The sequence below is a fragment of the Fistularia commersonii genome, chromosome 25 (assembly GCF_037954325.1).
Source record: "Fistularia commersonii isolate RoL2024-O1a breed Wild chromosome 25, RoL_Fcom_v1.0, whole genome shotgun sequence".
NCBI classification, from domain to species: Eukaryota; Metazoa; Chordata; class Actinopteri; order Syngnathiformes; family Fistulariidae; genus Fistularia; species Fistularia commersonii.
This window is the reverse complement of record NC_141308.1, coordinates 2,529,274-2,648,743: the sequence shown is the minus strand read 5'-3', so window position 1 is coordinate 2,648,743 and position 119,470 is coordinate 2,529,274. Positions and strand designations below refer to the sequence as shown.

General features: G+C 39.8%; 12 protein-coding genes across 23 annotated transcripts; 7 read left to right on the top strand and 5 right to left on the bottom strand.

Annotated features, from left to right (window-relative positions):
• Positions 1–8,955: 8,955 nt before the first annotated feature.
• kif2c (kinesin family member 2C) lies at positions 8,956–16,761 on the top strand. Of its 3 annotated transcripts, XM_086173164.1 has the most exons (22): positions 8,956–9,235; positions 9,323–9,417; positions 9,513–9,614; positions 9,832–9,880; positions 9,960–9,995; positions 10,756–10,899; positions 11,212–11,331; positions 11,959–12,056; positions 12,166–12,261; positions 12,366–12,420; positions 13,077–13,239; positions 13,385–13,475; positions 13,561–13,624; positions 13,797–13,888; positions 14,008–14,150; positions 14,295–14,508; positions 15,299–15,409; positions 15,622–15,689; positions 15,854–15,932; positions 16,019–16,099; positions 16,196–16,289; positions 16,567–16,761. In XM_086173164.1, the coding sequence occupies exons 1-22, from the start codon at positions 9,175–9,177 to the stop codon at positions 16,626–16,628; spliced, it is 2,118 nt and encodes a 705-aa protein (XP_086029290.1). In that variant the 5' UTR covers positions 8,956–9,174; the 3' UTR covers positions 16,629–16,761. The 3 variants fall into 3 exon arrangements, with proteins under 3 accessions (XP_086029290.1, XP_086029293.1, XP_086029294.1); XM_086173167.1 differs by lacking the exon at positions 9,960–9,995; XM_086173168.1 differs by lacking the exon at positions 15,299–15,409.
• Positions 16,762–18,438: 1,677 nt separating this feature from the next.
• Positions 18,439–25,122, top strand: selenot1a (selenoprotein T, 1a). The gene is made up of 6 exons (XM_086173163.1): positions 18,439–18,647; positions 20,319–20,429; positions 21,662–21,788; positions 23,946–24,033; positions 24,315–24,481; positions 24,610–25,122. The coding sequence occupies exons 1-5, from the start codon at positions 18,514–18,516 to the stop codon at positions 24,437–24,439; spliced, it is 585 nt and encodes a 194-aa protein (XP_086029289.1). The 5' UTR covers positions 18,439–18,513; the 3' UTR covers positions 24,440–24,481; positions 24,610–25,122.
• Positions 25,123–25,140: 18 nt separating this feature from the next.
• On the bottom strand, positions 25,141–34,328 carry LOC147218818 (glutamate-rich protein 6). The gene is made up of 10 exons (XM_086173087.1): positions 34,020–34,328; positions 28,436–28,561; positions 28,259–28,342; positions 27,980–28,170; positions 27,755–27,782; positions 27,447–27,644; positions 27,176–27,258; positions 26,886–27,044; positions 26,329–26,554; positions 25,141–26,078 (listed from the first exon to the last, which is right to left on the bottom strand). Exons 1-10 carry the CDS (start codon positions 34,326–34,328, stop codon positions 25,893–25,895), a joined length of 1,590 nt encoding a protein of 529 aa, XP_086029213.1. The 3' UTR covers positions 25,141–25,892.
• Positions 34,329–41,861: 7,533 nt separating this feature from the next.
• Positions 41,862–49,240, top strand: LOC147218817 (schwannomin-interacting protein 1-like). The gene is made up of 7 exons (XM_086172826.1): positions 41,862–42,040; positions 43,646–43,755; positions 46,538–46,655; positions 46,743–46,949; positions 47,104–47,227; positions 47,817–47,910; positions 48,072–49,240. Exons 1-7 carry the CDS (start codon positions 42,011–42,013, stop codon positions 48,121–48,123), a joined length of 735 nt encoding a protein of 244 aa, XP_086028952.1. The 5' UTR covers positions 41,862–42,010; the 3' UTR covers positions 48,124–49,240.
• Positions 49,241–49,326: 86 nt separating this feature from the next.
• Positions 49,327–51,676, top strand: LOC147218816 (interleukin-12 subunit alpha). The gene is made up of 6 exons (XM_086172827.1): positions 49,327–50,466; positions 50,549–50,632; positions 50,774–50,815; positions 51,017–51,127; positions 51,225–51,263; positions 51,364–51,676. The coding sequence occupies exons 1-6, from the start codon at positions 50,332–50,334 to the stop codon at positions 51,532–51,534; spliced, it is 582 nt and encodes a 193-aa protein (XP_086028953.1). The 5' UTR covers positions 49,327–50,331; the 3' UTR covers positions 51,535–51,676.
• A 3,237-nt stretch (positions 51,677–54,913) lies between these two features.
• Positions 54,914–56,786, top strand: LOC147218815 (zona pellucida sperm-binding protein 3-like; the record flags this gene model as incomplete). The annotated part of the gene is made up of 7 exons (XM_086173084.1): positions 54,914–55,297; positions 55,373–55,488; positions 55,576–55,679; positions 56,064–56,238; positions 56,347–56,464; positions 56,548–56,633; positions 56,711–56,786. Coding segments are annotated over exons 1-7 (1,059 nt in total), but the record flags the coding sequence as incomplete, so codon positions are not given.
• A 3,802-nt stretch (positions 56,787–60,588) lies between these two features.
• Positions 60,589–62,416, bottom strand: arl14 (ADP-ribosylation factor-like 14). Its single transcript, XM_086172877.1, has one exon. It carries the CDS (start codon positions 62,365–62,367, stop codon positions 61,762–61,764), a length of 606 nt encoding a protein of 201 aa, XP_086029003.1. The 5' UTR covers positions 62,368–62,416; the 3' UTR covers positions 60,589–61,761.
• A 2,166-nt stretch (positions 62,417–64,582) lies between these two features.
• Positions 64,583–78,225, bottom strand: ppm1la (protein phosphatase, Mg2+/Mn2+ dependent, 1La). Of its 3 annotated transcripts, none has more exons than XM_086172902.1 (5): positions 78,086–78,225; positions 77,156–77,489; positions 68,435–68,609; positions 67,318–67,479; positions 64,583–67,098 (listed from the first exon to the last, which is right to left on the bottom strand). In XM_086172902.1, the coding sequence occupies exons 2-5, from the start codon at positions 77,381–77,383 to the stop codon at positions 66,743–66,745; spliced, it is 921 nt and encodes a 306-aa protein (XP_086029028.1). In that variant the 5' UTR covers positions 77,384–77,489; positions 78,086–78,225; the 3' UTR covers positions 64,583–66,742. The 3 variants fall into 3 exon arrangements, with proteins under 3 accessions (XP_086029028.1, XP_086029030.1, XP_086029027.1); XM_086172904.1 differs by lacking the exon at positions 78,086–78,225 and adding an exon at positions 77,916–78,046; XM_086172901.1 differs by lacking the exon at positions 78,086–78,225 and having other exon boundaries at positions 77,156–77,908.
• Positions 78,226–80,141: 1,916 nt separating this feature from the next.
• Positions 80,142–81,868, top strand: otol1a (otolin 1a). Its single transcript, XM_086173019.1, has 4 exons — positions 80,142–80,376; positions 80,467–80,547; positions 80,727–80,798; positions 80,920–81,868. Exons 1-4 carry the CDS (start codon positions 80,157–80,159, stop codon positions 81,813–81,815), a joined length of 1,269 nt encoding a protein of 422 aa, XP_086029145.1. The 5' UTR covers positions 80,142–80,156; the 3' UTR covers positions 81,816–81,868.
• A 3,437-nt stretch (positions 81,869–85,305) lies between these two features.
• Positions 85,306–90,873, bottom strand: LOC147218811 (T-cell acute lymphocytic leukemia protein 1). 5 transcript variants are annotated; one of them, XM_086173160.1, is made up of 4 exons: positions 90,702–90,873; positions 88,994–89,539; positions 88,514–88,602; positions 85,306–87,582 (listed from the first exon to the last, which is right to left on the bottom strand). In XM_086173160.1, the coding sequence occupies exons 2-4, from the start codon at positions 89,500–89,502 to the stop codon at positions 87,059–87,061; spliced, it is 1,122 nt and encodes a 373-aa protein (XP_086029286.1). In that variant the 5' UTR covers positions 89,503–89,539; positions 90,702–90,873; the 3' UTR covers positions 85,306–87,058. The 5 variants fall into 5 exon arrangements, with proteins under 5 accessions (XP_086029286.1, XP_086029284.1, XP_086029288.1 ...); XM_086173158.1 differs by having other exon boundaries at positions 88,484–88,602; positions 90,702–90,870; XM_086173162.1 differs by having other exon boundaries at positions 88,484–88,602; positions 88,994–89,307; positions 90,702–90,870.
• Positions 90,874–92,544: 1,671 nt separating this feature from the next.
• On the bottom strand, positions 92,545–103,976 carry LOC147218810 (uncharacterized). 3 transcript variants are annotated; one of them, XM_086172311.1, is made up of 11 exons: positions 103,884–103,976; positions 102,133–102,297; positions 100,286–101,448; positions 98,778–98,847; positions 97,375–97,527; positions 95,786–96,966; positions 94,932–95,079; positions 94,396–94,615; positions 93,612–93,724; positions 93,286–93,476; positions 92,545–93,113 (listed from the first exon to the last, which is right to left on the bottom strand). In XM_086172311.1, exons 1-11 carry the CDS (start codon positions 103,943–103,945, stop codon positions 92,920–92,922), a joined length of 3,660 nt encoding a protein of 1,219 aa, XP_086028437.1. In that variant the 5' UTR covers positions 103,946–103,976; the 3' UTR covers positions 92,545–92,919. The 3 variants fall into 3 exon arrangements, with proteins under 3 accessions (XP_086028437.1, XP_086028439.1, XP_086028438.1); XM_086172313.1 differs by lacking the exon at positions 103,884–103,976 and adding an exon at positions 101,531–101,609 and having other exon boundaries at positions 102,086–102,649; XM_086172312.1 differs by lacking the exon at positions 103,884–103,976 and having other exon boundaries at positions 102,086–102,649.
• Positions 102,932–118,878, top strand: rc3h1b (ring finger and CCCH-type domains 1b). 2 transcript variants are annotated; one of them, XM_086172315.1, is made up of 20 exons: positions 102,932–103,218; positions 104,385–104,789; positions 106,437–106,557; positions 107,519–107,758; positions 107,880–108,055; positions 108,203–108,403; positions 108,762–108,894; positions 109,144–109,262; positions 109,481–109,593; positions 110,419–110,661; positions 111,320–111,534; positions 111,629–112,038; positions 112,136–112,294; positions 112,464–112,619; positions 112,933–113,149; positions 113,741–113,828; positions 113,928–114,024; positions 114,250–114,468; positions 114,770–114,873; positions 114,978–118,878. In XM_086172315.1, exons 2-20 carry the CDS (start codon positions 104,559–104,561, stop codon positions 115,132–115,134), a joined length of 3,399 nt encoding a protein of 1,132 aa, XP_086028441.1. In that variant the 5' UTR covers positions 102,932–103,218; positions 104,385–104,558; the 3' UTR covers positions 115,135–118,878. The 2 variants fall into 2 exon arrangements, with proteins under 2 accessions (XP_086028441.1, XP_086028440.1); XM_086172314.1 differs by having other exon boundaries at positions 111,290–111,534.
• The last annotated feature ends 592 nt before the right edge of the window (positions 118,879–119,470 follow it).

Here is a 119,470-nt window from a genome sequence, read left to right as displayed (position 1 = left end):
GTGTGTGTGTGTGTGTGTGTGTGTGTGTGTGTGTGTGTGTGTGTGTGTGTGTGTGTTTCCATTTAAGAACTCCATTTTAGGGGAGAATAAAGGCACAAAAAGAGCCCTCTACAGGACCCCACTGTCTGCTCTTTATAATTTGCAGACCAGGCAGGGTATGTCAGTGTGTCTATGTGTGACTGAATTTTAAATTGCAGCCACAGTTTAATGATATGGTGGCATAGCATTAAGGGGGAGTCAAAAGGGAAGGCGGGGGTTTGTAATTAAACATATACAGACACAGACACAGACACATAGAGAGAAACACACACACATACAGAGTCAGACACACAGAAAGGGAGAAAAAGAGAGCAAGGCTAAACACATCCAAGTGGAGTAGTAAAAGCTAATGAAGGCTCAGCGCTAGACTGGCACAGACAGCCATTTCATGTGGCGAGGAAGAGAGGAGGAGGACCGGGGCAGGCTGTGAAGCCATCAGGCAGTTTCACTCGACAATAAGTCAGTTAAAAACCGAAGCTGCGGAGTGTATTTTACACGGTGTACGATTGTGATTTTTCTGTACAATTTGTCTTAGGGTCTCGCCGAGTGAGTCGTTTGCTCATTTCATAGAATCAAATCGGCAATCAAATGATACCAATACCTCATGAGTGTTGCCCTGATGCAAAATGTCCCATGTCACATGTTTTTAACCACACTTTAGGGCTCCCAGTGTGGCCGCTGTTGTGGTTTCTTTGCCCTCGTGAGTTTTCTTTTGATTACATTTTGCAAATTTATGGGTATTTCTTAGTATGGCTGTTTTGAACATGCACAGCCCCTTGTATGGTTTGTAATAAAACCAAACAAAGCCAAACCTGAGTTATAGCTATTCTACTGGGAAACACCTAAATAAATTTTGATATATTGTTTTGTACGTTAACGAGGAAAGAAAAATCCATTTGAATGAAGCAAGGCACTTCCCTTAAATCTTTGTAGCAATAAATCAAGTTTCAGTTTCACTGTAATAGCATTAAACAAATCAGAAATCTGGATAGCATCCCTTCTGTAATCAGTGAATTTGAAGTCGATCTTTGTTGTCAGCATCATTATGGTAGGGTGGTTTTGGTGTTAATGTGTTTTTCTAACTCTGTGTATTGTTGCCCAAGTCTGTCATGTCCAATGGTACAATATCTGAAACCATCAAAGTAATTTATTCATTTATTAATTTAAATTAACCTTTTTTCTTTTCGTCTTCATCTCTGTGTCTTTTTGTCTGTCCGTCTGTATCCGCAGCTCTCTCTCTCGCTCCCTCTTTAGCTTTGATGAAGTCCATCGCTGTTTCACTTCCATCCCCTAAGCTCTTGATGCCTTCCTTATGCTCTATTTATCTTTAACCTCATCACAATGTGCACTTTTATAGTGACATGACATAATTGAACGTTCTGTTTTGTTTGTGCCGTTGCATGTCTCCACATCTGCTTGGTAACAAGGTAGTATGATTACCTGATGTCATGTGGTGACATCAGATGTGGCTCAGTACTGGGATCCATCATGTAAGATAAACGATTCAAATGCATCGTATCCCCAACTTACTTTGATTGCCTGAATATATCCTACAATATACATGTTTATATACATGACGTTCCTTCTATTTTGTTTCAAGATTTTTCTCTGGGTGGAGGGTGGTGGTCCTTGGATGGACTGTAAACCTATTTGAAGCCAAATGAGTTTGAAATTTTGACCGAACACACGTGTACTACATTTCCCTTAAAGAGAGAAACAGGAAAAACAGCTCTTGTAGATTTAAATGATCAATTAAAAGAGCTCAAATACATGTCAACACCATTTATGTATCATGGTTTTGATTGGGGTCCATTTTTGTCTGATTCAGAAAAAAATTGTGTCATATAAAATAATTTATTGATTCATTTTAAAGTCATATATCTGACAAACATGCTTTAGATTCAGTTTATTTGATTACCAAAAAAATACAGGCTGAAATGCCATTCGCTTTTCTGCAAAACCAACACAAAATTAGTGAGTGTGTCATGTTTGTAAAGCAAAAACAAGTATGTTATTCCGTTTTATAATCCAAAAAATATCCTCCGTGGCTTGTGTCTCAACAAATTCGCTATTATTCTGTATATATGAATGAGATATAATGAGCAAAACGGATCACAATACCAGCAACAATAGATACACACATAATTTCAAAAATGAACCCTCTAATCTGCAGGAGGCAAAAACTAGGTTACAGGAAAACAGACATTCCTTGAAACAGGTTAAAAAAAGTTTCATCGGTAAGCAGAGGTTGTGTAACGACACACTACATTCAAAGCCTGACAATCGAAAACTTGAATCAAAATGATTGTCTCCTGTTCCTGGTCTACCCAATGATGTCATTAATTAGTCACATTAATAATAGAAGAAATAAAGGTCATGTTATGGAACATCTCTGATGTTTCATTTTATTATCCACCTGTGATGTAAAAAGTGCGCTGAGTTATTTTCTGATAATACGATAATGTTTGCCAAAGTGGAGTTTGCCACCATATAAAGCATTTTAAAGCATATAACAGGGAGTAATTCTTGCCTGCACAACATGTATCAGATTAATCTCAAAAATATACATTGTTTGGATTTCAGATTGTTCGAACTGGTTGCTGTAATTGAAGTAATGTCGTCAATGAAACAGAGGAGCTATTCCTGTAGTGTGACAGCAGCTGTGTGTATTTCTCCCACCACACTATAATCCAGTGACCAAATAAATAAACAAAATTATGGTTGAAGAAACAGATAAAATTCGCCAGCTGGGCAAATGTTGGCTGCTGTTGATATAGTGCCGGGTCTAGGTGGCTCAAAGGTGAATAAACCAGGTTTTGAGCTATTTTCTGTGTAGATGATTTGTTTGACGAGTTAAGTCATAGCGGCTTTTCCTAAATGATATGAATGATGGGGTTGGAACCAGAACTGGTCACTGGCATATTTTAACGTATGCCAACATGCCACGAATACCAATATGTTTTAATGAATGATTGTTTCTGGCTTTCGCAGTATTTCCATTTGGCTCTTTGAGTTTAAACAGAGTTTAAATACCTTCTATGACGCAAAGTATGATTAGCTATAAATTTGAAAATAAAGTCATATCATCAATCAGTCATCTCAGTTATACTTAAGGGACACAATTGCTCTTATAATATCAGCTCTTGTGTTAAGTAGTGTTTCTCTCCTATTTCCAAAGGTAGGTCCTCTTACCCCTCTCACTTTGTAGCTGCAGTGCCCTCTGCAGGGGTAAAGGAAAACTGTAAATGTACATATAATCAGGCTACAATTGTTGGGGTAAGACCAAAGTACAATAGGATTTACCATTGTGAGTGCGTACTCCAATTTGTGAATCATGAAACATGGGTTTGCAATATTTAGACGACAAACCAACAAGTATATATAAATATACATAAGCTGTGCTGCACAGTAAATTATCCTACCATACTTTCCTCAACTGCAGTTAACTATAGTTAAAATGGCAAATCCAGTACTGAAAATAAAACCAGAATTCAACCAAAAACAGTTTAAAATTCCAATCTGACTCAGTCAACACCCTCTACATTTGATTAGTTAAACTGACTGATAATATGGTTATTCGAGTCGATGTTTATCAATTGTGAGTCGGCGATTCTTTCTGTCAACTTTGTTCATCTAAACTGCAAGTTTCTCTGGATCTGTCAACCTTCCTGGGTGGTTTGTCAGTTTCCTCAACTCTTGAATGTGTGCGTATTTATTTTGTCTATATAGGGGAACAGAGCCTTAACCTCTGCCAATTTCCTTTACATTGAGAAAATACGCTCATGAACAGATGGAAGGGGGTCAGATGGGTGGGAGCGCAGACTCAGAGCCAACAGATACAAGATTCTTGCTTCCTCAAATCAACAACTAACAGTTCTCTTAGCTACTATTACATTGCCTCCTTTCCATGAATGCAACATACATGGTACAGCAGAGAAAACCCATCCTGGAGGCTAATAATGTGATAATGCATGAATTATGGAATAGTTTTACATTCCTGCTGGCAAGATAAAATAACTTTGCTGAATATAATTTCTAACTGGCTGTGCTATTTTGTGATGAAATTGACAGTGGAACATTCTCTTATAATGTTTGCAGCTGATAAGACTTGTGCACTCAGACCCATATATCTCGGCCAGGATTCTTGTAGCTTTACTGACAATTGAGATCCAAAAACAAAAGCTAGTACACTCTTTATATCTTTATGTGAATGTAGATTTCATGAACCAGTGTTTGTGCAACATCTATGTCTGAGGATACGAAGGAATAAAGTCTGGTAAACTAATGAATAAATCTGAATCAAAGAATTTGCACACAAATGGCTGACACAAACCCGATTTGTGTTCTGTAATCTAAAACAAGATGTGTGGTAACAGGGAGAGATAGTATAACTCTGCGAGAGATATAATATTGTCTGATTTCTCCTGACGGTATAGTTTTGTGTTAGTTGAACTAGATAGCATGAAATGCTTGCTCTCATTGCATATCCCTTTTCTGAACGTGCACATCTCAGGCACGTTATCTTGGTGCGGAAAAACATTACGATTCAACATGCCTGGATTCAATAAAAAGGGTTGACACCTGATGTCCTTCCAGCTGGCAAACAAAAAAAAAATGTCTTATTGCAAACAGAAGTTAAAATCTGGTTTAACCGATCCACCCCAATAAGCACACAAGGGATATGTTCAGTTCAGAGCAGTGAGAATGGATGGACCAACTGATTTGGGGGGGGGGGAGAAGAGACCGAGTAGGAGTCAGAAGTGCTGAAAGATAGAGGAGGTCGTAAGAGCTTGGGGGATGAGAGGAAAAGACGGAGGAGGGATATACCACCCACTAAGCCAGTTGTGGAGAGGTTCAGGGGGTTGGGCTGCTCACAGGAAACAGTTGTGGCTCCGTCCCAGGCCTCACACCGAGCAGCCCTGGGCCACCCAGTCATCGACAGACAGACCTACCAAATGGCCCGGCCATACAAGACTGGCGGGGATTTGTTTATTTTTCATCTTTTGGTGGTGGGAGAGAATTGTCCAGCACAGGCTTAGACCTTTGATTTGTCTCGTGTCAGCGTTCACTTGCAGGAATGTGTATACATAATTCCAGCTTGTGTATAGTTAGCAGGTTTGGAGTCTGAGAGGGTGTGAGCACAAAAGAATGGGGTGGCTGAAGGGAATAAAAGTAAAAAGGAAAAATGAGAAACCTCCCACACTGAAGGCAAGGATGAACAGCATTATGGGTCATTCCCCAGCTGTCTATGACTGCTGATGTAATGGGGTCTGACCTCTTGCTCCTGGTATGCAATGCATTAGAGAGGAGGCACAGCATATGGCCAAATATAGGGTACCTGTTGTTTTGTGATGGCTCACTAACAGCCCATCATTTGGTAGTGTGTCAACTATAGCACTGCTGTGAGTTGACCAGGAAAAGGGCAATCACGTTATTTTGTGAGACTGACATAAAGGATTTCAATAGATTTGAAAATGTTGCACAAATGAATGAATGATGATCGAATCTTTGAAAATGATAACTTTAAGGGCATAAATAGATCAATAGACAGGGATAAGTCATATCATATTTGTAAGTGCTAAGAATAAGTTTGCCGCTAGATTTATGAACAATGAATTAGTCATGGATCAAGTGTGCTTTTCGTCCCAAACTATTCATCCAGACGTGATCATGAGAAACTATCAAAAACACATAAAATAGAGATACTAAAAGTATATACTTACTCACATTGATGAAATTGTGGATGAATAGAATACAGCAGTCACACGGCAGTGAATTAGATCAGGCCAGTCGTGCTGCAGTTGCGAAAAAATGCAAAAATAATCTATTGAATGAAAATCACAGTGGAATAAAATGGATTTTGGCGGGTAAGAGTACAGCTTCCGATATTTTAATAACTGGCTATGTAATGTTATACACCATCTGTATGCGTATCTGAATGCAGCTACTCTACTAAACTTAATACTTTTAAGTCCAAACCCAGTGAGAGAGAAGAAACGGAAATCCTCTGGTAACATTTTTGAAAGAAACACAGAGGAAAACCAAGCACTAAAGATCCTTTGGAACCAGATCAATTTGATCATCACCTTATGTAAGCTCAAAGGAAGTATCAGGAATGTCAGATGCTTCAATAAGAAAGGAAGCAGTAGTTTTTCTCAATACATACTGACGGAAAGAAAGACAGGGATATTGAAGACCACCTACTGGAACATACAGGAGATGCTAAATCACTTTGATAAATAATCAAAGTGATGGTTCTTGAGATCAAATTACTAGGAAAGATCCATTCAGTTTTTATTTACCTTCAAATATCAAAAAGGATCAGACTTGTGTATACTAATGCAGTCGAATTTGGCAGTCCTATCTGACTTTTTTTAGACATAGGAGTGACATGGTGATTTCCAGTGATTCCATTGCAGCAGTAGACACAATGAATTTAAGACCAGGCCTGTGGCAGCTGTAAAAACAACAATAGCTGTGTGCAGATTACATAAATCGAAATGCAGCGTTGAGGTTTATATAGACACATTTTGCACGTATGAAAAAAAATGGATGAAACAGCAAAGAAAATTGAGGAAAAATAAACAACAACAAACAAATCCTCAGAGAACATTATGAAATATCACATGAAATGATAGGAACTGTGATGAAAACAGACACAAAAAACAAGCCAGAACAAACAAAACACAGGCATTTTTCAGATATGTGTGGATAAAAAAAAAAGAATAAATAAAAACTTGCTCTCAAATGTCTATGGGTTATTAATACCTTTTAGTGGATGTAGGGATGTTGATACTGAAACATTGGGCTTGAATTAAAAGTTGCATTGTTATGAACTTATTTGAGAGGGTCTCATGAAAAATAGCCATGATGTAGTCATTTCCTCCAATGTGCTTCCACCCTTGATATAACAAAATTTCCATTCATCATCTAAGGTGAGGTGTAGAATGAACTTAATAGCAATGAAGGCCCCATGGGCATATGAGGCTTAGGTAAGCAGTGACAGCATGATGATAGATGAATTTTGCATGGGTGATGTGTATTACCCACAGCACACCTCTGGTTGGAGACGGGTTCCACGTGGGTTGGAATACGCATCGTATCCTGCAGATGTAATTGGGCCACAAGTCTTAGGATATGGAGGATTTGGTTTAACTACTACAAATACAGAGAGGTTAAAACAGTATTTCACAGTGCAACCTCAGACCTTCTGACTGTTCCTCACCTGCACAACATTTGTCTTCAGTACAAATCATCATCAGTGTTTTAATGTCTCAGTGGCTCTGAATAACCAGCTAATAAAGCAGATAGCAGAATATCCATTTACAGAACACATGACCCTCTAAAAAGGCAAAAGATAGACCTCCAGGACTATAGCGATGTTTGGAAAAGATCTGTCATGAGGGACACTCTAAGTTATAACATTTTACTTTACACATTTTCTTTGGGGCCAAAAGGGGATCCTATTTGTAAAGTGTTGGATTTATCAGACATGTGCAAAACCCTTGATAAATGCATATTTTCACTACGAGGTGTTGCATGTGTTCAGGACAATTGTCTCAGGGTATGTCAGCATTGCCCTTTTGCACATTGGCACATGCTTCACCACCCCTGAAATTACAAACCACAACCAATGACTTTTTTTGTTGCTTGATTGTTTGCAGTCCCCCTTCTTGAATGACAGGTGGAATAAGCTCAAGCACCCCTTGCAACCCGAACTACTGGATGAACCGTATAGATCAGGGGACTCAGAGTCGGGGCCCGCAGGCCAATTGTGGCCCTGGGTAAAATATTTTATGGCCCCCTGCCAAAAACCTAATTCTTTGTGTTAGTGCGGCCCGTGCGTTTTTCTCACAGCATCTGGAGGTTTTATACAGTGGGTTTCGAAAAAATGAAAAAGCAACTTACCAATGTATTTTTTTGCTTCAAAATTTGAAAACAAAATGACTTTTTGATGAAAAAAAAACAGTCTAGTGACATTGCTAAAACGATCTTTTCTTTTCTTATTTCTATGAAAACCACAAAAATAATACCAAAAAAAAAGAAAAAATGGGCAAAATAAAAAAGTGAAAAGATTGATTTAATAACCAGAATAGCCACCATTGGCCTTGTAAACATTGTACCGCTTCTTATACATGCTGCCAATCAATTTTCTAAAAGATTCTAGTGGTATATCTTCCCACAGTGACAAGATCAACAATATGTTTAGGGTGTAATTTCATTAATTTTTTTTTGATATTCATTTCTTATATTAATTCGTCCTTTATTTTTTTATAGGACAGTTCATTACATATTAATGTTTTTATAATTTACCCATTTGCCTCCTTTACATTAAAACAAAGGAAAAATTTGGTCTTAGTGTTACTTCTAGGTAATGGTTTTATTCGTCCTTCCCCCTTGACATCAAATTAGGTTGTATGTGGCCTCCGGACCAAAAGGAGTTCGACACCCCTGGTATAGATAATAAATGAATTAATTAAATTGACCAATTGATTTATTGGTTGGTTGATTGATTGATGTCTTTTACAATCATCTCGATGTTATTTGAATTAATGTTTTTTTTTATATATTTTCCAATCCCCATCTCATAATTGTAAACTCTCCATGAAAACAATCATGCCAATGATTATTATTTTTATTCTGTTAGTATAGAGACCAAGTGAAAATTTGGGGCAGGGCGGTTGTCACCGATGAAATTGGCGAGTTAAGTGCAAAAAACAAAAATCCTGACAGTTTTCTAGGTATGGACGTGTACTATTGACATCCGGGCGCAGGGAGGCAGCAGCGCGCTCTCGACACTCCTTTTGTGACGTAAGAGGAAGAAGAGAAAACCTCGTCTGACTGGTTTCCTGGCGACATCCAATCAGATTGTTAAACGCTCGGAAGGACTCCGATTTAAATCTTGGGTGGCGGTTTTTGATTCTTTCCTGAAATTAGATGCAATTTATTATTTCGGCTTTAAGGCAAATCACAAAGAAACAGCGCTGACACTCAAGTAACGTTTTTTTTTATAGATGGAAGCGAGATTTGATGTTCCAGTGTCTACAACTAAGTTCTGCGTGTTCGCTCGGTAACGACGTCCCACTTAGCTCTTCATTTTTTCCAAAGTAAGCAAAGTAAGGAGCAGGAGTTAACATGGAGTCCAGAATGTCCAGACTTCTCGTCGGGCTCTCTGTTCAGATCAGTCGCAGTGATGGTAAGCCAATGTCGATCTCAAAATTGAAATTCAACCGAAAAATGTGTCCAAAAAAGGGAGATTTGTTGTTGTGTTTATGTTCACCAGGACGAGTCCACCTCGCCACGGTGAAATCCGTTGATTGCGTCAAATCCACGGTGATGGCCGAGTGGCAGGAGAGGGACAGGTGTCGAGGGAAAGAGGTCTGTTACAACTTTTATCCCTGTCTCTGAAATAAAGTTCAGAATATTTTGTGACGAAGCAGCTATCCTCTTGGCTCTGTGTGTTCCTGCTGTAGGTCGACGTGAGCGAGTTGTGTACTCTTAATCCAGAACTTTTGCAGCATATTAATGCTGTCACTAACAAACCTGCCGAGCCCATCACACTTGCTCCAGAGCGGGTAAGTATTACCTTACATTCAGTGAATAATGTTGAACTTATTAACATGCACAGGATGAATCAGTGCTAAGTGAAAGGAAACTGTTTCTATAGTGATCTTAAAGATAGGTTTGATTTACTGGTTCTGAACAATGCTTTGTTTTGACTTAATGAGCACAGAGGCTGCAATAATATTTTTCATCTGCTGTTTCACCTTCCACGGTTGCTCGGTCCCACAGAAGTACGAAGGCCGACTGCGCTCGTCCAGAATTCCTGCTCCAGCCACTTGTACGTACATAACTTCTGTTGGTTTAACTTTTCTTGCCCAGTAGTTTGTTTTCTAAATTATGTGTTTTCCCTTAAAAAGCCTCTGCTCCAGCAGCCACCAAAGCTGAAGAGTCAGGTTGGCAAGGCATCCATGTTGTTCTCTCTAAATTAAACAACTCATTCACGTGTCCTTCCTGCTTAAATATGGTGCGGGTAGAATTGCAGAGGAAGCCACAATATTGGGAGAGGTGCATGAAGGTCAGGCATCCGTGCTGATTGTAACTGATCTTTCGCTTGACTGACAATAGGGGTGCTTAACAACAAATCAGGGTAATGGGTACCTCTTACATGCAGCATTATCTGCATTTATTGATTAAAGGACCAGTTAGACACCACTATCAACCCCTTTTAGCTATGAAACTGTCAACTTGTAATGGTGGGTAAGGCCAAATGCCACTTCATTGAAAACTCATGAGAGCCATTAACACATGGTTAGTTCTCCTGTTACCTAGAACTACATTTGTGGCAACTGGTGAATCCTTTTAAACCTATGACACTGGTCCTCTAATCTGAAACCAATTTATCATCCGATACATTTTACAATCTGCTGTCACAAATGATAAATGAGTTGTCACTTCAATAATGGCTTAGCAAGAAACACTAATGCCATTTAATTCTTAATCCACATGTGCTATTTGTGTTCACTGCCACCCGGGGCCTCTAAAGAATTGTGTATCTCGAAAAGAAATTTATCATTTAGACCCTGTGAATCAGAAGACTAGGGATTGTGATTTAGATTTGCAAATTCATGAGCCCCGTACTTAACCGTTCTTACATCAAAATACATAAAAACCTAGTTTTTTTTACCTTGGATGTTTTTTTTTTCTTATTTTCAGTTGCCCCTCGATCTTTGGCCAGGCAGACATGTATGTTCCAGGTTCCGGCCCCTGTTTCAGCACCAGTAGTGAACCTGCCCTCTGAGGCAAATACAGAGACAGTTCACCCTGATCTATCACCTTCAACAGTCCTAACTAGCTCTGGTTGGTACTCAGTTCTGGAAGTACAAATGAGGGCTATTTTTGTAAAGCACAACATTTTGAACAGGAGCATATAAACAAATAAATATTTTGTTGTGTTTTTATTTTTTTTTCCAAACGTGATCAGCTCCTCTTTTTTTTTTACAAACATATTTATGACAATATTGATATGCACTTGCAGTGATGAAATTAGCCGAACTCTCCAACATTCCTTTCAGTTTCATTCACATTAACATTTTAGTTTATGCACATTTAGAATTTGCATATTGGGACAGAATAATATGTAAAGTGAATATGTTTTCATTTTCTGTAAAGGAATTCCCAACCAGCAGCAAAGAAAGAACGAGACCAAACAAGCATCAGCATTGCCTTTTTTGCGTGAGGCCAGAAAGGAAAATGATGAACCAGAGAAAATCCCTCCACCTGCATCTAAAGGTCAGTTATGGGTTGCATTAGGGTTTTCAGTTTCACTTGATTTTGCTTCTCATACCCCCCAAATTTATTGGCAATAAATAATTGTAAAAAAAAATCTCTCTCTCTCACTCTAAATATTTCAAAAGATACTTATTATTGCTCTTCAGGGATCGCCACAGCAAATCAACCACCTCGATTTAATCCTATTCTCTGTGTCCTCTTCTCTCACACCAACCAACCTCATTTCCTCTTTTACTACATCCATAAATCTTCTCTTTGGCCTTCCCCTAGACCTGGCAGTTCCAAACCCAGCTTCCGTCTACCAATGTATTTACTCCTCATATTCCTTTTATTCCGAGGTTCTACTGTTTAGAATTCAATGGACAGCAAAGAAAAGTTTCATTAAACAGGGAAACATGTTTTCTTACTGTGCGCATGCAATAAACAGTCTTGAATTTTAACAAATACAGTCGGCCAAAATGAGTGACTCCTGTAAGTGTCAGCTGTGATTAGATATAAAAGGGCAGCAATGTGGCTGGTACATGGTCTTGATTCAAAAACAATCAATATTCTTCAATATCAAAATATGGCAATTGATTATTGTTTTTAATAATATGAAACAAATCACATGCTTCTATAACCTTACAGGGAGAAGGAAATCAGTGGCTCCCCAAGAATTCAACAAAGCCAACAAAAGGCTTTCTAGTGTTATTAAACCTCCTGACGTGCAGACAAAAAGGGGAAAGGTGATGCTCTCTATATTGACTACCATTTTTTTTTTTTTTTTTTTTTTGTCCAAATTAAGAATTGTGTTGAACCCTCCCATTTCTCCCACACCCTTTCTTTCCATTTCAGTTTGGAGAGCTGTCACGGCCAAACCAGAAGTTCTATGAAATGATCCAAGACTTCAGAGAGACCTTAGAAATAATCCCCCTGTCCACCACTGATCTGGTAAGTACAGACTTAAGAACCTTCTGCCGTCATTGAGTAAGTCAACTGTAATGCAATTTGCAATTTATCCACTAGGCATTATTCTACATTTTATCTATTTTCAGATTGAGCCTTACAGAATTTGTGTGTGTGTTCGCAAAAGACCCCTTAACAAGCAAGGTAGGTTCAATAATATGTAAAACTGTGGTCTTGACCAAAAGTATTCTTTTCCATATGCCTCCACATCAACTGAGGCTTGAAGTGTCAAAGTTGTGGGTACTGTTCGTTTTATCATTGTTTCTATGAATCCTCAGAAGAACTCTAAAATTGTATGCATCAGTCATACTAAGTGCAGTAGATTAATTGGAGACCCAAAATAACCAAATGTGTGAATGGATGTCTCCAGGCTAGCAAAAAGCAATTTGACAATGCATTAATATGATTCATAATGTAACTAAAACTACTGGTCAGCATAAAAATTGAGTGAAATCAAGATGATTGATCATCCGCTCTACCCTCATCTGTAAAACTTGGCGTGAGCCTAACATGGTCAGCATTAAACAATATGACAAAAGCATTTAATGGAAAAGCATATTCCCTGCAAAGCCTTATTCTGTGATATCAAACTAATAATGGTCAGTTAAATTGAAGCTCCATCCATCCATCTTCCCCCACTTGAAGATCTGCAGAGCTTTTATGTGTATTTATTGTAAAATCAGCCCTATATGGGATGAGTCTGAACTAACAGAAACATATCTTGACCAGCTACCAGATGCAAATTTGTTTCAATTTCTTTCAAGCTTGGCTAAAAAGAAAGTTTTCCTGTCTGTTCCTAGAGATGAATAAGAAAGAGATAGATGTGGTTTCAGTCCCTGGAAAGGGGTCTTTGGTGGTCCATGAGCCAAAACACAAGGTTGACCTGACCAAGTATTTGGAAAATCAGATGTTCCAGTTTGACTACTCCTTTGATGAGACTACCACCAATGAGCTGGTTTACAGGTAATTACCCTTTTTTCCCTTTTCTTAAACAAGCTAGTAAAGATATACATGTTTGTAATTTATTCAGTGGCATGCTTAAAGTTTCATCTTGTAAAAGACCTAAAGCAGAAGTTGTTCAATTAGGGCATTTATTTGTTTATTTCAGGTTCACTGCCAAACCTCTTGTGCAGTCCATCTTTGAGGGTGGGATGGCAACATGTTTTGCCTATGGCCAGACAGGAAGTGGGAAAACTCATGTATGAGTACATTTGTATTTTCATCGGTTGCATGTGTTTTATTGGGTCTGTCTGTTTATTTTTAACAGATAATTTCTCTCTCTAGACAATGGGAGGTGATTTTACTGGGAAGCAACAGAATAGCACTAAAGGAATCTATGCCTTGGCAGGTAGGACCTGCACGTTGTGTGCACGCTTTGGTTTTATCTTCATCTGTATTAGTTCCACTTATCCAGCATAGACAGCTTGCTCTCAAAGTGTGTATGTGTGTATGTATTAAATCATGTATTCATTATAAAATAATATTGACTTGAACTCCTTGAATTATCTGACTTTTCTTAGCTCACGATGTTTTTGCATATCTCAATCACAAGAGGTATGCACATCTGGAACTCTCTGCATACGTGAGCTTCTTCGAGATATACAATGGCAAAGTAAGAAGTCACTCTTCCTCATCCATGACCGTTTTTGTTGAACATGTTTATATAAAATTTAAACAGTAAATTTCAAGTTACTCATGAAGTTGACATCTGCCTTCTTCGGGGGGGAAAAGGTGTACGACCTTCTGAACAAGAAGGCCAAGCTTCGTGTTCTGGAGGATGACCGTCAGCAGGTTCAGGTGGTGGGGCTCGAGGAGGTCTATGTGTCTACAGCAGAGGAGGTTATTAAAATGATACAGACTGGCAGTGCATGCAGGTAAGAGTGTGTTAAGAGAGACTCAGTATATGCAGTGATATTTTCACACCTAAACTGGACAGATTTCAGATGATAACTGCTTTGTGGTGTTGACAAGATATTGAATTACTTAAAGGAATAAGAAAGATGCTCCTCTCGTTTCAGAACATCGGGCCAAACTTCAGCCAATGCCAACTCATCTCGCTCACATGCTATCCTCCAGATTGTCCTAAGACAAAATGACCGTGGCACCACACTACATGGAAAGTTTTCATTGGTTGATTTGGCTGGCAATGAGCGGGGAACAGACGTTAGCAGCAATGACCGTAGCACTTTGGTTGAGACTGCAGAAATCAACCGCAGTCTCCTGGCTCTCAAGGTAGAGGGAAATAAATTGTCTCCATTGTTTGAGTGATTCACAGTAAATACTTTTACCTGTTACAGTGATGTTCTTTTTTAGTCTTAAGAATATGCCAAACAAGTAATGTTTAGTAAACCTCCCTTACTTAAGTATGAATATTTTGAAAGTCACCCTACTATAATTGATATGTGACAGTTATATGAGGCTCTACACTTGTCAAGAATTATCAAAGATCTTTAAGGAGCTTAAAGGAGTAGAATTTTCTTTCTGTGTGCATCTTTAAACTTTTTTACTGCAGTGATAAGTTATTTGTTGTCTCATGCAATGACTCTTGAGAGCCAGCTGTTCAGTCCCTGACTTCTCTCCGTAGGGTCCTATTATGGTCAGTGGCATAATTGTAAAATCTGAGTTAGTCCATTAGACTTGGAGTCATCGTAAAGGACCAACGAATTAAAGTAGGCCCCTGCGGTAGTTACTGGCCATGCAGTCTTGAGCATAAGCATAAGCATATATAGGACTCGACAGAAAGTAGTTTCAGTTTTACTTGTGAAGCAGTTATCTGTTGACAGACCATCAGCTTCTATCCTTACAACTGGCTATCGCAATGAGGTGCTTTCAGATGTGAAATGGTGGGTTTTTTTAGTTTGCACTGATCCATGAAATGATGACATTCGAGTATCAGTCAGGCCCACCTGTAAGTAAAATACCAAGCGGACTTAAATGAAGTATTAGGGGGTAGGACTGTGAGATGTGTTGAAATCATATCCCACATATCTAACTGGGCCATGTGTTCACGCTTGTCCCCTAGGAGTGCATTCGCTCACTTGGAAAAAACAGTGATCACATTCCTTTCAGAATGAGTACTTTGACAAAAGTTCTGAGAGATTCCTTCATCGGTGAAAAGTCTAAAACTTGCATGGTAAGAACATGGTATTTTCTCATGTAGTTCCTTGTAGGGAATGAAGTACTCAGATACTACTTAATTATTATTCTTTTGTGCTTCCAAGTAAACAATAGTCTGTCATGCTGTAGTTAGTAAGGTGAAAATTTGTCACTCAAAGATGTTAAACTAAAAGTAATATATTGATATTTGTATAGATATAGAATTTATTTAGTCTTCTCTCCCCATAGATTGCAATGGTGTCTCCAGGAATGGCTTCATGTGAATATACAATGAACACACTACGTTATGCGGACAGGTAACAAATTTTCAATTCCTTATTGCTAGCAAGAGCTTATGGCATCAAGATTTATACATTTAGTCTGTTCAACATGAGCCGTTTTTTCTGTAAATGCTGTATTCTTAATTAGTTTAACAAAGAAATTCATGTATACATAAGACAGATTTATTTGTTTTCCCCAGAGTGAAAGAACTGAACAGTAATTCCAAAGCCAGGGGAGGAGTCAAAGCTCAAGAGCCTATAAATAGCTCTTCAGAAGAGGTCAGCTCATAAAACTCCTATCTAAAAAGTTTAAAATGATTGATTTCAGTTATACTTCATATATAGTTTGGTTTTGTGTGTTCAAGGAAACTGTTGTGGACACCAGTGTGTATGATGCCATCAACAATGTCGTAGAGCTGGAGGAGAATGTTTTTGCTGAGCTTCAGGTATAGTTTTATTCATCCATTTTTTTCCCCCCTCATGTTTCATTTCAATCAACCAGTCTGATTCCATTCCTCATATTCCTATCCACTCCTCCCCAGAGAGCAAATGAACTTGTCAAAGCAATGGGACAAACTTCTTATAACATCGAGGCAGGACTTCCTCACCTGATGGATTACTCTCACAAGTTATTAGGTTTGTGAAAATTTAACTTCCTTCTTTTTTTTGAAGTAACTAATACAATACAATATTCATTTTTGTCATCTGGTGCTCCACTTTTAACAGTATTTCTGTATTTCTGCATGATCATGGCTTTTTTTTATTGATGATAGGTTATTTATCCCTTACCAGCAGCAGGTCATGGTTAATAAATGTATTTTGCATTTTGCTAAATATTTTTCATATTTTAGTGTGTTCTGATTTAATGAGACAAAAAAAGTACTGTGTTAATTCAGTAACATGTCATCTGCAGACACAGTACTGGCATTGCAGTCAGCTGTGGATCAGGAGAGAATGGCAAGGATGCATCACTGATACCAACTGATCCAGATGAACCATATTATCTTTTGATGTGATCGTGGATTTTACCCTCATAATTAGGTTGTATTAAATAAAAGTAACACTGAGATTAACTTGTTGTAAACGTGCATTAAAATTATGAACATTTCTCTGCTGTAGATGTTTTCTTTCTCCCTACGGATTGTTGAATGCAGGTGTATTCTTTTTTTTTTTTTTTAAAACGATCCACCTACCAACTCTTAATGGAGTTCCTAGAGGGGGACTTCAACACTCACCTGGGCAGCAACAGTCCCCCCCAATCTGACCCATAGTGGTGTTTTGTTGCTGGACTTCTTTGCTTATCATGGATTGTACACAACAAACACCATGTTCAGACATATAGGCACAAACACACCTTAGGCTGCGGTTCAGCGATCAACTTTGTGGTCATGCCAGCAGACTTGATCTGGACACTGATGAAGAGGGGGCAGAGTTGTTGGCTGATCACAAGATCGATTAGTCCGGGAACCTTGGTGTGGACTCCTCTTTCTTGGGCTAAAGTTGTCAAGATAGATAAAAAGCTCCTTGGTGGCAGGGTCCCAGGGTTGAATGAAATCCTTCCTGAGTTCCTTAAGGCACTTGATGTTGTAGGGCTGTCCTGGCTGACACCCCTCGGTAACATTGTGCAGAAGGTAAGAGCAATGCCTCTAGATTGGCAAACTGGGGTATTGATCCCCCTCTTTAAAAAGGGATCAGAGGGTGTACTCCAACCATAAGGGGATCCTCAGCCTCCCTGGAAAAGTTCTCGGTTGCTGTAGAGCATCTGCCAGGTCGTTGAACCTCAGGTCCAGGAGGAGCAGTGTGGTGGACCAGCTCCACACCCTCAACAGGTGGTTGTAACTCAGCCAGGGCTGCCCTTTGTTACCAAATCTGTTCCGAACATTTATAGAAAGAATTTCTAGGTGCAGCCAGGGTATTGAAGGGATCCAGTTTGTTGGCCACAGGATTGAGTCTGCTTTTTGCAGGTTATGTGGTTCGGTTGGCTTCATCAGACCGTTTTCTCCAGCGCACATTTGAGCAGTTCGCAGCCAAATGTGAAGAGGCCGGGATGGGGATCAGCTCCTTCCTATCCAAGACCATGGTTCTCAACAAGAAAAGGGTAGAGTGCCCACTCTGGGTTGGAGAAGAGGCTTCTTGTGGAGGAGTTCAAGTATTTCAGGGTCTTGTTCACAAGTGAGGGAAAGATTTAAGACAGAAGACCGAAAGAACAAATTCACAAATCTGGCAATAAGTTTTGCACACAGGGTGACCTGTCCCTCCCTTGAGTACAGGTTGAGGAGTTTGGCCATCCGGGAGGGGCTCAGAGTAGAGTCACTGCTCCTCCATGTGAGGAGAATTCAGACGAGGTGGCTTGGGCATCTGATCAGGATGCCTCCAGGACCATCCCTGGTGAGGTGTTCCGATCATGTCCAACTGGGGGGAGGCCCCGGGGAAGTTCAGGACATACCGGACGGAATATGTCTCTAGGCTGGCCTGGGAATGCCTCGGGAACACCCAGGAGAGCCACACCAAGTGGCCAGGGAGAGGGAAGCCTGGGCCTATCTCTGGCTGATGCCCATGTGACCTGACCCAAGATAAGCTGCAGAAGATGGATAGAGGGAAATCTAACTACTACAAAATTATTTTTGACTGATTTTGCAATGGCTACCGAACGTTTTAGGCACTATATATGGGAATGCCAAAGTCAATAACAGGTTTTGAAACCGCGTGCTCAGTAAACCGCCCGAGCAGCAGGGGGTGCTAAAGGTGCCGACTAGTTGTATTTAAATTCAAGATTAGAGCAAGAGGAAAAGGAGGGACCAACCAGCAACGAAATCAGCCGATTAAGCGCTAACACTCAGCTAAGACTAAACGAAAGGCGATGAAGTGGTTACGTTTTTCCGTCCTCCTCTTGGGGCTTTTCTCTCTGTGCTGTGATACATCTGGTGACAGCAGCGGGGTGAAAAAAATGAAGATGCAGTTTGCTGCGGGTCCTCTTCTCAAATTTCAGATTTGGTAAGACGAGTGGAAATCTGGCGACTCATTGTATGGTAGCTAACCCTGGGCTAACTGCACCGAGAGCCAAAATGTGTAAAAGTTAATGGAAAGAGGATACAAATTGAATATTTCATCTACGTAGATACGTTAATGTTACCGCAGTCATGAATTGCCATATACATTATTATTTTGGGGGAATGAATACGGGAAATGTTCAAATCCGGTTTTAGCTAGTTCCGGTTAATACGCCTGTCAAAACATGGCCCCGCGGACGCCGTCAAACGTATTTGTAACTCAAGTCAGGTTTGGGTTACTTCCGCATATTTGCCATACGTACGAATTTATTTCAGTTGAATTTCAAATAACTCTTATTGTCTTAGGTTTGGAATGGAAACGCTCGAAATAATTCACTGACTAATCCAAATGTCATCGACTTCGATTTATGTGTCGTGACATCAAGGTGCCTGTATTCAAGTTTTGACATTAATATGTATTAGATAGCCTTTCTACATAATTACTTTTTGTTCAGTATCACTCTGTCAAAATTATGTAATCATGAATGTAGTGTATTCCCTGTTTGATTTTAAAGTGCTATTTTTGAAAAGTGGAAGCAATTCAGTCTCAAGGTGGTTAACCAAATAAAGAGTCAGAAGTGGCTCCCAGAGGGGTCAGGCTTAAAGTAATCGATACTGTTACTTAGGGATGATATAGTTGATATAGTTCATGCCAAGTCCCTTGGCATTAACATCACCACAATACTTCACTAACACTTTCATGAAATAGATTATAATGTCAGAGTAGCTAGATGTGTAGCTATACCAAGGACAATGCCTACCTTATGTGTAAGTGGTGTAAAACATTTATGAACCTGTCACTGGAAATATGTTCTATGTAGGGCTGAAGCCCTAACCTCCAGTAAAGGGAAACTGTAATGCTTGAACTAGTTTTAAAAATTATAGCTCAAATTTCTGGCTACAGTTTTGTGAGGGCCCTCTTTGTGAGGGTCTCTTTCCAGCGTGACTCAGTCAATGCACAAAGCAAAGTTCATTAAAACATGGTTAATAATAGACCCCAGACATGTTCTTTCAAGTGCATGGGGAAAAATTTACACAACAGAATTACATGAAAACCCATGCAAGAGTTGGTCTTCATGACACTGAGAAGCCAGTGTGTAGTAAGCTGGGTTGGCTCAGAGAGACAGAACTTGAATTTTTTTTTTTCACACACCGCAGGACCACAGGGAGAGGCTTTTATTTTGAAGAAAGTCTTTCAATAAACTGTGTTAGTCTATTGTCATGACCACTTAAAAGGTAAATCAAACTTGACTCAGAATGTCACAAGCCTCACAAATGAACACTACCACTCACAACTACATCAAAATGTGAACACTACCACCTGTAACTACATCAGAATGTGACAAGAAAATGCATTAAACATGAATATTGGAGATCTAGTACGACGCTCAAAAGTCTGGCAGTAGTGCCACCAGTCGCATTGACTATACTTATTGCTACAATAGTATTACAGCTATGAAGAGGAGACCTGATTTAGTTTAAAATGTAATATTACAAAATGTCCTTTCCACATGTCCCAACATTTATGTTATTTTCTGTGGTTTCTCATTTCTCTGTATTTTTAACTGTATAATTTAGCTCATTTGAGTTGCTAACTGTGTCTGCCCTCATGCAGTATTTCCTGAGGGTACAAGCGGGTGTTTGAGGAGTACACGCAGGCCTTATACCAGCGGTACCCGGACATCCGCATTGAAGGGGAGAACTATCTCCCTGTGCCCATTTATCGGTGAGAAATTATCTTTCTTGTAAGAAATGGATTGTTAGAATATTGTATATGTTATTGTATTAAAGCAATCAAAGAACTTGCCCTTTTATCTTGATGAAAGAAATTTTATTGTGTAGAACAACAGACCAATCAGATCCTGTTTGACAAATAACAATATGAGAATTTAAGGGAAGATGCAGCCTACAGGTCCACTTCAAATCTCCACATGAGATAATTGCCATCACAGTGAAACACACTTTCACACCTAGAGCTACTTGTGTTTGTTTTTGCTCATTGTCAATAGTCTGTTTGTAGCTCAGTCAGTTGTACATTTTTAAAATGATCAAACCAGTAAGAACAAAATCATTGTAGTGACTGGATGCCATTGGTTGTTATTTAGAGCAAATGATAAGATTCATTTTCAACACCTCTATCATAACATTATTAATGAAATGATTTGATGGTGAACCGGTATTAGTGCCCCACTACTATGTGTGTTAACTCACTAATATGACTTGTTGTGACATTGAAGAATTTTACTATTTGAGCCAGGGCCCCCGACTCGCATATCTACTGTGAAAATAGGCCACGTAATCATTACCTGTCCATGTGTCATCTTGTCTGATGACAAATTTTAAAATGTTAAATACTTATGTGAGTTATAGCCCTTAAAATTATTTTTGAGCCTTTGATATATCATCGTTAAGAAGCTTGGTTTATTTCTCCTGTGCCAGCTCCTCTTAGACCATACAGTGTAGACAATGAAGATAATGATCATTGAAACGTCTGCAGTGCCATCGATGCATGTTTCAGTCGTATTTGTGGTTGCAGATTGCTGGCCTTTAATTTTTGTTTTGTTCCTCATGAGCTTCCAACGGTCATGACAGAAATAGTGCCAGTTGTTTGGTTGAAGACAATAGTTATTGAACAACTTTTCATGAAGTGAAATTATTGAAGAGCTGAAAAACTTGTCACACTTGGGGATACATGCAGAAATTAGTGGAAAAATGTGTAGACAGAAGCTTAAAATTTGTAGCCAGAGCAGGTACTGCTTTTTGGAGTCACTCTGCAGACTTTTTTTTTTTTTTTTTCTTATTTAGCAGCTTTTTTCTCCTGCTCACTAATAGTGAGAAGCATCATTTTGATCCACTGTTATTTGCAGTAAAATATATAAAGATTGAACTTGAAATTATATCTTTCAATGATGACATTTTCATAAATGTTTTCTAAAGTCTTTTTCCTCTCTCACCTAGTCACGTTGCTTCCTTCCTGTCTGTGTTCAAACTGCTGGTGATTGGGCTGGTAATTCTTGGCAGAGATCCATTTCCCTACTTTGGTATGCAAGCCCCAGGCATCTGGGAGTGGGGCCAGGGAAATAAGGTAAATAATTTTTTCAGGTATTTAGCTGTGTTAACTCTTTGAAAATGATAACGGACAACATGCCTTAGATAAGTTGCAAGTTGTGTACTGTAGAGTACCACTGCCAGGTAAGACCCAGGGGATCTAATTAGCAGCTTATCGAGGTCTTCAGCTTGTGCTTTTAAGTATTGTTTAGCTTCAATTCATTATCCCTCAAGTCAGAAACAAGCCAAAGGCTCAGAGGGCAATAGTTAATGATTCTGAGCAGATAAAGATAACTGTTGAGCTAATACTCTTTTTAGGAAGGCTTGTAGTCAGGAGTATTGTTATATTAACAGATAACACTCCACTTGCGTACACTGTCACATATTTAATCTATGGCTAAGTAGTTTTTTTTCATTTTTTTAATTAGATAATTACCAACCTCCACATGCTCAGATATTTTTGTAATTGTATTTAATAATAAGTATATATATTTTCATTTCCTCTATAGCCAGATTTTTTTTTTTAAGAATGGAATGTCTTTGTGAGGCCAATAAGTCACATCGACTGTCCAATCCTATGTAATTTAAGACTCCCATCATTTTGTGGGCCAATGAAAGCCGCCTGAACATGTTAATTTCCTGAAGCATCACCCCTTTATTGTCTGTGTTATGTTATTATAATTGATCAAAGAAAAATATATTTTATTACAAGTTGTCTTGCATTATTTGCATTCCGTGAATCAGATGGGATTCATTAAAGGGACCCCTGGTTAGCAAGATGTTATTGTCCTATTAGATCAATATTTGTACCTGCGACAGAAAAAATGCTAATAAAATCTTTCAACTATCTTAGTTTTTATATAATTGTAAAGAAATTGTTTCACTAGTAGGCCGCCATTGTTGTTAATGTCGCAATGCTGTCTGGGAAGTGACGTCACAAGGTTGATGCTTGGCTTGGTTCATTTTACTGTATGGTGCAAAAACATGTCATCTGTGTAACTTTTCCCATTGAACCTGTGTGAGATGTGAGCGAGGTGGAGAACACTGAAGACAGAGGTCACAATGAGCTAAAAAATGCGGATGAACAAAGATACGAAGAGGCAAGTGTTGGAAGTCACTCGTGTGTGCATGTGGCAACCACATTGCTATGCTAACACAGAACGAGCATCTATTGTGAGGAGCTCCACTTTCTGTCATCAACTGTTCACTGTAAACTTACAGACTGCTGTGTTGGCTGAGCAGGTAACTTGAGGTCAGCTTCCTCCACGATCATGCCTTGCCCTGTCTTTTGTCATCAGATGCTACTTCTGCAGTAGCGGGTTGTTGACATCCTCGCCGGAGAACATCCAGTGTCTCCTGTCTGTGGTGTTAATTTGAGTTGGCTTTGCTCGATTCCCGGGGACCTTTGCTTGCTTGTGAAAGAAAACTGTCGGCACAGCATTTGGCTTTAGTGTCCGTTTAAAACTGGCAGCACCCGTGCACTCTTTCAGCAGCTTAGCTCGGCTAAATGGGTCAAATGCTTTTGGAGAGAAGCGGGAAAGCACAACCACGGCTCCTAAGGAAGTTGTGTACATCCACAAGCAATTACCCAATCTTTTCTTCTCTTCTTGTCCTTTGGAAACCTCTGTAGAGTAGCATCATACCCCGTGTTTCACTTGGACTGGAAATTGCACCCAAAAGCAGCATAATGTGGCATTACTGTATATACTGACCGAGCTAAAGTGAACACTGGTGGGATGCCAAAGTTAACACAGGTAAACTGTATAAGTCATCCACCCATCATGCATTGCACTGGTAAAACAATGGCGGCAACACTGGGTTTAAGTTATGTTTTTTTAAAGAAATGATTTGTATGAAACAAACAGTAAAGAATATGTATCCCCATTATTCTGGTGGGGTTCTGTTTTTTTTTTTACAGCTTAAAATTGCATTGGCTAACATGGAACGAGCAAACCATCCAGAAAAATTATTGAGAAGTGTTACTGTCTACCTCTGCCAGAAACTGTAATTGCAACTAGATTTTTTTTTTTTTTTTTTTTTGGGTCATCATTTGTTTATTCCTACAGCACTTTTGACTTAGAACACAACACTTGGAACTTTGCCCGGGCATGTGAGAGCACGAATGACTATACCGTAAAGAGGGGAAAAGCTTTTACCCCCTGAAACGCTAAACACATTCCCTCCTGCCTTTCAGATATATGCCTGCATGATGGTATTCTTCCTCAGCAATATGATTGAAAACCAGTTAATGTCTACAGGAGCTTTTGAAATAACATTAAATGGTGAGTGTCAAGTTAAGTGGAGTTAAACCCTCCTTACTGTAGTATAGTAGTGATTAAGAGTTGGCAAATGTCTGAAAAATGTATAATTTTATGACCTTGCAACAGTACTTTAAATTGGAGAAAATAGGGTTTTGCATTTTTTCCCCACATTGTGTTGTACTTAAAATGGAATTATACAAATACATTTTCAGTTACAATATAAATAATTTACACTCTTCATATTTCTTGTATTTTGTTCAGTCGGTAGAAAATGCAGTGAACTGAGTTTGGTCTTCCTATAGATGTGCCAGTTTGGTCAAAACTGGAGTCTGGTCATCTGCCTTCCATGCAGCAGCTTGTGCAAATCCTGGACAATGAGATGAAGATGAACGTTCACATGAACACAAGACCACACCACCACTCCTAACCCATCTTCTAACTTTCCATCTGGAGCCACAAACCCCTCCATGTAATTAAAGACTTGTCCTTTGTGATTTAGTATGGACACTATTTTGCTGTTATAATAGCACCTCCTAATTTGTGGACCGATTTGGAATAAATGGTATTCATATTTACATTAACTTTCCATTGTTCTAGGTCTGAGATAGGTCTCTCAACGGGCTGTGAAGTGATGTTTATGAAGGTCTGCGCTGAAAGCAGGAGAACTGCTAGCACAGACTGGATGCTATTATCATTCTTCACAACGTCCCATAGAGACCAACTGCCCCTGACACCAGTGTGGGATCCATGGCTACAGTCCCAGCCATTTTGTCATTTTCTTGTACAATTCATTTATTATAGATTACATACACTAAGATGACATCAGTTGTCTTATACAGAAATAAATATTATAATTGGGTCTTATAGTCTTTTCCTTGTTACATATTGTTGACCTGTGTGAATTAAAGAAATTGTCATTTGTACTTCTGAGCCAAATGTAGAATTTAATGATCATCAAAAAAAGCAGCTCAACCTTGTAGAAATGACAACACTGAAAATGTCTTCACCGTGAGAGTAACGTTGGGAAATCATGTCTTGGAATGATTCTGAATAATATTTAATATTTACTTGGATGGAGCTCAAGATGATTAATAAAACTAATTGTAACTATTTCATTGGTGATTTTTTTTTTTTTTTTTTTAATATAAATAAAACCAAGATATATCTTGGTAAATTGTGGATGAAAGCCAATCTCACTGAGGTTTATGAACGATGATTCTGAATCTTTAGACATGGGAAACCCAAGACCACAGATACTTGAAATCCTGCATGGTTACATTCTTTAACAGGACAATATACTCCCGTCATACAGCAATGTGCTCAACCTAATGTTAATGAGACTTGGAGCTCCATGCTGATGGTAGATTGAGACAACAGATTAAGCTCAAAACAATGTAGTTTACCCAGCTCCTTTGTTACGTTTATTGTGATTTTTTCTTTTTTTTTAAAACCTCAAAAACAACATTTAAGGACTAGTTTGACTGGGTTGCTTGAGAAAACACAGTACTAAATCCCTGTATTTGGCATACTTAGATTTGGTGCAGTATGAATCTGAATACATAAGTTATTAGGAACTGAATGTGGGTTCAACAGACTTCACCTCCTCACTGGTAAATACAGCATCATGATAGTGAAGTGGTTGTTTTACACAAACACTTGAATTGTAGTTTCCTTCAATTACAGTGCAGCCATCAGCTAAAGTGAAAGAAAAGAAATTAGAAATACAGTTTTTTGAAAGAATGACATCTCGATTTTTCTATTGCTTTATGATTAGGGCAGCAGAGCTGCTGCTGTCACTTGTTACACAATGTTTTTCTGGCGGATTAAGAGTAACTTAAAACATCTATGTTAAAATGTTTCTTGACCAGTCCATCCTCACTTCAATGCTGACTTCCTGAGTCCATTGGATCCAGACATGGAGGCTGTCCCATGGGGTGGGAGGGAGTGATCAAATTTTGGTTAAGTTGTTGAATGTACCTGTTGATTTTTATCCTGGCTGCCAATATGAATATCTCTTCTTTTGATATTGATGGTCCTGAAGTAGGTCCTTCTGTTGTACATTTACACTGAAAGCATTATGTAAGATTTTTCAAAGAATTCAAGTGAATTAATTTCTTTTTCCAAAATAAGTATTTGCTCAGCTAATAAACAACTAATCACAGTGCAGGAGTATAAAAGATTTTTAAATGTTTTTAAAGGTTTTAAATGAACCTACAAAATGGGCTTGGAGAAAAGTTCATATGGCTTAGCACTGATAACTTTTTCAGTAAGCAGTTGTTTTGCAGAAATTTGAAATGGAAATACATTTCCAATTACCTGAGAGCAGCAACAACCCACGCTGAACTTTGCCTGTTGACCGCATGCGAGGAATGAGACAAATACTTGTTCCTTTCCCAAGATTCGGACCCCAATGTATTTGTTGAAGGACAAGAAGATCGGTAGCAGGGGCGTGGGAGGGGGGATCGGACCTTTCCAGCTCCATCTCCGAACTCTTGTACCCACCTCATCCAAACACTGGCCGCCTATTTTGTCCAAGGTCAGCCTGTAGCACAAACACAATAGTGTAGATCACTGCTAATCTTTTTAATCACATCCCTATCAATAACATACATTATCTCATCCTTGTAAAACCAAACATGGAATCTGGCAATATGTATAAATGGGTTATTCTTATCTATCTTGATCTAAATGTTCCAACTTATTCAACCCCCAAACCCTCTTATATTTGTTTTATGACCTCAGGGCATCACTGGTGCCCGCACAATGCCCCTAAAAGAAAAAAAATCAGTAAATACAATAAACTGTAATACTTTATAGTATTAACTGTAGAGCAATATTTATATATTATGACACAAAATGACATATCTGTGTACCATATATTTCCATTGCCGTAGTAGCATGTCGCCCTTCCGTCTGACTGGAACACGGCTCGAACTTGTTGACTGGGGGCATCACTGTCATCATACACAATGCAGACCCTTCCATTCTGTTTTGTTATCACTATGAGAATAGCTAAGAGGCCTGAGGGATAACTGGTTTCGTTGGGATAAGGATTGAACAATCGGGGAGGCGCACAAATTGTATAGTTGCAACAATGTCAAAATTCACATTCAGCCTTATTCACAAGGTATGATAGCTAATAACAATACATCACAGAGGATACAAGACCTGAGCCGAGTCATCTGAGAACAGGGTGAGGAATTTAATTCCATTTGAATAGTACTTCTGTAGAAATCCTCCCCCATCCTATGAAAATATTAATATATATTAATCAAAAAGTGGGAATTTATATGAATGTAACAAAAATGTGAAATCAACCTGCTAAAATACAGGTATTAAACTAAATGTCTCTGTGTTCAAGAATCTGTCTGTCTGTCTGTCTACATATATATACTGGTATGTATATATATATAAAACAGACATTTTAGTTTTACCTGATGATGACATATTCCGAACTGAACAGGTATGAGATCGCAAACAGGGATTAAGGCATGTATGTCGTCCTTCTTGATTTTCCAGGCATCCTCACATTTGCTCCAGGGATACAAAGGCCAGAATCCTTTTCTTGATGAACAAGATAGCCGAAAGCTGAGGACCTTTGATCCAGGATCACCTAAACGATAGAGTGTGAGCTGTATTATTTTCACAAATGCAATCAAAGCTACAAGCACTTTGACAATAGCTTGAATAGCTGTCTAAGTTGTTCACTTAGTTGTTACTTGCAGCTTTCTGGAAGGCGGACTGCGTAATCCTCATTTAGCTCTTTTTCTCTGAGAAAAGATGCAAAGTTTCATGAATTCTGACATTACGGTGTCAGGAGTAAAATGCAGATGTGCTGAGTTACATCATAGATGTGACGTTTTTGTGACATCACAGTCCATATCAATCTCTTACTGTAGACACAGGATAGCATTTTCTGAGTTTTAATGAAGATTTCTATTTTGAGACTCGTCAAATAAACATGTACCCGAGTCCATGTGGTAAGTCCATGATAAACTTGTGATCTTCCATCTCTCTCCCTCGTAACAGAAATTCCTCCAACTCCGTTATTCGCTTTTTCTCTTCCTCAGACTTGAGAGAGCCACTTCCCAGACGTCTCTCCCTCAGCAGTATTTTGCATAGATGCTGACGCTGAGCACAACAGAAGACTGGAACTGCCTAAGGATAGGTACAGAACCAGGATTAAATGGCCAGTGAATGGCTAGTAAGTTCGATGTAGTTTGAGGGCACTTGGTTACTCTCTCACCTCAAACTCTTCTACCCAAGCCAGATCCAGCGAAGGCCTGGCCTTCCCTCCACAGTATTCACATTTTATTGGGCATTCTGATGGCTGGTCCTGGAAAATAGTGTCAACACACCAAACTATTGATATACAACAAAAAAGTAATACTGTAGTTATGAATTCATAAAGACAAGAGTGTACCTCTGGCAGAATGTCTGTTAAGTCTAGCCTGTCGTCATCAGACTCACGTTTGTACCTAAGAACACCTGCAGCTCTTATACAATGGGTTGATATGTCACAGACAGATTGTGATATTCGCTTCCCAATCTGGAAAGGCATGAACATAACATAATTTATCAATAATTAACAGGTTCTTTAACTCAAATGAGTCAGAATGATATTGAATTTACAATCTCCCTTACATGGTCATCAAGGAAACTGAGCATTTCGCTGTTTTGCAACATTGGTCCAGCTCCCCGCTTGCCAACAATACTTGGAGACTCACGGCAAAAACTTGATCTCATCTTTTTTTCAAGAAGGGTATTAACTTCAAGGCAGTGTTGCTTTCCTGGTGAAGACCCACTGCTGAAAAGTTATTCAGCAGTCCTTTAGAACGTACAAACTATAGTTTGAAGGCATTAAACATTTTTCCTCTATTATATACTTTTCCACATAATGGCAAAATCCAAAACACTGGAAATGGGTTATGCCTTTTATTGCAGAATACAGCAAAATAGACATGGGTGATAGATCCACTCACCTCAGGACTAGATATCTAGGCTTATTAATGTGTCACAGCTCCTGGTGGTATCTGTAACCTTGGAGATGAAATGGTTGGCAACAGTGGAATGTAAACACATTAGCTTACGGTGTCCAGTAACTTACTAGCTGCCATCCTCGACTTGTAAAACCTGTAAAACTGCCTTCTCATTCAGCATAAACACACTATCATTTATTTTCTGGGTTGTTCCAAAACAACAAGTTGTTCCAAAAGCACATATCTCGTCCAACCAAACAGAGAGGAAAAGAAGCTATGATGTCACAAGGCAGAGGCATTATGTGACGAACCTGTACCTTGTGAAATGCCAAAGTGAAATTACAATGTTATGGATGAAGCCCCACCCACACTGTGATGTTGTGTTATATGGAGGAAGAGCACTGCATGTGATGTCACAGTTTCTTCTACAAGGTTTGTAGAAGAGCAACTGATTTACAACCATCTTATGATCAAGGCAGATGATTGAAGTATAGCATAGGCATAAGCAGTACAAACGTTGCTGCCATATCTGGGTATTGCAAAATCTCTGGATTTAGTACAGAGTTTAAGAGCAGTTAGTAACAGCCCCAGCACATGCAAACCCAATTTGGGTGAATTTTGTAACAAAAACCATACACGGCCGATACATTTTCAGACGAGATAATCCTCCAGCAGGAAACTAAGGTGCCGTTGTAGTGGAAAATTTTCTATGTACCCTCAGTCTCCATATATGGAGAATTAAATGAGACTTCATAACCTTGATGGAGACAGGTACTGTTATCTCCTTGGCTCCCAACTGCCCCTCCTTTTGATGCAAATTCTCCTGGTGACCCCAAAGTTGCTGAACGAGCCACCTGGATTCACGTCAGCCATTGCAAGAAAGTGATGCTCCAACCAGAGGAAGAGATGGGATGTGCCAAGTCACCTACAGGACAAATGGTGAATTAAAATGTTCTGTCCCAACGGAGACACAGACTTCCATACCATCGATCAACTAGCTTCACGTGGAACTCTTAAAACATCGCCTGAAGTGACCGAGTGAAAACAAGATGGAGAAGAAGAAGAAGAAGAAGCTAATGAAGATGAAGAATGTAGTGAATTTGAAATCAGTCTAGGACAGAATATAAATTAAATTCATATGAATTGAATAGATGAACCAAACAATAGTAATAACACAGAGGACTTGACATAATAATCTAAACAGTTAGTAGTGGAGGAAATGATATTGAATAAGGAGGTGAAGTCAGTGGTTGTGGGGGCATGTTATGAAATTATAATTTTTCTGGAAGACCTGCACATAAAAAAATAAAACATAAAAAAAAAAAAACGAGCCATAATGAATTCATTTTTAGAATTATTATTATCACTATTTTTATCAGTGGTAGTCATAGTAGCAGTAGTAGTGGTACGATCCAGAAAGCCATATGGAGATAACATATTTTTTATGTATGTCAGTGGTTAACCATATGTACTATTATGTTGGATAAAAGGGAGTACTGGTACATTGTGAATAATTCCTCAGATTTTCTATATTCAACACAAAATTCAGATTGTAATTTATATCTATATATCTTAGTAAACATGTCATTTGCGACTGTCAGCCTTCTTCCTTTTAGAAAATGATTTGTTCAGTTGAATATAACATTTCATACATTTATAACAACCGGTAAAAGCATGGTCTATTTTTAACATGATTTAAAATGAAGATGTTTACATAACCAATGATAAAATACATTTAAGAGTTATCTGTTTTGGAAAGGAAGCCTAGTTCCTTTGAATCCAATTTCCAAATTAAATAATTTGATCTCACCCAGTGGAAGTGGGGGAGAACCCCTCCTCTTCAATTCCACCGAATCAGCTTCCACTCAATTGATTTCAGCTCCTGGCAGGAGTGGAGCCAAAACAAATATATATAAAAGCTGACACTTACCACATTTCACTTTTTCAAGAATTTGTACAAAACAGATGCCTAAAAGGAACTGTGCACCTTTTTGCAGGCCTTCAGCTACTCCTCTGATTTGTTATTTAATTCAAGTGACCAACTGTTTTCAGCTGAAGAAAGCGGAACAATAAACGGATGCTGTAGGTGTCAAAATGATGAAAAAGGGAAAAACTGTGTTCGGTTGAATATTTGAGAAATGATAAGGCCCTGAGTCTCCAGCTGGATATGAGTCATTTAATTTTCTGTCTTCTATTGAAATTACACTACTTGCTTCAGGGGAGACAGAAGGCCAGAATCAAGCTATTTGTTCCGAAAGCGCATATCTCGTCCAACCAGCAGGCCATTTTTCCAAGGTTCTATCCAACTATTGTTAGTACTACCAGCACTTCACCTCTTACCACCTGACTTCTTCCCATTTCTCTTCAGTATCCCACTTAGCCACATCCTGACCCATTTAACCCAAATGACTTAGTGACCACAGATTCCCTCCCAGTTCCCAAGGATAATGCAGTGGCAGTTGGGTTTCCTTCCTATCCACCTTTCTATCAGCTCCCAGTTATGCCTTTCTGAGCTCAGTTAATTCTAAATGGATTTCAATAAGTTTTGTGGTTATATAATTTTATGTAGGTTTAGATATTCTAGGTATGTCTTAATGTAATTGAGTAGTAAATGCTTTTAAATTCATAGGCGTAGTGTATATATTCTATGTTCCCATATCATTTTCCTCAGTCACTTCCTCATTCACTTTTGATTGCCACCTTTGAATATGACAAGAATTTTTATCATTAGTATGCTTGACATGTTGATCATATGTGTTCCTCGTAGAGGACACGGTAGGTTTAAATGCTCTTTGGGAATATTTGTAAAAACATTTATTTCTCCAGATATTTTTTAATATGTGGGGCTATGATCATGTGTCATACTTGAAATAATGACTTTACTGTTCTTCAGAACTTAGGTTGGTTACAGCTCACCATAAATTATCATAAACCTGCAATTTGGTTACTTGAATTTGAAGTGTCATGTCTATGGGGGACTGTTACTGATTTATTTCTCTCCAAAAGTGTTTCAGAATTTAAAAAATGACATTAAAATGCTACACATGCCGAGTGTTCATCTATGTAATCATAGTTAAAAGCTTGTCAGTGTAATCATACCCTCCAACAAAATAAAGCTTCATCATTCAGCACTGACAGGAGCTGTGAACAAAGTTTGTTCAAATGAAATGGAAGTGGATCTGGGCCGATTTAAGAAATGTGAAAGACTACACCTCCCTGTCAGTTTGAGCCAATCAATAGGACTTCCTTTTTGATTGTTTGCAGCTGCTGGTAAGAAGTAGTCCATTATAAATGGATGGATGAGACGTGGTTCTCCACCTGTTTCTGCCTTTCCAGAAGTCAACCGTGCACCAAAATGATGCCTGAAGGAAAACGGAAACATGGAACGATTTCCTGGCCTGCAACTGTCCTCCTGGTGTCGTTTGTGGTGCACATGGTTGACTCTCTCCATCTTAGAAAAGTAGACAGGCATCTAGGAGTAGATGACAGAAAGTTTCATCTTAAAGGAAAAATTGTGTTTGGTAAAGTAATTGAGGGAGGGTCACGTCCTGATTCTCCAGTCATTCATGCATCTTCAAAAGCGTCTGTGGTGGATGAACCTGCTTATCAAGCAGACACGGGTAAGAACTCAAATTTCCTGTGTTCATGGATTTTAAGTTGGCTTATGTTGTCCCAACAGTTACACTTTGAATTCAAAAGCCTAACGTAACTGAAATATTCACACCTGGCGGAGTCCTTTTGAGACTTAATTTTTTTTTTTTTTTTAATAGACTGGACAGAAGGCCAAACACAAGCTGTTAGTCCTACAAAGTTACCAAAGCACATAGCAACTTCTCTGCTGTGTGGTGAAGAGCAGATGCGGTTCAAAGCAGTCGGGGCCGGAGCATCACAGTTTGCAGTAGAGCAAGGTAATACCAAATCTCCATAAGTTGGTGTAGACCACTTCAACACCCTTTGGCTTTTGTTTCAGAATTCCAGGTCTCATTAAAATTGGGTGTTGCCTTGGTTATCTGAATGCTAGTAACTTGAAAAACTTCCTCACAGATGATGGATCTCAAACGCTCTTGTCAAAAGTACCTCCCCAGTGTGGCTACAATGTGCTGAAGAATGCCTTTGTGCTTATTGTGGTGGTTCCTTATAGTGGCTGCAATATTATGCAAGAGGTAACACTAATTCAGTGAAATGTTTGTGCAAAAAAAGTCACTAACTTTAGATTGGTTCTTCTCCCCACCTCCCAAGGCTGGAAACTTTGTGCTTCAGATGTACTGGCAGGGAAGCCCAGTCTCCCTATTGTGCCCTGAGCCCGACGATACTACCACTCCCACCACTGCTTCCCCAAAGTCCTCTTCCAAGGAAGCATCTACAACGAAGCCCCAGACTCAAGTCACATTGACCTCTCCAAAGGATTCAGATCGCCAAGTTACTCAATTCTTCCAATATCCTCTGCATTATTTGAAGGGCTCTGATGGATCTAAAGAGACCACCACCGCTGCTACTACTACTACTACTACAACAGCAGCGGCAAAAACAACCCCCGAGTCTCCCACCACTCACCCCACAATCACGGTTCCAGACTTTTTTAAATACCCACACCCTTATTACACAAACCAACAGGCCGTTTTTCCATGGTTCTATCCAATTGTTTTGCCCACCGCCCCAACCACCACTAGTGCTGCCCCTACTACTACTACTACTACAACAGAAGCAACCACCACCACTAGTGCTGCCCCAAAAGAAACCACCACCACTAGTGCTGCCACTCAGTCAACTACTGGAAAGCCCCAGAATACCACTGTCCCAACTCACCCCCCGTCTACTACCAGCACAGCAGCCCCCACTACTCAAACAGTTGCAGCTAAAACTCAGTCAATACAGGTTCCCTTCTTCCCGCATTTCCATCCAGGTCACCCGTACCCACACTTCCACCCCTTCCCGCACTTCCATCCGGGTCAGCATGTGCCGCACTTGTACCCATATCCGCACCTTCACCCAGGTGAGCAGCTACCGCAGCTGCACAAGTTGACGCACCTCCATCCAGATGAGCAGGTGCCGCACTTGCACAAGGCGCCGCACCCAGATGAGCAGGTGCCGCACGTGTACAAGGTGCTGCACCCCCACCCAGATGAGCAGGTGCCGCATTTGCACAATGTGCCGCACGTTCACCCAGGTGGCCATGTGCCGCATGTTCACCAGGTTGGCCAGGTGCCGCACGTTCACCCAGGTGGCCATGTGCCGCACTTGCACAAGGTGCCGCACGTTCACCAGGTTGGCCAGGTGCCGCACGTTCACCAGGTTGGCCAGGTGCCGCACGTTCACCCAGGTGGCCACGTGCCGCATGTGCATGAATCTATTCAGTCAAATCTAAAACCTTATGAAATAAATGACTTTAAATAAAAGCTCTGACTTCTGTATTTGACTGCTTATGTGGCACCTATTACTGCGCTTTGACTGGTTCTGACATAAGATGGCTGCAGTGTGCGAATCGGGCAAAATTTTTCTCCTGTCTGAAAGTTCTTGCAGGTCCCATTTCATTCTCAAGGTTTCTGAATTATTGGGGGCGGGGGGGTCCTGTTCCAGTCAGAGCTGTTAAAGAGATGTACCTTAACTTGTAAGGCAACATAGCTTTAAAAGTTATATGCCTCATTTACTCAGGCTTTGGTTCTGGTGGCCATATAGTGTTTGTCATTTAAGGTAAAAGGGTTTTTCCCATAAGCCTTAACACATGAGGCCAGTTAACTACAGTTTAACACTTTCATGTGGACAGCAAGATTTAATTCAATATTGTGATTTTTGTGTTGAGGGTGTATTACTATGAACGTGTGTGCTTTTAAATTTGACTCTGTGGATAGACATTCTAAAGATAAGGCATTTTCTGGTCAATCTCAAAGGCAATGGCATGTTTCCATATCCTGCCAAATGCAACCCTTTACCTGTTTATCAGTCAGACCTGCTTTTGTCATTCTACTAAATTGGTCATGTCATGTTGATGGAACAGAAATTAATAGCATGCCAGTTCCACTTTGTAAAAAAAAAAAAGCAAATGCATAGTGACTGGTTATAGTATGAAGTCTGGTTTGCTGAAAGATATATTAGAAATGTGTGGAATTTGTCCTTTATATGAAAAGGATATATAAATACATACCTCTTCACCAAGCACTACCCCACTAATCGCACTTAGCACCCAATGCCCACCCCTCTGGAAAAAAAACAAAAAACAAAGAAATGAATGTATGTATATGGTTCTGAGATGGCTATTTGGTAGAGTGGTCATTTCTGACTTTCGACAACTGGTTCTTTGGATCTTTGGTGACTGAATTGCACTTTTTGTAAGTCCCTTTAAATAAAAGCATCTGTAATGTAATGTAAAAAAAGACCTGAAATGGATGTTAACACGATCCCTTTTTGGGGATTTCTTCAAAATTTCTTCAAATAAGTCTGAGGTCTGAATTGTAGTCTGCAGCAATGTGTTCAGCCTAGGAGCCACTCTTGCCCAGATGCCATTGTGATAACTGTCCCCCTTTTTTCCTTTCCGGGTGGATTGCAGATCATATAAATCATAATTCTCTAGGTAATGTGTGTGAAATAGCATGATTTCTCAGTATTCCGTTTTTTTAGTGACACTGAACTACAGAATAATAGAACAAGATTAACACCACTAGGAGTGTGGAACAGTCTGGAACACTGGAACATGCAAAATGTTGACTTTTTTTTGTAGTATTCATGACCTAAGCCAGGGGGCGGTAACCTTTACCACGCAAAGAGCCATTTGTACCCGTTTTCCCACGGTAAACATTGGGAGCCACACAACCCTTTTGAAATTTTAAATAAATGAACACAGCATGCAGTTTGTTTTTTTTTTGCTTTTATACTATGTATAAACAAAATGTGTTGCTTTTTTTTAAAGCAATGAACAACTGCAGAGAAACCGAAATTTAAAAAAATGAAATGAAAAAAACAACTGCAAAAAAAACAAAATTCCTGCACACAATTAAACATTTTGAACTCCCAAAAAAAGACGTTGGGTTGAAGGTTGCTTTTAAGCAAAATGCTCAGTCTATTTGAGTCCTCATTGTATTTATGAAAAAAAAAAAAAAAAAAAAAAAAAGCAGAACTTAAATTGTCCACCAGCAGCAAACCAAAAATGAAGTCCTCTCTCTCTCTCTGTGCTGTCATCATTTCACTGGCACGTGCAGTCGCTTATTATGAGCAACAAACATATTTTAACACTTTATTTAGATGTTACAAGACTGCCTTAATCTTCGAATTTAAAATAACATTTCATTTAGATGTTACAAGAATGTCTTAATCTTCAAATTTAAAATAACATTTCATTTAGATGTTACAAGAATGCCTTAAACTTCAAATTTAAAATTTTATTTTAACAATAAAACACATTTGAATTAAATGTTAATTATTTTCAAAAGTCACAGGGAGCCGCATGCGGTTCCGGAGACGGGGAGTTGCCGAGGGGTTGACCCAAGCAAAATTCATATATTTATTTGAGAATGTTTTATTCAACATTATACTACACATGTCAGGATACTTGGACACACACCCACAGACTGCATCAAAATATCATAATAGTGTCAAGAATAAGTCGGTGTCACACCATATTCTTGTCTTACAATAATGTGCAGAATCACAGAATCACAAACCCAGTTGGTGGGTTGCCATGAGTAACTGGAAAGGTGTAAACCTGCTGATGATAAGTTTGCAGTAAGTAATATAACATAACATCAAATGACTGTGTGGACACCAGAGTCAATGTGGCAAAATGGACAACTAAAATAGGTTCAGTAAACCAAATATAAGGTCAGAGAAGAGGAATTTGGAAGTTGTCTGATGCGGGGCGGTACATTTGAATTTCTCCATTTCAGTTCCATTGCTATCACAGGTTATCCAATTGGGCTTGGAGCACGTTAAAAAAAGGTTTGCTTTAAAAGCACCGAAACCCAGTTGGAGGCTCTCAATGAGGTCACGCGTTGTGATTGAAACACACACAGGTGCATGATGTTCCTGAAATTGACTGATTGGCTGACTGATTGGGGACTCAGCCTGCCTTGTATTAAAGCTGTATCAGCCTTCAAACCACATAAGGTTTGTTTTGCCATCATGGTTGCAGTTTCTAAATGGGGATCCAGCGCCTGTATAAGTAGAACATCCCTCTTGCTGTTGTGTGTTTTGATCCTATGTTTTGGTTTCAATAGAGCGCTTGAACATGAAAAGATTTTTGGTGCAGCATCAGGAGAGAAAACAAGGACAGGAGTCATTTTATTTAATGGAAAACCAGTCGACTCTCGGTCGAAGTTTACCTCTGATAGTGCTGCCGGAAACAATGAGTCGGTGCTCAAAGATTTGAGTCACTCAAACAGCAGTGGTACATGAAGACCTTTGCAAATCATTCCTTTTGTTATTTCATGGTATTTAAAAAAAGTGGTTTCCCCCCCCCCCCCTTTTTTTTTTTTTTTTTTTTTGCAGAGCAGGGCCAACCACTCAATGCTATCTATGCTGAAGCAGCTTGGCAGCGCATGGATGTGTCCTTGTATTGTGGCAAAAAATGGATGAAAGTAACTGCTGTGGGACCTGGAGCCTCTGATTTTCAACTAAACCCAGGTAGGACACAATATGATTGAGGTGGTAATGCTAACAACATTCTTTTGTCATTTAAAATAAGATTGTCTTACTTCACCAGGCACTGGACCCCATCTACCTTTGAGCAAGATCCCTGAAATATGTGGTTACTCGGTAGTGGTGACATCACAAGAGCTTGTTTTAGTGGTCCCCTATGATGGCTGCTACATGATTCAAGAGGCATGTCTCTGGTTCTCAAGTGACCTAGCAAATATTCTTTTTAAGCAATGCATTAAGTTCAGCATTTAGTACATGCAGCTGGCACATGGCATGCTCTTATATTTTTCCCTCATTTAATGACAATTTTCTGTGAAATCTGGTCTTGCACAGACTTTGAAGCAAAGTTCAAGTATATTTTGAGGCTTTTGTTTTATTTTTGTTTTGCAGAATGGAAAAAATGTGTTGCAAGTCCAGTGGCTGGGGACTCCAGTTAAATTCATCTGCCCCATTTGGCCCGACGCAATATCTGTTTCTTCGCCAAAGTCTGCTCTGCATCATCGGCAAAGTCTTCTAGGCCATAGGTTGATGGGCTCGTATCGTCCCAAGCGTGACATAAACACAATGGCCATGTATGATCCCAACTATCTTAATTACTTAAATTACCTCTCCTACCTATACTACACCTCGATGCCTAAAGCATCAGCTCAGCATGACCCAACTCAATATGCAATGCAAAGTACAGAAAAACTTGGTCACATGGGACACCCCTCATACAATCCCTTTTGGCGTCCTTATTACCACTACCCTTATCCCCATGTCCCTGCTGAAACTACTGTTGTACCTGAACAGACCACAATATCTGACCCAGTAGAGCAAGATATCGACTCCCAATCCCACACTGTGCCGGAAATTTCTGAATCAGACGATTCAGAAATATCTGACTACACAGAAGAAGAGCACCAGAACGCTGTGCTTCCTCCTGCTTCAGTGCAAAGTACTCAAGCTCCACTTTTCACCACCGAGGCAAGTGCTAAAACCGCATCTCCTACTACCACTCCTGAACCAAAACCGACCCACCATTCTGGAACGGATTATCTCAATCCTTTCTATAATGTCCATCCCCCTTTTCATGTGATCTTCAGGTGATTGAATTTTCCTAAACCATGAATTAAACTTGATTTGAGTATTTCAGTGTCACAAGATTCTTTACCATTATTTCTTATGGTAACATTCAAGAACACAAATCCTGTCCAGATCAAGTGTATGTACAGCAACCAATCTAACTTATTTTTGGTAATGGGTTTGTGTGTGTGATGGTCCTGTTAAAATGGAAATTATGCCACTCTAATAAATTGGAAGGCGTCTACTCTGTAGTTTCAACACTCCCTCATGTGTAAAACTAAAATGGCACTTGTTTGTTCTAAACACACAAGCAGTGAATGTAGAAATCATGTGCTGTTAATCTAGTTGAGTCAGTTGGCATTGAATTATGTCAGGCCTTACTTTAATTATTTTTAAATCACACATTGAGGAAATGAGTTGACATTACATGGAAAATAATGTGGATACCCTATACCAAGGCTGGAATTATAATCTACTGTTCTGTTCCCCTGTATTTTCTTTAAGTGCGTTATTGCTTAAATGAAGCTAATAAGGCTGGCTCTTTATGGCTTCAAAATGGGAGCAGCTTTATAAATATGATACAATTGAACTAGACCTCCATTCTTAGCAATTCTGTTTTCAGCATGCACCTAATTCTGTCTTGTCTTTTATTTTTGCTCTGTCTACTGGGCATGCCTGTGATAAACCGATCTACACACATCACTGACCTTTAGAAGGGCAGATTTTGCAGCGCAAAGCACTGAGAAATGGGGATTATTTAGAAAAGCAAGAAATCCAAAATTCCACTCTCTGGGATCAGTTTCCTTTAAATCAGGGCTGTGCTTTTTTCTTAATTGCTGCATTATGAACAATGAAGGTGAGTGGCATTAAGATATGTTTATGTATTTTCCTACATTTGATAAAACATGCAATGCATAACATTTCTGTTTGAGTTTGGAAATGTCTTTATATCTACACTGTATACATATAAAATTGTATAAAGACAGTTACAACATGAGTGTCTGTAAATGTATATCCATGTTCCAATTTCACTTTTTTTTCTTTACTGATTGTAGGGGGTCAGCGACTAAGTCCAGCGTTCATGTGAATTATTTTATTGTACGGGATACGTACTTCTCCCTACTGAGAGGATGCAAAGACATCCTACATAATTGGAATTATGATAACAGGTATGCTGCTGTTTGGAGCTAATGGTTTCCTGATTTATCACAAAATTCTGATTGGATGTGCAGGGTTGTCAACACTCAGACTCAAATGATAGGTGAGCAATGTCAAAGACAGGATGGATGTTTTTCAAGGATTGATACCAACTTGGAGAATTTGACAGCTCGGCTTGATGGAAATTGGCCACCTAATTCGGACGATTGGATCCACCAGGAGAGCCAGAAAGACTTAAGGCAGATGAAAAATTACTATGTGGGCTTGAATCCAAAACAATTATCTTCATTGGCCCCCCGACGCCAACCTTGGAAGGTTGACATCTCTCCGCTATCCTGGATATTATGCAGACAAAATACTCTCTCTCCCCATGATCTTCCTCCACCTGCAAACTTTGTCTCTGCATCAGAAGTCTCCGAGATCATCTCCACGGCAACGGCCTTGTTTTCTTGGCTCCCATTCTTGTTGGGCGGTGTTTTTTTCCTCATACCAAACTGTGACAGCAAAGTAAGAATTTCATTGTACAAGGGAACAAGTTTCCACATGGCACATGTGATAATAAATTCTGTGAAGCTTTGATTCTGTTCGACAATACTCACCGGTATTTCTGGAGGGCTTTGATGCGGACGAGGAAGCTGAGATAACTTTAACAGGGCTGTATAAACTTTGGAAATCCTGGCAATGGTCTTCTAAAATGTAAAAGAAGAGGGAAAACGTTGCATGACAATCAGCACTGGTTTGGCCGAGGCGCTGCCAGCCTGCTATACTGACTGAAAACCATGAATTTGTCTTAAGCTTCCTTCTCTCTGAGTCACACATGTATCGACCAATTTCTAGAGAATCTAATCTCCTACTACATATCCAAACCACATTAGACTGTCAAAATGAAAAAGAAAAGGAATCAAATGTACCACTTAATGCTTTTCAAAATAAGTTTGAACTTTATCCCATCTCTTGTCAAGTCATAATAAAAAATGAGACAAGCACAAGTAGTTAATGAATTAATTAGGCTGAAAAAGAGCTAATCCATCAGTTAAACCATGACAACACTAATGTGGTATAGGTCTCAATAAAACCCCGCAAAATCCTTTTCATATGAATTAGACATGACAAATGACAGAGTACTACACAACACAGGGAGTATATATATATATGTATACATATGTAAAATCTGTCACGGTAAATGAAAAGGTTAAATAACAATTCCACTGCAGAAATTTATGATAGAATAATGACCATAATATGAAATAAAATTTCTCAAAAGCCCTGGGCCAAATATCTGTGATAATTGGCCTTTGATACCAATGAGGGATGAAAGTTAACTAAAAATATTAGGTTGCTTAATCAGCCTAGTGCTCTCTCGAGTACATGTATGAGTGTGTCTTCTCTATGTGTGCATTTGTGTTTTCTGTATGCTCATATTTTCATCAGCATGCTGTGATCCGCTGCCATTCTCGTAATCCATCAGATGTGTGTCTGTGAGTTAAAGATAACACAAACAGATAGCGAGCATTTAAGAAATCTTTGCTCTGCTCTGGGTCTGTGAGTAGATGCAGTTGCCATTTCAGTGTTACTCAAAAGTACTGGCATTTATCAGTGGATTTAGTATTGATCAGCTGCAGCCTCTGTAATGGCTTTGTATTTCAGTGACGCAGTTTAATTTATCAGACTATGTTTAGCTCGGCCTTTGAGTCAACTGTATGACTCACAGTGCGGCTATTGTGTTTCTTTCGTGTTTTATTTATGTATATCAAGGAAGTAAGTCTCCCCTCGATGGAAAGTAGCTACATGGCAGCTTCAATTTCTTAATTTCCTTCGTTAAAATACAGATAGATTGGAGAAGCCAAGCTCAAAATAAGGAAAAAGAAAGATGGAGGAACTGATAACAGATTTGGTGTAGCTTCACGTAACGTGTTTCCCTCCTCCCTCTTGTACTGCTCTCTCCTCCTCTACTTCTTTCTCTTCCCACTCTCCCTTTTCTTCCTGCTCCCTCTCCCCTACCTCCCTTTCATGCACCTCCCTTCCATGCTCTCTCTTCTTTCCCTCCCTCCCTCGCTTGCTCCCTCCTGCTCAGAGCTGCAGTGTACTGTGTGATAGGGTCTCCAGGGTCTGGCTTCACTGCAGTGTAGACAAGGGTAGGGCTGCTGCTGAGTACAATGCGCTGAAGGATGGTGCACCAGGAGAAACGCGTTTACCAGGTCTGTAGATATACAATTATATGTGTTAGTTTGTAATTATAGGGTATCTTATGTTTACTTCACATGTATGTGATTGAAATCCATCGTGGGTGTGATGCTGTGGATGTCAGCCATACTGGATATGTGATTAAGAGGTTGTGGTTGTGTTCATATGTGATCAGTACCTGCTTCAGTCTGCAGTGTTATTCTAAGTAATTCCAAGAATAATTCATTATTCCACCATGAAATATTCATTCAGAATATTTTATCGTGGTTGCCATAATCAAATTTGTAGAGTGAGTGGTTGTGAAACAGAGATGTTGCTAATAAAGGAAAAAAAAAACATTTGGTTGTCTGAGATAACTGAGCAGGAGGCAAAGCATTGGCCGGGAAAGTGACAACACTCATCTGCGTTTATGGTCTAACATTGTAGCCTCGTGTAAGGATGCGTCACAAAAAAGATAGGCTGGAGAGTGTCCATGCTCTAAATTTGCATTCTCACTGAGAAAATGCTGAGTCGTGAAACAGACACCCCTAATTTTGTTGATATTTGTTGGCTGTGTCTGTGATGCTCATACAAATGTCAGCCTCTGTACATCATGATATAAAAAAAAACAAAAACCTTTGCCACAGTGCCAAAATACATAATCATGAAAATTCTAATTTTCATCTAATTACATGAATTACAGTGAGAAACTACAGAGGAAAAGTTGAAATATTGTAGGTGTTATGCAGCATACGGAGCACATGGCACCCTCCGTGGCATTTGTGTTTGCTGTCTCCGCAGTTGCATGCCAGCCAAATGCACTGCGGAGACTAAAGTAAGAATTTTATTGTATAAGGGAACACATTTCCACACTGTACATATGATAATAAACGCTGGGAATCTTGAATAAATTGTAAAGGCATGGCAGCAGGATCAAGGAATTTGGAAGGAAAAGAAAGATAGGGGATTCCTTAAATTTTTTTATTGATTGTAAGATGACACAATCTTGTTTGTAGGACCATTTTCATTTAATGTCAGCTCATAATAAGGGTTGTAGAACTTGGCAAAAACCGTGCTGCCCCACTTAAATGACAAGGGATTCTGACTGGCATGATTCAATACTTCCAGCTCTTTTTGCCTGTTTATCCAATTCCTTTTGGACAGGTCTATCATATGATGGATGAAACGTACTAAAGTCACCATATATTCTTTTTACCACTCTCACCTGAGTGACAAGAATTTGGGTGGTGGTGGTACCTCTTTCATTATAGAGACCCTCATCTTTTCCTGAAGCATTAAAATCTGTCTTTGGAAATATGCCCAATGCTCTTGTCTTGTCGATAGTCATCGATGCATCATCAGTCATCTGTCAATCGACTCATTATGATCTTTTACTTTCCCAAATATGGATATATCTATCTGTCATTTTGTTGTCCACATCCCTCCCTGCTCCTCCCTTTTCCTTGTCTTGTATTTGTCCATTCCAAAAATAGAACAAGCGTTATTCTTTTGCTTCCGACAAAGCATGGCTTTGGTTGAAATATAAATCCATACTAAATGCACATTTCATGTGAAAGCGTCTCAATTGGTCAACATAGCAGAGATAGTGCTATTCATTGACTTTTCTTGGTTTGCGTAAGGCCCAGAGAAATGAGAGAGAGTCCATCAGGCAGAAACTTGCCCTTGGCAGTTTCTATGACGACGAGCCAGTCATCTTCACCAGCTGCAGCAAGAATGATCCATCCTCCCGGTACGTCAGAATCAAGTGTGTGCTGTGTAAAGGGTTTGATCAACCTGTCCCTTTGAAAACCTGACAGAATGTTTTTTACATTTTAGGTTTTTATCGTTTCCTCTACATTTACACCCTTTGATGAATAGCAGTGAAAAAAATGCCCTCATTAAAAAATGTATTGTTAATTGAAAGCTATTGATTTTTATACAGGGTCATGTATGCAAAGTTCACTTTACTATACAAGGAAAACCCTGCTACCTTATTCGGCTGTCTAACCCATATAAGATATATCTGTGGTTGCGGGTTTCGTTCCCAAACCCCGAAGACACACAATTGTATACACAGATCAGTGTATTGTCATGCCAGGCTTGCTAATAAACATTCATTTGGGATTCAGCAATTTCCTCTGTGCTTTTGGTACAGTCTTGGGGGAAATTCATAGTTACATTCCTGTAGCTATAGCCAGGAGATGGAGCTGTCGCAAGCTTTTCCAGCCTCTCATCTCTACCACAGCTTTATGACTCATACAAATTAAGAGGAAATTCCTTTTTGGGATATAAAGGTTCAACACAGATATTGTAAAATAGTTTAAAAAAAAAAAAAAAATAGAAAATCATTTAATGTAGATTACATTTTGTTTAATTTTCTGTCACTATCTGCTACATTTGCACTGCTTTATCTAATAGTCTGGTGTAAATTAATTTAATTTATTTTTTAATGTTATTGCCATGATTCTAAGGAAAAAATAAAACCTGAATGTGATAATGTAAGACTGACATTTACAAACAACAATACATCATTTCCCTATTCAATATTGTTTCAGTTTGAGTATATTATAACTATTCAGAAACTCATTCACACACGTAGTGAAATGGGTTACATTACACTGAAGCCACAACACATCTTTGTTTACTTTTGTGATATATGACAGATCTGACTTTCAGTAATTTTCTTCGAAGTGGGCTTTCATCAGACAATGGGGCCATCCCATCAGCTCCCTCCCACTACTACAGCCTTAATAGTTCTTCTTCATACTTGTCTGTGAGGAAGTGCTTTGCGGTCTAGGTTTTATTTGAAAAAAGAAGAAGTGACGTTTGCTATTGCACTGCAACAAGAAGTGATTCCCCATTATAGTTTGTGGGTCATGGTATTTTCTTTAAGTTCTTTCAGTGAAGAGTATCATGGTTTGAGTCACAGATTTTTGACATTTTTGAGCAGTCTAACAGTCCACAACATGCCTGTTTGCATGAGAAGACCCATATGTTGCACCATCTTATTTGGTTGAGCGGTCACTTCTGACTTAATTAGGGTGACTTAATTACACTTTTTGTAAGCCGCTTTGGATAAAAGTGTCTGCCAAATGACTGCAATGTAATGTGATATGCATGTCTTATTCTCGACAGAAATTATGTATGATACCCTACATGGGACAATGAAATCCAGAAGTTAAAATTTCAGTTCAAGGTAAAATGCTGAAATAGGTGACTAATTACATTAACCCAGTTTATCTTGGGGTTAACATAGATTAATAAATTGTGTGCTTTTGAATAAAAATAGTATGATTTGTAAAGTGAACGTTTTTGACTTTGACAACATGAGAAGACATGATTCAAATAGTAAAATTCAATTGAGGGTTTACTTGTTTTAATAGTTTCAGTGCAGAAAACGCAACAACTGCAGGCCCAAAAATTGAATTGAAGGTATTTGTCTTTCTCTGCATGGCTAACATGTTTTTTGACATATTGCAAATAAATCTAAATATTACAGGAAAATAACATCTTGGGAGACTGTAAATTATACTGTCAGTAGAACAACAACAATAATATAACACCAAAAAAAAAGGACTGTAATTTGGGAGACCTTGCAAGAAATGAGGCAAAGAATGTTAAAACAGCTTCTGACAAAATATTAGAACAAAAAAGTTTCTCATAGGTTCAAGAAAACATTTACACAATATCAGTATAGCTTATTGACGTCATTATTATATAAAACTTCTTGTTTTAATGAAACTGTTGCAATGACTCTAAAAGCTGTGAGGCTTGATGTCACATGTATATTCAAAAATAACAGATTTTGATTTTTTTCACAGATTCTTGTGCAAACGGGTAACCTCTTCGTGCAACCCTTTCATAAAGGGAAAATGGCGGGGGGGTATTACTTTAGTCACCATTCAGGACACATTTAATAAATCAGGTTACTCCAAGTTTACCCTCGTAAACCTTTAGTAAATCAGATTCAATTTCCACACCCCAAATTGATAAGTATAGTTTATTCAAAGGACTAAAAGATGAGAAACTGAACAACTTGAACCAGAAAACAAAAAGTCTCATTTCAAGTTCCAATTGTCGTCCGCAGTCAACAAGTGTTTTTGCCTCTGACATGATGAGAACAAGAGAGAGAGGAACGTGAGCTCGAATGAGATCATGATACCAGAGGCCAAAACGTGCTTCCCCTGTAGAGAGGTCCCACTTGACTTGTAGTCCTCAGCACTAGTGACTCATTTTCACCTCCTGAGGTACATAGTGATATTACGAAATGCCATGGCCATTAAACAAATGGTAAAGTCTTTACTTATAAAGCGCTTCATTACCATGCTTGTTTCAAAGTGCTTTTCAATGGATGTTACACCCATTTACACACACGCACAGGAGGAGCTGAGAATCAAACCGCCAACCTTCCGATTTGAAGGATGTTCGTTCTACCAGCCCAGCCATTCTTGGTTAAAATAAATCTGGCAACCGTAAAGAGGCTCCATTATTGTGATTCTAATTTTTTCATTTTCTCTCTACCTTCATCTAAGGCTACAGAGTGCGGTGAATTTGCAAGTGTGTTTCGTCAATGACAGTAGCAGCGACAAAGACAGTGATGCTGAGGACAGCAGGACAGAAACCAGTCTGGACACACCCCTTTCCCCCATGGTATGCAACACTAGAGTAGCTGTTAATAACAAGAACAATAACAGCTCATACTACATAATGAATATAATGAAACAATTCCTTCCCCAGAGTAAGCAGAGCTCATCATTATCAGATCGAGACACTGCAGAGGAGGACTCAGATCCATTAGATGATTGCAGTGGTTTTTGGAGGGTACAACGGAGGCTTCAGGAAGAGGCAAGGGTGGCGCTGGCTCTTGCAAGACCCATGGCTCATATGCAAGTGGAGGTGGAGAGGCAAATCCAACTGCACAGACGCTCCCCTGTGGCCGATTTGGTTAGTTTGTGAGAACAATTAGCACGCGTCTGTGTGTGGTTTGCTTTACACCATTAAAATGCATGCTTGTCTTTCAAAATAAAAGTGTTGAACTGATCAGAATTTGCTGATAATTCTGGTATTGTTTGTGTTTTTTTTTTTTTATAACACACAGCTCCCTCACTTACCCCATATCAGTGAGGGCTTAATGAAGAGAAATCTGAGACGAGGGGACATGAGGGACATGAGTCTTGGGCAACTACAAGTCATTACAAACGACGTACACTCTCAGATTCAAAGTGAGTTGACTAGGAATACATATTTTGCATATTTCAAATTTATATGTGACTAAATATAACTTGTTTGGATTATATTGTTAGGTCAGGGATCCAGGAAGGTGCACTAGAGGCGTAATTACCTCAGTTTGAATTGGACTGAATACTTTTAAGGATAACGGTGGCCTTTCTCCTTCGTTGATGCTGCTCTCACAGTTTTTCTAAATTTGGTACAAGCATCCAGACTCTTAGGTGAACCACTGAGAATTTGATAGTTGGTAGTTCAATACCATTTTGCCATACCTTAGAAATTGAATACCAAATAATGGTAAAATCTATGTCAAAATATTTAAATGAAACCATTTAGAATCCAAAGGGGAAAATATTTGCTATGACATGATAGTGATCTACGAAAACTTTTCTGGCTATCAACTTATGCTTTAAGCTCTTGCTTACAATCTTTATAAAGAATCTGGACAGACATGGCAATAAACTGAAAAAGTAAACAGTAAATTGAAAATGTAAATAATTAAGGTAGCCACTTTTATTAGATTATACCCTGTAATTCCCTTCCATTTCTTGAACTGCATTTCTAACTTTTAACCATTAACAGGTCTAAATGAGGAGCTGGTGCAGTTGCTTCTAATACGAGATGAGCTGCATGTGGAACAAGATGCCATGCTGGTTGACATTGAGGACCTCACCAGGTAAATTACTCATATCTGTATAAAAGTTTGCACTGTTTCTTGACATTCTGCTTTCCTCTGCTATTGAACTACAGAAATGCATTATTCTAAGAGATATCGTCACCTGTCATGTACTGTTATATGTACTCAGTCTAACTTCCATCTTTTCTTCATCATGACAGACATGCTCAGAGCCATCACCGGCACCAAGCAGAGAAAGCTAACTCTAAATAAATTCTTGTGTCTTTAAAACTGCATGTCATCCCATGCGCCACTCCATGGACATTCAATTGTTTTCTAAATTAAACGGCATCCATGTTGACTGACTGAAGAGCTAGTCACATCATATCATATAATATTTGCACAGAAACACATATACTGTATGTTGCACCACTCGATGTTGTCTGAGGACCTGTAAAGTTACCTAAGAAATGAGGGAAACCCTGATTTCTCTATGGACAGTCTGACTTTGTGCGTTGATGTATGCACTGACCAACTTTATTTCTCACTGGACAAATAAAAATATATTGACTGCATCTCACTAAAGCCAGATATCCATATCTTATTTCTCTTTGGACTAAACTAGATTGATCTCCCCTATATCTCCCTTTGGCATCCTCATAACACTTTCACTAGCATCACTATTGTTGTTGAATAAAACGGGAATTTATTCTTGGGATATCTAAGCTTTGCATTTAGAATTTAATAAACACATTAAATATCTGTACATATTAACAGCTTTGCTTCAAGGTGATGTTCAAATATAGCCACTGGTTCACACGGTATCATGAAGGAATCACAAATTTCACCTTTTTTTCTCTTGCTGCTACACATATTACACATTTTATTTTATATTCAAATATGTGTTATACAAGAACTCATTTTTGAGCTTTGTTAATTCACATATGACTTTGTTAAGCCTTGAAGTTGAAAAAAGAAAGAGGTCAAGCTGATAAACCTATTATATGGTCATTGATAAGAGACGGCAAATGTGGAGGCACAATGAGCAGCCTCTGAATAAACATATGCAATGTGACTTTTGTTAAGTGCTCAATTTAATAATGCTACAAATAAGTTATATTAAACTTTATAGCACAGTTCCTAGAAGATTATAGTAGAAATATATATATATATTTTAGTGTCATAACATGCTTACAGACATAATTTTATTCAAATGTCAATGTGCTTTATTTGAAGGCTGAGAAAAACTCAGTTGGGTGTCATTTTATCACCCTCAGACTTTTAAGAATGTCACTCAACACAGATCACTTTCTTTTTCTCTTATATGCTTCATGAATAAATGTATGATTTTAAACAAATAAACAACAAATAAAGGTTTCAACAGCTCAAACAGTCTTTTTCATTATTTTGTATGGGTCTTATTCAGTAATACACAATCTCAGTCAAAGCAGAATTGACTAATAGTATTGACTGCAAAACTAAATTGTTCTTTGTTCAGATCTTACACTCAGAATACACACAGAATTGCTGTGGACAAATGTTTAACACATCAAGAGGCAGTTTTATATACAGAGAAGCAGTAACTGCATGGAGATTTCCAGTCACACTTTTATTGATTCTTTTGTAACTGAGTTTTTGACACAGGGACAACACAAAGAGTGGGGACAAATAAAACACTCAATTGCTTTGCCTTAATTGTGCCTTATTTATATCGTACTTTGAAAAGATAATGTCATTTTAATCAAAACTTACATTTCACACAGTCGATATGACACATGAGCAGCAGTATTTCCTCCTACAAGGGTGTCATAATCCTTTGCTTTATTGAAGTCTGAATTGTTGTGCATTAAATAAGTAAACTTTCATCTTGTTTGTCTTTCTGTCTTTCTACTATCGCTGTAAGTTTCCATCATAACACAGTACTCTATCTATTTCCTAGCTGGAAATGTCAGTGATGAACAGTCAGTGTGAAGCTACAGGTTAACCTCAGATCGATGTAATTTTCCAACACCAGTTTCACCACAACATTTTACAAAAGAGGATGAAAAAAGGAAGTAATGCAACCTTGACCTGGCACTTTCTGTTTGAAGTTGTCATTAATAAGGGAAATCCCTCAATGCATCTGTGTATACTTAAGGAGTTGATCCTGCACTGTAAGTCATTCACAAGTAAGTAATTCAGAAGTCAGATCCAAGATGACACCCAACAGTCTTTGTGAGTATTAATTATACCAATTATTGAAATAATTACAGTCTCTTTGCAATAAAATGTATGGGGCACTTTGTCGGTCAAGTCATCGCATCCTTACTGGTCTTACAGAGGCAGTGCAAAAGCCCTTTTTGACTCTTGGATTTGAGTTTGAGACATATTTATTAAAACTATTTATCTTTTTGTACACTCTGTTTGCTGTTTGCTTGCCAGCAAGCTCTGTCAAGACTGATCGTAATCACTCTTTTCCAAATAGGTTTTACTCCTGCATTGATGCTGCTGCTCCTCACTAGTCCGGTGTGGCACGTCAGCCAGTCACTTCCTGTGATGGCAAATGAAAAAATAACAGAATCTTGTGTTTTCTATGCAAGAAAACTTCTAGGAAGCATTAATGACGTACTAAATCAGGTAAACTCCAGAGCACATCTAAACCTTCATTTTTAGTTTGGATTTCATCTAATTTCATGGTTTAAACATCATCTCATCACAGAAAACGTTCACGGGAATCGACTGCAGACAGCAGAGTATAGAGCTGAACAAGGAGACGAACACATCATCTGTGTGCGCACCCAAGGTAGATATTATCCCTAATCGTTTAAGAGAGAGTTGTTGCCCGGTTTTGAGATAAAGAGCAATAACTGAATCCGCTTTGGTGATTGATTCCGTTGTAATTTTTAATTTTTTCCCCACTAATTCCACAAATATTTCCTCAAAGGGAACTACATGCTCTGGAATCACTGTGTCTGAATTTAATCAGGTAAGTTGTGCATTTTCTCAGTCAAATTGCAACATCTCAATGCCACTGATTTTATTATATCACTTCAGAGATGAATTTAAATATTCAAGTCCTTTCATCAATGAAACGTGCAGGGTCCACATTGAATACAAAGCAGATAAAGTTTAGTTTATTTCTTGATACATGCAGTATTGTGTATGATGTGCACTGTTTTCTATCTAGGATGTATGTCTGAAAAACATCAAGGAGGATCTCTATTATTACTACAAATTTCTCGCTGCTCAGACAAACTCTGTAGGTTTAACCACTGATGTCCTCAAAGAAGTCATGGAGGTCAGTGATATTTACAATGTTATATTTGTCCAAAATATTAATAGATGCCTGTGAACTTCAAAATAATTAAAATTGAACTCTCATTTGATTTCAACAGCATTGCTCCATACCTCTGCCCACAGTAATGGCCTCGGAGGTAGGGCATTTTATAGTGTGATACAAGAAACGATATGTATATATATATATATATATATATGTGTGTAATTGTAATAAACACATTGTTTTGATTTTTGAAGGCTCCAACGGACCATTTGAATACATTTGATGCAAGACTTCACCTTTGCAAAGTTCTCCAAGGCTTCCGTGTCCGAACCATCACAATCAACCGAGCCATCGGATACATGCAGTCTGAATACTCAATGAATTGCATGACCCACAAACAACCACTTCATGTTGAAAATGTATGAATTTGAAACCTTTTTTTAATTTAATGTAAGGAAATAAAGGCTATTTATATAGATTATTTATTAACAGATTACAAGTTACATTCTAGATTATGTGTATTTGGTACTATTTATTGATATACTATTTATATTTATTTTTGTGTGATTCATGCTTAAATATTTTCACAAATAAATAATTTATTACTCAGTCATTGTTAATTCTGTGTGTTTTTCATAAATCAAATTGTGTGAGACATTTCACACACTAAACTGTATATATATATATGTCACTTACACAGTGGCCAAGCATTCTGCTAAACAATGGTAATTAAAGTTGAATGTAAGGTGAATCATTTTTTTTATTCACGTGTCTTGTGCAGAGGTTGGAAAATAGCACAAGGATAATACAGCAGCGTCGGTTGCTTGGAAACAATAGTCAAATACCCAGATGTATTCTCTATCAGCTGATGTCTGTTACACTTCTAGGACACTGAAAACTGATTGGCTTAACATTTGTTGGGCAGTTCCCATAAGTTTGGGAAATCATGTTTGAAAGAACAGGCAAGCTATTGTGGTATATTTATGAAACTTGGCTGGAAGTGAAATTTGTTAACACCTCTTTCATGCTCAGTTGAACTCCTACAAGTTGTGTGGCTCTCTGAACTGAGAGAGACCTATAACTTTCTTTCCAAAGAAAACATTTCATACAGACCTGTCGCACTCTGAACTGAAATTTGTCAACCGACATTTGTCTGGGCCGATAAACTAATCCTACATCAAGTACCTGTAGCTTGTTACCATTCCAATAATAATAAAAATAACAATTATGAAAATAAAAAGAACAGAGGATTTATTCTTTTGTTCACATTAACCCACATGAATGTGCTTCAAAAAAATCTTGCAAAATAGTTTTTTTTGTGTTCAAAATAATAGCATCATCAGTAGGAAAGTAGATAGGAGACTTGGTGGTGGAATGAGGGAGTGCAGGAGTATATACGGAGAAAACAGTTGGCAAAGAAGAAGTGAGATACTGAGAGGACTAAAGGGAACAGACAGGAGTACAGGGAGATACAATGTAAAGTAAAGATAGAGGTAGCAAAGGCAAAACAGGGGGCATACGATGACCTGTATGCTCAGTTCGACAGTAAGGAGGGAGCTAATGATCTATACGGGTTGGCAAAACAGAGAGATAAAGATGGAAAGGATGTACAACAGGTCCGAGCGATTAGGGCTAGAGAGGGAAACGTATTGACAGATGCTAGAAGAGTGATGGGAAGATGGAATGAGTACTTTGAAGAGCTGATGAATGAGGAAAATGAAAGAGAGGCAAGGGTAGGAGAGGTTAATATTTTAGACCACAATGTAGCAGAGATTAATAAAAGTGAAGTGAGGAAGACATTGAAGGGATGAAGAGTGGAAAGGCAGTGGGTCCTGATGATGTACCTGTGGAGATGTGGAAGTGTCTCAGAGAGGCAGTGGTAGAGTTTCTGACTACAAAGTCTGATGGTGCCCATTTTTAAGAATAACGGGTATGTGCAGAATTGCGGCAACTATAGAAGGATAGAGTTGATGAGCCATACAGTCTCCATGAATCTCCATGAACCATGATGTTTGCAGATGACATTGTGGTCTGTAGTGAGAGCAGAGAACAGGTTGAGGAAAATCTAGAGAGGTGCAGGTATACGCTGGAAAGGAGAGGAATGAGAGTTAGGAGCAGCAAGACAGAATATATGTGTGTGAATGAGAGGAACTCAGGTGGAACGGTGAGGCTACAGGGAGTGGAGATCAACAAGTTGGAGGATTTCAGGTACTCGGGGTTAACAGTCCAGAGCAACGGAAAGTGTGGAAAAGAGGTGAAGAGTCGGGTTCTAGCAGGTTGGAATGGATGAGGAAAAGTGTCAGGGGTACTATGCCATGGAAGACTATTGGCCAGAATGAAAGAAAAGGGGTACAATACTGTTGTGAGACCAGCAATGCTGTATGGTTTAGAAACAGTAGCAATGACCAAAAGACAAGAGACAGAGCTGGAAGTCACAGAGATGAAGATGCTAAGGTTCTCTTTGGGAGTGACCGGGACGGATAGGATCAGGAATAAGTCTATCAGACGAACAGCACATGTTACATGTTTGGAGAGAAGGTCAGAGAAGCCAGACTGAGATGGTTGGGTCATGTACAGAGTAGGGAAGAAGAAGAAGAAGAAGAAGCCGTGATCAAAAATTTGTTTTCTTGAACCACATTAACACAGAGGGTAGACCTTTTTGAAAGACAAGTGGGAATTAACTTTGAAATTTCTATGAAATATGATTGAAGTATGTGAATAAATAAAATTCAAATAACATAAGATGCTTTGGCTCTAAAACAAAAAGAGGCATGAAATAAATTAATAAATGCAGTGGATGAGCCTGATACCAAACCGCCTTTTCTACTGCCACCCAGTGGTAATTTACCTTGTTGCATTCGAAAGCCAAAAGAATACGTAGTAAAAAGTGTTTTTTAATTATAAAAATAATACCATACAGAACACCATACAGATATGGGAATATGAAGAGAACACGTTATAAACTTGCTTAGTTGAAATATATATCGGTCATCTTCATCTTTTAAAGGGATATATTTAAACATGCTGTACCACTTACAAGAAATATAATAGAGTTTGGACCAGAAGTAGATTCGAGATTAGGAGGAAGAGCAGTTAAAATGGTAACAAGATAGGGACACCATAGACTAATAGTTAGTTTAAATGCCGGCTTGTTTAACAAAATAATTTAAGAAGTTAGAAATAGTGGTAATTACAAATCGGTAACACATAGGCATTTACAGAGACGCCAAATTAAAACAAAATCATTTGCATTGACATACAAATATGAGTTTCCCTTAAAGTAAAGAAACAAATATGAATTTCTTATTCTTCCATAGATTCAAACGTATTTAGTTTCAGTATCTAGAATTGAGCTCAATGCAAATTCTGTTCTCAGTCTTTGTCCATCATAGGGTTTTATTCAGTTCCTAATTTTAAGTGTTTAAGCTGTAGGTTATTTGTTTTAATCAGTTATCTTTCTTTTAAATCAACATCGGGCTATTTAGTGTAAAGAAATCCAGTATTAGTATTATCTTCCTAATAGCAGGTTATTTGAACCACAGTAACCATTGAGTCACATTATTTATTATTATTTATTAATTCATGGCTATCTTCACCTGGGTTACAATCTTCATGCATTTTCCAAATTAAAAAAAAAAAAAAAAAAAAAAAAAGTGAAACACCTGTCGACAAGTATCCTAATGATTACCACGTGCATCTGCGGAAGTTAATCACCAGAGATTATAAATATCTCTGTGGTGGCAGGTGGGGGTGATCGGAAGACCCCGACAGATTTTCTAATCCCGGAATATTGAATTTGGAAAAATGGACCGCAGCGTGATGCGGCACCCGGTTTGCTGGACCTTTGCGTTGCTCTTTGTTTCCTCGTTTACAGTTAGCCGGTTAGTCGAAAAAAAACAGACCGACTCTCGGTACACGGGTCAGAGACTCCGCTACGTCCCACCTCCGTCGTCCGCGGTGGGGCAGACCCCGAGCTGGCAGGCCGCGGTCGAGGTGACGTGCCACCCGGACTCACTCGAGGTTGTGTTACAAGCGGATCTGTTCGGAACGGGCCTCCTGGTGGACGGCAGTCACCTGCGTCTGGGCCCGGATCCCGTCACTGAAGGGTCCGCATGCGGGGCATCTCAGTCGGGAGAGGAAGAGCTCACCATCTGGGCCCACTTGACGGATTGCGGGACTAAGTGTTCAGTAAGGGTTGTAGTACTCTAGTATATTTTTGATGGAACACTTAAGTCCTTTTATTTAGTTAAATTTCTTTTCTAGTCAACACCAGAGAAGATCATCTACTCCAACGTGGTGATTTACTCACCCCAACCGTCTTCTGATGGTTTGTTTAGGCTGGATGCATCGACAATTCCAGTCGAGTGCCACTACGACAAGTGAGTTCTGTGCATTTGGTAATGAATGTAAACATGTTTTGATACTCGGATTCCTGACATTGTTGCGCTCCGTGGTCCCAATTTCAGGAGGTATGCTGTTGATGCCATTTCTCTGCAACCCACATGGGTTCCTTATGTGTCTGAGACCACAGCTGAAAATCAAGTGGACTTTGACCTGCGACTTATGACCGGTATTTTCACCTGTGGCATTAATCAAAGCTCCCACATAATTTAAATGTATGAATAGTTTTCTATGTGCTTGCCCATTTGACGTACTAGTGAATTGAAATTTATATATTCTAATGCCAGATGATAATGCAATAGATCTGGAATTGTTTGATGCACAAAGGAAAAATCTGACTTTGCAGATGCAGCTGTTAGGCTGGTAAAGCCTAACCTCAAAGCAAGAAATTTGCAAATAACGGAGATACATTTTATTTGACATGTAATTTTTATGCTTGAACACAAGTTTTGATTTTGTTAGACCGCTGGAATCTTTTTTTAACCTGCATAGCAATTTTCTCCTATTTTCTAGGCATAATTTTATTAATGTTTTTGTACTTTGCACTATGCAGATGACTGGCAGTTTGAGAGGGGATCTCACATGTACTTCTTGGGTGACCCTATCCACATAGAAGTGTCTGCCATCATGGGTCACCACATGCCTTTACGGGTCTTTGTTGACCACTGTGTAGCAACAGCTACTCCTGATCCCGAGGCAACATTAAGATATGACTTTATTAATCACGGGTGAGTCGACGCAAACTCATGGCCGCTCCAGCCTGAAACCTCTTTCTTCTCTTTATTGCAATCCATAAACTTTGGATCCCCAAAGGTATTTGCTTTCTCCAATTTTAGATGCCTTACCGATGCATCCTTGACAAATTCGACTTCACATTTCCTTCCGAGAGTTGAGGACCACGTGCTTAGATTCAAGCTAGATGCATTTAGGTTTCACCAAGAGCCCAATGATCAGGTGAGCATTCCTATCCATTTTACTATTTAAGCCTAATTGTAGGAATATTTAGTCAACTGTGTTCAACTGTCACTTCCCACCAGGTCTTCATCGCCTGCTCCTTGCAGGCTCTTCCAGTAATATTAGCTGACAACTCCCAAAACAGGGCCTGCTCTCTTACTGAAAATAGGTATTTGTTGAGGTCTCAATTCATGTCAAATGTCCAAGTTCTCTTCAATGGTTTGCACAAATCTGTTTTTTTCCTAGATGGCAGTCAGTTGATGCCAACAACTGGGTGTGTAGAAGTTGTGATACCACCCATCAGATGAAGGAGCCTCTACCCACAAAACAAACTCAATTGGCCACTGATCACAAAGCATGGTTTGACAAGACATCAGAGGAGACCTCTTCCCACAACCGACTGAAAACACATCCAGTCAGTTTTGTCCATGTCAAGCCAGAAATACCTCTGGGTGGGCACTACAGACCTTGGAAGGCTTCCGATTACAAAGCAGGTGAGCAACAGTATACATTTTATACTTAGTAAGTCATTTGACAAGCACAGCTAGATTTGACAATTGTACTTTGGTTGGGAGGGTAACAAACTCTTTTTCTAGAGAGAACCTTCCACCTGGGACCTGTTACTGTCCTGCCATCCAGTAGATCCGTTGAATAGACAATGGATTCACCATCTCTTTCACCAAAGATGACCACCCACGGCTCAGCATGCTGGACTGTGTGACCACAAGAAAACAGCATGAGAAAGAGAAACTGCATTTTCAAAATTTTGTCTGAGTAATACAGATCTTAGGTCCAGCTCATGTGACATTGAGAGTTGTAAATTTAGCCTTCAGATGAAAAGTACTGTTTTTTTTCCATGGCAAACTTGTTTAACAAAGACATTTTACAACATTTGCCTTCGGATTTTAATGGCCACTGTTTCGTCACCTGCTTTAAACACAATCTAGTTCTGAAAAGGACAGCCATTCTTTTCAGAATCTAATTTCCCGCAGTTCCAAATCCAAGAAACTCTTAGCCATCGATTCAATTAGTATTGAGTTGGGATTCAACCATGCAACAGACAAATGCACACAATTTGTTCAAGTACACAAACCCATTGCATCAACATACCAATTAGTTTGAGAGAAAAGCAGACATGCTATTAGGGTGCACTTTCCTCCATTACCAGTCACCACTTACTCACGCAGTCATTGATTATTCATTCAGAGGGATACAATATTCAATACTAAAGGTTTTGCTTTGGAGTGCAACATGCTGTAAACTAAGCAGCTGCTCTGGAGAAGTGATTCCCTCTGAACGCGGTGATTGAGCGCTGTGTTCATGGTTACAGCTTGCATTCAAAATACAAGAGGGCATCTTATGTGGAGTGGTCTAATTTATATTGAAGGAAAAACCGCACATTCTAGGTCTGTACACTTGCACTTGGCAATATATAAACAGGACATGCTGCATATAGATTGCTGGACGTCACCCAAGGAAAATGATATTGCAAATAGAAATCTTGGTTCTTTTGCCAGCCAGATCATTTTAATTTCTCTGCTTCGCTTGACAGCGCCTATCGAATCTTTGAATTTTTTTTTCTCGTTCGTGAACTGTCCCTGGTACTGAAACTTCCTCTTTGTATCTTTGGGACCTTTAACCCATCTCTCCCCCCTCCTCCCAGTGTTTTGTTTCTCGGGCACCCGATCCCTTTTATATCAAATGATTCCGTATGTAAGACAGCGGTTTCCATTAAGTAGACTACGTCAATATGCTCGCTAAGAGCACACTAAATCACGGGTGCATCGGCTATAAGATAACGTTGCAAAGTTTTGTATGGCGTCCATTCCTCATGCGTTTCCTCTGGACATGTGTGGCCATTCTCTGCGTCCCTTCTAGACTCCTCAAGCGTTGAGTTACTCACATCGCCTGCATCCGGTTTTCTTTCTGGACCCTCCGGCTTCATCCCAACCATGGTTACTGTCACATTCTCATTGTGGGCCGTGTTGACTTTCCGTTTATTTGCGACACTTGTTCGCTCAATTCGAAGATGCGGGCAGGATCTTTGCCGGGATGACCAGGTCTGTTGCGCACAGGGGAAGAACACAAGTGCCGTCACCTGTTGCCAACCGTTCGTGGACCAAACTTACTACAACATCGCCATGATCACCCGGAAAATCTCGGGAGTTCTTATTATGCTGCTCCTCTTCGCTGTGGGTTATTTTGTTCAAAAAATGCTGTGCTCCAATTCCCGGCGACTGGATACGCCGCACGAAGGACACCCGACCCCTACAACGTCACAAGATCCGCTGATGGAGAGCTGCACGCCCGAACGGCTGCTGGAACCGGGCCCGGTTCCGCTGCTGCCAACCTATGATGAGTGCAAACGACTGCCGACATACGAAGAGACCGTTCGGGACGGAGACACTCCGTGGGACAATATTCCTGACGGGGACTTTAGTTTGGAGGAGTCACAACATCATTGATCTCGATGTTTGTTCCGCTAAAAACCAACGTTTGCCATGGTTTTGGACTTCATTCTCTGTCTCACGTTGTCATCCATCATCTTGACTAAGTTGTCCATTACTTTCTGATGGAACAATCAAATGCTTTGCCGGATTATAGCAAAATTCAGATGCGTAATGTTACTGGTTTTCCCTTCCCAACCATTCATTCTTCAAGAACAAGACTCAAGTGGAAGTAACTGTGCTTTTTTGCAAGTGTGTTTATTTCGGTTTGTGAGAAATATGCTTCTATCAATAGACTATGGCAATGGAGTCTATGTAGGGTGAGTTGGCTAAAATAAATCAGCTTATGGATCAATGGCTCCTTGCACTTATCTGACTGAAATTTGGTATTGTATCCTATAAGTACTTGTAAATCTGTACTTTAATCACTTACACGTGGCTGCATTTAATGTGATTATACCAATCCAATTGTATGGTTTGCATAATTCATCAGAAGTAAGACTAAGGGATGCTTTTAGTCGTAAATAGTGGCTCTTATGCCTGATAATGCACTGTATCTTGTGTTTATATCCTTAAGAAGAAAAAAAAACATGCCCAAGCTATGTATTTTCCACTTCTCTGACAGTGTTATGTGTACATCAGGGGATGGAGTGGAACGTATTGTCTTGAAATAACTGTCAAAGTGATTCAGCACATGCATGTTATGAGCATATTTAAGTCATATTTGACAAAGTTTTTAAATCTCAAGAAGTTTTTTTTTTCCCAAAGTGCCCAGTTATATTTTGAATGCAGCCTTCCCGGTAAAATATATATAAGGTCAGTGAGCTGCAGCCATTTATTTTCGTATTGCCCTATGTGTTTTAAGCAGTCAATGTATTGTATAAATTTTTTATGAACTTACAATTAAGTCGCAATAACTGTACCTCTGAAAAGTGGCAACCAAATCTTCAGACACAATGTAATGGTGACATTGGGGACAGATAGCATCGAATGGTAAATCGGATAACAGACTCTCCATATGGCATGTGTAGTTTCTAAGTCATATATGATTTATTTCAAGTAAATATTACTGACTTTAAACAGATAATCCATTAAACTGTAATCATATTAATGTATGGCAGAAAAGATTTAGTTAAAAACTTATAAAAATTGATAGTTTTAGTCAGCGTGGTTCAACACATGTTTTGTGAGAGGCATTGGAGGCACAGGAGGAAGAAATTAAATACATTGGTCAATGGGGATGTGTGATTACTGGAACAGATGTGCTAGCAGGGATGGATTTTTTTTAATTCAATTGTTTGTTCCACCAAGAGTTTCACATATCCCTGACAAGAAGCCACTTATTTTTGGCTGATGTGGGTTTGTCCCACCCAATCTCCAGAGATGAAATTCTATTCTACTGTGAGATGAAGAGCTCTTTGAAATAAATGAATGTCCATGAGATGCCTTTGAAATGTTGTCTCTACAGCAACAACAGCAGCTGTTGGACCAGTTTGAGAATAAATATTGTGCACGCAGTGTATGTATTCAAACATGTCAAAAGCTTACCAGGGGCTGATAAAGATATAGTTAAAATCATGCAATGAAAGGATAGGGGGGCAAGAAGAGGCCCCAAAACTGAATAAAAAGGATTTTGCTGCAGGCACAGCTGATGGCAGATAGTGTGTGTCAATACTCGCGCAACTCGTGCAACTAAAACCCAACCATACAGTTGTAGCAGATATGCCAGGTCAGCTTACATGAATTTAGATTTATTTTCTCTGAACTAATATGAGTCTCAAATGAGACAATGAGACTTTTTAATATTATGACTATTTTGATTTATTTCCCTTAAAATGATCACGTATTTATTTCAAGCTTAATGTGACAAATTCTCCTAAAATTATAAATGGGGACTCAATGTAAGTATATGAGTGAAGTTTTGGTTTATTTATCGATCCATTTACATCTTCTACCTATTTTTAAATGCAGATAGAATCTGTTACTAATTTCTTTAAATACAATTCTACGGCGACTGCCACAGAATTGTGTTTTGTTGGCCTTGTGTGGTTCATTTAGGGTAAAAGCAGTATCATATTATTCTACATATCTCAGCCTGCTCCAGCCAATTGGTGAGTCATAATTCTATTGCATCAGTGACATACTGCGGTTAAGATATATGATCTGTAAATATATGATCTGCAGAGCAATCTGGCCTGTATACACAATGTACATCACTGTTGTAAGCACGTATTCAGGGGAAGTGAAGTAGATGTTTCTTGGTTTTCAAATGTGTTTGAAGGGCCTGTTTTCTGATGGGTTGAACTTTTGTCGACTTCTGAAGAATGCAGGAAACAAGACTCTCTGAAGACCTGGACCTGCCCTGCCCTGAAAATATATTAACCAGTGAATCAACTATGATGAGTATATTTATAAGAGGGTCTGTAAAGTCAAAGTCAACTTTATTATCAATTCTCCCATTTGTTTCATAGAGGATTGAAATAGTGTTTCTCAAGACTCACAGCGCAAAAGTAAAGGAACAACATTTAAAAGAAACATACTATTATGTGCCATCTCCAGATATCAATTTTTTAGCACAGTGACCCTGTGCACTATATAGCAACATTGGTGTTCATTCAGTAATTCATTGTGTACCACACGGGGGGGGGGGCTTATTTGGTATTACTAAATCATTTGCAGCAATATTGATGATTGGGCATCACTTTACATATAAATCAACATGATCTTTTCCATTCTTAATCGTAATAATATGCGCCAAGTATTATTTCATTGAAGCGTGATGTTATTTAAAGCACTACAGCTGCTTACATTTGGGCATGTGTAACATTTGATAAATGTAAAATATACAACTTAAATTCTTGTGTTTCTTCGGATGAGGCCGATCGTGTCCTTGACAGTGCCTTTCATGGCGCCGGAGTTTGTCTTTGATTTGACCACGTGGATCATCTGTCGCAAGGCCTCGTCGACGCCAAAGCCAGTTGACGCCGAGCAGGGCTGAACGAACCAATCCCGATCGGAACATGTGTGCCTCAGATTTAGTTTGTCCGTGAGTTCGGTAGCGGTTAGCGCGCCTTGGACGTCCTGCTTATTGGCCAGGAGGAGCAGGGGACGAGCCTGCAGCTGCTCGCTCATCAGCGTGCTCTCCAGCATAAGGCGCGCCTCCTCCAGGCGCCGCTCGTCGGAACTGTCCACCACAAACACCACGGCCGCCGCGTTGACGTGGAAACTCTCCCAGTACCTCCTCATCTCCGCCTGTCCTCCGACGTCCCAGAGGGTCAGCGCGACGCTCCTGCCGTTCTCCTTCGCCTCCAGCATTTCCACGTTGAAGCCAATCGTTTGAACCGTGCTGACGCTCACATTGTGCTTCAGCTTGTACAACAGGGTGGATTTCCCGGAGTAATCAAGGCCCAGGAGGACAACTTTGGCTTCTCGGGGTTGTGATCCTCGCTGGCCCATTTGGGGGTAATGAAATCAGACTGAGACGGACTACTTGAGTGTGAGACTACTTACCTGTAGGTCCTGTGTTTGCAGAGGGCGCTGCCTTGAGTTTAATATATAAACCGTGGGTGAGTTCAGCCCACTGATAAGATGCAACACCATGCGGCAACGCAAACTTCTACTAGTTGTCATATTTATGACCAGGAACAGTGTTATGTGGTGAGATTCCTGGCTGGTGAGACAGTGACTTCTTTCGTCTCAGATTAACACTTGTAAGATCTTATTCCCTTTTCAATTGGCAGCATGCATAGTGACCACTGGTAATGTTTCATATCTCATCAGCTTTCTTCTCTTAGTCAAACTCACACCAATACAAACATATACATGGAATCATATGTGGGCCAAAAATAACATTTCTTTTATAGCGCCAAAAGACTATGGATAGAGCATTTGTGCTATGTGCCGTCCATGTGTTTTAAACAATACATACTCATTGTGCAAAAATAAAAGAAGAGTGGTGTGCAACTAAATTTAAAATTTGACCCTCATTTACATTTTTAGTGGCTTTTAAAACATAGAATTCTGGTGCTTTAAGCATCACAAAAAGAAGACAAAGAGAACCTTAGCGTCTTCATTTCTGCGTCCTCAAGCTCTGCCTCTTATCTTTTTGTCATTGTCACTGTTTCTAGCCCAAACAGCATCACCGTTCCAGCGGGTTCCTCTCATTCACACGCAATGTAGCTCCCTCTGGCCTTGTCTGTACTTCTTTATTGTTAATCCGGGTCTCAACCGATCCGGGATGAGATGATTAGGTTTGATTCGCACGTTTGGTTTTGGCAAAAGTTTTACACCGGATGCCATTCCTGTCGCAACCCTCCGCATTAATCCAGGCAACACAGGCCCGTGCCGCCCTAAGGCTGCGTTATTTAACCCTAGAACACTAACATCGGGTGATTTTCACCCACACAATTCCGGTCCTGTGATTTTCATTGTGTTGCCATTTTCTGAGTTTTATGGGTCCTTGGGTAGCTTCAGACTGTTCACTGATGTTATTAATTGTATGTTTGTTTCCCTCCACCCATCGGCCCATCTACAAATTGATGAAAACTGTATTTTATCCAAGATACTGTATTAGGTAAAATATACCCAACGTTAGTGATGGTGTTACGTATTTTAACTTAGTGTTCCAGGGTTAAATGGATAGTTATTTGTGGAAATTAACCGACTGCAGAATTAGGATAAAAGGATAGAAGTCAAACACGTAAACTTTTATTGGTTATACTGGCATGTAGACGGACCTGACTGTACAGCAAGAGCAAGTCCATTTCAATAAATAATCACATGCGTCATGTCACATGCAATGTGACACATCATGATGTAAAGTTCATCATGAATTACGATTAAAAAAATGTATATATCTCCACCGGATGAAGACAAAAACTCCTTTTCCTGGTAAGTCTTTGTTGGCATACCACATAAAACAGATATCAAGGTTCACTATGACTGAAATCCTATTGCTGGATTTAAGACTAACCGTCATTTTCATCATACCTTGATAAAATTTAATTCAGAAATTTCCATGAATGTAGACCATAACACCACAGTTATTAAATACACTGTGGAACAACAACAACCTCCCTTCCAGCGAATGACGTGCACATCCTGGACTTGCAACAGCATTTCGATGTTCTGCAGTTATATATATATGTCATTCGATTATCAGTAAATGAATTAAGCTTCTTGACATGAAAAAGGAGGGGAAAAAGAGAAAATCTCATGGTGGCTCATTATCCATGTTCTGAGTACTTTCTGAGTACGTTCTGAGTACTTTTTTACTTTCCATATCACTGAGTACTTTCCATATCACTCTGAAAACAAAATAAATAAACGAGCCGCTATTTATCAAAACAGAACAGCTCATGATCATTCCAGAATTTCTTTGTCTCCAAGGAAATTTGATACTTTTCAACTCTCCTCCTTTCCATCCTTCTCTCTTTCAGTGTCCTTTCACAGATCCTTTTCCATTCGAAACGAATCAATGTTCCGCATGACCAAATCAATAAATCGATCGTATCAGTCAACTTTTCGACGCGCTCTGGCCCCGGGCACCGCCGTGCGGTACGTGCGCGTTGAGGGAGTCGTTGGTTGCGGGAGGAGGGTGAACACCGGCGCCGAAGCTGGAGGACTTTGCTGATCATCCGTGACGATCTCGGATTTATTCCACCGAAACAACTTCTTTTTTTTTTTTTTTTTGGTCACAATCAAGATCTTGTCCATTTCTCTCCGGGTTTCACCCACACGCCGCCGGTGGGATTATCCATCACGTACACCAGACCCCCGGTGTCACGGCGACTTTGAGGCCAGGAATGAGGCGGAGGAGGCGGCCGGTCCGATTGGTCCGTTACCTTCTTCTGAATACCGACGACGGAGGTCGGCGTAACACGGGCGTCCGTTTTGGTGTCCATTGCGCCACGCAGGAAAATAACGCGCGCCTCGATGGAAGACTTAGAGCCGTGTAGTCCCATTTTTTTCCCCCTGACACCAAAGCACACGGAGGAAGAGATCGAAAGATCACGATCACGTTGGCTTTATGACAGCTTTCTTCCACTGGCAATCCGTGCGCAGTTCCGCTCTCATATAAAGTTGGCATATAAAGACTTCCCGTAAGTGATGAAGCTCTCGGGTTATGAGACACTTGAATGTTGCTGATGTCCAAGTCTGAGCTATTCTGAGTGCCTTCACCTGGTGCGAGCTGTCACTCGACACAACTTCCAAGCTGTTTACACCCCCTGCTTCTGCTGGCTGCTCTTTTCATTACCGCACGGGTTATTTGTGGTTGAATGGAAGTGTTCGGACAAAGACAGAGGAGGTTACATATATGAAAATGAATAGTATTTGATTGCTTTTATTTGATTGTTTGTTTTTTTTTCTTTCTTTCTGCACAACACATTTACAACAAACACCTGATTAACCCCTTCAAATTCTTGAAGCGGTGGTAAAACAGGAAGATTTCTTTTTGAATCTCATTTCTTCCTAGAGTAAGACACAAATTAGATGGATGAGTGGTGAAATTGGAAAACTAAGTCAAGTTTTTCCCTCCTTCATAGAAAAAAATACAACGATAAATGGATAACAGTGTGTTTCCCACCTAAAGCAGCAAGAATACAAAGGCAACGGAAAGTTTTCTTTTGTTTTTCTCACCACCACCGTATTTAAAATGAAAAAAACGGATGGGAATCTATCTTTTATTGTAAACTGCTCATTTCCAGACAGACAAAAAAGTAAAATAAAATACAGTATACAGATCTGCCAATCTGCAGGGAGAAAAATAAATCTTTAAACTCAATAAATAAGGCATCGGGTAAAGTGTTAAATTATTAAAAAAAAAAAAAAAACTCTTTTAGTTGATACAAAGTTCAATAAAGTCTGCAACAAGAACTCAAAACAGTAGTTAATCAAGTATGGTTGACTGTAAATTTGCTGGAAACATAGATGCTGTTACTGACAGCAGTTGTATTGCTTTGGGAGCATGTCACATTACAAGCATTACAGCTGCACCTACAAAGTACATACCGGTACTAGTTAGTCACTGTACCTACGTCAGCAGTCAGGTTCTCATGGCAGCTGTTTTGTGTGCTTCCCAGGTCAACGGCAGCCACCAGCATCTACACATCCTTTATTCATTCACATGGATAAGCTAAAGCACATGCCCTGATGCGAAGGGATTAAATGTAACTACTTCATGTTCTATATGTTGAAGTCCTCGTGCATTATCGAGGATATACAGTGTCTACGATGGCTGACGTTGTATGAAATTGCCATTCCAAAAATAAACATTTGAAAAGTGCATTTTATTCAGAACCGCAAGTCTGTCTTTGTTTTATGACATGTTGTATAGTCTACTTTTAATGGGAGAAGTGGGGCGATTCGTTCACATTAGCAACGGAATAGACATACAATATTTGAGTATCATCAAAATGCAGCAAGCGGTTTTGTAATTTTTCACAAATTTTCATTGGCTTGCTGTAGTTGCACAGTAATAACTGATTAGGCACTGGTTGTAGCCTCTTCAAGTAGGGCTGTACCATTCATGTGCATGTTCAGTAAACAGTAATAAAGTAATCACAGTCTTATATGTGCTGGTTAAAGAAATCCTCGGTTTTGTGTCTGTTTAGCCCAGGTGTGCGTACAGACATTGATAGCTATGGGAAAAATATAACAAAACTTAAATTTGCATGTTTGCACCTGTTCAATGTGCATTTGTTCAATTTAAGGTTCTCGACATCCAAATTCGACCGTGTCCCTTTACTCCCGGGTTGGTTCGCACTCCATGTTCAAGACTAGATGGAGCTAGAAAATCGTGGAAAATTCAACGGGGACGACTAAACTTGGCCTAATCCCCTACCTTGTTACTTCCTCCGGACCCGCTTTTAAACTTCACCACCATGACAGTGATGTTGTCAGGGCAACCACGGTAAAAAGACTGGAGGACAATGCTCTTGGCACCAAAGTGTGGCTCATCCAGACGCTCACGGACAAATCGAACCGCCTCCTCGTTGCTGAAGGCATCCCACAAACCATCAGATGCCAGAATCATGAACTCTGGCTGCAGTTTGTCCAGGTCAAAGGTCATGATATCAGGGTCAGGTATGACCACATTGAGGTTCTTTAGGGGATAATCTCCGAGAGAGCGAGACATTGCGAGAATTCCCTGAACCCTCCAGGATCCGTTGAAGCTGATGAAGCCTCCTGGAAATGGCAAGAGTAAAATAGAAAGTTGAGAGTTTATCAGGTGATAATACTGAGAAAAAAAATCAATGTGGCTACATTGACACTGTCGACTTTGAACTCTGAAATGCTGAACAACAATTTCTGCTATCCGTTTAAGCCATAATAATTCAACACAATGCTTTGCACGATGTATGTCAAATCTAAATCACTGGACAACATGACTCTTGTTCTGTCTACCTGCCCTCTTGATCCTCTTGCGCTCTTTAAGCTGATATGGTTTGTGGTCATGTGATAGTGCGACGGCGTTTCCGTCTTTGTCGCACAAAACACCACGCGAGTCCCCAACATTGGCCACTGTAAGCTCTCTGTCTGATATCAGTGCTACGAGACAGGTAGTTCCTGAGAGACAGAGGAAAAGATGAGGGAACAATTAAGAAGACGGATTTTTGAATTATTAAGGATGACACAAATGTGTTTTTATTGAATGATTCTACCTGTGTTTGATGAAAAGTACTCCAAAAAATGTATCAACTTGTTTAAAAAAATTGCGGACTAATCAGACTTTTGTTCTCGGTTTCTGTATTGTTAGGTTAGGTTAAGCAAGAATACTGGATAAAGACATTAAGGCAAAATCAAAATTTTCTTTCTAATGGATTACATATTACAGAAGGGTTTCTGGCTGATCTTGCTGTTGGGGGTATTTATACATGTTTTCTGCTGTCGCTGTGCAATTAAACAGCGAAAACACTACTTTACATCAGCGGTTCAATCTTATTCCACTGAAAATAAGTTTGTCATTTAAGAGTTAAGGCTTGATCAACAACTACATATTTTGATAACAACTAAGTGCAGACCCGTGAAGGATAACATGAAAATATGCAAGCATTTTTGATGCTGTGGATTTGCGGTTGCTGAAGAACATATTGTTGCTTTTAGTTTCATTGTCTTCTTTTTCACATGCTTATGTTACACTGTGACATAAAATCACAAAGCTGCTGAATTCATAAGTCCAGATAAATCACTAAAACGAACAGACTAAATGTTCTTAACATACATGTTACCAGATGTGACCCACAGACCAGTCTGTACTTTGCAGCAAAATTTTCAAGCGTTTGCTCTCTACAAATTTACTGTTACTGTAAATTTGTAGAGGGGAAGTCTGAAAAAGTCTATACTGTATTTGAGATAATGCCCAGGCACACCATCAAAAAAGAGTCAATGTCAGACATAATGAGATAATAGTACATGCAATTGTTTTAGATGGCTGTGGTGCCATAATATGTTTATTTGTTTTAACATTAGCAATATCAGGAACCCACAAATACAGTAACATCTTCTCCAAATCCCTTCTGACCTGCTTCATCATGGTTGGCGGAGAGCTTGTCCAGCATCTCGCGGTCCACGGTCAGAATACGCTGCTCGAGGATGCTGGCGTAAGAAAGACCACTGTCTCTTTTTTCCTTCTCGAAGGTCTGCAGCTGCTGCTTCAGGGACTCAGGCAAGTGGGTCTTTACATAGTCAGCTGCTGCCTGATGGTGGGTGACAAAAATAGACCAGCGAGATAAAAAGAGGGTTTACAGAAAAAATCGGGAGGTGCACATTATTGGTGACGTACTAATAATACTTATAATTACTTTCCATCAGTGCACCTAAATATGCTGCAAATGAAAAAAGAGTTGGTGTGACAAAGACAGAATGATGGGGGAGGTTTAACATATATGATGGTATTCTCAAGACAATTTAAGAAAGAAACAAGGGAATAATAAGCATGTTTTTATACAAAATGATGCTTAAAAGATGCGTATTTCTGGTCTCATGTAGTATGGGCAAACTTTTAAGTTCTGTTATTTTTGTCAAGGATCTGATGTACCCAGTCAGAGAGCCAGGCATGTGGTAAATCACATCATGTCAAAAAAAATGTTGAAATCATCTTTAGTGGGATGAGAACACAGTGTTTATAGTGCAGTGATGTCAAATGCTTTTTTCTGTTTTTTCCTTATATAAAGAATTGTCTTCCCATCGAGTTGTTTGCATTGAGTTTACTCATGTATTCTAGTTTTCAGTTAGGTGATTCCTTTCTGATGAACAGTTGCAAAAGTTACCATATCGGTCTACAATAAACAGGAACATAACATGACATGACACAATAATTATAAATTTACCAGACAAATAAATATAAATATGAGCTCCATGTATTTTGAGTAAAGAGACATTCAGCCTTTATGTGTCTGTATAGAGGGGCGTTTTGATTTTCAAAGAGAAATTATTGGATTTTGAATTGAATTCTTTGCTCCCGAAAGGGCTGGAGGAGCCAATCAATCTGACAAGTTTTATGAAGGGAGGAATGGATTCGCCATCTACTGTCCTCAATTTAACAGATCAGCAGCAAATGACAATTCATATGAAACAATACAAGACATCAAATTTATTGCAACTGTTCTTTTGCACCTTTTTTTTCTTTTTCATTTCCCAGATATGTATAGCAAGTGCTCTGTACTGAATTATAGAACAATCTCTTCTATCCCACTCACCTTATCTGACTCATCTCCTTCTCCCCTCATTTTCCATACCATTATGTTAATGCTGATGAATCAACCCTCAACTGAGAGAAAATATGATGATATCTATGTCCCTGATAGATACAGAGAACATAATTTAATTTTCAAATTTCTTATGGAAATATGACCATGTTCAAAGCACTTGAGTGTATCACTTATAATAATATACTACTGATGACTACTGATAAACCGGCATGAGCCCATATGACAATCTCATCATCCACTATAGAAACATCAGAAGGATATAGTATTGTATATTTATTTTCTACGGAACAACATGAAACTGAAGTATTAAACGCACGTTCAAGCATCTACAATGGATGTTTCACACTGAGCTATGAGTGTAGCTTTGTGAGGCAGGCACTCACTTAATTCTGTAATATTCATTTCCATTTGAAATAGTAAGCTGAAAAAGTGCTTCATAAACTACTTTTCATTCTGAGTGAGATATATTGAGCTGACGTATTTTACTTAAAATGTAATCAATCACTTGTCAGGATTTCTTGCCAATTTAGTCAGCCTGTGACTCTAAAAGGAATTCTGTATAGACTGGTAGTGTGAGAACTCGTGAAAGAAGATTTGTAAAGTAGCCAGAGTTCCTGTTTCATTAGCAAACAGTCATGTGAACCAAAGTATAAGAGCAGCAGCAGCAGCAGCTTGCACTGGCATCTAGAATTTTGGGTCACTGCTGCAATAAAAGTAATGAAAATCAACAGAAACGTGTTTGTGAATTTCCCGGTATGTATTCAGGGTGAAAACCCTCTGCCCTGCCAGTTCGAACAGCCCATATTTAGTTTGGCAGCATCACTTTGTTGAATATTGGTGAAATGTATGTAGGGCTGTGATTACAATTATGCTAAACATTATCCCTTGAAAATAAATATACTGAAGACATCCAAGGATGAAGTGGTTCTTTCTTGACTTCAATGTAATTGAGTATATTGCTGATTTCTGCCATATGTTGTGGTATGTATGTTTATAAGGAGTATGTTTCTTACGTCTGAAGTTGGTATGTGCAAAAAAACAAAACAGATATCCAAGAACACCATACAAATTGAAAGAGAGTGAAATGGCGAGGGAGGGGGGTACCAGAACACTGATATAAGGTAACAAGAAGATCTGGTGACTGGAGTATCAAGCCAGTGTTTTTATGTCGGGCTGAATGCTTGTGATCAGGTTTGGTTGAGTGTACTCAGGTCATTGAGAGAAGGTGTGTGGAGTAAATGAGAATATAGTGGCAAAACATGAAATTATATAGTTCACTTTGATGCACTGCTCCTATCCACTTATCTATCCTTTTACCTATCCAGTAATCTAATCTACCAGAAATTTGGTCAGAGGCTATAAAAAGACTGATGGAGGATCATTAAGAAAATGGCGAGTTTCAGTCACATGCTGTAGTTTTCCCAAGAAACAAGAAAATCCCAGTCCTAGATCTTCACTGGATCTCACATATCTGATCAGAACCTAGGCTTAAACAAGTCTTTCGGTCAATAATTAGAACTGCCTCTTGCCCAATGGGAATGTCTCCAGCCTCACTGTGACCCTGGGTGCAATAAAAATTCAGAGAAATAAAATGAACAACTTAGAATTTGCAATAGTGTCACCTGCTGGTCATAGAAATTGCAGCATTTCATACCAGCTGTTCCCAGCAGGTTCACCAAATCCACTTCAAATGTTGTCTGGACTGTTATAACACACTGATGTGCCACTAAACATATAGCGAGTCTTGTCTGATTGAGTGGACATTGGCAAATGATGAATTTTGATGTTTTGAATTGAAAACATGTTTGATAAGACACCCAATCTAACATGTTTCAGGACCCAAGCTTGGCAGTACTCAGGGAGGCAACCTGCCACTCACTAGAAATAGTAAGTAAAATATCATAATGCTGTAATTCAATTTCACATAATGAAATTGTGGAAGTGGTAATTGTCAAGTGGTTTGTTCCAATGTCCAGCATTAGTGTATAAAGTCTTTTTGGTTGTAGGTGTAACCAGTTATGTCCACAGGTCCACAACTACAGCTGTTTGAGGAAATGATCCTTGGTTCCAAATAACTTAATAACTGCCCCAATTTACAAAATATGGATTTTCAGTAATTACTATTGCACAATGACATTTTTTTTATATATATATTTTATTCATCCATCCATCCATCTTTTACCGCTTAACCTGCACTCAGAGTCGTCGGGGATGCTGGAGTCTATCCCGGCGAGAGGCAGGGTATAACCTGGACTGGTGGCCAGTCAATCGCAGGACCACATATACAGCCAGACCACATTCACTCACTCGCTCACTCATTCGGGGCGAGTCTCACAATTTTTTTTCCAATTAACCTGCTGCATTTTTTTGGACTGTGGGAGGAACCTGGAGAACCCGGAGAAGACCCACACAGACACGGGGAGAAAATGCAAACTCCACACAGAAAGGTCCCTTTGTACAAATCAAACCAGGGTCCTTTGTGTTGTGACTTATATTTACATATTCATAATATTATAAGTTGGGCGGCACGATGGCGCAGCGTTTAGCGCTTTGGCCTCACAGCACGAAAGACCCTGGTCTAATTCCGACAAGGGGACCTTTCTTTGTGGAGTTAGCATATTCTCCCTGTGTCTGCATGAGTTTCCTCCACATTCTCCAGTTTCCTCCCACAGTCCAAAAACATGCAGCAGGTTAATTGGAAAAAATCTGCGATTGACTGGCAACCAGTCCAGGTTGTACTCTCGCCCGATGTCAGCTGGGATAGGTTTCGTGACCCTGAGTGCAGGATAAGAGGCAGAAGATGGATGGATGGATGGATGGATGGACGTTACAGGTCACAGCTTTAAGTTCACTGCAAATAGTTAAGACTTTCTGTCACCACATCATAAAATAATACTTGGCTAGTCACACAGTGCAACATTTATTGTATGATCTAACCATAGCACTGGTTATTATTTAACAAGATGGTTTATGATTTTAAACTTCACAAACGTTATTACTCACTTGCAATGCCACAATGACTGTAGCAAGTAGCAAGACCACTCAGTTTTGCTTCCAGTTGTTTATGGCACAGCATTAGACAGAGAGGTATAACAACACCTGCTACTCTATTTATTGTGACTAACCATCATTAAGCACAACTGAACAAGAGCTTGCTAAAGATCCCCTTCTCCCAGTACAGTACACTACGATGTTTTTTAAATAAAGGGGTAGGTCTTTTTACCCTTCAACTGTTTTACATGATCTAAAATGGATGTAATCATGTAAAGCTAATATGAGTGAATGCTTTGCTTTGCAGAGGATAGCTGATTTGACAGACAGCTCCCACATATGATTCGCACAGTTAACAAACTGTATCTTAGGGCTTAGAAGTATGGATATAGAAGAGCATTCCTTAAAAGTGTTTTCATTACAAATTGAGAAAAAGGACTGATTTACAGTGATTAAAAAAACCCATTGCAATTTCTGAGATATTTTGCAGAGCTAAAGAAAAGAGAACAATTACATTATTGCCCAGCTTACTGATTAAATCATGGTTGGTAAGCTGTCAAAATCGGCAGCCCAGACACTTTGACAGTGAATCAAAATCCTTTATCATGGATGCATGGATAGCATGGATAAAAACCATCTTCACATTATCATGCTTGGATTTTAATTCAGTATCAAATACATCGACTGTCTTTATTTAACTGCCAACTAACACACTGACTCCAAATGCTTCAGAATTAATTTAATTACATTACAGAGCCTGGTATGTCACTGTTTGTAAAACAATATGTACTGTGTTTCAACAAAATAATCAATCCAATTAATTTGTTATTAATTAATTCATTAATAATTAATACAAAGTCAAATATCTACAATTATTGAGAGAAATATGCCTGCCCTGATTTAGAGGTTTTTTTTTGTTTGTTTTGTTTTGTTTTTTTTTTTTCAAAAAAAAAAATATATAGACACACACACACACACACACACACACACACACACGTAGACACACTAACTGTACAAAGCTGTATGCTGCCCATTGCTCCTTATTTATTACATGTACATATATAGTATATACAGGATAGGAACACATAGGGACAGATTGCAGTAGATTTTGCAAATGGATGGAAATGGCTGAGGTGAACACTTTTTTGCAGAAAAAACAGAAACATAGGGTAACTTATGAGAGTGGAGATTCTGGAGGTGAAAAGAATGTCTGCTAGACTTATGAGTTAGAAACTTTAAATTGAAGATGTGGTGCTCCATGTTGTTAGTGGCTTTGCCCCAAAGGTGGGATGTGAGTTTGAGGAAAAGGAGAGGTTCTGGAATGAGCTATATGAAGTGATGCAGAATATCCCTAGCGATGAAAGAGTGGTAATTGGTGCAGACTTAAAAGGACATGTTGGTGGAGCCAATAGAGGTGATGAAGAAGTGATGGGCAGATTTGATATACAGGATAGGAATGCAGAGGGACAGGTGGTAGACTTTGCAAAAAAAAAGGAAATGGCTGTAGTGAACACTTTTTTCCAGAAAAAACACATAGGGTAACTTATAAGAGTGGAGGTAGGAGCCCACAGGTAGACTACATCTTGTATAGACGAGGTAACCTGAAAGAGATCAGTGACTGCAAAGTAGCTGTAGGTGAGAGTGTAGCCAGACAGCACAGGATGGTGGTTTGTAGGATGACTCTGGTGACAAGGAACATCAAGAGGACAAAGGCAGAGCAGAGGACAAAGTGGTGGAAGCTGAAAAGGGAGGAGTGTTGTATGGTTTTCAGGAAGGAGTTGATCAAGGCTCTGGGTGGTCAGGGATAGCGTCCAGAAGGCTGGACAACTACAGCTAATGTTATCAGGGAGAGGATAGTACTTGGTGTATCATCTGGAAGGAAAGTAGATAAGGAGACTTGATGGTGGAATGAGGAAGTGCAGGAGTAAATACAGAGAAAGTGGTTAGCAAAGAAGAAGGTGGACATTGAGGGGATTGAAGAGAACAGACAGGAGTACAGGGAGATACAGCGTAAGATAAAGACAGAGGTAGCAAAGGTAAAACAAAGGGCATACGATGACTTGTATGCTCAGTTGGACAGTAAGGAGGGTGAGAATGATCTATACAGGTTGGCAAAACAGAGAGATGATGATGGAAAGGATGTACGACAGGTCCGAGTGATTAAGGATAGAGGGGGATAGAGTGATGAGTGATTGGATCGAAGGGGATGAAGAGTGGAATGGCAGTTGGTCCTGATGATATATCTGTGGAGGTGTGGAAGTGTCTAGGAGAGGCAGCGGTTGAGTTTCTGACAAGATAATTCAACAGGAATTGAATTATAGAGTCAGAAGATGCCTGAGGAATGGCTACAAAGTGTGATGATGCCCATTTTTAAGAATACGGGGGATTTGCAGAATTGCAGCAACTATAGAGAACAAAGTTGATGATCCATAAAATGAAGTTATGGGAAAGAGTAGTGGAAACTAGACTGAGAGCAGAAGTCAGCATAAGTGAGCAGCAGTATGGCTTCATGCCTAGAAAGAGTACAACAGATGCAGTTTTTTCTTTGAGAATGCTAACAGAGAAGTACAGAGGAGGCCAGAGGGAGCTGCGTTGCATTTTTGTAGACCTAGAAAAAGCATATGACAGGGTGCCAAGAGAGGACCTCTGGTATTGTATGAGAAAATCTGGAGAGGCCGAAAAGTACGTTAGACTGGTGCAGGACAGGTATGCTAGCTGTGAGACAGTGGTGAGGTGTGCTGTATGTGTAAAAGAAAAGTTCAAGGTGGAGGTGGGACTCCATCAGGGATCAGCTCTGAGCCCCTTTTTGTTTACAGTGGTGATGGACAGGCTGACAGATGAGGTTAGACAGGAATCTCCATGGACCATGATGTTTGCAGATGACATTGTGATCTGTAGTGAAAGCAGAGAACAGGTTGAGGAAAATCTAGAGGTTGAGGTATGCTCTGGAAAATAGAGGAATGAAGGTTAGTTGCAGCAAGACAGAATATATGTGTGTGAATGAGAGAAACCCGGATGGAACAGTGAGGCTACAGGGAGTGAAGATCAACAAGTTGGAGGATTTCAGGTATTTGGGATCGACAGTCCAGAGCAGCAGAGAGTGTGGAAAAGAGGTGAAGAGATGTGTTAAAGCAGGTTGGAATGGATGGAGAAAAGTGTCAGGGGTACTATGCGACAGAAGATGAGGATTTCAGGTACTTTCAGGTACAGGTCAAAAGTCCAGAGCAGCAGAGAGTGTGGAAAAGAGGTGCAGACACAGGTTCAGCCAGAATGAAAGGAAAGGTGTAAAAGACAGTGGTGAGACCAGTGATGCTGTATGGCCTAGAAGCAGTAACAATGATGAAAAGACAGGTAGAGGCACTGTAAAGCATTGTGTACACTTCATCTTTTGTGAAAGATTACAAAGGAGTACATGGATCATTTATACAAGAAACAGTTGCAACACAGTGCTTTGGAAAATTAAGTTTGAATAGCTTTCAGCATTATTGATATGTAAGTATAATCTTAATGTTTGATGAAAAGACAGAAGGCAGAGCTGGAGGTCGCACATATGGAGAAGCCAAGGCTCTCTTTTGGAGGGACCAGGGTGGATAGGATCAGGAATGACTCCATCGGAGGGACAGCACATTTTAGATGTTTTGGAGAGCTGGTCAGATAAGCCAAACTGAGATGGTTGGGTCATGTACAGAGAAGGGATAGAGAATATATTGGTAGACAGATGCTGGAATTGGAGCTGCCAGGCAGGAGGTCTCAAGGAAGACCAAAGAGAAGATTTATGGACGTAGTAAGCGAGGATATGAAGGTAGTTGGTGTGAGAGAGGAGGATACAGAGAATAGGGTTAAATGGAGAGGGTTGATTTAATGTGGCAACCCCTGAAGGGAAAAGCCAAAAGGAGAAGAAGATATACATATATGCATATATATATATAAGAGATACATACATACATATATATATATATATATACGTGTGTGTGTGTGTGTGTGTGTGTGTAGTATATATACACACACACATAAACATACATAAACCCAGACATTGGTTGCAGTGCGACAGATGGCAACCAAGACATGTGGTCTTAAAACCATCATGAGAAACCATTGACCCTTGGGAGAAAGAGACAAGACCCTCCTCTCTCTTGCTCACACACACACACACACACACACACACACACACACACACACACACATACACACACACACACAAACACACACACATTCTTTGTGGATCCCTGATTAGCAGCTGGTGGAGGATGTGCTCACAAAGAAGAGAATACAATTGGAATGGGAGGGGTCCCTCTGTTTGAGAATGGGGTGAAGAAGGAATTGCAGGGTTTGTGTTATGTGTATTTGTTTAGGAAACAGCATACATCTTCAAAGTAATAATACATGTTGAAAATAATCACTTAAGTCTCTCAACAAACTCAATGGTCCCATCTATTCCTACTGACTGCAAGTGATGATGGGAAGTACCAGCATGCTTTTGGGTTGAATGAGACCAAGCGGGTGGTCTATCGGGCCTGTGCAGCCTCTCCCTCCCGACCTACCTCTCCACCATGACCGTCAAATATCCCGAATATGGACGGGTGGCTCTTGTTGGCGATGTCGGTGAGCACCTCATATCGGTCCTCCATGTGATCCCTCCTTCCCTGTATGGAGTACACGGCGACGTTGTTGCTCTTGAACTCCCATGTTTTGGAGAACTCCGCATCTAGAACACTTAGGCCTCCCAGGCGGTCGTTCTGCATCATCTCTGCCACTTTCCCCTTCACCATCTTCACGGCATCCCGGCTGGACTTGACGATGGTTTTCACCTCGTCTGTGTGGAAGAAGTAACTCCACAGCGCCAGGCTGATGCAGAGCAGGAACAACGTCTCCGGTCTGAGGAGAAAATAACGCATGATCCGACCCAGGAGAGACAAGAGTGTCATTGTGTCTCCTATCATCACACGCAACCGAACTGCGCTCTTTCTAATCTCCTTTAGCGCAATTTACTCCATCCGCTCCGCGGTACAACCGAAGCGACGCACGGCACGACACGGCACGGCACGCAGTCTTAACAAAGACCCGGTTCCCACATTAAAAAAAGTGCTTCTCGGGCCTGCTGTCTCTGCGCAGTGCAGGGTCGGCTGCCAGACACTGGGCCGAGGGGGCGCAGCGCTAAAACCCTCCAGGACACCCCGTCATTGACTCGGTCCGTTGTCCCGTTCCGCGTTTGCGTTTCTCCGGAGGGGGAAGAGACGGGGAGGGAACCCTGCACCAGAGCTGAGCCCGGGCGAAAATGACGCTCCTGTGGCGTAGACCCACCCCGGAGGGAAGCACAAGACACGCCGGGGAGGAGGGCTGAGGAGGGGAATGATCGTCGACGATTTCCCCTCCCTTTCCGCCGCTGATCCAAATTTATCCCTCCGATCTGTGCCGATTCACTCCGCGCATCAGCTACACGTCTTTCACTCCCGAGACGCGCACTCACTCACTCCTTGCGCTTTGCCAAGCAGCCGAAGAAGAGGAAATCGGTCGAAGGAGGTAGTGCTGACTTTAAAAATGCAGAAGATAAGCACTTGCGCAAACAGTTTATTCCTCAAGCTTTATTTTGAACGTCGCAAGCGGATGTTGCGAGGATGCCCGAAATACATATTTAATGTATCCCATGAGTGCGCAGCTGCAAACTCACACAACACGGGAAATGGCGCAGGCTCTGCAAAATCACGATTGTGTCATCTGCTGAGCCAAAAGCAGCGTCATACCCAAGTGTTTTTTTTCTAACATCTACATAGTGTGTCACAAATAACATCACTATCACTATCATCTTCGTCATTATTCACCATTCACAGTTTAAAATCAAATTGCTTGTCCATTTCTAAACCACAGCAAGTCATGGGGTTCTGGGTCAACAGCGCCCCCATGTGGCCATCGAGAGAACTGCAACTCCAATATTGTGTGTCTCATCCAGAGGCGCTCTGGAAAACTACTGCTAAAGGGAGAGGTCGTGTTCTTCCCATACGTTCATATCCCATAACATGACTATCCGGTCAAATATGAATTAAATATTTTTTGACCCAAACGTGGTTGCGCAACTACGCTTCTACTGCCCTTATTTTTGCCTGAAACGATTACGTTAATCACGTCACGTAACCACGTCACAACCCTTGTGTGACGTCACATGCGGGCTGACAGATTACCTACCTGTCTCTCTCTTGGGCTAAAAGTGCGCAGACTTGGCCCAAAAAACATTCTGTTACATAGGATGGCAGTAGAAATAAATATAATTACCTAATGAGAATACACAGATTAAATCTAAATAACTTTTGTTTTCCTCATTTTCAAAATTGTCCTTGTTTATAGTACAGTGAAACATGGAAACAATGTGTTCTCTTCAAACTTGATATACAACCAGGATATCTATAAAGACCCCAAGCATAGACAGCAAATAACAGTTCATTTTATTTTTCATGTGTTAATCTCAATGCCGCCTTTTTGCTGTTTTCTGTTATTACAAGATTTTACCGATGATCTTCTGACTCCTCATTTGATATCGTGGGGTCTTGGTAAGAAAGCAGGAATCCCTCAGGTCGAAACTACACCGAGCACACGTACTGTAACTTAGATGTGTGAAACCTAACTCGGTAGTGCCTGGTTTCAAGGGGGTTTGCCTGGTTTACTGGTCTCTTTGGATTTGTTAGATCAAGGAGGTGAATAGCTGGATAAATGTTATGTGTGTCGCCTGTTTAGGGATACCAAACCCTCCCTTACTGGGTTTATGGTGATCCATTTTCTGCTTTGAGGTACTGCCAAATCCTGTGATCACTGCAAGGTTTTGCACTCAGTACCTTAATTCTCATGGATATTATCCTTTACCAGTATGTAAAAATGTTCTGCAAATGTATCATTGTATGTAACTTTATAGTTTTCCTTGTGTAAAACACCATAGCAGACCACTCTTAAGTCAGTTCTCATATCCCATGTCACAAAGAATAAAGTCTTGTCTTGTGTACGACCTGCTTCACATTATATCCCCGAGGAGTCATGCAATCTACTCTTGCCAGCCCACCGACCTCCCAGTAAGCACAGGTATTTTCTGTCTCTTGTTCTCTCATTGGTTTGACGGTGCAGAAGTTAGGTTATCACACAATATAAGGTAGTAGGAAAACTGCATCAGTCTCTAGCAGAAGGGATATACTCACAGGGTACCCTCGTCCATATCAGCTGGTAAGGAGCAATACGCGCCGACGTAAATGATTCTTGCAAATGTACTTTAATAATTTACCTTAGATGATGGCGTTCCTTTCCTGTCTCCTCACTCTCAGATCATTGTGCCAAGCAACCACCATGCCATTGCTTCGGCCATTACTTTTTACTTCTGTCCTTGTTGTTCTAACGGCTCTTCTGACCTCCATTGCACAAAGTACACGCTGGCCCAAGCCTCAGATCACCAAGAAGCCCTCTCGCACCGTGACCAGCAGCGGGGGAAGACGGACCACCACCACCACAACTCTCTCGCCTTCCAGCAGCCTGCATACAGATGACACGACTGAAGTTGCAATAGATATGTACTCTGTGTCCTCTGCAGACAGAACCACATATTCCATTGATACCAACCCCACTGGATTTCACACTGATACTATAGCATCCCCTGAGCCTAACCATGGAAATTATACTCTAGACTACAATGAATGCTTCTTCAATGTTTGTGACTGCTGTCCACCAGAGATCGGTCCCGTGGGGCCCATGGGAGAGAGAGGGCAAAAAGGAGAGAGGGGCCCGCCAGGTAAGACTGAATATTGACTATTACTTTCAAAAGAAGGACCACAGAGAAATTACTTTATAATATTTACTTTCTCTTTACTCTGGTGGTAAGGAGAGATGGGGGAGATGGGGCTGAGAGGACTCCAAGGGCCAGCAGGACTACCTGGAGTTAATGGACTTAGCGGAGACAGAGGTACAACAGGCCTCTTTTTTTCTCTGCCTCTCTCTATCTATCTATCTATCTATCTATCTATCTATCTATCTATCTATCTATCTATCTATCTATCTATCTATCTATCTATCTATTTGCAAAGGGACAAAGCAAACCCTTGTCAAAGTACTCCTGTGCCAATACTTTCAAAAATACCACAGGGGAAAAAGGCGATCAAGGACCTTCAGGTCTTCCCGGAGCCTCTGGAATCCCTGGAAAACCAGGAGAAAAAGGTGACATTGTGTGAGACACAGTAGATTATAAAATATATTTTCATTTCTGTTCAAATCTACAGCCCAGTTTAAAAAGATCAATGAGAGCTCCTTCCTATTTTGACCTCTTCCTATACTCCAGGTGAACCAGGCCCCAGAGGAGAAAAAGGTGAACGTGGTTTTAACGGTGCGAAAGGGTACCCAGGAGAAAGGGGAGAGCCTGGTCTAAATGGGATAAATGGCAGCCCTGGGCAGCAGGGGTTCAGCGGTGTACCAGGGGTTCCAGGGGCAAAGGGTCAGAAAGGTGAACAGGGACATAAATGTGAGTGTTTACCTGGTGAGAAAGGAGAGAAAGGTGATGCGGGTGAACGTGGGCCCGCTGGACTGAGAGGTGAAATTGGCCCCCCGGGGGTGAATGGAACTATTGGTGAAAAGGGAGAGAGAGGAGAGCCAGGGCCTCCAGGTGGGAAGGGAGATAGTGGAATGAGAGGCCCGTCTGGACCCCCCGGAGTCAGGGGCATAGCTGGGCTCAGGGGAGAAAGGGGGCCAAAAGGTGGACGGGGGCTTAGAGGGCTGAAGGGGGCTCCCGGGGAGAGTGTGGAGCAAGTTCGATCTGCCTTCTGCGTTGGCTTGTTTCCCAGCAGATCCTTCCCTCCACCTGGCCTACCTGTAAAGTTTGACAAAGTATTTTACAATGGGGAGGGCCACTGGGACCCCATGCTCAACAAATTCAACATCACCTACCCAGGGGTCTACTTATTCACTTATCATATCACAGTCCGCAACCGGCCTGTGAGAACCGCCCTGGTGGTCAATGGGATACGAAAGCTGCGAACTCGGGATTCGCTTTATGGTCAAGACATCGATCAGGCTTCCAACCTTGCGCTGTTGCAGCTGGATGAAGGTGACCAAGTGTGGCTCGAGACCCTGAGAGACTGGAATGGAATTTTCTCCAGCAGTGAGGATGACAGCACTTTCTCTGGTTTTCTGCTCTACCCAGATTTAAAGAGGAAACCTGCTACTATAGCAAACATATGACATGTCTTATGCGTGCTGATTTTTCCTTCTTTTAGACTGCCTAAATGTCAACCTATTGCACTTTTCTATCAAATTACTGCATTGAAAAAAAATATTAATGAGTCATTGTCTGCTTATTATTTGTGACCGTAATAAACCTAATTTTCTTACTCTACTGTGCTTAGAGATGGAAGACAAAATTATATTTCTGTGTAATTCTTTGAATTAAAAAGAAATATGCTTGAAAAAATTACACTGGAGGTTTATTCATTTGAAAAAAAACAAAAATCAGAGAGAATCATTAGTAAGGTATTTGTATTTGGGATTAGACAAAAACATGACTGCAGTTAAATCTTTCTAAAAACCAAACAGTAGATTTATGTGTGCTTTACGCATTGTGTTGCTTACAGCTAAGTTTTTGCCTGGATGTACGTTGCTTGGGCCAGATGTTTAATAGATGTAATGAAGAAGACTTGATTTTGAAGGGCATGTGCGGTAGACCCAGGACTCAGTTCATACAGCTTCAGTTAATAAAACAATTTCTCGGAAAGTACGGGCTTTTGAGTTGTACACTAAGCTGGAAGTATCTGTACACAACATGAAACAAATATCAATTGCTATTGGGCAAAGTGGAAATCATCCGTTATTGCATTTGTTTTCCATTAGAGGGCACAGTATCCTTAGGTTTTCAGTCTTGACAGACAAAAAAAAATCACAAATTATCAAAATGGTATCCCTAAGAAAAATGATATCGATTTAATATTGCTTTGTTTTTTTCTTTTTATCTGAAAGCTAAGCGTCATCATCATAAAATAAAAGAAAAGAAGACAAGTTAACTTTTTGATGGCCAGTGAATAACTGTGAGGCAGCAGGAGATAAAAGCAAGTTCTTAATCCAAGCCCAATTAATTCAGAGAGATGTAGATAATTCTGATGCAATTCCTACACCACTCCGACTCCTGTACCACTTCATTTTGGCTGCAAAGTATGAATGTGGTTGCATCTCCATATTTTTTTTGTGCTAATTGTGAGAAAAGGTTGACATTGGCACTGAATAATGTTTTTAAAATTAATGTTTTGTTTACATTACATACCAATAACCGCATTATCTACCTCAACACAGAGCAGTGTCGATAACCCTCTGCAGCGGAGACAAATGTGCCATTAACTACATTCCGGCATACCCACAACAAACAATAAAAAATGAAATTGACTTTTTCAAATGCTATCGGTGTCATTTGGCTCAAAATTGTCGAGTCTTCTGTCTCAATTGATAATAATTCATTTATCTTTATGTAAGAGTGTGTTTATCTGAAAGACAAATTGCATGATTTTTTTTGCCTGAGTGCTTTAATGTTATGATATATTTATTACAGGGAGGATAGACCTGAATGTATTAATCATTAAAAATGTTGGGTTTCAAATACGTCATCGAAATAAATTGATGTACACTTTTTAATGGCTGATACAAAAGATATATATTCATGTTTACTTGTTCGAGACAATATCTAACAATTACTATTTAAAAGACATTTTATCATAAAGCTCCAAATAAAGTTTCAAAATATTCCGACTTTAACCACTCCTTCCTTAATATTCATCATATGGATATTCATGGCAATGATTACATTGAAAGGAAATATAATATCATCATATCTAAATTAAGCACGGAAAAATCTCTAATTCTTTGATATATATTTGATATATATTTGATATTTTTTTAGTTTTAAAGTCAAACATCCCTGCTGGTAAAAGAATACAAATGTTGGCTTAGAACATACATTACACACTTATTTCTGCAAAATGTATGTTTGTCATTTGCGGTTTCAGGCCAAAATGCCATCAAATTAGAATGATACATTTGACTCCAAAACAACTGGGTGCTAGTTTGCAGAATATGTATATGTACTGTAATACAACACTTTTTATATTGTGTAAACATTTCAATTAATTACATAAATATACAAATATACATTTACTGGGCATATTGATATAAGCATATACTGTACAGTATAAATAGCATTCATAGCATTCAATAGCAGTCATAGAAAGACACACATATAAACACTCCTATTTTTATATACGTATACACATAATGCACAGACACTCAAATCCAAGAGTTTGGATGCATTGCATCTGCATGAAAACTGTATGGACCTAGATGAACATTTTCCACTGCCTCAATACAAGAATATCAGGTGATGGTAATTCTCCTTTAAGATCATTTATCTGCTAAGTTAAGCTATTTATTAGCAGCTGGAAAGTTAACTTTAGCCGGTTAAAATATCTCATTTACATGGATGTGGGTCTGGAAAAAGAACACATGAACATGTTGAACAAGAGTACCCACATGAAATATTTGTCAGTTAGGGGAAGCAAGTAAATTTTCCGCAAATATACATTGATGTTGATGGTTGATGGTTATGTTTGTGATGCATGTGTGGGTGTGTGTGAGTATGTGTGTGTGTGTATGTAAAAATGTTATCCTTCGTGTTTGCTTATAGGCCTTTCTCTGTATGCATATGTATGTGTGTGCATTTATGTATTTTGTACTACTCTGTGTGAAAATATAAATAACTACCCTGGCAGTGTGTGCAGTGTAATCTGTTCCCAGCAGGCTGGATTCCCACTGAGAGAACGACAGTATATTGTTCCTGCAGCACCACAGATAACAACTCATTAGCATACTGAATCATTTGGCTGCAAGAGCCACTCTGCCACCCATCTGTACGGAGCTGATAAACACACGCACAATCGAGCTCCCACAAACACACACACACACACACACGCGCACAGACACACACACAAGTCCTCTCTCATTCCCTCTCTTTCAGTGCCTCATACACATTCGCTCTATCCTTTTCTTTTTGTGAGTCTGTGTGTTTTTTGAGAGTGGGGAACACTGAGGCAGGTAAATGTTTGGTGGGCATTAGCCCAGAGAGTCCCCATAAGTACAGCCCCAGTGCAGCCACAACAGAACACAGAAGAGGTCTCCAAACACCTGGCTGTCTCTGATGCTCTATGGAAGCGGTTGCACCTTTCAGAAAAGTCAAAGTGCTGCTGCAGCTTTTGCAATATTACCAGTGGCAAAGTTGGCCGTAAGAAGTTTTTTTTTGTTGTTTTTGGATTTTTTTCAGGGGGAGGGGGGAGGGTATAAATGATGAGGTTGTGGCTGTGTCTACTTAATTAACACAAGTTTTTGTTTGCATGAGCAAATATCTTACAGGTGGCGAGAGCCTAAATCTAAATGGCTTTTTTACAATGCGTGCAGACACAACACCATGCAAACGAATGCAGCGGAGGCTGTCAAAACCACTTTCACAATGGCAGGATATCCTGCAGGTCACCTACCCATGTTAACCTCTACAGGAAGTTGTCACTTGTTGGGAGGAAGTGAGGATTCCAGTGTCCACTGGGGAGGTTGTGGTTTCAACTATGCACTCAGTGGGAAATATTGAACGGTATACCAATGTTAATCGCATATCATGCAATAAGAAATACGTGACGGCGACTTAAAGAATTTGTTAATTTAATGTGCACTGGAGGATTTACAATATGCATGTATTAAAGATCACATGAGGATTTTTGACAATGTTTTTTATTCAGTGGGCCGTCTGTCTTTTATTCAGTCGTTTTGTATAAAACTCATCAATTTAACATTGGATATATTTATAGATACAGCTATCATACAACAAATATGTCATTACCAAACGTACAATGTCCCTTTACTGCAATTCATAAAATACCATAGTTACCAAAGGTACCAATATAGACTACTAAGTCCTGCTGAAAAGGTAGAATAAACAACAGTGAGCAATACTTAATTGTGGTCATCAGAAAACTGCTGGTGCTGGTATGATATTAACACTGCGTATGATGCATGTGCATGGTGCGTGCGCCTCCATGAATGTTCCTTTGTCAAATGTGGCAATGAAGGGAATTTTGTGTACCTTACTAAACTACAACTGCATTACAGTTAAAAAAAAAAGAAAACAAATTAAAGAAAAGAAACAAGGAAAATAAACACTGAAACAGACATTCATATCAAAAGGACATGAGTCGTATTTATAAATTCATTGACCCATAATTTGTACACTTCAAGAATCACTGTATGTTTTGTACCTCCACAGCAAATTCATAAAGTTGAATTTATGTTCAGGCAGTGAATTGTTGCTGTTTGTTACCATATTTTGTGTGTTTTTGTCATCACCAAAGTGTAACAGAAGTAAATGGTACCTCATTTGATTCACTACGTTCAGTTACATTTTTGGCAAATTTTCAGCAAATTTTGCATCAATCTTTCCATTCTCATTTTGTGTCTTCCAAAAGACCATTTTGCAAGTAAACCCATTAACAAACACATATCATGGTACATTTTAAACAACATTATTTGAATTTGTGTGACTGTAATTACAATGCTCAATGAAAATATAATGCTATTTACAATAACATAACTGGCAATAAATGACTGCATGGGTTCGATGATTCCAATTTGTGATGGCCTCGGACTGAGACGGTTTAATTTTTATGCTATTGTGTTCACACTTAAAAAGCAGATTCTTGTGAAAGTCCCGTGTGCCACCTGTGTTCTCAGAGAGATAATACTATGATAAATCTCTAAATTTCCAAGTTAATTCAATGGCGTGTTAAAACAATGGTTTTGAAGTGAGCAAGTTACACCTATTGAGTGAATAACTAATATTGTTACTGAAGACTTGGTCAAAACTTTCATATTAAGTGACGAAAATTTCTATAGTCTTTGATTGCTTCTTTTGTTTGGCTTTGTCTTGCTTTTAATGATTGATTTTCTCTACTTTGTTTTCTTGTTGTTTCTTTTACTTTTTTTGAAAGGACTATTGATATTACATATGCGTTTATAACCACAATCAATTATGGACCCATAGCGTGGTTCCCATAAATATATTGTCCGTTTGCAGCACCTGTTTGTATTTTCAAAATACCAAACTCTGCAGGTCAGTCAAAGACATTAGACATGCAGAATTTACAAGTCTTTTGTTGGGTCAGATTTAACCGCTCACCAAATCAAAACTATTCAGCAGTGCTCTCTTTTGTGCACTGTGGAGTTGGGAATGTTGTCGGGGTTCACGTTGGACACCGCTTTCTCACTGCTTGGGAAATAATTCTCTTCCTACACCAATGAGTCAAAGCCAACAGCATCCTGAGCGTATCCATCTCCTTTTTAGTCACCGTCACTGCTCTTTTTCAGTTTCAGGTGTCTTTGCATGTGGTCTACTGGCATCAGCATCATCGGCGACTGGAGCCATCCAATGGGCGTCCACTACGCCTCAGATCCCGACTCGCTAGATGGAGCGGAGGACCTCGCGAAGCCGACAAAGTCCTTGGAGCCGGAGGTGAGTCCTGGTCCTCCATAAAGCTCTCGGGACTGCCTTCGGCGTCACCATCCGGAAGGCTTCCACAGCTAGAGTCAGGTGACATAGTCTCCAGAAGATCATCCCTGGCCAAGCCTACTACTGTGTCTTGATGTTGTCCGCCCTGAGGGCCCCCCTCATGGGCTCCGACCAACAACCCAGTTTCCCCATCAGTTGTGCTGCCAACATTCCGCCCTCCATCTTGGTCTTCCAGGAGGTTGGAGAGGAAGCTGATGTACTTCATCGCAAGCCTTAGGATCTCATTCTTGCTCAACTTCTTGTCGGGTGGGTGAGTAGGGATGAGTTTGCGAAGCTCTGCAAATGCTCCATTTACATTCTGTTGCCGCCACCGTTCACGACTGTTGGTGAAGATGCGACGAACAATCTTTGGCTGGCCAGCTAGATGATCAAGCGGGGAGGAAAAGAAATAGAACCGTAAGAGCAGAACGCATTGGTATGTCGACGGTTACACAAATAACGGGAAATACAGCGCTGACTCAGATGCATTTGGTAAAATCAATAAAAATGTATAAATAAAGAATGGAAGAATAAAACGGAAAAAGGTACATTTGGAAGATGAGGCAGCGGGGAGGCCGATTCGCTTTAATGTTTTAATGGTAAGGCAAAAACAGTCCAATCTTTGATTTGACCTCTTGATTTTTCAAAAGAGAGGTCTAGAAGATATGCAAGAAGCTATAAAGACTTACTTAACTTAAAAAAAAACACTTTACATATGCTGTGTCCCTTATCATTCTGCATTTGACTGAGAAAAAAGAGAAAAGGGGGTTGTCAATGCCAAAACATAGTGAAGGGTGTGAGGGAGAGTTTGTGCATCCGATTTGATATTCTTTGTACTTTTCTTTATTTAGGTTGAATATAAAATGCCCCAGTCTGTGTAGTCACATCGTCCCGCCCCATCAATGGCATCTTCCAGGCTTTTGTCAACCTTGGAACACACCCAGTCTATCTTAATCCCTCAGCCCACTCTGCAGTAAAACCTTGGCATGAAGAGGGAGGCAGAACCCCCACCACCACCACCACCACCACCCTCCACCCCTGTATGGCACTGAGTGGGCAGTGGTGGAAAAGATGTTTCAAATGAAACCCCAGGTCCACCTGAGAGGATCTTACTTTAAAAGCATGCAGTTCCATGCAACATTATCTCTATGCAAGGCATCTTCTGCAACCCTCAGATTTGATACATGTATCCCTATGGGGGAATGAATGACAATGGAGATGAGGAGGGAACATTTAAAGGGGCTAATTGGCAGAGGAAGGACACAGCAGAAGTGCGTCTTACCATACTTATAAAGATCTAAAATGCGCCTACCCTCGTCGAGTTCAACCTCATAAGGCGCCGGGCGGCGCTTTACCCTGTTGCTGGGGTACATGCTGTACTGCTCAGACTCCCCTCCAAGACTAGAGCAACAGAAAGCAGACAAAAGGTGCACCACTATGTCAGAATCAATCAGATTAACACACTGTAAACACTCCAGTCAATATTTTAACCTCTATAAGCTATTCTCGTATTGTAGAGAAAACCCCACGAGTAATCATTTTCTGTCTTACACACACACACACACACACACACACATGCACACATGCACACACACATGCACACACACAATAGTAAGCATCTTTACACTATATCTGCTTTTCAATGCAGTAGTCTGTTGGTGCAAAGCCTTATGATAAACCCTAATAAAGCACTATCTGACAAATGCATTGATGTGAACGTTTACATTGATAAAGAACGGAGCTTCTCTCTCTCTCTCTCTCTCTCTCTCTCTCTCTCTCTCTCCACCTTTACCTGTTGATGGCGGCGAGAGGCTGCGCCAGGTTGTATAGCATCGCCCGGGCCGGGACAGGGAACGCGTTTGGGCTCAGCTGGACCATTCGAGCGTCGTCTCGATGTGTCGGCGGCAGCGGCAGCGGTGGAGGTCTGCGAAGTTCTGTGATCGGCACCAAATGGCTATCAGTCCTCTGCTCCACCGCTTTTATAGCGTCCCTCCTGGAGAGCTCGATCACCGGCACTTCCCTTTTCAGGTCAAGGGCGTTGTGAGAGGCAGTTTCCTTGGCAACGCCGTTGATGATGATGCTAGTGCTGGTCCCGTTGCTCGAGTTCTGCAGAGGAACGTCATCCTTCTCCTCAGCCCCCTTGAGGCTCCCTCCCCCCTCTCCATCCCCCTCCCCTCTCCTCGGCTCCTCATCCCTCTTGCATCCGTTCTGTCGGATGATGGAGGAGTCCTCTCGCTTTCCAGGACCGGACTCCGCGTCGGGACTTCCAGGACAAAGCTCCAATTGCCTTTTTTCCATCATTTTTATTCCGTCACCACTCCCTCGAGTCCGCTACGTCCTAAATAAAATGTCCTTATTTTAACACATGGCTCAAACTGTTAATTTTAAGATGCCACACCAGAACCCGAGAGAAAAAAATTAAACAGACTTTTCATCGTGGTGTAAACCAAATTATTATTATTATCAGTGGCAAATTAAGCATTACTAAGAAATCAGCCAGCCTTTGAGATTGAATTTGCTGTTAAGTAAATAAGGATCACTATTTTTCAATTGTGCAATGTTCAAAAGAATATACAAAATATTAAAATCCACGCTCTTATAGCTTCATATAATTATTTTGTGTTTTTGCATTGCCTTGTATGCACAGAGGCTTTATAATGGCTCATAAGTCAGGGGGTCTTTTAGCCTATAAACGTGTTGAAATATCAAATACATTGTAAATTATGATAATGGATCATTTATATTTCTTGCGTTGCACGTATCTCTCTTTCTTTTATTGATTGAGCCTTTTCATATAACGCTCGGCCTTCATCCTACTTTACAAACGACATTTCAGCGCTTTGTAGATATTTGACACGTTTTAATCACATTAAAAACATTTACACACTGATTTTTTTTATTGCGATCTATCAAAGGGTCATTTTGTATTTTATAAATATATACATGTATATATATATACGCTGTAGTGATAGGTGTAAATGCCGAAAGACGCAGAGAACTCTCACAATACGTTCTTCGTCGAAATGAAATCATTTTATTGTTAAATGTTAGATTGAGAAAAATAAGAGCTTAAAACGTCGGATTTGATCGCTGATCGATATGATTAATCGTGTTCGAATACAAACGCGTTGATCGGTGAAGTCGAGTATAAAGGGGCTGTCAGAAATAGCTTAGCCTGGGAATTCACCAGTGTTTTTACATTTGTGCGGTGTGTTGATTCCGAGTTAAATAAAAGGAAAAACAACGAATTGCGTGAAAAACGAAGCTTAGATCGCCGTTGGAAAAATAACACACTTTCTTTTAATTTCTGGGACTTCTCTAATAGGCCTCGCATCCGTTATTAGCCATCGGTCCCGGCTACCGGATCGCACAATAGGAAACGCCGAGCCGATATTTTTCCACACATTACTGTTAAAACGTACCGACGATGATCCGGTTTCCGCCGCCGACGGCGACGGTCGGCGCCGTTTAAACGCAAAGATGTCATTTTTATCACTTACCGTTTGAGCCGTGTTGTTGATGTTACTGTTTAAGTGGAGCCATTTTGTGAGTGGGTCATCCATGTCTGAGTTTTTTCCCTATTCTAGTTGTGGAGCAGTGTGTGTTTGAGTGTGTGTGCATGTGTGTGTATATGTGTGTGTGTGTGCACGCGTGTGTGTGTGTAGCTGAGTTATTCCTCGTCGCATCCAGCACGCTCCCTCAGTATGGGGAGCGGAACACAGGCCGCAATGTGTCCGAGTGAGATAAGCGCACGGCAGCGGCCTCTTCATTCCCGATAAGCCCCTAAACCCATTATTTATGAAATGATTCATTATTATTTGGCTGTCGTAGGCTATATGGGCTGTTGGAGGGCAAAGCATTAAAAAAAGCAAACAGGCATAGCGCGACGGCCTGTAACAACGCAAGGTGGTAATACTGTAGCCTCAGCTATTGAGGTGTTTTAATTTTTTCAGTGTAAGAAACAGAAGCTCAAATTAAGCTTCTGAACTTTTTTTTTTTATTTCAAACTGAAAATTTCGGTAAGCTGTTTTATCATGAAATAAGATATCTGAGAATAAGAGGACGGGGTGCCCCCCTCCCTCCCCAAAACACACACACTCACACACACACACACACACACACACACACACAGTATAGTATTTTTTAATAACGTATCCATTAATCTACTATACCACGACGGATGCCCAGATGTGCCAATGATAGGAGTTGATCTCGGTTGGGTCGCGGGACCAATTATGATAAGGATGCCTTAATTGAATAGGGACACAGGTTGTGCGCAAATAAATAAATGCATGAATTAATGGATGAATGAATGAAAGGTGCACCGCATGTCAGCGTGTGGGGATGGAAAGGCGGGAGGGGTTGGATGTAGGATGGACGGTCTGTGGGGAGTCATGGCTGGCTGAGATAAATGCGTATCGACTCCTGGCCGCATCAGATAAATAACAGCGGCATCAACGGTGGCACGTTATCAGAAAAGCCTGATGGCAGCAGGTACATCCTAATAACGGATCCTTCCATCGCTTCTATCTATGTATTCATTTTTTTGTCAGATATATTAAGGCTTATCCATTTAATTAGTTTAATCAAATTAAAAATATATATGTAATTTCTGTCAAATAAAGCAATGAGCCTCAGAGTGTCTGTGTCGGTACATGCGGGGATTGATTGATTATCGAGATGTTAGGAAATCCCGAAAGGCCATGTTTACATAATCGCGATCAGCTGTGGCAGCAGTCACGACCGTCATCCTACATCCTGTGCGGTCACACCGCAATATCTCTTTAGACTTATGTGAGAATCTTCCTGTTAAACGGCAGCAGAGATAGAATACTTCGTAATGGAGGCCCAGTTTAGGGTCTAAATTAAGAGATTTATAATATTCTAAATTATACGGAGCATACACCTGCATTGGGTCAGCCTGATTTTAGGGCAACATTTCAACACCCCATCGTGAAACTGGTTTCACATTTTGCACATTATTAAAAATTCACTACTTAATTAATCAATGCGACTTTGAAGATTAAAACATTTGACATAACATAATAGTTATTTTGAAGAACACCATGATCGTCTTAAATGATCTTTTGTTTTGCTGATGTTCAAATAACTCGTGATGTGAGGGTCTGCCTTAAGCAGAGAACATTTGTAAGACATCCATCTTTCAAATTATAAATTAAGTCATTCACTTTTTTTGTTTTTTTACTTTAGTTTAAAATATGTGGCAACAACAATCTCCCTCCCTGAACAGTAGAAAATGTGTGCAGGACAACTGTTAAATAAAATAGTTAAAACTAAATAAATGAATTTCATAATTATAACAGTCAAAACAAAAGACCAAAATACTCTTGTGTTTTATTTTCTTACCATTTTGGAACAAGAAAAAAACTGAGCAGTGAGCATTTAATCAAAGTTTTCCTAATCACCAAAACCTGACAGCAAAAACCCAAACTCATGCTCAATAAAAAGTCACTCTGTGTTTCAATGACTTACCAGCAACACTACTCCAGTTATCAATGAGAATTTAACACTGTGATCTTTAAATTATTTAGCTGAAGATCAATCATGTGGTTATTCATTAAAAAAAAAAGTTTAAACTATCCCAACATATATATATGTATATATATGTATATATTTGTATATATAAGTCCATTTACAGAGGTGTCCATGGTCAGTTATCATCCATGCCTTGGCTGTGCGTCACGCCTGTCTTCCAAGTCAGCGCTGGCTGCGTCTGGCTGGCATTATCCGAAGAGATGCAACGCTTTCCCTTGTCATGAGTCGAGTCACCTGATCCAGACTTAGTCCAGCCACTGCTTCTCCATTTACCTGTAGAATTTCATCACCTACTCCCAGGAGTCCTACAAAAGGGCCTTCACCACTGCCATCCCCCACTTTCTCTACATAAACACCTGTGGGAGAAAGTGTAAAAGAAAGAGATTAATGTCAGGTAAATAACTAGATTGTTAAGTTATATGGCTTTAGATTGTGTATAAAACAAATATCGGTAACACCGTGTCTGTAAGTGTTAATGTTTAAAGTTCCCCAGTATAATATAAAACTGCCAAATCAGATAAAGTGTACCTGTGTCAGGTCGACCTTTGCCCCTTGAGATGACAAAACCAAATGGACCCTTTGGGGGTCTGATGAGCTCCAGCAGAAGGGACCCGTCAGAAAAAACCTGTGCAACCCTGCTCACTGGACGCACCATTCTCGAGGCAAGTATGTCCTCGACACTTAGTGCTCTGTGAAGCTCCAACTGAGGGCTATCGGGGCTGTGACAGCACATATTTTTATTAATTCAGGAATGATACTCTGTTTGATTGAACACAAAAAATGAACAAAATACATCCACACAAATATTTGAAATGTAGGATTCCTTTCCTAAATATCTATTTTACTTTCCGTACCTTGGCGCAAGGCCATATGGGATCTGCACTTCTCCCAGTATCGTCGTACGTTCTGTCCTTCTCTCTAAACTCTGCACAGAGGATGCTTTGCGCAGTTGAGCCAGTGGCAGCACCTAGTGGCAGATTAGTGGTATTGCATCAATATGTAACCAACACAGGCTAAATTCTCTGTATCAGAATTTGAACTTGCAATTCTTTGATTCCAGAATCCTAAAAACAGTGCCTCCTGCACAATAGATGACATTCTTTGTTTTTATATACGTACCTCTTCACCAAGCACTACCCCACTAATCGCACTTACCCCCCCCCCCCCCCCCCCCAAAAAAAAACCAAAGAAAAACGAATAAAAAAAGGAAGAAATTAATGTAAGTATTTATATGGTTTTGAGATGGCTATTTGGTGGAGTGGTGACTTCTGAATAACGACTACTGGTACTTTGGATCTTCGGTTATTGAATTGCAATTTTTATAAGTCACTTTGGATAAAAGCGTCTGCTAAATGACTTTAATGTAATGTAATATGTTCACTACAATTATTCAAATATAATAAGTACACTTCCAAAAGGACAGCAAGAACAGTTTATGTTGAGAATTACTGTTGTTTGACAGTCCTTGGAGGGCAGTAGTTACCACATGAAAATTACTGCTACCCATTAGTTAAAAAATATATATATATAATTCCTCCTTTCATCTGCATGGTCAATGACATGGAAATTAACCAAAAGAAACAAGTCGGTGGCATATCAAATGAAACATCTAATTGCAAGAATGATATATAGTCTTACAGTGTGCAGAGTTTGCAAAGAGGGTGTCCTCTGAATGCGGATGGTCGGCTGGGGTCGGCGCGTAGGACTTGGTGAAGCAGTGCTGGCTCGGGAGGATGTGGGGATACTGAGCTGCTCCATACTACTGGAGCGGCCTCCCTTCACTAGTCTGCCAACACTGTTCAGCCCGATAGAAGAGAAAAAGCGACGCAGAGAAAGCTTTGGCCGTCCATCAAGCTTCCTGAAAAAGATGGATCATAGATATGTTTGTAACACGTTCATACAATTTTAATGGCCGTGATTTTAAACTACATGTTGACACTGCTTAGAAATGCACGAATTTGTAGGTAATTGTGCTAGTCTTTTTAATTTCCACAAGAGGGCAGGGTTGTCTGGATATTTGCATACTATTTTTAACAATAACACCCTGTGGATTGTAGGTCAGGGTTTTAATCTCCTATCTGCTGGCATGCTAAAATGGTTTTAGGCACAGCATCTGTGGGGGGCGGGGGAATAGAGTTTATTGTTATAACCTGAACGTTGTTATCTTAGCATACCTGGAGCCTTCAGAACTCTCCTCCCATGAAGCCTCAGCTTTTAGGTGCTCTGCTCTCAAGAGCTCAGCTCTAAGATCCTCAGCCCGAGACAAAGCCATGCTGCGCAAAGCAGGATGGAACTCTGAAACAGGACCTGCGTCTCCACTCGCTGACGACAGAATACATTTTACTGTCTTAATATGAGATACTTTTACAAGTGTTACATTTAGATTTAAACTAGTAAAAGCATGGGACATTCCACAAACATTATCCAAGTGTCAGTGTCCTTACTTCACTCAACATTAAGATTGTACATCTTTCTTTTCCTTTCGCCTTGTCTCTTCAGGGGTCGCCACAGCAAATAAACCTTCTCCATCTAACCCCATTCACTGTATCCTCCTCTCTCCCACCAACTACCTTCATATCCTCTCTCACTACGTCCATAAATCTTCTCTTTGGTCTTCCTCTTAACCTCCTGCCTGGCTGTTCCAATTCCAGTATCCGCCTACCAATATATTTACTATCCCTCCTCTGTACATGACCCAACCATCTCTGTCTGGCTTATCTGACCACCTCTCCAAAACATCTAAAATGTGCTGTCCCTCCGATGGAGTCATTACTGATCTTATCCATCCTGGTCACTCCCAAAGAGAACCTAAGCATCTTCATCTCTGCGACCTCCAGCTCTGCCTTCTGTCTTTTCGTCAAAACATTACGATTATACTTACATATCAATAATGCTGAACGCTATTCGAACATAATTTTCCAAAGTACTGTGTTTCAACTTTTTCTTGTATAAATCAGAGATCAGAGTAGTCCTTTGTAATCTTTCACAAAAGCTGAAGTCTACACAATGCTCTACAGTGATCACTTACATGTTCCATCTGGTGAGGGATCCCAAACTTCAGCAGCAGGTAGGTCTGCGGTGAGGCGAGCTGGTGAGTACCTCAGAGTAGAGGGCCTGATACAAGGCAATGGGCTGCTTGTTGCTGGGATGCCCTGATTTACTGAGACTGGTGCTTCCCTTCTGGCCTCTTGAGTATCCAAGAGACCTGAATGCTGACACCCACCTTCATTTCCCTGACCTGCGGTAATGTGAAACTGCACTGTAGACTGACCTGCACTCGAACGATTTCTTGAGCTTGACTTAAGAGCCGACTTTATGGGTAATGCTGGGGTAGCTGACTCCTTAAATCCACCGGATGTCTCCAGCAACCTTGGTTCCAGTGTTATCGGACTGTCAGGAGCGAAGGAAACCGCTCTGCTTAAATTGACCCTATTCCTGGGATTCGAGTTACGCCTCTGAGCCCATGATGGGCCATAAGGGCCGTGGCCGGACTCCAGGCGACTTTCTCCTTTCCTGCTCCTTCTTCTAAGTTTCCCAAACCCTGATGATTTCCATCCCATGCTACACTCTTTATTTTCTCCCAACACATAAGCTCCTGCAAAAGTGACAGTTAGAGGAGCTTTGGGACGAGTGCTTATTTCCGGTTTGTTAGGAGGCACCCAGCATGGTACTGATTTCCCCCGAGGGTCCTCTGGAATTACACTCTTTTGTGGGATAGCGCTTTGTGGATCTGACATTGATGATATTGCTTGGGGCTCCCTGGCTACAGATCCGCATGCCTCACATTTCTTCACTATTACTATTATTTCTCTTATCACTGTTGTGGTTTCACCACTAACACCAACACAATCATCTTGCTTCTGTGACGGAAGCACGGAGACACTTCTATGGCTTCGACTCCTCTCTGAGCCACTGCTGCTGGAATCGGTGTTGCTGTCCTTACTCTTGGACTTTGGGCCTGCGGGTCTCCCACGCTGCCGCACTCTGTCTAAATATCGAGATTCTGCTTCTTTCTCTGATTCGTCCTCGAAGCGCACACGTGTTGGTGAACAACCATAACGTCTAGATCTCCCAGCCTTGTCCCCTGGTGAAGTGTCTCTTTGGTTAGGGAGGAGGAAGGGACCCGATACAGTATGAGCTGTAGCATCCTCTTTGGCTTGGACAGTTGTCTGTGGTGATGCTTGATTGTGTGGCTCAACAGATTTCTTCCTGAAAAAAAAGGAATGAAACAAATGAAAATTAAAAAAAAAAGTCAAGGTACAACTGAGTGTAAAGTTATTCAACACAACAGATTCACATTCACACTATATCAGAAAATTTCAGGTCTTAACCTGAAAAAGATGTTTGAAAATGAAAATGTGCTTGTTACGTATGATTGTTCAGTAAATCTGTTCCTCGTATACATTTTCCAGATAAAGATATTTATTGTGTTGAAAACAGAAGCAAAGATAGTATAAATCGCAAATGCATATCTAGTAAAAATGCAAAGAGCAAGAGAAATGTCATCCACTCCAACTGAATCATATCTATGCATGTTTACAGGAACACAAGTGAAAAAGTTTGTAGCCTCATCACAAAAAAGGCCCTTCACACCAAATGTAGACGTGGTAAACTCACTCGTTGGCTCTCTGGTCTGAGTGAGAACGTCGGAGAGGTCGATCCCCTTTGACGTGATTTGACCGGGCCTTGAGTCGTGCTCGCTCCAGGAGACGCTTGGCTTGCTCATGTCTTGGGCTTAATGGAAGATCATCACTGATGACGAGAAGTGACCTGAATATCCATAGAAAGATAAGTGCAAAATAAGCAATGGCAGAAAAATTGGAACTATGCATTGAGCCATACATTCTGTTTTGAAACACTGTGGAGCACCAGCAAATTGGTTGACCGATGAATGAAACTCATCTCAGGTGCAGAGAGTCATTCTTTTAGGTACCAAGCAAACCTTGTGACCATCGGCATGTGGTGGAATGTAAGAAATCTTTGTGATTTTTTTCAAATTGCCTGTGTCAGCATTTCTTGGTTTCTTCCAACTGTCTCTGCCCTCTATTATTATGGTATACAAACTGTACAACTTTAGCTTCTGAGATCGCTCCTAAATTGCACCTTTAACTTTGCATAGTTGATCGTGTGTAACAGGATCTCTCACGGCATCCTGTTCCCAGCACACTGATTTGAGAAAGAGCAACTCAAGCTGCATCGTCCTAGGCAGTCTTATATAATGTCATACATACACTGGGGCGTGGCGCTGGTGGTGATCATCATAGAGACACGTCATCTATCCAGCTTTCCTTATGCCCAGAAGCTAAGCTGCTCTGCATTGTGCTTCTACCGTCTGCACTTGTTTTTATCCTCTGGCCCAGTGATAAAGATAGCATGATACAGGCCTCGTACCCATGTGGATTATCCTTGTAATGGATTGAGTGTGATTAATTTTCTCCTGTGTCAAGAGGAGAACATGTTGTGTTTTAATAGATTACAGTTTCTCATCGTGATGTTTTATCCAAACATTGACAAACATAATTGGCAGTTTGTGTTGGTACCCTGTACACATCTGCTGCACTTTGAAAAGATCATGATACATAAAGCCTCCAAAATAATAGAAGCGGCTGTTTTGATTAATAATTCAGATTCATAGATTCATATCAAGGGACACTTTCAACAGATTATTTGTATACTTTTAAGGAGGATGTGGAGTCACTGAAACAAACAGCATTCAGAGCTCATGGGTATGCGCTGGGCAAAGTGTAGGTTACTGGTGGGTGGCTAGATATTGTATTTAATATTAAAAACCTGACAGCCTCACTTCTTACAAAAAAAGCAAAAAACATTCCCCATTACATTTGTAATAATGTTTGTAATTCTTTGACTTTCACATCTTATTTAGCAGTCATACTGCTTCCGTTCAAACTAAATAAATTATAGGGCTGGGGAACTTAAATTTACATGTGAGGATAATAAAGGGCACAAGAGTTATATACCCATATTTGCCTCACTCAAAAATGAAGCATCAAAAGGCTCACCTCAAGTAGGGTTCGAGTTCTTGAAGGATGGCTGAGTCTGAGTTGGTTAAAATCTGCTGGGCACCTGTTACTGGCAGAGAAAATTAGAGATCTTAGAATATCTAGAAATATATATACTAGCAGCATATTGTAGTTAAATGATCAAATTCAAAAGTGTTAAACAGCCTTGATTTCAATATGTGACTTTTGCAGGACCCCCCCCCCCCCCTTCCTCCACCACCTTAAGCTAACTGGCGGATGTCACAAATTTAATTCCTTTTTGATGTTCCCTTTTTATTTACTGTCATCACATTCTTATGGTAGACAAGCAACTATCAAACGCTATCAGAAAATCGGCAGAGAAAATAGTAGTTAGTTGCACTCCCTTTTTCTGAGTCAACAGTCATACAAACACAAGAAGCTGGAAACTGAAACACTGATTTCAACTTTAAAATACTAATTTAAAATAAAATCAAGACATTATAAAATCCATCGCATGTCACCTGGCATATTTTCAGACATTCATCAGCACACCAACGGACATACAAAAGCAGGGACACTTCCCCCACAGCTCTGACTGCTAATAATAGCAACATCCACATGCACATCTGCACATCTGACATCTGTTCAACACTGGGAAACCACCAGGTTACATACTGCATTTCTATCCAAAGTCATTTGAAGATTAAAGTATGTGCTACGTATGCAAGTTGAATAATGCCTACAATGTTGAATTATGTAAAACGAGATGAAGTGTAATAAAAAAAAAAACACAATGATAAAGATGTTAATCTGAAATACCTATCTTGATAGACCACGAGAGTACATGTAAGCACTACATTTACCAATATTGATCAAGAAAACTGATTAGTTTGATTGATCATCATGTATAAATTATGTCACTTTACACCACCTGTTTTTTCAATTTTATAATACAATGTACTTTGATAAATTAAGATTATTTTACGTCAGACAGAGATGTTACAACAGCTTGCAACAATCTACTTTGGAACAAACTAACCATCAAACCACACAAGAAAGGAAGTAAAGATGTTATCTGCAACTCTGGATTTTATCTATCAAAACCATAAAGTAATCATATATTCATAGCGATTGTTTTTATTTAGGTCATTTAATATACTGCTCAAAAAATAAAGGGAACAATTAAAAAACACAATTTAACTTCAAGTCAATCACACTTCTGTGAAATCAAACTGTCCACTTAGGACACAGCACTGATTCATTTTGACTTGCTTTAAGGACATTACATCAAAGTTGGATCAGCCTGTAGTGTGTTTCTCTGCTTTAATTTTGAGTGAGACTCCACATCCAGACCTCCATGGGTTAATAATTTTGCTTTCCATTGACCATTGTTGTGTGGTTTTGTTGTCAGCACATTCGACAATGTAAAGAACAAAGTATTTACCAGTAATAAGAATATGTCATTCATTCATATCCGGGTTGCGTTATTTTAGTGTTCCCTTTATTTTTTTGAGCACTGTAGATGCAAAATCTGTCAGGAGACCTACGTTCATAATCCTCTCTCGGAGTTGCATCTCCATAATGAGCACTGCTTTCTGTGTCAGTTAGGTCTCTCCCCTTTTTCGATTTCTGTTGTCTTTCCCTTAACTTGGCATAAGCTCTTTGCTTCACCATCAACTTCTCATCAGCTGAGCATCTGTCTCCTTGTAGAGAACTGCTGTCTGAGCTGTCCGAGCACAGGCCTTTATTTTGGTCCTTCACATCCATCTCCTTTGGTTCGAACCTGTCCGAAGTATTTTCCATATTGTCCAAAGAGACAAACTCCAAAGACAGTTTGGGTTCGCTCATACCTCCTCCATCTGTTTTCCTCTGTGGCTCATCTAACACCTGTGTCTCAGTACAGCCCTTAACAGGCAAAGTGAAGGGATCGACACCATTTAGAAGCAATGTCTCTGGGCGAGCTACTCTCCAGAAGCCTTTGGGAGGAGCCCAGCGTCTGGTTGTTGTGTGAGATGTGGAGGAGGGCGTTCCAGGAGAAAGTGTAGATGAACAGGACAATACTGGTGGAGGAGGAGGAGCGGCTTGTTCAACCTTACTTGGGCTTTCAGAGAGATGGGTCTGAGGGCTGGTACCTTCTTCCGAATAGATGCAGATATGACTATCATTCGTCACTGAATCCTCTTCTCTATTTCCCGTCACCTCCTGCAATGCCAGCTCTCCTTGTACTTCAGCAGGAGGACTGTGGATCTCCAACTGAACTTGCACCTGTACCTCCTTTTCCTCATCACTACTATTTGAGTTTGTCACAGGTCCAGATTGTCGGGGCGATGCAGGGAGACACACCTGAACTTCTCCGAAGGGTCTGTGACTGAGAAGGGCTTTGGGTGATATCTGCCCAGTTGTAGTGCTGCTCAGCACCTGTGTATCCAAAGTTCCTCTGTCCCTCTCTCTTTCTCGCCCTCTTGTCCATCTGTGTGTGTGTGATTTCACCTTTGTCTGAAGTGAGTGCACATATGTACTCTCAAGAGGAGGCGGTACTGTGGGCACCAAAGAAAGTCCTGGGAAAACTGGTTCAGGCACAGGTCCAGTTATTAGTCCCCAATTGATGGGAAGTCCAGACGGCACAGGGGGGCTGGAGTGGTCTTTGATATTATCTTCCAACTTCTCCTCCTCCATTAGCTGGTCATGGAAGGGGAATTCCAATCTGATTCTATAACCAAAACAACATATTGAAGTTCATACAAAATTCATACTTTTCTGTTCTACATCTGTCTGTTCTGCAGCACTATTACCGGCTACTTCCTGTAGGATCTGCCTGCTGAGGAGATATGTAATGTGGATTCAGTCACGTTGCCTTATCCACTGATTACTCTGCAGTGCACAGGATAATCCTTTAGAATGAGAATAAGCAACTGCTATCTGCAACTGAACCCTATTTGAAACAAGCAATAATTTATTCTATTTGTTTGTTTTGTTCATTATCTCCAGCAAAAATACCAAAAAACAAACAAGGAACTTCCCCACAATATCAATCACTTGCTTGATGAAAAAAATCTGAAAAGAATTGGTCGTTACTTCACCACATATTCAAGAAAATGTTGAAAACGTTTGAATCACAGTGAAAGAGCCAATAAAAAATGCAGTAAGAAACGCTTCCCAAAGGAAAAAGGCACTATAATAGAATACACAATAACACAAACGTACCCCTACGTACACACACAGAGAGAAAGAAAAGGATGGCAGTTTGATATATGCTTTTACATCACTACCTTCATGATGAGAAAGTTCGACTACAAAAATGACATAAATGAGGACATATTCGATGACACCTAAGTTGCCGTTCATACCAAAAAACCTTCTTCAAAACCGTAAATACTGCATCCTCAGGTCGAACCTCAACACAGGCGAAAAGATGGAGCAACTTTTCCGTATGAGTGGAAGGACTCCTCGGTGTTTTCCCAGATCCCCGTGTTGTGTTGCTGCTGTCTTCACAGCTCCTGGTCTAGGCAGTATCAGTCGAGCCAAAGCGGTCCCTCCATCGTGATTGGTCCAGTAATCCCTTCAGAAATCAGTGGGATTAGACAAAAATGGAATACAAAAAATGCCTGCTTTAATTTCGTCCGTGTCTCACGTTGGCTACAAGATGCGAGAGGCTCTCTGTTGCGTAAGTAGCCTGCAGATCGCACACCGTATTCCTCAGTGTAAGCATATTCAAAAGCATGATAATATCGTCAAAATATTTTAATGGCTCTAACTTTAAAGCGTGGAGAAATATTTGCACGATTTGATCTGTATTCGGATTGATTTCGAGGATCTTGACAAAATTGTTGTGGAATAGAAGACTAATATAGCATCACAAAATAGGACCTCTGTAGTTGAATCTTATGTGTTGTGCGGATGATCCCTTCTCCGATCTCCAAATTCATGCATGCCATCTCTCTCCCTCCCCCTCGATCTCTCTCCACCCCCTCTCTATTTCGCTCTCCCTCCCTCTTTGCCTCTGCGTTTTAGCATGATCATTTCCATGCACATCCACGCACACACACGTGGAATCATGCACTGTCAGCCTAATTGGGACACTGCTTCTGCCTGCCAGTTGTCACAATCCCCAGATGTGATGAGTCTTTGACAAATGTTTTGTTTTTGTGCCATGGTGTACTTACGCTTCTATGTCAGGAGAGGGCGCCGTTATCTCTCGCGCTCTCTCTCTCTCTCTCTCTCTCTCTCTCTCTCTCTCTCACTCACACACACACACGCACACGCACACACACGCACACACACGTACGCACATAACGCTTATGCAGCTACGCGCGCGCGCACACGCACACTACTTGTCCAGCTAGCTAGAACCGGCTAGCGACTAGAGTTGACACCCTCCCCAAAACCTCGGCAGCGGCTAAGCTGCACAGTCGACATGGCAAGGAAATATCGCAACATAATCTTAAAGAACGATGAAAATCTTCCAAATCACTTGGAATGAGTAAGTATCGCTTACAATAATGATGTATTTTCCCGATGGAGATATAGGAAACGTTGCTTATTGTGTTTTAGTTAAAGTAGTGACGCATAGCTATGGCTGCTCTTGACGCGAAAGGCAGCTGGCTAACAAGCTAACGGCCACAAGAGGGAGGAATAAGGGTGTTCGCCAGCTTGTTAGCCTTCCGTGCTCTACCCAACAAAATGCTTTTGGCAGACCCTCATTGAATTGTGAGCAAAACGTTAGCCTGCGGGAATCTGGACTTTCAATTGACACTGTTGTAAACTATATACATGTATTTTAACGGAAGTAGATTAGCACAAAGCTGGGTTCATTGGTCGTTTAGTACACGAGCGTTACATAATCTTCGAGTCTTAATGGCTTCACTCTTCGTTATCACTGTGGCCTGTCTACTACCATTTGCTTGCTAAGTATTAATACGGTGCGGTATTAGTTTGACCATTATTTCGTAAACATAACAAGCACCTTGGCAAGGATCGTGTTATGACTAACCTGTTACATATCTCTGGCTGTGGGCAACGGTAACTTATTTAACCAAACGACGTTTGGTCGCAAGTCAGCTTAGCAAAATAGCCACCCATTGCCTAGCATGCTAGCTGCATCTACTAGCTAGCGAACGTATCCCCGCATTTCAGCTTAGTTTTCACCTGGTGTACATCCGAATATCCAGAATACATTGATGATCAAAATGTCGACAGGAACACGACATCGATTTATTTAGTTCATGTTTTATCGTAATGAGCAATCGGAAGCTTCACAACGATTTCGGTGTAGCGTTCAGAGCCTGTTAGCCTCTCAGGACCCTTTGTCCATAGTCAAAGTGGTAACTTGCTGTTAAGTAGGCCACACAGCAGTTGTTTTGATCCTTCTCGATGGGCTGTTTCCTCTGTCTTGAAAATATGTGCTGTGTCACCTCTGATTTCCTGGTATTTTATGTGCTTCACGGTCAAATTGCACACAGCACCCGTGTGACCCAGTCGGTGTATATATCAACGGTTTCTCGAAGTCTCATCGTCTGACGTTTGATTGATTCAATTTATGAGTTAAACTCTTGTAAAGCAGCATTTTCTCAGAATATTTTTAAAAATGCTCGTTGTCGTTTTACTTTTGTGTGTGTGATTGTGCAATTTTCTCTTTCTCTCTCACAGTATTCATCATGCGATGTGATCCAAAATCCACAATGTGTGAGGACATATAAGAACAATTGAGTTCGGAAGAAAAAAATCTTGATTCCAGTGGAATCTTCCATATATCATTATTATATTTTTCCTGTGTTATAGCTTATATACATTTGTACTCACTCGTCTCATGAACATATAAACATGCCAGTTCAAGCACCACAATGGACGGAGTTCCTGCTGTGCCCAATCTGCACACAGACGTTTGAGGAGACTGTCCGTCGGCCCATCAGTTTGGGCTGTGGACATACTGTCTGCAAGATGTGCCTGAACAAGTTGCACCGTAAGGCCTGTCCTTTTGACCAGACAGCCATAAGCACAGACATCGAACAGCTACCTGTCAACACAGCGCTGTTGCAATTGGTAGGAGGTCAGGTAAGAATTGTACCAATTTAACTGTTTAAAGTTTTTTTTTTTTTTATTTAGTTCAGAAATGTTGATTTTTTTTTACGCAGGTCCTTTGTGATTGAAAGCATGTAGTCCACAATAATTGTGAATTGATGTGTTGAATGTAATTTACCTGTTGTGACAGAATTAGTTTTTGATTATTTTTGTAATTGTTTGCATGGGGCTTTTTGATATTAAGATGTTTCCAGTCTTTGGATTCCTTTCAAGTGCCACTTATCCGTGAGCAGTTATGTTGTTAAAAGCTGTGTGATTACGTTCAATGCAAATTACGCTTTGTATTTCAAAGGCAATTTTTGACCAGCAGGGAGAAGTACAGCAAATGTATTTTCCTCCTTGTTTGTTCATATTCTATGTAGATATTTTTTTCAGTATGTCTCTATTAGCTGTTTCCCATACTTTTGTGTGTTGTATTGCCTAGCGTTACTGTCAGTTATTGTCTCTATTGCCATTCCTTTGATTTAAAGGAGTGTATAGACTAAGAATTTCATCGCATTGTCTGAATCACAGTATTCTTACCCCACATATGACAGTAAAAATCTAGAAACAAAATACATTATATTAGTAGCATTGTAGCTGAATTGAATCCATTTTGTGCCTCAGAGTTAAGGCCTATAGTATTGGCCTTAGCTAAGAGTCTTTCTCATATTTGTCCATGACTTAGTGGTTGGAGTGACAGATCTATTAAATGTGTGCTGATTAATGTTTAAAACTCGGTCCTTTGTTTTTTTAATAAATTAAAAAACAGATTTTTCTTGATATATTTATGGTATTAGATTTTTCAATATAAAGGTTGATTTCCTGACATCTCAGTAGTTAACAGTAAAAGATTAAAAAAAAAAATTCTGTGTAATAAATTACTGTATGCAAATAGAACTGCGAAATGCTTCTAAAAGAGATTTTGGCACACTATATTGACATTTTGTCCTTCGCTTTCCTACAACAGAAAACCCTCAGTTTGTTGAATTGTTCTTCAAAACACAACATTAGTATTTTATGGCCCTACAAAATCCTGGGAATCATAATTGGAGTTTTTTTTGTTTTGTTTTTAAATGTTTATATTCTATCCGGGTACATGTTGATGGAAACAATTTATCGTTAAATAATTTTTGTGAAGGACTTGAATTCATGTTGTATGTTTGTTAATTTTTTTATTTGTTAATGTAGATTTTTACACTGCCAACCCAAGTCAAGGGATTTGCCATCAGTACTTCATGGTTTTTCCCAAAACAGGACAATTGGTACTGATAGTTTAACCGTACAGGCACTCTTCTTGGACAAAACAGACACTATAAAAATTTATTGTAATTGACTATCATTATTTACATGATGGGCATGATGTATCAATCAAGATTACTCATTTGCATCTTTTTACATATTGTACTTTAGCCCCAACTCTTGCTTGTAGTCTGAAATACTTTTATTGATGAGCTCCAAAACATTTCTAAAAACTATAGCTGAAATCACAACACCACCATCACTATCATAATAATTGTAAGTTTGCAAATAATCTGCTCAAAGATACATATTGGTGTGTATGTAACTGATGATTTACTTATGTTGTTGTTAGTATTGCTCTGGGTACATGTTTTTTTTCACTGTTTATCATTACAACAGGTTCCTAAGGCTCAGCCTGTTGCCTTGATTACCAGTCCAGAGGAGTCACAGCATTATGAGGAGGCCAGGCAGTGCGTGGAGGAGTTGGCCCTCTACCTCAAACCCCTCAGCAACACCCGAGGTACTGGTGTACAAACGCAAGGTTTTTATTACATTTAGATTGTTTTGCATTAAACACTAATTCATTTGTGTCTCCAACAAATAAGTTATTCCTTCAGCAAAGTAGGAATTAAAAACTAATCCTGTGAACATATTGTTGGTTCCATGTAGTAGCTCCTGGTAGATTTCAGTTAAAGAATATTCTTGATTGAATAGGTCTACCAACGTGTGGACTGCAATCATTGTGATCCGCAGGAGGCAGCACAGGAGCCTTTTGCAAGGCTGCCTGTGTAGATTGAGCATCAATTATGGCCTGAATGTAGTGATTATAGAAATTCTCAATTCATGTCTTTGTTTGTTCAAGGGCATTTTCATTTTAATTGTTACTTATCCTTTTTGTTACAGCTGCAAATGACACAATTCCGTAAAAGCGTGTCTTCATTTTAAGGAATATGAGCACTAAATTAGTTGTGTAATTTGGATGGTGGCATGTAGCTGCAAGATCTGCATTCTTCCCGCCCGCGATGATAACTTCTGGATTCGTCACTACTTTGTGATGTTCCATATGACATGCTGTTATTGCCACCTTGATGAAGAGCATTTAGAGTTTGAAACCAAATGGGGGTGGGAATGCTCTTCCTTTTGTTTAATTGATGATTTTCCTAAAATGTATTAGTCTCTTTCTGTTCCAGGCAGTAACTCTACATTTGAGAGCTGCTTGATAGCTTTATGTAATCTGGCTGAAAGGCCCAGAGAGAGCACTTGAACATAACCTTTAACTGGGCAGTGAGAGTACATACTATCCTTGACAGAATGGCAGATTTTTCTATTCAACGCAAATATGTAATTATGTCATGGTTATCTGCTTCTTTATGATATTACTGAAAAACTTTGCAACTGAAGTTATTACACTTGAAGTTGTCAATGATAGTAAAATTTAGTATTTGGCATTTATCTTGTTACCCTGTCCAAACTTTCACCAGGTGTGGGTCTTAGCAGTACGGCTCAAAGCATGCTGAGTCGGCCCATGCAGAGGAAACTGGTAACTCTTGTTCACTGCCAGCTTGTGGAGGAAGAGGGACGTGTAAGAGCCATGAGAGCTGCCCGCTCTCTGGGTGAGCGGACTGTCACAGAACTCATCTTGCAGCACCAGAATCCTCAACAGCTTTCCTCTAATCTCTGGGCTGCTGTCCGTGCTCGAGGATGTCAGTTTCTTGGCCCAGGTATAGTTCCCTGCAAGCTGCAAACTCATCCCACTACTGAGGATTGACTTTTTCTTTTGTTTGTATACTCTATAATTGTTGCCTTTCAAGATATTACATTTGTTTGTTTTTCCTCATTTAGCAATGCAAGAGGAAGCTCTGAAATTGGTCCTTCTTGCTCTAGAGGATGGCTCTGCTCTTTCACGGAAGGTTTTGGTTCTCTTTGTTGTCCAAAGGCTTGAGCCTCGCTTCCCACAAGCATCTAAGACAAGCATAGGCCATGTTGTTCAGCTTCTGTATAGGGCCTCTTGCTTCAAGGTAGGGCTCCCTCCCTGGTTATGAATTTGAATTTCTCTGCCAGTACTATGTTCAACTAAGTCAACTAACATTTTTATATGAATAAATGCTTAAAGGCAAAAAAAAAAAAAAATTACTAAATAAATGATGATCCTTTTTGCTATTTAGGTGACCAAACGTGATGAAGACTCATCCCTCATGCAGCTGAAAGAGGAGTTTCGTACTTACGAAGCTCTGCGGCGTGAGCACGACTCTCAGATTGTTCAGATTGCCATGGAGGGTGGTCTGCGCATTGCACCTGATCAGTGGTCTTCTCTGTTATATGGAGATCAGTCTCACAAGTCACATATGCAGTCAATTATAGATAAGGTGTGTGAGAGAAATTACATTTATGTAACACTGAAATTACATCAATGCAAATTAAGTGTGTATTTACATAATTTGTTTCCTTGTCGTTGGGCTTACAGTGTTTCTTATGAATTGAGATTCAGGTTGGAATTTGGCACTTAAAAATGCTTGCAAAGGAAGCAGCTGAAAGTCACTTTTTGTTTACTATTGTTTAGTAGGTGCTTTGATAACCCACCGATTTTTACTCAGTTCAATATTGCACTCAGTGTAAGGAAGTTAAATTGGGCAGCATGCTACTGATACTCAAAAGCAGTCACTTTGGTTTCTGATTTTATTATTATTTTTTTTCTTAATTCATTATTTTGTTTGTTTCATTAAGCTGCAGACCCCTGCATCCTTTGCTCAGAGTGTCCAAGAGCTAACAATTGCACTGCAGAGGACTGGAGACCCAGCTAACCTTAATAGGCTGAGGCCTCACCTGGAACTTCTGGCGAACATTGATCCCAGTCCTGGTAAGCAACAAAAAACAGTATGAGAAGGAATGAATCAAGTACATAGTGTTATAGAAGATCCTGTTTTTTTTTTAATGCTTCTTCCTGTCTTCATACTCGCAATTTTTTTTTTTTGTAACGTTACGCAAATAATTAGCCAAACGAGAGACTTACCAGGACTTTTTTTTTTTTTGATAGTACACAAAGTTCAGCAAACAAAAATTTCACCATAAAGAATAAAGTTTATTCAGAAGTTACTTGTTTTCTCAGATGCTCCCCCTCCCACATGGGAACAGCTAGAGAAGGGGTTGGTGGCAGTGAAGACAGTGGTACATGGCTTGGTAGACTTCATCCAGAACCACAGCAAAAAAGGAGCGGACCCTCAGCAGGTTAGTTCATATTTGAAAGATTCATTAGAAAGGTAGCCACATATTGCTCTGTTTTTAAATAAATGCTTACCCCTATTTGTGCAAAAGAACTGCTACTATATCCATTTCCTATTTGAATTCCAGAGACTTGTTGCGTATAAACAGTCTTCAATTTGGATTATATATGACTGACCGAAGTAAAGTGTATCTCATTTCAATTATCAATTGTATCTCATCAGCCCCCTCAGCACAGCAAGTACAAGACCTACATGTGTCGGGACATGAAGCAGAAGGGTGGCTGTCCACGTGGAGCAAGCTGTACCTTTGCTCATTCTCAGGAAGAATTGGAGAAGTGAGTGCCAAATTAAGCTTGAACGATTTATTTATCGTGTTTTCCATTAACTCTGCATCTTGAAAATGCTGTGCTTCATTGTTATAACTTCAGTATGACATGTAATGGGAAAAAGTATTGTGTGTGTTATCTGATATTGGTGGCTAATACATCATTCATCATTCAATATTAAGCACTATGTAGGGTTTCTGCAGGTCCTTACAAAGCATTAAAAGTCATTAAATAGATTTTGCCAAAATAAAGGTCTGTAATAGAATTTAAAAGTAATAAATTCCATCTCTGGAGGCATTAAAAACTTGAATTCACTCAATGGGGAAAAAAAGCTTTTTTTTTGCATGTATTGTATTTTATGTATATGTATTGTGTACTAATACATATACAAATTCATGTATATGTATTAGGATAAGTATATATAAGATATATAAACATTCAATAATTTGGATTTGAATAATGTGATGATTGACAAGCAGAACTCCTTAATTCGCTATTGCTTACAGTGAGTGTTTTGACAGTGCAAGAAATTACACCAGAGTTGGAGCAAAAAGGAAATAAACTAAGATATGCTTTAATAATCACACAAAGTTAAATCCATGTGGTTCTTAAGTAAGGTCTTATGCACATATCTGTTTCTGTGCCAAATTTATTCAAGATGTAAAGATTGCTGTTCTTATAAATAATCATATTTGCAGTTGGACATGGGCATGGGCATTCAGTTTGTTAGTGACATTAAAAAGGGAATTAAATTAGATTGGCTAATACCTGCAGAAACCCTGATGAACATAAATTTTCATCCAATAAAATAACTGTTGTTGTTTTTTTTGTCAGGTATCGCAAGATGAATAAGCGTCTTGCTGCTCGCCTTCCTGGCTCAGGAGGGCTAATGTCAGATGAGGGCCTTCCTGATGTAGGAGTGACCAGGAAGCCTTCGCCCCTCACCAATGGGAGTGGTGCACCGTCTTTGCCTCAGCTCATTGCCCGTGGTACAGACGCAGTCCCATATGAACTGTTGCGGAAATCTGTCAAGTTGGATGGAGGAAGTCCAAGTGCCCCAGGATCACCACCTGATCAGTGAGTATTGTATTATTTGTTGTCTGTGGAGGTTCTCCGACAAGGTCAAGCTTCTGCAGTTGAACTCAAGAAGCCTCTCAAAAGAAGGTTTCTCAAATGTTTATTTTTTCATGATCTTGAACGGCACCAAATTAAAGATGAGAAGGATTGGAAAATCAAGAATAAGTTCAACTGGCTCCTACCCTTTCTTAGTATTGGAATCATTCAGATCCAGCCTTGTGAATTCCTTGTGTGAGAGGCAGCAGTTTTTTAACCGACTACAAACGCAAGCCCGATAGGTAATGTTTCAGAGAAAGAGAAACTAAAAGACATTAGCATAAAAGATTAGTGATCATTGATAAAAAGGCTTTATTTTTAGCATATTGAATGGTCAAGTCAAATGGAACAAAATCAAGTAGACTTAATTGTTGCCTGCAGCTGTTAATGGGTAGGTTTTGTTTATACTTTAGATGCAAGCCATTTTTGGAAATTCTGTCAGTTGGTTAATGTTCAAGATTTTTTATATTCTACATTTTGTAAAATGATTAGCTTATGCTTAGGCACAGGGTATTGTTTTAATTGAAACCTGAAGACTGATATGGCTCACATTTTATTGTTTTAGTAATTGTGTACTATTATTTTGTTTCAGTTTTCTTTCATCTTACATCAATTCTTATAGCTTGGACTCTGTGCCCAAACCTGGTATGCCTCTGCCACCTCATACGATTACTCATCCAAGGATGCCAGGAGACCACCTTTCTGGGGTGAAGCAGATGCCAGTGGTAGCCAGAGGTTCACCTGTTTACCCACAACCTCAGCTCCCTGAGATGTTCTACTCTGAGACTCGCCCACCACCCTCTGCTTCTCAGTATGAACCCTCACAATATCCCCCAAGTAAGATTTCATAGCTGCTTTTCATTTTTTGCTCAAAATGATTCCTCATGATTGTAATATTAATGGTTTTATTATTTCTTACTTGTTGTGTTAGGTTACCCCTACCAACAACCACCACAGTATGTTTCTCGGGACTACATTCGTAACCCTCCACCCCCAGGGGAGTCTGGACACGCCTACCATGACCCATACCCTGGATATGCTCCACCAGAACGTACCTACCAGGCCCCCCACTCTGGTCCGCCCTTTTCCTATCCTCACCCATCTCACTTTGACAGAGGTCGCCATGGGACCTACTCTGGCCCACCACCTCCTCCACAGCCTTGCCCATCTCAGAGGGATGGATTCATCCGAATGAGTCCAGCACCTCTGGATGTCCCTCCACCATCAGCTGGACAGGCTAACTCAATTTACCACCCGGAGGCAAGTACCCGGGATAGATATCCACCAGATGGCTACTATCCAGCCAGTGCCCAACCTCAACACATGAGGGCTTATGTCAGAGTGAGTTTATTTTTTTTCCACAGTGTTGGTCTTGTCAATCACATACCATAAACTTCAGAAATTGTTGGAGCACTTTGTATTTGAATGTGTGTTTCAGGGCCAGTCATATAGTGGTTCCCAGGCCAGCCTGGACTATTTGCATCGACGTCGACAAGAGTTGCTATCCCAGCTGGAGGAAAGAAAAGTAATCTCCCCTCCACCTTTTGCAGCCTCCCCAACACTTTCTCATCCCTTCCCCAGTGATTACCCTCCTGAGGTGGGCACTCAAAAATTCAGTAAAATATGAAGTCACTTCTAATAAACAGGCATCATACCTTGAACTTTTACTCAATTTTACCCAATTATTCCAGGATACAACTACTCCTTTTTTGCCTGGTTGTGTCTCTGTGCATGTAAGCATTAGCCTCTGTGTTATGTATCTGCAGTATGGCGATGAGAGCTCCAAAACCACTGGTAAATGCAGAGAACCTGACTATGCTGGGCAATATTCTCCCTGGTCTTGTGAAACCATTGGATCCTATATTGGCACCAAGGATGCCAAACCCAAAGATGTTATGGTTCCGGATACAATGGAGATGATGGTAGGTTCAGATAGAGCTCAGTAAGTGTTCAAAACCCTGTCCGTAGTCATGTTTACAATTACAACACAGTCTTTAGGCTAGCAAAAAATCATGCATTAAAGATAAGATGTATGTTCAATTGATAAACAAAGATAAAATTCCTGGTTTGCTGTAATTGTGCAAAAAGTATTTACATCAACTTCTTTTGTGCTGTTATATGATGTTTTATTAATAAATTGCGCATATCATGTCAAAATGTAAAATGTGTAAAATGACAGCTTAGCATTCCTTACATTGTTCTATATTCCTTCACTTATATTTCTGTCTTTGTCAGAATGTGGAAGCAAAGGTTCTGAGGGAACCGTCACTGGAGGCCCCTCGGCGAGGTGCTGAAGTCAAGGATGATTTTATCCCTTTTGGACCCCAGCCCACTGTATCACGCTTTGGTGCAATCTCTCGCACCTCAAAAACAGGCTATCAGACAACTGTACCAGTGCAAGCCATGGCATCTGCTCCCCAGAACCCTAACTCCAAACACATGACCATGCCAGGCGAGTAATAATGGATTACACTGCATTATCTGATGCAAATGCAAACAAAAATCTCTTGAAATTTCATAGTTCTTGGGCAATTCAGTAGTTAAATCATTCATGTTCTCAGAGCTTTCAAGTCATACAAATGCAAAATTAACCCATTAGCACTCCTCAGTAAAAAAGACTAGCAATGAAATTAGCTATGTTTTCTGGTTAAAAATGATGTAGCAACAGATAAAAGCAAAATGTGTTGTAATTTATATACAAAAATTTGTCTCACTGTGATCTTACTGCATCACACCTCACTTTGTCTTCTGAGTACTTGAATTTTTGTAGCAGTTATTTTTTTTTAATTTTTTTCACATTTTAAAGACAACCATCTTGAATATAGTTATATGCAGTTCATTATAAATTTGTATTACCGAGATGCCAAAATGTTAAATGAATGTTAATTAAGTTATAGGGTCACATTGAACTCATTTTGTCTTACCCAAATTCAAATATATTCCTGTACTATAGTTGATATTAATTACTAAATGTAGATAATTTATCACTGCCGTTTTTCATAGAAGACTGTTTGACATTATTTTACTACCCTTTGCATTGCAGAATACACATATGGAAGTCACGCAGGATGGGGTGGAGCTTCATACCCTTCCCACCAGCCTGCATCCTCTCAGGGACACTTCAATGAGCGGTAAGGCCTTTTTCAGTTTATCTATTAAAAACAAGTTCAGGACAACGAGCAATGCAAATGTTTAATGAAAACCCATCTGTCTGTCTTTTCTCCTCACAGCCAATCTATGGCAGCCCCAGACAGAGAACAGTTAAAGATTGAGCTGCAGCAAGTCAATCAGCAGATCACCCAACAGACCCAGTTGCACAGCATGGATGTATGAACACTCTTTGTTTCTAAGAAATTATAAGGGTTTTGAAAGACTTAAGAAACATCTTTTTATATGTATCAATTATGTAGGGGTCTAAATCTATCCATACATATTTAAGACATTTGATTCTGATAATTTCATAATCAAAAGCAATCAGCAGTTTAGTTTTATTGCCAGATGCTTCCAAATGCATCATTGATCTCATATTTGCTTCCTGTTTCTACACTGCAGGCTGCCAGTAACTCGTTACTGATGCAGAGGGAGACCAATGCTTTGGCAGGCCAGTCTGCACAGTCTGGCCAGAGCCAAGCAGGAGCGGCCCAGCAACAGCAACAGTCCAAGTGGCCAGCAGGAGGAGCAAGTGCAACAACTGTATCTAGTGAACAGTTAAGCCTGGAGCTCCACCAAGTGGAGAGAGAAATAGGGAAAAGGACCCGTGAAATGGCAATGGTGAGGAGATGGGGATGGCTATTTATGTGCACTCTGTATTTTGTTTAGAATTGGAGAAAATCTACAAGGTATTACAGGTTTTTTTATTTTGGGTCAGGTCCAATAAACCCTCAAAAATCTCATAGAAAGAAACAAAGAAAAAAAATAAACAAATCATTTGAGCATCTCTTTTTGATGGTTATTTTGGCATTTTGTAGCACTTGTGGTTATTTAGACCCAGAGGCATTGGCTGTTGTCATAAACTCAAACTGGATCTAGGTGTACTTTCAATAATTTAGTATTCGACGTTTTCTCAAACCAGGAAAACCAGGTTGCCCATGATGTGCAGCAGTATAAAATGAAACCTACAGAAAATGGACAACCAGAACATAAGACTCAACTGGAAGAAATCTCCCTGGCTCTTTGGTGAGTATGAGCGTACTTAAATACAACACTTCACTTTTCCAAGAATGTGTGCAGTCCCCAAGATTTCCATGTTCTCATTTGGTTTCCCTTCTTTATTAAACCAGTGAGGTGTCCAATGGGTCCAGCAGCCTTCAAGAAAGTGCAGTGGGAGGATCCATGTTGTCACTGACAAATAAGACCTCTGCGTTGAGCCTTTGTTCTGAGCCAGTTGCCACTGGCTCAGAAATTCAAAAAAATGGTGTGGTTCATTCCTGCTCTTAGGCAGTTCAAATTTACATACACACGCACACACACACACACACACACATACACACACACACACAGACTCAAGATGCTCAATCAAAAAGCATGCACAGGCATACACACAACCATTCTATTTAGAAGATGAGCAGTATCTGCCGTGATATGAATTTTCTTTCTTTTTGTTCTGTGAATGAGCTTTTTTTAAATGACTTTCCTTGCCTGGAAACCAGGGAATATAACATTTCTCGTGTGTTTTTATTATTATTTTTCTTCTTCTCTCTCTTGTACTGGGATTAGAAATAAACAAGGCTCACAATACGTATCAGGACGAGAAAATGGTGGTGATGTTGACAGCAGTGTTTATTTTAATAACCGCGTAGGACCATTACATCATGAGCAAAAAAAAATGTGTGAAGTTTTTGATTAGCCTTCACCACTCAGGACTTAGTTTTTGTTATTGTAGCATAACATGCCAGTAAACGGTTATAGAGATGCAGATTATCTCCTACCCCATCCCATGTAAACTGTGCTTAATCTCTTCTGTCATGTTGGAGGGAATGGCAGTGTATTATTTGGTACTCACCCCTAAAATCGTAATTTTAAAAAAAGTGGTTGTCCAGATCCAGGTGGTCTGAAAAGGGAAACGCAGTCAAATACTCCATCAGTAATCACCCGAGATTGAGAAATAAATGGGATATTTGTTCTGGAGGTCACATATGCATTGCATTCACATTGTTGCCTGCCATGACTAGCACGACTTTATTAGTGTTTTTTTGTGAGGTCACACACAAAAGCAGGATATGTTAACTGAAGCATTCTGTTCTAAAGATTGCGTCTAGTGTTTTTGATAAGGGAATACAATATGTGCATCTCCTGTTTGTTTTTGTGTCCTAATGCGCTTTCCATGCCTGATATTTTTTTTTTCCCTTCTTAGGGATACATCTTAGGCAATCATGTTGTGAAGCTTTTCACTGCCCTCAGATAAACTTGAGTCTTTAGGGTAAATGCCAAGTTGACGAAGCATTGATATTTTTCATTGGTGGGAGACAGGTGAATCTGTATAAAACTGACTTTAAAATGTTGGTAATTGGAGCATTTCCCTTGTCAGAGCTTCTCATCTGGCCACACAAAAAACCTCCCCATTGGGATTATCTCGTCATTTGTTCATCTAACTTCTATGAAGTTGCCTTCCCTTGTCTCTTTTTTTGTTTGTTTGTTTGTTTTGTTGTTCTTTTTCCTTTTTTTTTTTCTCGATTGTTTTTGTTTCATTTTTCTTCCATGCTTTTCGTAGTTACGGTTTTTGTGGGGGTGAAGCTTACCAATTGAAGACTTAATAGAGCTAATTGTCTTCTCTGTCACGAAATGGTCGACCTCTAAGAAACTTTTTTTTTTCCTTTTGTTCTCCCTTTTACAGTTTCGAGCAGATGAATCATGTAGCATATTTAGCTGCTCAAAATGTGAAATCATGCATATGGCTGAGGTTAAAAGTCCGATATTGACAAGGAATTAAATCATCCACTGATAGACTCTTGAGGGTTGATAATTACATTTTATTTTAGGACACAGATTTTATATTCTACTTTTCCAGTCGTGTTTTGCGGTCACCATCACCACCATTACCACTACTGTTATTGTTTTCCATCATGTTAAATGTTTACTTTCTGATTCCCAACATGGAGCTCTTTGCCTTCGTAAACAATTACCATGATTGGTCATAGTTTCACAGTTCTGCTGACAGCAAGTGAGTTCTTGTGCTTGAATGGTTGAAGGAAAGAGGAGATATTTTGGGTCTTGTCATTTTTACATTGAGCCTCCGTTTTTAAGACGAGGGGTATTGAGAAAGTGAGTTTGACAAATCCCTGATCACTAATGAGTTAATTAAATATAGATGCCAATTTTTTGTTCTGACATCCTCATCTGGATTATTGGATGGGCATCGCCTCCTGTGATGTTGGCACCGTTATACCCCCACCTTATCACATTTCAAGCCTTTGGCTGCTCCTCGCTACATTTATTGTTTAGGTACACGGCTCACTTATACATATGAGTATGTATACATACATTAATATACTAAAGCACTATTAATGTGCCACCTCTTATTCTACTCGCTCAGCATTTATATTAAATGATCTCTACTTAGAATCAGCAAAATGTTTTTTTAATTATTATTATTGTTGTTTGATTCGTTTTTCTGTCCACTGGTTGCCAACACAGACTTTATCCTTTACCAGACGAAGGACTTCTGTGTGCATTGATGTGTGTTCACTTAATCTTTTGTGTTCAAACAAAGATGTTCTTTATAGACTATGCTTCCGAAGAAGACAAAATTCTGTAACTTTGGAAAAATTATGGAGACTTAATGGAGTTTTGTGTGTGCTAGATTGTATTGTAGAAAATGTACCCTAAGTTGTTTTTTTTTGTTTTGTTTTGTTTTGTTTTTTTCCCCCTCATACTGTGCTGTACTCAATAATAATGTTAAGGTATTAGAAAAGTGTTGGGAATTTCGTTATTCCCAAGGTAATATTCAGGAAGTCTACTCCAAGGTTGGCCTTAGATCCTCTTGCAATACTCCTTTACATTATCTGCTTAAGGAGCATGAAGTGATCACACATTAACACTTAATTGGCACGATTTACAGTCCTTCTCTTTAAATTTTCACCCCTTTTTTAAACTCATGTAAAACAGCAACATTATCATTTTGCAAATTTCCCAAGATATAAAGCAAAAAAAAAGCATTTTATTTCCTTTATGTTTAAGGGAACGATGACCTAGCAACATTAAGATTCTTTCTTTTTTCTTTTGATTCATTTCTTCAGTTGTTCAATGACCTGCCAGCCAGTCACAGTCAGGGATACCCTCTTGATCTGATGTGTAGTCAGCAGCTATAAGAGGATCCGAGTGCCATTCACGCTTTTTTTTTTTTTTTCTTTTAATGACAACTATTCATTAGCCAACAAACACATTTTACTCTTACTTTTTCAAGCGGAATACATACCTGCTCAATCTTATGAGGGAATTTGGTTGAGTTACAAATTGGCATCATCTAATGGTGTCTTGTTGTTTCCCCACTTCTGTTAAAGTTCAAGTCAACCAAAACTAATCTGAATGCAGATTATGGCTGACCCTGAAGGTCTAGTTGGGCTGGATACACCTTTAGTTTAGAAAAACTGACAAATATTTGACAATTTGGGGGTTTACTATATAGTAATAGCAAAGTTGTTCATTTAAATCTTGTGTGCTTTTGTTTCTGAGTGGAACTGCTCCCTACCCCTTATTTACATAACCAGTTAACCCCTCCACTCCCACACGTGACCACTGAAAAATCTGTTACTGCTGTTTGAGGCTCACATTTTATTCCCTGACTTTGTGGGGAAATTCGCAAATGGCTTTTTATATGATTACTCCCTTGTAAAATATCTCTTAAATTAAGGTACAGGTTTGATTTCAGCAAGAAAAAAAAAATTTTATATGTATATTATACTCCATTAAGGAATGTCTAGAATTATCTTCCTCCAATGTGGATGTAGCCATTATTACGCCATTTTATGACTTTGTAAGAGAATTCACTGTGTGAAAATTGGTTTGCATTTTTGTATAATACAATCTGCTTTTTTTGTTTGTTTGTTTGATATGAGAGGGAGGTCAAACTGGAAGTTTGAAGAGAGAGGAAAAAAATGAACCTGTGAAATTGAGAAAATAAAGTGTAACTTATGTACTACAGTGATTCCAAGCTGAGGGGGAAAGATTAAATGATATTGCTAACTCAGAGTGTTTGTGTTGTCATTTTAATTTAAAAAAGCAATTATTAACTTTTTCATGGTGTGTAATAATAATGTTATTTTTCTCTTTACTGTTAATAACTGCTCCAACTGTCATTCATTGAGAAACAATGTGGCCTGCTCTCTGGCAAGCTACTGATGAGCCCAGAGAGGTTCAGTTGTTGCAGAGGAACCAGCTGCATTTTAACTCAGCTGTTTGTTAAGTTCTTTTTGTAACCAATAAATTCTGCTTGCTTTTAATATGCCCTGGGAGAAGTTATTTAGTGAGTTTAGATTTACGGCACAAAGTACACAAACTAGAGGTGAAACCTCAACTAAAAGCACCAAAATTCTACAATTTGGTGCTATGACCTGGATTCTCAGGGAAGGAATCGCTCCCTGACTTAAGAGTCCCTGATGGCATGGTTTTGTGCCCAGTCCTTGTGCCCACATTAAAATGATTAATAAACTTTAATTCCCTTACAGATTTAACAAAGGCTCTGTGCGAGTATGTATTTGGATCCATTGTATTTAAATCTGATAACTTGTCAAAACTTGTGTCGATGGTTTCTACATTTGCAAAATGTAAACTCTTC

What these genes read in the sequence shown, in the direction of transcription:
- kif2c (XM_086173164.1), top strand. Translation starts at nt 9,175, where the DNA reads ATGGAGTCCAGAATGTCCAGACTTCTCGTCGGGCTCTCTGTTCAGATC. An exon ending in CCCTGTCCACCACTGATCTG is followed by an intron (nt 12,262 to 12,365) that starts GTAAGTACAGAC and finishes ATCTATTTTCAG; the next exon opens with ATTGAGCCTTACAGAATTTG. An exon ending in ACCAATGAGCTGGTTTACAG is followed by an intron (nt 13,240 to 13,384) that starts GTAATTACCCTT and finishes TGTTTATTTCAG; the next exon opens with GTTCACTGCCAAACCTCTTG.
- LOC147218818 (XM_086173087.1), bottom strand. Translation starts at nt 34,328, where the DNA reads ATGCGGCACGTGGCCACCTGGGTGAACGTGCGGCACCTGGCCAACCTG. An exon ending in AGCTAAATGAGGATTACGCA is followed by an intron (nt 27,645 to 27,754) that starts GTCCGCCTTCCA and finishes AAAATAATACAG; the next exon opens with CTCACACTCTATCGTTTAGG. An exon ending in GATGACTCGGCTCAGGTCTT is followed by an intron (nt 27,045 to 27,175) that starts GTATCCTCTGTG and finishes CAACGAAACCAG; the next exon opens with TTATCCCTCAGGCCTCTTAG.
- LOC147218817 (XM_086172826.1), top strand. Translation starts at nt 42,011, where the DNA reads ATGGTGCACCAGGAGAAACGCGTTTACCAG. An exon ending in GCTCCCCTGTGGCCGATTTG is followed by an intron (nt 46,950 to 47,103) that starts GTTAGTTTGTGA and finishes TATAACACACAG; the next exon opens with CTCCCTCACTTACCCCATAT. An exon ending in CGTACACTCTCAGATTCAAA is followed by an intron (nt 47,228 to 47,816) that starts GTGAGTTGACTA and finishes AACCATTAACAG; the next exon opens with GTCTAAATGAGGAGCTGGTG.
- LOC147218816 (XM_086172827.1), top strand. Translation starts at nt 50,332, where the DNA reads ATGCTGCTGCTCCTCACTAGTCCGGTGTGGCACGTCAGCCAGTCACTT. An exon ending in CATCTGTGTGCGCACCCAAG is followed by an intron (nt 50,633 to 50,773) that starts GTAGATATTATC and finishes ATTTCCTCAAAG; the next exon opens with GGAACTACATGCTCTGGAAT. An exon ending in CTGTGTCTGAATTTAATCAG is followed by an intron (nt 50,816 to 51,016) that starts GTAAGTTGTGCA and finishes TTTTCTATCTAG; the next exon opens with GATGTATGTCTGAAAAACAT.
- arl14 (XM_086172877.1), bottom strand. Translation starts at nt 62,367, where the DNA reads ATGGGCCAGCGAGGATCACAACCCCGAGAAGCCAAAGTTGTCCTCCTG.
- ppm1la (XM_086172901.1), bottom strand. Translation starts at nt 77,554, where the DNA reads ATGATAGGAGACACAATGACACTCTTGTCTCTCCTGGGTCGGATCATG. An exon ending in CGCCAACCATGATGAAGCAG is followed by an intron (nt 67,480 to 68,434) that starts GTCAGAAGGGAT and finishes TCTGTCTCTCAG; the next exon opens with GAACTACCTGTCTCGTAGCA. An exon ending in CAAGAGGATCAAGAGGGCAG is followed by an intron (nt 67,099 to 67,317) that starts GTAGACAGAACA and finishes TGCCATTTCCAG; the next exon opens with GAGGCTTCATCAGCTTCAAC.
- otol1a (XM_086173019.1), top strand. Translation starts at nt 80,157, where the DNA reads ATGTACTCTGTGTCCTCTGCAGACAGAACCACATATTCCATTGATACC. An exon ending in AGGAGAGAGGGGCCCGCCAG is followed by an intron (nt 80,377 to 80,466) that starts GTAAGACTGAAT and finishes TCTGGTGGTAAG; the next exon opens with GAGAGATGGGGGAGATGGGG. An exon ending in TGGAAAACCAGGAGAAAAAG is followed by an intron (nt 80,799 to 80,919) that starts GTGACATTGTGT and finishes CCTATACTCCAG; the next exon opens with GTGAACCAGGCCCCAGAGGA.
- LOC147218811 (XM_086173158.1), bottom strand. Translation starts at nt 89,502, where the DNA reads ATGATGGAAAAAAGGCAATTGGAGCTTTGTCCTGGAAGTCCCGACGCG. An exon ending in CCTCTCGCCGCCATCAACAG is followed by an intron (nt 88,603 to 88,993) that starts GTAAAGGTGGAG and finishes CTGTTGCTCTAG; the next exon opens with TCTTGGAGGGGAGTCTGAGC. An exon ending in TTTAGATCTTTATAAGTATG is followed by an intron (nt 87,583 to 88,483) that starts GTAAGACGCACT and finishes TTGATCATCTAG; the next exon opens with CTGGCCAGCCAAAGATTGTT.
- LOC147218810 (XM_086172311.1), bottom strand. Translation starts at nt 103,945, where the DNA reads ATGTCGTGTTCCTGTCGACATTTTGATCATCAATGTATTCTGGATATT. An exon ending in ATCTTTTCGCCTGTGTTGAG is followed by an intron (nt 101,449 to 102,132) that starts GTTCGACCTGAG and finishes TTTTGGTTATAG; the next exon opens with AATCAGATTGGAATTCCCCT. An exon ending in CCATATGGCCTTGCGCCAAG is followed by an intron (nt 93,477 to 93,611) that starts GTACGGAAAGTA and finishes GTGCTGTCACAG; the next exon opens with CCCCGATAGCCCTCAGTTGG.
- rc3h1b (XM_086172314.1), top strand. Translation starts at nt 104,559, where the DNA reads ATGCCAGTTCAAGCACCACAATGGACGGAGTTCCTGCTGTGCCCAATC. An exon ending in ATAGGGCCTCTTGCTTCAAG is followed by an intron (nt 108,056 to 108,202) that starts GTAGGGCTCCCT and finishes TTTGCTATTTAG; the next exon opens with GTGACCAAACGTGATGAAGA. An exon ending in ACATGAGGGCTTATGTCAGA is followed by an intron (nt 112,039 to 112,135) that starts GTGAGTTTATTT and finishes TGTGTGTTTCAG; the next exon opens with GGCCAGTCATATAGTGGTTC.